The sequence below is a fragment of the Nyctereutes procyonoides genome, unplaced genomic scaffold (assembly GCF_905146905.1).
Source record: "Nyctereutes procyonoides isolate TBG_1078 unplaced genomic scaffold, NYPRO_anot_genome, whole genome shotgun sequence".
In the NCBI taxonomy this organism is placed as follows: domain Eukaryota; kingdom Metazoa; phylum Chordata; class Mammalia; order Carnivora; family Canidae; genus Nyctereutes; species Nyctereutes procyonoides.
The window spans coordinates 32866517-32990852 of record NW_026575135.1 but is presented as its reverse complement, the minus strand read 5'-3'; the positions used below and the strand labels follow the sequence as shown (position 1 = coordinate 32990852).

Sequence of the window (124336 nt, the reverse complement as noted above, 5' to 3'; positions counted from 1 at the left end):
TCTTTTCCTATATTCCTATATTTATTTTTCTTCTTTTTTAAAGATTTTATTTATCTGAGAGAGAGAGAGAGAGAGAGAGAGAGAGAGAGAGAGAAAATGCACAAGCAGGGGGGAGGGGCAGAAGAAGAGAGAGAAGCAGACGTCCTATTCAGCAGGGAGCCCCAGGGCGGCTCTGTCCCAGGACCCAGAGATCATGACCTGAGCCAAAGGCAGAAGCTCAACTTCTGACTGAGCCACCCCAGGTGCCCCTCCCATATTTATTTCTTAAGTTTAACTGAACAGTGGGCATTTTAGCATCTGTATTAGTTTTCCAAGGCTGCCATAAAACAATATCACAGAAGAGTTGATTTAAACAACAAAAATTTATTTGCTCATGGTTTGGTTTCTCTTGAGGTCTCTCTCCTTGACTTGCAGGGGGTCACATTCCTGCTGCTTCTTCTCATAGTCATTCTGTGTGCATATAATCTCTTTTGTGTGTCCAAATTCCCTCTTCTCATAAAGAGACACTAGTCAGGTTGGATTAGGACTCACCCCAACAGCCTCATTTTAGTTTAATCACTTCTTTATTTTTTATTTTTTTTTAAAGATTTTTTTTTATTTATTCATGAGAGACACAAAGAGAGAGGCAGAGACACAGGCAGAGGGAGAAGCAGGCTCCATGCAGGGAGCCGGACATGGGACTCGATCCCAGTCTCCAGGATCAGGCCCTGGGCTGAAGGTGGCCCTAAACCGCTGAGCCACCCAGGCTGCCCTAATCACTTCTTTAAATGCTTTATCTTCAAGTATAGTCACAGTCTGAGATACTGAAGGTTAAAGATTTAACATATAAATTTTGGAGGGATACAATTCCATCTATAATAGAGTCTTTCCCAATTTTTACACATATCATTTTTATTAATAATTTATTTATTTGAATAAGGATGAAAATAATTCAGCACATTGAAATTCATTGATGTTGATGCCAGTCTCTTGTGTCTCTTTGTATTTTATTTATTTATTTTTTAAGATTTTATTTTTAAGTAATCTCTGTGCTTAGCTTGGAGCTCAAACTCACAACCCCTAGATCAAGACTTGCAGGCTCTACAGACTGACTGAGCCAGCCAGGCACCCCACCTTGTGTCTCTTTTAATCTATAGGTTCCCCTCTGTCTTTCTTTCCTTTTTTTAAAATTTCAATTTATTTGTTGAAGGAATGAGGTGGTTATTTCTGGAGTTTTCTGAAGTCTGTACTTTGCAGAATACTTCTTCATGATAACATTTAGCATTTTCCCCTGTCACCTGTATTTCTTGTAATTTACTATTTAGATCTAGAGTCTGGATGTGATTCAGGTTTGATATTTTGGCAAAAACACTTTATAGGTAGCATAAACTTCTACCAAAAGGCACATAATCTGGTTGCTTCTCTATGATTACAGCAGCCATTAGTAATTATTTCTTAAATCTATTATTTCCTTACAGATCACAAAATGGTGGCATTCTAATTCTACCATCCCTTCTTCATTTACTAGCTGAAATACTTCCATAAAAAGAAAGCTTTCTTTGCTATCTACTGGTTTGCCCTCAGGTATATATAAGAAAGGCAGGATAAGTATTTTATTTTCAAATTTATTTATAGGTTTTAAAAATAATAATTTGAGTTGCCAGCATCTTTCAAAGGTGACTAATGGGTTTTGAATTATTGTAAACTTGTGGATTTGAACATAAATGATGTATTTTTAATCCACTATAATTATCATTCCTATTGATGCTCAAGTCCTATTTTTAGCCAGTGAGAGCCTCTGCAAGTTGGTTCCTGAGTCTTTTTAATGTGACTCCATTAGTCTTTGACAGAATCCTTGATTTTTGGTGTGACAATGTATTCCAATTTTATCTTGTATATTTCCTGTACTGTATGTAATATCAACCATTTCTCCAAGAAACATTGGTTCTTTTTAGTGGAGAATGGTGTTTAAAAAGTACATCGTCAGTGCTGGGGATTTTATTGCTACCCAGTAGGCCATTGTATTTCAAAGCCTTTATGTTTACATGTAAGACATAAATTTAGCTTTTGAACTCAGAATATTTACATCTATTTTCACTTATATGAATGTCCAGGGGGCTGTTGAAAATTCAATGGTATGGACCTTTTGGCCTGCCTTTGAGCCCAGAGACCCCCAAGTCATTGTTACAACCAAAAATGCCACTGAAAAATATCCAAAATTCCCCATAGAGTGGCTCCCTTAGAAAAGTCACGGATTTAAATGACACATGGATAGAGGGAGATGAGATCAAAGAGATGATTTAATTATAAAATCATAAATCTTCTGCTCTTATGATTCATCTACCCCCCACTTCTACACACCCGTGACTGAATCCAAACTTTGTATGTGGTAGGCAAGTTGAAGTTTTTCAGGTATATACATGGGAGTATACTGCACTCAGTTCATAAAATAGTTTATTTCCTTATTTTATCAAATTTTATCTTCTCATTGAAGCTTCTTCTTGAATAAAATTATCCTTTTTTGTTTAAGCATGGTCAGGGACACCTGGGTGGCTTAGCGGTTGAGCGTCTGCCTTTGACTCAGGGCATGATCCTGGAGTTCCAGGTCAGGTCCCGCACTGGACTTCCTGCAGGCAGCCTGCTTCTCCCTCTGCCTATGTCTCTGCCTCTCTCTCTGTGTCTCTCATGAATAAATAAATAAAATCAATCTTTAAAAAAATCAGGCCAATCTTGGCTTGTGTACCTTATAATACATGTAATGTACAGTTCTTGTTTTCCAGAAATTTCATGATGAAAGAGCCTTCTCAAGTTGAAGACAGTTCAATAGGTCATCAGATGCCAAGGGGGACGACATCAGTATCCAAATATTAGCTATTGAAGTGACTTTAGCTAAAGCTAGACATGTTGAATAACCCAGTGATATAGGAGTAATATGTAATTATGTGAGAAACTAAGTTGTGTATCCAGACTTCTCTCTCTTTTTTATTTTGGAGGTTTAAAATTAATATTAGGATTAAGTGCATCTCACAACTGTTACTATTATAAATAGAAAATCAAGAGGGGGAGTGAGAGGCTGAGTTAGTGGAAAACATTCTCTCAAAGTAGAGAAAGACTCTGAGACCTTAATTCCTTGAAAATGTGCTGAGGGACATCTGGATTGTTCACTTAGTTAAGTGTCTGCCTTTGGCTCAGGTCACGATCTCCTGGTGCTGGAATCAAGCTTTGTGTGGGGCTCCCTGCTCAGCTGGGAGTCTGCTTCTCCCTCTCCCTCTGCCCCTCCCCTTGGCTCATGTGTTCATGTGCTCTCCCGCTCTCTCTCTCTCAAATAAATAAATCTTAAAAAAGAAAATATGCTGGAAAGATCAACAAATTGAGAATTTTACTTTATCTTAATTTTCTTTTGAAAATTGTTATTTAGCATAAATAATTTGCTTTTTTCCCCTCGGAAATGTGTTACTTCTGAATGATGTTATCTTTTTAGAAGACTTATTTATTTGAGAGAGAGAAAGTACATGCACTTGGGTGCACACATGGGGTAGGGAAGGGCAGGGGAGAGGGAGAGAGAATCCTTAAGCAGACTCTCTTCTGAGAATGGAGCCTGATTTTGGGCTGGATCCCAGAACCTCAAGATCATGACCTGAACTGAAATCAAGAATCAGTGGCTCAACCACAGGCGCCCCTATGTTGAGTAATCTTCTATTAGAGATAATTGATACATATCCCATAAGGTATATTTTTTTTCCAGAGCTCTTGCATATAACCCATTCTATAAAATTTAGTGATTTTTTGGAACTTTTTTAATTTTAGGAGGCTTCTTTGTTTAAAAAGGCATGTACATACACACATAAACACCTATACACATATCTCATCAGAATCAATTAGCTTGAAGATTTTGTAATCTGATATGCTGTGGATCCAGTCCTGCATTCAGCTTTCATCTTTATAAGTCATTGTGAATTGGAACCTGAGTTTTCTCTCATATGAGAAGAAAGCACAGACCCAACCAAATAATTCGTTTTTGCATGGCCCAAGAAACTGCATAATCAGACATTAAGATCTTTAGAAGAGGAATGTTAGCCCTATTTCCATTCACTCCTCAACCTTCTATAACCTGGCTTTCACACAGAATTAGTAACCAATTTCGCACAAAGTGAAGTAACTGATTGCCAAGGTAACCAATGGCTTTCATGTTGCTAGATCCAGTAATCCCAGCCTTCATCTCTTTCAGTTTCTTTTCTGTAGCTTTGGATTCTGATGAACCCTTTTTTCTTGCTGTTCTAAACTTTCTCATGAAGCTGTTCTTTCATTTATTACACATGACATATGCTATGCATGTGATGTAAACAATACCAACATGTTTACATCCTCCTAAAAATATATATATTTTAAAGATTTTATTTATTTATTCATGAGGGACACACACACACACACACAGAGAGAGAGAGAGAGAGAGAGAGAGAGAGAGAGAGGCAGAGACGTAAGCAGAGGGAGAAGCAGGCTCTCTGCAAGGAGCCCAAAAGAGCCCAATGCGAGACTTGATCCCAGATCCTGGGATCATGACCTGAGCTGAAGGCAGATGCCCAACTGCTGAGCCACCCAGGTGTCCCCTAAAAATATATTCTTAATCTACATTTAGTTCACCCATGTTTTTAGTAACAGTGCTAAAATAAAATCTTGACTTATTAGCTAGTAAAATATTTACTTATCCATTAAAAGATCGGATATTGAACCCCTACTAAATACCAGATACTATCTGCTAGATTCAGGTGATGAGCCAGTCAGAAACTATTAATTACAAAACATGATAACTGCCGTGAAATAAGAGACCTAGATGCTACTTGAATGCATAATCAGTGTCTGGTGGTCAAAGAAATGGAGGGGTTTAAGATCTGTAGGATTATATTGATATTAACTAATCAAAGGTATGGGGCAGTAGTTGCAAGGAAAAACATTCCAGGTTCAAGGAACTGCATGTGGCAAACTCTGAGGTGGGACAAGGAAGGCATGGGCATATTGAAGGAATTATGGTTGGAGCATAGGGATGGAGAAGAATATGGCTGGCTATAGTTGGAGAAATAAGCACTGCGATATATTGTAGGGCTGTATAGGCCATGTGATGCATTTTTATCTTTATCTTAAAATAAAACCTGGGGCACCTGGGTAACTTAGTTAAGGGGCCAGCTCCTGATTTTCAGGTCATGACCTCAGGTCATGATCTTGGGGTCCTGGGATTGAGTCCCGTGTCTGGCTCTGTGCTCAGTGGTGTCTGCTTAAGGATTCTCTCTCTTCTCCCTCTGCCCTTCTCCCACTCACTCATGCACTCTCTCTTTCTCTCAAATAAATAAATAAATCTTAAAAAAGGAGAAACCACTGATGGGTTTGAGCAGAGAAGTGATATGATCAGATTTTCAGTTAAATTAAAAAAAATCACTTTACATGCACTTTGGAGAATGGTTTGGAGGAGCTAGAGGATAGATTATGGTAGTTTGGGACTAAAGCGTTTGCATCTAAAATGGAAAGAAGGAGAATCCTTTAAGATATATTTAAGAATAACTTCAACAGAGTTTAGCAATAAACTTGAGATGGCAGATGAGGAAGAAGATGTTAGGCAGGTTTGTATAACTAGAGAGGTTGGTAATTATGGCCGCCAAAATAGGGAACACTGGATGAGAATGCAGTTTGAGGTGAAGATCATGGGTTCAAGTTCAGAAAGCTTGAACTTGAGACATGGTGATATATTTATTTTATTTTTTAAAATTTTTTATTTTTTATTTTTAATTTTTAATTTTTAATTTTTTTAAAGATTTTATTTATTTATTCATAGAGACACAGAGAGAGGCAGAGACATAGGCAGAGGGAGAAGCAGGCTCCATGCAGGGAGCCCGATGTGGGTGGGACTCAATCCCGGGTCTCCAGGATCACACCCCAGGCTGCAGGCGGCGCCAAACCGCTGAGCCACCGGGGCTGCCCTATTTTTATAAATTTTTTAAAAAATATTTATTTATTTAGTATTTATGATAGACAAAGAGAGAGAGAGAGAGAGAGAGAGAGAGAGAGAGAGAGGCAGAGACACAGGAGGAGGGAGAAGCAGGCTCCATGCCAGGAGCCCGATGCGGGACTCGACCCCGGGACTTCAGGATCGCGCCCTGGGCCAAAGGCAGGTGCTAAACCACTGAGCCACCCAGGGATCCCCAAGACATGGTGATATATTTAGATGGAAATGTTTAATGTTAGAAAGATGGGTCTATAGCTCAGAGAGGAGTGCATATTCCTAATATGGACTAATTTATACTAATAAATGAAGAAATGAACATTTCTGGCACAAATTTTAGCAAAGAAGATTAGTTTACTTTTCAATTAATTCTGAAAATATTCTACCAAAAATATTTGATACCACCTCTTCTGTCTCTAAATTTGCTCATTTTGAAGATATTTTTCATAATCCTTTATACTTTTAATCCTACTTTATTTTAAAAATTGCACATTCAACATTTTATTTGATTACTTATATATAAGGACCAGTTCTCAAGGCATAAACATAATTCAAATGAAACTTAGAATAATCTACTGAAAGCAATTCACAGAACTAAATAAAACAAAAAAGAGAGAGAGGAAAGAGTATTTACTATATAATGGTCCTGATAAGAGTGTCTTCTAAAATTTCTTTCTCTGGGCTCCTAACTCTGGGAACCGAACAAGGGGTAGTGGAATGGGAGGTGGGTGGGGGGATGGGGTGACTGGGTTGACGGGCAGGCACTGAGGGAGGCACTTGACAGGAGGAGCACTGGGTGTTATGCTATATGTTGGCAAATCGAACTCCAATAAAAAATATACAAAAAAATAAACCTCAAAAAAATTTTCTCTCTCTATATTTACTCTTACCAAATGAAAAGAAGTACAAAACAAAATTATTAGATAATCACCTAAAAATAACACCCTTTCTGAATGAAGAATTTTTTCATGGTTGTTCTTTTCTATGTACAAGCTGTATTAATTATTCCATTCATCTAGTAGCTACTTGACAAATATTTATTGAACATCTGTTATATGCCAGACACTCTTTTAAACCCTTAAGATACATCAGTGACCAAACAGTAAAAGATGCCTGTCTTCATGACTTTTATGTTACAGCAGGGGCAGCAATTTCTGTTGTAAGGTCAATCACATAATAGGCATAGCACTTAAAAGAATGTTTCATTTTTTTAATAATAAATTTATTTTTTATTGGTGTTCAATTTGCCAACTTACAGAATAACACCCAGTGCTCATCCCGTCAAGTGCCCCGCTCAGTGCCCGTCACCCATTCACCCCCACCCCCCGCCCTCCTCTCCTTCTGTTTCATATTTTTATATGACATTATCAAACATACAGGGTCTGGCCTATGAGAAATCAATACCCACATTACAGTAAGACTTCTTTTTTAAAAAATATTTCATTTATTTATTTGTAAGAGACACACAGAGAGAGGCAGAGACATAGGCAGAGAGAGAAGCAGGCCCCATGCAGGGAGTCCGATGCAGGACTTGATTCTGGGACTCCAAGATCATACCCTTGGGCGCCCAAGCCACTGAGCCAGCCAGGCGTCTTCTAAAGACTTCTAAATTAGACTTCTAAAATAATTTTTATCATATGAATGAATCAATAATAGAACCAATTCCTCAATAATCATAAACTGGTTACAAAGTGATTGTTCATCTCAGAGAAACCTTGGCAGAACTAAAATAAAAGTTTTAAGAAATAGACTTTGGTACAAAATAAGGTATGTTAGGTTTAGATTTTTCATTTTGCTATTTCCATACTAAACGCATACTCACAATTCAATGCTAAAAAACTAGATATGATTATAAATCAAAGCATAGTTGAAATGAAAGTTTAGAAAAAGTATCGTAAGCCAAAATTTAGTATCATTATGACGGCCGCTTTAGAATTTTAATTTTGACACCCTAGTCTTGAATTGTATTTGATGTGGTTATAAACCTAGGCAGTGTTGAAATGAAAGTTTCAAAACAAATTAAAATAAAGAGCTAGCAAAACATAATATAAAAGCATTGTGATATTAATATTCCCTGATTCAATTGAGCAATAACTTGCTTTCTGTTACAAAATGGGTAGTAGATAATTTGAGTATAGAAAGTAATATTTCCTATATGAGACATTCCACTCTGCAATCTCTTGAATTCCACTTCCTCGTTAGTGAACTATATAACTTTAGCAATCAGTTTTATCAAAATAGGGCTTTAAGTCTATTTTTCTAGCTCTAAAAATATAAAGCTCAAAGCTCTTCTTGAAAGAGAATTAAACATATTTCAGTTACCCTTATCACTTGGAATATCTAATTTCAGCCAAAACTTACATGTCATTCTGAAAAAAGCAAAAGTGAGATTCTTCTTTTGAGGAGAGACTTTACAGTTAAATAGCTGTTTGCAGGTGTATGGAGCTCATGGGTAATGTACTTCTTCTTTGCTTATAGAATTGTCTGTGGTTGGGAGGTCATTCAGGGGAAGTGATGAATATGACTGAGTATGCCTGGGCAGAGCCCTAGGTACTGTTTGAATCTTATCTTCCTCTTTGCTCCTCAGCTCCTTGGAATGAGTGGGGTGAGAGTTTGGGCCAGTAGGTAGTTGCTTCTCCTGTTCTATTTAGTGTATGTGTCCTGTCTGGATTTTTGGCAAAAGGCAACTCATTCTCTGACCTTGTTTCGAATGCTCTGGTGTTGATATATTTTCCTACATTCCAGAGGAAAAAAATTGCAATACCAAAATGTAAAAGTGTGTCTATTTATGTTCTTTTCCCGTTCATCAGTTGGTGGGCATTTGGGCTCTATTATTAATAGAATATTTATATCCTCTATTTCCTCATGCATTTTCTTTTCTAGTACTATATTAATAATAATTAGAATTTATTAGGGGCTTACTGTGTGCTAAAATGTGCATATATTATTTTAATGAATTCTTCTCCTATGAGGAAGTTTGTGTCATCATAGCTTATGAATAAGGAAACTGAAGCCTAAAGAGATTAAATAACTTGGCCAAAATCACACACACACACACACACACAAATACTACTCAGCCTTCAAAAAGAGATCATGCCATTTGCAATGATGATGTAGAGAGAGCTAGAATGTATAATGCTAAGCAAAATAAGTCAATCATAGAAAGCCAAATACCATGTGATTCCACTCATATGTGGAGTTTGAGAAACAAAATGATGAATATTCAGGAGGAGGAAAAAGATAGGGGGGAAACAAATCATGAGACTCTTAACTATGGAGAACAAACTGAGGGTTAATGGAGGGAGGTGGGTGGGAGATGGGATAGATAGGTGGGTGATGGGTATTAAGGAGGGCACATGTTAGGCAGAGAACTTGGTGTTACATGTAAATGATGAACCACTGAACTCTACTCCTGAAACCAATATTGAACTCTATGTCAACGAACTAGAATTTAAATAAAAGTAAATAAATGAAATAAAAAATAATATCAAATCAGTAAACTTTCATAGCTTGATTACCTTGATTCAAGGCATTCTGTGGGGGCACTTAAACAATAAAATGACAAATAAGACACAGAAAAAAAAATACTAGGGGAAGGATTCTTTGTGGGCAAAACATTTAGAATTGGATTTTCAAGTGATCATCCCTCTCTCTCTTTTTAAAAAAAGATTTCATTTATTCCTGAGGGGCACAGAGAGAGAGAGGGAGAGACATAGGCAGAGGGAGAAGAAGGCTCCCCGCAGGGAGCCGGATGTGGGACTCAATCCCTGGACCTGGGATCATGCCCTGAGCCAAAGGCAGATGCTCTACCACTGAGCCACCCAGGTATGCACATATCTAACAAAGGTTTGGCTGTTGGTCCCAAGGGATCATCTCTTTCACCATTGTAGTTAGGTTTGCTCTGTTGGTAGCAAAGAATGTATTTAGTTTCCTTCTTAAACCAGTGTCTTGGAACATGAACAGGACTGGATGCATTTGTGAAGCATTTTTCATTTTATGCAATCATTTGTATATCATCATGATGTTTGTGCCATTCTCAGACCATCTGTTACTTTCTTAATAGTTTTCTTCAGATTGACTTACCTTTTTTCCAACCTCATTTAAGTCCCATTTGATCAACATTCGCTATAAAATAATGGGTTTGTTGTGCAAATTATGTTTTTCTAATGCATTCTAAAGACAAATACCTTTAAAAAATTCCACTTATAGTCCATATACCACCTATAGTCATCTGAAGTACCTCCAGTGCTATGTTACTGCGTTTTGATTTTTTTTTAATTTATTTATGATAGTCACAGAGAGAGAGAGAGAGAGAGAGAGGCAGAGGCAGAGACACAGGGAGAGGGAGAAGCAGGCTCCATGCATCGGGAGCCCGATGTGGGATTCGATCCCGGGTCTCCAGGATTGCGCCCTGGGCCAAAGGCAGGCGCCAAACCGCTGCGCCACCCAGGGATCCCTGTTACTGCGTTTTGAATAACACTGCCACACATTATAGTCCTTGGTCCTTGTAATTGTTATGTGCAGTAAACAGAGAAAACATAATTATCTCCATTTCAAAGATGAGAAAATCAAGTTCATGGATAAGGTCTTATAGCCAGTAAATTTCCAGAACTGGGCCTTGTACTCATGCTTTCTCCTTACCAACTCATTGTTTCTATTATACAACTAACTCTTTTAGGGAATGAAAACTTAAAACTAAAAATAAACTTTTATCTATTTAGACATGACTATTTTGGAATTTTGTGGTAATTTGAATAGCAATAAGATGGAAAAAAATAGCAAAGAAAAGGCGAGTAGATTGCCAAGTTATATTAGGCAGTCTCAAAGATAGCCCCTGATTAGATTATCTCGCCTACTAGTATTCATGCCTTATGTAATCCCCTCCACTTGAGAAACTGCTTTCTAACCAATAGAATATGGAGGAGGTGTCACTTCCCTGCTTAGTTTGCAAAAGATTGTGACTTCTGTCTTGCTAGAAGTCTCTGTCTCTCTTGCTTTGATTTTGATGAAGCAAGCTACTCTAAGAGGGGGGACCCCAGAACAGCAGCAGCAGGGAACTGAAGCCCTCTGTTCAACATCCCTCAAGGAAATGAATCCTGCCAACAATTCCATGTGGTTATTCGGGAAACAGAGCCTTCCCTAGACGAGCCTTCAGAGGAGACCCAGCTTTGATGGATGCCTTGCCTGCAGCCTTGTGGGAGACTGTGAAGCAGAAGATTCAGTGAAGCCTTACCACAGGCATTTTAAGTGATTCATTTTGGGGGAACTTGGTTGGGGGGGGGGTTTAATCTGTTATTCAGCAATATATAACACAAGTCTAGAGGACTCATTTCTAGAAGTGATTTGGTGGAGGTGGAACCAAGTTATCACTGCTGTGCATGGGCCCCAAGTTTGCAGTTCTATTGAAGTGTGATATCTAACACTGGATGCTTTTTCTTTCTCTCTTATTTTCCTATTCTTTCCTCCATACCCTCTCTCTTTCACTTCTTCCCTTTATTCCTCCTACTCTTTCATACCTTTAACTGATAGAGCAGTTGGAAACTGTTCTCATCTATCCCTTTCCACAATGCCCTGTGCTGGGCTTCCTATGTTGGTTTCATCGTGCACATATGGTGCACACATCTAACAAAGGTTTGGTTGTTGGTATTGGTGAATTACCATGGAGTTGATTCAGAGCTATCCATTTCATTTTGTTTTCACTTTTTTTAATTGGAAGTATCTTTAGTCTTCTATGGGCTTTGTGTATTCATGTCCTGTCTCTTTTCCTTTGTAGGCAATTTATAGCACTGATCTCTATCAGTGCCTCTCACTGACTTTGATGTGAAGATGATTTTTTCCTGCAGTTACTCTTTCTATGAAATTAAAAATGTTGAGCGTAAAGAAATAACATTCACAGTTTTACATTGACTTACTGATCTCCTGTGGTTTTTCCATCCACCACATTACCTGAAAGTTTTTGCTTTTGAGCAGTGTTTTCTTCTGTTTGACATGCAAAAAAGCTAAAGGGAATTACCCAAGGACCCTTCCAAGTGAGTTTATCTATAGAAAACCTTGGAAATAATCTGACACTAGCCTTGATAGATGAGGGAGGGGTGCCATATGTGAATGAATAGAGTCGGTGGTGGGGAGGTAAACATATGGACAAACTTGAATCACAAATTTCTGACTATATGCCAGCAACATTTAATAATAGTTGTCCTAAACACACACACACACACACACACACACACACACACACACACACATAAATGAGTCACACTATAAAAACTTTTAACAAGTGCTGGCAAGTCAGATGGCAGACTCACCCCGAAACCTGTCTCTCCAATAAAAACCTCATAATTAAAAACAAGGCTGTCCATAAATCATAACATATAATAACAATTATACGCAACTGGTACAAGATTTGATTAGAAAATTAACACTTAGCTTTCTCAGGTGAAAATTCTAAATTTTCCTCAGAGTGGAAATACTTCTATAATATGTGGCCAGCAGGTTATCATCTATTGCTGAACCATGAGATGCTTCTTTGTCCAACTGTTACCACTAGGTGGTAACTGAGGTGATACAGTTTTACTTGTCTTTTAAGAACAATACTAGTGTTTGGCATGTATTGAGAAAGTGCCTACAGAGTGCTAGATACTTCGTTAGGCACCGAATGTCTCATTTTCTCTTCTTTATACCCAGGGAACAATTAACCATATATTAGGTCTATAAAACTGAGGCCTACACTGGTTTACTGATTTTCCCAAGTTTGCAAGGGACCAAAATAGGATTCGAATCTGAATCGGCTTGGTTCCCCAAAGGTGCTCTTTCCAACAAAGGTGTGGCCTTGAGAAAGGACGTGAAATTAATGTATAGGTGGAAGGTGGTGGATAGGATATAGCTGTGGCCTTAAAGTGGGTCCTGCTGAGTGTGTGGTGGAATGGATGAGAAGCCTCTTCTCTGTTGCTAACCTGGGAGAAGTCAGTAACCCAGCAAAGCTGGGTTCTTGGATTTTTTTGTTTGTTTGTTTTTTGGATGATAAGCTGAATCAACTCAATTGGTTATTATCTGATGTACTTTCCATATTAAAATTACATTATTCTAGTCTATAAATTTACCCACTCAGGTTTGCATCAGTCTGGCAAGCCTACACCCAATAAATCCTGATATTTGTAATGTTTCCTTCAAATTTCCCCTATGGCATGTGAGCAGGGTCTGAAAATGGAATAGAAGCTCCATGAAACTATAGCAACACTTTGTCCTTGTGTTCTCCTCTCTCCCTTTCTCTTAGGCACATTCTTGGATGAATTGTCCTGTGAGAAGCTGAGGTGAGGAGAAGCTGGAAGTAGAACTGGGGAGAGCTTGAATAAATTGGTTAGTGAAATTTAGATTCTTGTTTTCTAAAATTCTCTTTCCCCAACTTAATTTTTAGGAACTGGAAGAAAGCTGCATGTATGGATGGAATGTCTTAGGGTAGTTGTTCACAAAGAAATTGATTGCAGTGAACTCCTACTTGTAAGAATTTCATAATTCTCTGAAAATGTTTTTTATACTCAACCTTCTAAAGATTCTTAATGGCACACTGAAGATCAGAGGTTGACAAAGTTTTTCTCCAAAGGGCCTGATAGAAAATTTGTTTAGCTTTTGTGAGCTATATGATTTCTTTCACGACTACTCAACTCTGCTGCTGCAGCACCAACTCAGCCATGGATAATACATAAATGAATGAGAATGTCTGAATTCCAATGCAACTTTATTTACAAAAACAGGTAGGATACTAGCATCATAGTTTGTTGGTGGTGACCCTTGGTACAGTGGAAAAAATTCAATTAGAGCTTGGTTATGGTTCTTCACTCCAATTGGGTGTTTTGGGAGATGTTAGTTTAGATTTATATAGGTTCATTATCTGTAAAATGGGGATAATAAAACCTACTTCACAAGACTTACGAAGATTAAGTTATGTAGCTAAATATAGTAAACTGGCTTCCTTTTAAAAAAATTACATTTAGTTTTTATTGTAGAACCCACATATCAGGGCAAAGTGTTGCACGTACAAATATAAATTATTTTTGGGAAAAAAGTTGTAAAAACACCCCCCAAAACTCAAACCAAACTGCACCTTCTTTAGTTATGTTGTCCTGACCTGGATCCATATTGGCGAAGGAATTCTGACCTCTGAGAGGGGCCTCTTGATGGTGGCAGCCTCAGCCCTGGGCCTCTGTAAGACAAAAGCCACTGGAGTGATGGCAGCCTGGGGACTGAGAGGGCCTCTGCTCCCTGCAAGTTGGGGTCTTGGCCCTGGCTGGCAAGGAGACATTCCCAATTAATCAAGATCATTAAAATCTTGCAGTCTTCAAGGATCTGAGTAGGTGGCAACTGCTAACGACTTTATTGTTTTGTTCCTTTTATTATTTCTTAAAAGCCCCTTCCCCAGCTCCCATGCCCCTGAGGTAGAGAAGGCACCAACCCAGTCTGCAGCCCTGACCTCTGGCCTTGGGTGCAGGCTCCAGGAGGACAGAGGGAGTGGGTGGGTGCCTTCCTATAGGGTGACTTAGAGAGAAGACCCAAGCTGGCCAAGTAGGAGAAAGGAAAAGTAAGGAAAAAGCCAAGAGATCAAAGGTAGTGATAACTAATGATCACTATTATCATTATAGCATTATTACTTTAGTTTCTTTTAGAGGATTTTTGTTGTTGTTGTTGGTTATTTAGTTTAGCTCATGCATTTACAGTAAACCAGTAAATGCTGTTGAGGACAGCTGAAACTGTGTTTTCCTGGTTCATCATTGAAGATTCTCTTGTGAGAATTAGAAAATTGTTTTAGAGAGTATTGGTGCTTATTTCATACTAATTGAGCAAAGACCATTCTCTCTTAGGTTTAGTTTTTATACTTAAAGCCCTTTTTAAAAGAATTGTACAGACATGGGTGTATCTGTTTGCTTTACTTCTTTATTTTCCTTGTTGGGCAATCATGCATATGTTGATTGGCATCAAACAGAGATCTCACCTATCCCCATGGCAGTGAGCTGCTGCTAACTTGAGTTCAGACCAGCCCTGGTGGCCCTGTGAGTGGGAGAGTCTGGGTGTGTCTAGCTTGGGCTGTGGCACCAGAAGAGGGTGGATGCACCTGTTGTACTTGTGTAACGTTGGCACCAATATAGTGGTGCTTCTCTGAGTATTTGCCTTGGTAAAAGGTCACTGGCTGATTTGAGCTGTTGGGCTGTGCCCCACATCCTCAGTGTGCCACACGGGCTTGCTTTCTGTGGCATTTTGCCTCATTTCTAGAGGTGAGTTTGACTCACAGAAGTAAGACTCTGGCTTTTTGTATTTCTAAATTTTCCTGGAACCATGTCCAAGGCTCTTAAGTGATTGTAGGGAACTTAGCTAGAGAGAATTTTTCACTAAGGGAGAAAATTATATAATCACAATAAAGCACAAGCCACAGGGCCTGGGTTGTTGATTTACCATAAATATAAGGGTTACAAGTTACAGAAAACTTTCAATTCTTGCTATTGGAAGGGGTTTCTTTTATTGAGCCCCTTTCTCTCTTCTCTTTTTCTTTCTTTTTTTCCCCCTTGTAATGAAGAGTCAAGATAAATGACAATAGATCTGCCTTAGGCTTGTATAGGGGTACGGTATCAACTTAATAATTGAAGTGGGGGCAAAATGTAATTTTCTCTCTTGAACTGAAATGAGAGTGTTCCCAGGCTCATTGGATTGAAGTCTTTAAACATGTGTTGACTTGCAAAAGTGGCTACTGAGAAAGGGCCTGAAACAACCTAGTAATATTTAGGGAAAATATAAAAAATCTTTGCACATGGCACTTCAAGATAAAATGCATGTTTTTTTTTGTAGGTAAAATAACAATCCAAACACCCCAAGGTTTTTAAATAAAAAATCCACTTTAAATCAGTATAATTCTGGAGGTATAACATAATAGTGGTAAGTAAAAAGTAGATCATAGTTTACACTTTATTAACATATTTTGTGCCATTTTCTGCTTTTACTTAACCTTTAGAAAAAGTCTTTAAATTGTGCGAAATACCAAGGCAAGTTTATAGCCTGAATTCTTTCCTCCTGGCTGTTTTCTTTTACTTCTATACGTATGGAGATGTTTCTCTCCTAGAGCTACACCATTCTTTTAAAATTACTATATAAGATAATCTATGATTTATTTATACTCTTCTACTAAGGATTATTTAGTTGGTTTATTAGTTTACTTAGGAAAGTTTAGAGTTGCCTGCTCATGACAAAGTTAGGAGTAATACATTGATTTAATGGAGAGAGTTTTCTTCTATATAACTCCTCTGGCTTCTTACATAACTTTGGGAATGACCTTATGAAATAAGCCCAAATTGCCTTTGGAAAGGTATTTTAGGTGCTTATATCTCCTTATTCCCAGATCTATTTCCATGGCATTAGCAGCATCAGAGCAGTATAGGTTCAGTTCAAAATTCAGCAGAAACTACTGTTACGGCTGGATTCTGGTCAGACAAGTTGCCACTAACCCAACTGTGGGGTGGGATCTTCCACACTCTCACATCAACATACCAATTTGGCCTTAGCTCCTTTTCCCCTGCTCTCCCTCTCCCTTGATTAACCCCATATAATCACGTGTGTACATGTCTGATGGCAGGGACCATGCCTTATTCATTTTTGTATTATTCAAGGGCCTGGCTGAGAGTCATTGCTTAAGAAATGTGTACTAGAGAAATATTTACACATATGCTAGAAATTCTCATTCAGATTCCCATCTCTGAACAATTGGAGCTGAGCGTTTTGGATAGGATAAAATAGAACTATGGGCTTTAGGGACATACTGCCTTTTAAGAGCTGCCATGCCAGTTCAGAATCCCCTGCAATTGTCCAGTATGAACTCACTTCTGTCAGTAACCATGTCTCAAATGCGAGATGACTCTTATCCTGGCATGTTTTGGCAAGAAAGAACTATACCTGGTTTGCCTAACCTACACTGGCTTCTAGTTTCAACAAGAATTGTTTACATGCATTTAGTTTTAGCTCTTGGGCTATAACATGTCATTGTTCTTTTTACTCACCTCCTCCCCTTGCTTTTGGAATCAGGACAGGCATCTTCAATTCTCGTTGTTCCTGTTTGGTGTGCTCTTAGATGGATTTTAGCTTTGTCCTTCAGCTCTCATGGCACTCCAAGATATTTTTGAGTCATATTTCCTGTATAAGAAAATATAGACTATGTCATCACAAAGGGAAATGGGGACTAGGGGGCATTATTTAAATCATTCAGGGAACTCATATCCTGGCTTGAAGGAAAATTAAAGTATTTGGATTACTTTATCTCATTGGATTGTCCTTCTTTAGTCAACTTACAGGATAATGCATATCAGCTCTTATTCAATTTTATCTGTCACTGTCACAGTGAGTCTAGAAGAGAAAAATATATTTGAGACTTACTTAAAAAAAGTCATTGTTAGTAGAATTAGTTTGATTTCCCCCTGTATTTAGAAGAGAATGAACACCCTAGAAAAATAATAACAAACTTTTGGCAAAACAATATTTTCCTGAATATGCCGTGAAAGGGAAAGTCCTCACAGCAAACTTGCAGAAGTGCTCTGAAAAGTCTCTTGCACAATTCTGTTTCTTTATAGTACTTACACAATCATATTTCTTAATGACATTCTATAAACAATTCTTTTGACAAGAAGCATACAGTTGTAAAAATAAAGAGATAACTTTGGTAGAAAATACATTAATGGTTTTCTACTTCTATACTTCTATGACAGACATAAAATTATAGATTTTTTTAGTACCATTTTCCTGTTGATTGTGGAGGACACAGGAAAAGCAACACACAGTAGGAAGTATCAGTTCGCCACCTAGAGGAGAGATGTGGAATTCAACATTTCTCCAAACAGCTTCAGGAGGATTCATTCATTTATTCATTTGCTCATTCATTCATTCATTCATTCATTCAATTATTTACTTATTTATTAAAAAAATAACTAAGTACTTATTAGGCTTAGTTATGTACCAGTACAGATTTGATAATCTAATCAAGAGTTATGAGCTGAAGGAAAGCATGCAGTGTATCTTAATTGCACAGCTGCCTCTCTTTAAAATCTTTTATTTTGGGGCACCTGGGTGGCTCAGTCAGTTAAGCATCTGCCTTCACCTCAGGTCAGAATCCGAGGGTCCTGGGATGGAGTCCTGAGTTTTGCTTCCTGCTCAGTCTGCTTCTCCCGCTCCCTCTGCCCCCCCACTCTTGCGTGCCCCCCTCTCTCTTCTTTGAAGTCACGCTTGTTCTCTCTCTCTCTCATGCTTGCTCCCTGTCTCAAATAAATACATTTTAAAATATCTTTAAAATCTTTTATTTTTTTAGAGTATAACTCAAATATCTGGACAACTCAAAATATCCATACTGTGAGGTATACTACTTTTAGTGGTCGGGTCTACTTTTAGCGGTCTAATAAAGCTTTATTGTTTTTATTTGCTCCATCTCTTTACAGTTTACCTGTTAGCCTCTTCTCTATAAAAATTAGGAAATGGGGGAGGGGGTGCCTGGGTGGCTCAGTGGTTGAGCATCTGCCTTTGGCTCAGGGCATGATCCCAGAGTCCTGGGATCGAGTCCCATATCGGGCTCCCTGCACGGAGCCTGCTTCTCCTGTTCCTGCCTCTCTCTGTGTCTCTCATGAATAAGTAAATAAAATATTTTAAAAAACCAAATTAGGAAATAGAGTCTCAGAGAAATGAAATAACAAGCTTAAGGTGTCACAGGTACTTCACTCTAGTGTCAGTGTCTGAACCCAAGCCAGTCTAATACCAGAGCCGCACCCTACTCAGCTCTACTCTAACCGAGACACTCACAAATGGCTGGACTGCAGCTGTGGGGGTGGCCAGTGCTTACACATTGAAAGAAGATCATGGCCAGCAGCACATCCACAAAACAAGCTTGGAAGAAGCTTTGTGAAGCCAATCAACTGGACAGAGTCTACTAAAGATGGTGGGATTGTTCATAGGTATGAATTCCTTGTGCCCTGAGGAATGAACTCCAAAACTTTCCTGAGATGGTCCAGCCCAGGCAAGAGTAGACAGAGGGCTGGGAGCAGTTGGTGTGTATGAGTGCCTCCTTTGCAGTTGGGTGTCTAACATCACTAGCCCCCACATCTCTGCTTATGTAGAGGAGGAAACTGAACTACACGAAAAGTTTCCTGAATTCCAAGGCCACAAGGTAAACCTTGGTGCCCGAACTAACCCCTAAGCTTTCTGATTTTTTTTTAAGATTTTATTTATTTGTTTATTTGAGAGTGAGCCAGAGAGCACAAGTTGGGGGAATGGCAGAGGGAGAGGGAAAAAGGCAGGCTTCCCGCTGAGCAGGCAACCCAACATGGGACTCTATCCCAGGACCCCGGGATCATGACCTGAGCCGAAGGCAGATGCTTAACTGACTGAGCCACCCAGACGCCCCAGATTTTCTGATTTCAATCCAGCATTCTATCATTTCTCACTGCCAATAACATCAGCTTTGCTTGCTGTGACTTTTCTTGTCACTCCTATGGTTTTATACCACTCCTTTTCTCTCATTAAGTAACCTCTGTCAAGCCAGAAATTCCCATGAAGACAGAAAACAAATATAGCAGAGACGTTGATGGTATAGGATATAAAACAGATACAGAAGGAGTGTTGCCAAGGGGTATCCTTCAACGCAAGAAAGAAGGGCTATATTCGGAGGGAAGGAAATGGGGGAAAATTAAAGGCAGTCTGTGCTGAAATGGTGAGGAGAGCAGTTATTACCTGAGCCTCTTCGATGGGTGTGACCCTGAAGCCTTGTCCATATGGTGGACAAAAGCATAAGGCACTGTGGAAGTTGTCTAGCTGTTGGGATCCTATTGTAAACCTCCTTTTTTTTTTTAAGTGAAGAAAACTCTGATCAACCTCTAGTTTGTTTATGAAGAGGACTTTGCCCAGATGTACCCAGAAAGTTTGAGAATACCACACGAGCATAACCCTGAGACAATTTTTCTTTTGCCAGGAAAATTTGCTTAAAAAGGAACACTAGAATCTGTTTAATTCTACTGCATGGACATGTGATAATAATGTGCATGGTGACCTTCTATTGTAAATCTGAAAGACTTAACCTTTCTGCATCTATTGCTGAGGGACAAAGGAGAACATTTTCTTAGGGCTTTGAACTACTTCATTTGAAATCTGACTGAGAAAAGGGAACATCAAGGACTGTATCTTACTTATTTTGTAACTTTCTCTGCATCTAGCAATTTTTTGAGGATTAATAAAGGGTGCTGCTTTTTAAAATTCCAGGTATTATTATTAAATAGATTTAAATTATTTTTAAAGACATTTGAAGGAGTTTACATTAAAAAATTGAATCAGTGTAACTTATATTTCCCTTTAGTTGAAAATTCAGACTCCTGGGGCGCTTGTGTGGCTCAGTCTGTTAATTGTTGGACTCTTGGTTTCGGCTCAGGTCATGATCTCAGAGTGGTAAGATTGAGCCCCGAGTTGGGCTCTGTGCTCAGCAAGGAGTCTGTTAGAGATTCTCTCTCTCTCTCCCTCTGCCACTCCCCCCCTGCTCACATACACCCTCTCTCTAAAATAAATCAATCAAATCTTTTAAAAACAAACAAAAAAAGAGAACTTGCAGACTCCCAAGCAACTGTTTTCTCTCTGAAAAAAAAAAATTCAAAAATCACCCAGAAGTAAGAGGGAGTGGCCCTGATCCCTGTGCTTTTATTTATGTGTGGTTAAAGTTCAAATTTCTCAACATACCATAATCTCAGTGTACTGGCCAAATTCCCTGGTGGATAATTAGATCTAGTTTACCAGCGCAGACATGGATGTAGAGAGGGAGCAGTCACACTGTACTTCTGGGAATCTATTAGCCAAGTTGACTGTGTTTGACACATGAGTGGTAGGACTCACCTCACTTGCTGACTGGACTTGCCCAGCAGGTTCTACAGGTGAGATCACTGCTTGGCTGGCTCATTGCTGGACCTGGTAGGCAGAAGAGGCCATGAAATAAATGGCTTCACTTTGGGTCTTGAAAATTCTCTCTTCCTTCTCTTGCCTTCTCCTGCCAACTCTCTATGGACTGAAGCATTCATTAATAAATTCATTTATTCAATAAATATTTACTGAAAACCTATTATGTGTCAGGTATTGACCTGGGCTCTAGAAATATAATAGTGAACTACATATTTTCTACTTACAAGGACTTAATAATGAATAATTATAATACTCAGTGAAAAATTTTTCTATTGACAGATCTTAGTAATCCAAATCTTTATTATTTCTGTCTTTAAAAAGCAGGAAGTACGCAAATGCTCTTTGGAGAGGTGTGGCATAGAAATGTATTTATAGATTTCAACATAAAACTAATGAATGAATGAAGACCGGTTCATCTGTCATTGTGAGTTCAGTTAATCCTGCCCTCCCTGTTGTACCCTGACTCCACCTTGTCCAGTGCCCTCCCCATCATTACATGTACACATGTATACACACACATACAGTTTCAATTGTCTTCAAATCTATGCAGCATTCAGTTGTCGAGCACATATTAATATACTCACCTAGGTGGAGACTGAATTTCCCCTCAAGGAACTTATAATTTAGAAGGTAAGACATTTGCCTCTTTCAAAATGTGACACTACTTCCCATGGCTTAGATTGTGAAAACAGCTGTTGGTGCTTTAGTTAATTGATTCCCAAGTTTCAGTTGTTCATGTACCACCTTCATAATTTTTTTAGATTTTATTTTGTTTTTAAGATTTTATTTATTTATTAGAGAGAGAGAGACTGAGAGAGAACATGAACGAGAGAGGTGAGGGAGAAGCAGGCTCCCCACGAGCAGGGAGCTGGATGAGGGGCTCAAGCCCAGGACCCTGGCGTCATAACCTGAGCTGAAGGCAGATGCTTAACCAGCTAAGCCACCCAGGTGCTTTCCATCTTCATAATTTTTGCTACAGTCACATACCACCTGGGCCATTATGCCTCTGTAAATATACTGCTATTTTAACTTAAATTTATTTAATAATATCTTAAATCACTAGGTTGATGTGCTAGCTCTAAAATTTTCAGATATAATTTAATATAAATATGTGACTACTAAATTAAATATGTGTTACATATATATTTAATATATAAATAAAACAAATTAATTATATAAAATAAATGATATGTGATATAAATAGAACATAAATTAAATATATATAACATATATGTTTCTATAATATATGTATTTAATTTAGTATTCATTTATTAGTACAAATCAGTACGTATTAGTACTAAATGAATGAATAAATGCCTTGGGTCAGTAGGACAGAGATTAGCAACTGGAGAAACAGAAAACCAATAACTAAAGAAAAGAAAATGTGAGCAGCCTGGGTGGCTCAGTGGTTTAGTGCCACCTTCAGCCCAGGGCGAGATCCTCTCTCTCTCTCTCTCTCTCTCTATATATATATATATATATATATATATATATATATATATACCCAGATCTTCTCAGGTACTCTCAAGTATGACACATATCATAGCTTGGGTGGTTTTACAAAAGTAGGACCCACCTTTGAGAGTAAAGAATGTCAGAAAAAATGCTTAAGTGATGATAATAATCATAGCAATGGTCATGAGAGCTATTATTTATTGGAGGCTTTACCTATGTCATTTAATTTTATTTTATTTAATCTTTGCTCTCTCACAAGCATTCATATTACAGAAATGTGAGACAAAAGGTCAGGAAAGAGGGAAGAGTAGAAGTGAAACTTTCTTGTGCCTTGGGCAGCTATAACCAACACATGTCATAATGTTTTAGTTTTTATTCTTTTCTTTAGTTGGTTATTTCATATCTGATTTTTTTATGTAAACTAAATGTAGTGGTGGCAAATTAAAAAACTTTTTTAAGTCAAATATATTTGTTAATCAAACAAGATAATAACCCCAGAAAAAGGATGTCAGTCTAATTATACCCATTCTAGGAATGCAGGATCCAGTGAGAGTGAGATTAAAACACATTTTCCTTTTTTTTAAAAGATTTTATTTATTCATGAGAGAGAGAGAAAGAGAGAGAGAGAGAGAAGCAGGCTCCATGCAGGGAGCCCAACGCAGCACTCGATCCTTGTGGCAGAACTCGATCTCACGTCTCCGGGATCACGCCCTGGGCTGAAGGCGGCGCTAAACTGCTGAGCCACCCAGGCTGCCCACATTTTCTTTTCTTTAGTTATTGGTTTTCTGTTTCTCCAGTTGCTAATCTTTGTCCTACTGACCCAAGGCATTTGTTCAAAAGCCTTTGCACTCTCTGGCACAAGTGCCTAACTTACTAAAAACAAAATTCTTATGGCTTTCTGCTAAAAAATAGTGAAACAAATATTATTCTAAACATAGCGTGACAAAAAATATATTTTTAAAGATTTTATTTATTTATTCATGAGAGACACAGAGAAAGAGAGAGTCATAGACATAGGCAGAGGGAGAATAAGGCTCCTGACAGGGAGCCTGATGTGGGACTTGATCCCCAGAACCTGGGATCATACTCTGAGCCAAAGGGAGATGCTCAACCACTGAGCCACCCAGGTGTCCCTAGCATAACAAAATATTAATGCTGGAAGAGACATACAGGACCTAAGACAGCTCCCTTACTTTACAGAGGGAAAAATGTTGAAACACAGCAATAATTATGGAGAACTTCCTTGTGTTTTCATAGTTGATATTGTCATCATAAAGTTTATGACATGCATTTGTTATGTTGTTTTTTCTTTTTGCATGCCTGAATTTTGCTTCCAACACATGGTGAGCTCCAAGTATAAACCATGTCTTATTTGTTTCCCACTCTGCATTTTTAGCAAAGTGCCATGTACTTGGTGCTGAATAATCATCTTTCAACTAACTAAATAGTAGAGTATACCTCATAAACCTATCTTTTAATTCTTCTTTGAACTTTCTAGATACTTACACCTCATTTAGCATTCCATTGTTTATCTTCCTGTAAAAGTGTCAAAGACAGTGAGTGCATTTGAGAGGTACTTTGGTGAATAATAAAGACTTAAATAGCTGGAATAGTATGCTGTCCATTGTCACGTTTATGTATTCTGGACCTAGACAATAATATTTCAGAATGGTCGAAACTAGAAAGATGAAAAATCTAAAGGTACATGGACTATGTTGATTAAATATTTTCATTGGACATTTACATAAATGGTGGGAGCTGTTAGAAATAATGCATTTTTTTTCAGATTTTATTTATATATTAATGAGAGACACACAGAAAGAGGCAGAGAGACATAGGTAGAGGAAGAATCAGGCTCCCTACAGGGGAGCCTGATACAGGCAGGACTTAATTCCAGGACTCTGGGATCATGACCTGAGCCAAAGACAGATACTCAAACACTGAGCTACTCAGGTGCCCCAGAAATAATGAATTTTATCTTTAGCAATTACGGAACAGATTAGCTAAAGATTATAAGGTGCTTAGAAAAAGATTAAAATATGAGAGTGATTTCATATAATTAAATTATCAATTACTCTGATTATTTTTCTCTTTTCCTCAAGCTTTATTGAAATATAGGTATACAAGACCTGCACATAATTAATGCATACAACTTGATGATTTTGGACATATGTATACATTTGTGTAGCCAAACTCTGATTATTTTTCACAATAGTTTAATTAAAGTACACCTTTGGGTTTGTTAGTATATTTGAACATCAATGTTTAGAGGTTTTACCCCTGGCTTTCCCATAAAGGTTCACACAGATTTTTTTGTTATTATTCTGTAGATAACTGAATTACAGCATAGTAATTCATTTTAAAAAAACACGTTGGTTGTTAACACTTTTTGGTGTGAAGTATACTTTAAGAATTGTTCTATTTCCAGGGCCCTGTTTTTACTTGTGAAGGTCAGTGCATCCTCCTTTTTAATCCTCAAGATTGTTTTTTTATAGCTTGATGAGATATGACATATTGCTCTTGCCTCCCCCTCCTTCCGGTACCTTTTTCCTCCACTGTTTTTTTTTTTTTCCCCCTTCCGGTTCCTCCTGGCATCTGGACTTCTTTTTCTGCCAGATGAGTCAGTTAGAGTGGAAATGTTGAACCCACATTTTTTATCTTGGCTGGGAAAAGAGGTTCGAAGTTACAATGTGCCTGGTGATGTTTCACGCGGATCCGTCACACAGCCCTCCTGACCTTCTCGTGAGAACACCACTCTGTATCCAAGACAAATTGCCAAATGATCCACCACTGCACGTACCTGTCACAAGCTCAATGCTCAGGAAGCTGTTCTTTAGGGAAAGGAATAGAAAAATATAACTTATTTATTTGTGAATGCTTTTTTTCTTAATACTTCATCCCCTCCACAAAGGATGTAAGTGGGTTTTACAAACAATACACTAGGATTAAGAGTGAAAGGAAAAACATGTAGATTTTAATTTTATTTATTTATTTATTTATTTATTTATTTATTTATTTATTTATTTATTTATTTAAAAATATTTATTTATTCATGAGAGACACACACAGAGAGAGAGGCAGAGACACAGGCAGAGGGAGAAGCAGGCTCCATGCAGGGAGCCCGACGTGGGTCTCGATCCGGCGTCTTCAGGATCGCCCTGGACTGAAGGCGGCGCTAAACCACTGAGCCACCTGGACTGCCCAAAACATGTAGATTTTTAAAAGGGAAAGGAGGAAACATGGGCATATTTATAAAATGAAAATGAATAGTTTGTATTCTAGCATACAGTAGCTACTGCATTGAATGTTTTTATTAGATTTTATTTATTTGAGAAAGAGAGAGCATGAGCAGGGGGAGGGGCAGGGGGGAGAGATAGACTCTCTGCTGAGCAGGGAGCCGGATGCGGGGCTTGATTCCAGGACCCTGAGATCAAGACCTGAGCCAAAGGCAGACACCTAACTGATTGAGCCATCCAGGTGCCCTGTTTCTTATATATTAGACAAAACACTGATCAGAATATCTAATCTGATTGAATGCAATAGTCACTGTTTTGAATTTGTTTAGATTTTGTAGGTGTAGAAATCAAGGCTTCCAGTGTTTAATTCATTCAACTCCATACTGCTAAATTAGTGATGGGGTGGGATTTGAACCCTCCGGTAGTCTCACCAAGTCACTGCTATAACCTCTATAGCTTGCTTTTTAACACAAGTATTTATTATTAATGGTAATTCATAGAACTGTCTCAGAAAATGTACAAATAACATAGCCCCATTAAATTAATTATTTTTTTCAACTGTCAATGCTTAATAAGTGGAATAGGTTTGGGGAACAGTAGTTGTTGGGTGCTGGTGGTAGCTGTGGTTTTGATGGAAGAAATAGTAAAACACACAGGCTGTCCCTCCTCTGTAATACTGCAGGTCAAAAAGTAGTTCATTTAAAGTTTGAAGTTTATATTCTTTACCAAGATCTTGGTGTTGAATAGGCCATATAGACTTAAAAATATGTTATAAAAGTGAAGATACAACAGTATAAAGTTCTATCATGATGGAAATTCCTCAAAATTATAGTTCAAGCTCTTTAGAATCTTCGCAAATCACCATGCACATTCATTTAACAATATTTTATGTATACATACAATAATATAATACTGTATTGCAGTATCACAAAATGAAACTAAGATGAATTTATTGGCTTTATTAAATATTTAGTAGGCTGAAATTTTGTTAGCCCTGATCTCAGAGCATTGGAAACAAATTTGGGACAACTTAAATAGCTCAGGTCTCTTGAGAAAGTTCTCATGTTCTTTGAACAGCTTCTTTTCTTCCAGATAAATTTCCCTGTAGCAAATAGGAGCCATCGGAATGATTCCCCAGACCTGAGAGCAACCTCAAAGTACAGTTGATTGAACTAGATCACAGCAATAATTTGAGAAAAATGTACTGACTTCTATTATGTTTTAAGCACTCCACTAGGAACTTTATGCACATCATTTTCTGAAAATTTTTTTCATTTTGTTTAATTTTAATAGGAATCCCATAAGATATTAGTATCTCTATTTTAGAGACTGAGGAACCACAGAAAGATCAGAGAAGTAAAATAATTTGAGTTTCCAAGGCCACATCAGTGTTGGACATGTAATTTGAACACAGATAGGATGTGAAAGCCCATGTACTTAAACCTCTAGACTGCCTGCCCCTCAAGGAACTGCTAAGGTTGTCATTGGAGACTTGACCTTGTATAGATAGTTGCTTCAAGAGGAGGAAAAATGTAGGAGGATCTGGTCCAGAGGTTTCAAGTAAACATTTGTGCTCAATTAAAAGGTAAAACTAGCTGCATTCTATTTATCAAGTAGAGGTATCTCATGTTCCCTGGATTTCTCTACTCCATACACTGTCCAAGGTGATAAAAGTGTCTAGGAAGGGAGATTAGGATAGATCTACCATGTTTAGGTCAAAGCCAAATTACAAGATTAGCCTCTGCCTCTTCTTTCTCCTACATCCAGTCTCTCTTTTGATGGGAAGAATAAACCTAATTCTTGTTCAGTCATATGAGGTAAGTCAATTGGAGAAGGACAATCATTATATGGTTTCACTCAGGAGAAGGACAATCACTATATGGTTTCACTCATATGGGGAATATAAGAAATAGTGAAAGGGATTATAGGGGAAAGAGGGAAAATGAGTGGGAAAAATTAAAGACTGTAACAAAACATGAGAGACTCCTAACTCTAGGAAACAAACAAGGGGAAGTGGAAGGGGAGACGGGCAGGGGGATGAGATAACTGCGTGATGGGCACTGAGGAAGGCACTTGACGGGATGAGCATTGTGTGTTATGCTATATGTTGGCAAATTGAACTTCAGTAAAAAAACTATATATTAAAAAAGTATTTTATTTTAAAGTTTTAGAAGGAAAGTCTGGATGCTTGTGAACTGGTGGGAAAGAAACAGTTATTTCTGAGATTTAACTTTGACTCAGGCATTGGATAAACACTCCATCACCACTGTTGAAACTCCATGCCTCCAAGAACTGCTGAGCTGAAGCACTTATCATTTGTGATAGATTAGCCAAGCAGCAAGTCTGAAACAAGCAGGAGCAGCCTATAATGCTGCACTGCATTACATATGCTAAAATGTATCATAATTATTTTTTATTTTGATTCTTATAGCTCAGGTTCAATGGTACCAAATTCCCTGTTATTTTTTTATTCATACTGTCTTCATTAAGGAAAATGTATTATAAAATATAGTTAATTAATAATAACAACAGGGATGCCTGGGTGGCTCAGTAGTTGAGCGTCTGCCTTCAGCTCAGGGCATGATCCCAAAGTTCCAGGATCGAGTTCCATAAATGGGCTCCTCACAGGGTGCCTGCTTCTCCCTCTGCCTATGTCTCTATCTCTCTCTCTGTGTCTCTAATGAATAAATAAATAAAATCTTTAAAAAATAATAACAACAAAAAAAAAGAAGCAAGGACCTACTATATAACTTCCTCCTAGATATTTTCCCTTTAAGGTGATTTTGAGATCCCCCTTTTCTGTGGTTAGATACTAGATGAGCAAATATTAAGTTGGAAACCCAAGGGCAATGTAGATCATTGGGTATAGTTTAGAGCTGGATTTCATCAACAACTTGTCACTATCATCCTGCCAGTGTCTTTCTGTACTAACCTCGCTGCCCCAGGTCGTGGACCTCTAAGGTTCATGCTGATAGGAAATCTCTCAGCTGGGGCAGGTTATAGGAGTGAGAGAGCTGGCCAAACGACACATACCAACCAAAGCTTCTCATCATAATGGCCTAACTCTTCAGATCTTGCAAGTCTCAACAAAAGCTCTCTCCCACCCCTTCTCTTTTTTTATCACTATAATGGAATAATTTCATCGAATTGCATGGAAGAGACTACTTATGGGGCTAGTCTGGCAGTTAGGGTTCTCCATTGGATTGTTAGGTTTCACAATAACTTGCATAAATTGCATATACCATTTTCTTGGAGTCATAGTTCATTCTCAAGTCCTTTTAAGTTAAATATCTTTAATTGCTTCTTTCAAGGTTTTACTTTTTTTTTTTTTTTTGAGGGGGGATAATTTCATGGAATATACTGAGTCTGCAATCCCTTTTGGTAAAGCAATAGAACAGATGAATGGATTTTTGGACTGCCTTTGGTGAAGGAATAAGGTATCTCAGAGGACACTGGAAAAGTGTAATGTTCCATCATATAAGCCTCTACTCTATCCTCCTTTGTCATTTTGGCAACGAGAAATACGGATGACAAACTTAGTCTTCTCATCTGAAAATGAGAATCCTAGCACTGCTTGCCTCAGAGGGATGTCGCAAAATCCAAATGAAATAACTTGCATAAGAGGTGTAGCACTATGCTTTCTATTGTGTAAGGTCTCAACAAATATCAGCCATTCAGATACTGTTATTACTCACTTTTAAAACGCTATTGTTTAAGTCTTCCCAGTTGGTGTTTCTAGATAATTTCTAATATTTAAGCTTATATGCCATGAGGTTCTTCTAGGGTTAAAGCATCCTGGTGAAGCATATTAGACACCTTTCCTGTGCCAGTACTGCTTTTTAGGACAAAATTCGAATGCCTAGTTGGAATGTATCTAACTCCCAAGCCACCACGTGAAGTAGCAGGTAGGCATAGGAAACAACAACTTTTTAGGCATTGATCCTAATTGAATAAAATTTCCAAACAGCTAATTCCTACATCTGAAAGATAGTTTTTGTATAAATGGAATAACTGGAGAATCTAAGAAAATGTCTTACTGGTTCTGTGGCCTTTACCCAAGAAATGCTGCCCTTCAAAACTAAATCCCATAGGTGCTTTACTCATGAACCTTTGTCCTCTCTGCCGGGAACTCTCCTTCACACCATACCCTCCGTGTACCATCTGCTCTTCCCTGAAGGGCCACAAAGGGATTGACCAACAGACCAACCAGAGCACACAGCCCAACTTTTATTTATCTATTTGTTACTTAAAATAATTTTTTAAAAAAGATTTTATTTATTTGTGAGAGACACACAGAGAGAGGCAGAGAGGCCCTTTGGAGAAGCAGGCTCCGAGAAGGAAACCTGATGTGGGACTCAATCCCAGGACCCTGGGATCACACCCTGAGCTGAAGGGAGACCCTCAACCACTGTGCTACCCAGGTTTCCCTGGCCCAACTTTTAATAGCAAGGCAAAATGCCAAAGGCCCAAGCAGGGGCGAAAGAGAAGCACAGTTTCCTTCACAGAACTAAAATGGCTCTCATTAAGATCAAGGGCTCCAAAGTCAGACAGGTTTGAATTTAGTGTCAGTTCAGACAATAAATTTGTTCAGAAACTTTGGCATACTATATAATGGTATCATATAATACATCATTCATGGGATTGTAATGAAGAAGAAATGAAATAATATCTGTAAAGTGCTTCACAGATTGGCTAACATAAAGTAAACAATAATCAGTTGCTCTTTCTGCTTTTCCCTCAAAATATTTTGTCTCTGGCCTCCTAGCTGGCATGAAAGCCAGTTTTCTGTAGATTCCATGACAGAGAGTTGGAGAGAAAGATGGTCTGAACAATTGAGACAACTGGCTTTTGCCCTAAAACCAAGTGTGGCAATTTGTTCTGAAATATCTAGGTCAATCTACACTTCTCTTTTATGCAATTGGAAAACATTTTAAAAAGCTGTGTGTACACATACACACTTAAGTATGTCTATATGAATATACCTTCAGTCACCTTTCACTCATCTCTTCTCTCCTGTGACTTCATAAGCATGTGAGAGGTAGGTTTTATATTTCCTATTGTATAATTAAAGGAAAGGGGAACACAGAGAAGCAAGTTGGCGAGCCCAAAGCCTTGCAACTGATTAGGGAAAGATCTGGGGCCCTTCTGACCCCTGGGCAGCTTTTCTTCCTCCAGACTGCTCTGATGAGTGTGGGAGTGAATTGCACTAGAACTTGGCTGCCAAGGAACTCCCAGCTGATAGGTAACCAAAGGAAACAGCGTGGCTGACGTCCAATTAAAAGGTAAAATCCCACTGGGCAATTTCTCCTTAATTGACGGCAGGAACTGCTGTCGCTGCGCCTTCCCGCCGCTTTGCAAACAGGCAGGGATGTTAGCAAGAGCCGGCGGTGAACGGCCAATGCTTCCCGAGGGAGCGGTGATTGCTTGGCCGGATCCTGGCGCGGCTGTTTTCTGGGGATGACGGGGCTGTAGTCAGCGAGCAGGGGCGGTAACCTCTTCTAATAACCACCCCGGGCTTTTGGCAACCGAGCTCTCTGGCACTGTCTAGGGAAGCTCTTTATGCTACTTCGTGCTACTTGTCAAGTCAAGCCGCCTGTCTCATTTTGCTGGGAAATCAGACACTGCGGGTCAAATTGCTCATGTCGGAGGGGCCCGGGGGGGGGGGGGGGCAGGGCGCGCAGGGGGCCCAGGGTGGGGGGCGCCCAGAGTGCGCAGAGGGGCCTCTGATCATCGCAGACTCAAAGTGACCCCGGTTCGTACGGCTGTCCTCTCCGTGGCTCCACGTTGTTTGAAATCAGGATGTGGTCCTGAGTTAATGACATAAGGAAGCACTTTGATGCTTGAATTGCCAGCTCGGTTTTCTTGAACCTCATATGGACTGGCTTCATCCTGTCCCCGACTCCATAGCCCCGCGCGTTCCTCCCAGCTTCCTGCGCAGGCCTTCCTCTGGTTTGTGGCCGGGCGCTTGGTCCCGGCCTTCAGGGCTCCTGACTGCCGCCCTGAGTTCCTGCGGGTGGTTTCTGCTGCCTGCTTATCATTCAGCTCCGGGGGCAGGTCTCTTTTCCCATTTTTAAGAACCTGGAATAGCTCGTTTCTAGTTTGGCCAAAGCTTTCCCTTTCAACTCTGACTCTTGCCTTCAAAGTAAGTAAGCAGGGATTAGGCTCCTTTTCCAAACCTTGATTTAATAATACCTACATTTCTTTTCCTTTCTTTTTTTTCAGATTTTATTTATTTATTCATGAGAGACACACAGAGAGAGGCAGAGACACAGGCAGAGGGAGAAGCAGGGAGCCTGATGCAGGACCCCATCCCAGGACCCCAGGATCAAGACCTGAGCCAAAGGCTGATGCTCAACCGCTGAGCCCACCCAGGGGCCCCGATTTTCTGCAGAATGATGTTTATGAGACTAACCAAAGTATGTTAAACTTGGCATTGATTTGATGACTTCATAAATATTCTTTGCCAGGTTTTGTGGGGGGATTGTTTTTGTTTTTGTTTTGTGGGTGTGTCTGCGAAAGAGCCTGCTTAAAATCTTCGCTAATCTACTTGAATTTCCTCCTAAATGTGGTTACATATAATGCCTCTTAAAACTAATTCTCTGTATTTGCCGTTTGGCAGCCTCCTGTGGCACTCTGGAGGGCTAATAAATCCTGAAGATTAGGTCTTCATAAGGGAAGTATGAAAGTTCTGATGTAGGTAAATACAACTTAAGAGTCCAAATTTGCAGGAAAGTTGGGAGATGTTTGTGGAGACCCTTGAAATGTTCTCTATTTCTCAGTTAACCACCATGTCAGTTACCACTATGAACTTTCTCCTTCTAGTTTGTATTCTGTTCACATTGAATCATTCCTTGCACGTACCATATGTTTCTCTTTTTTAAAAGATTTTATTTATTTATTTGAGAGAGAGAGAGAGAGAGAGAGAACAGGGGAGGGGAAGGGAGAGGGAGAAGGAGAAGCATACTCCCGGCTGAGCAGGGAGACTAATGCAGGGCTCAGTTCCAGGACCCCGAGATCATGACCCAAGCTGAAGCCAGACACTTAACCTACTGAGCCACCCAGGCGCCCTGTATGTTTCTGATCTGGGTAGATAAGCCACATTTTTGGTTTAAAGAAGATTGTATCAGCTGCTGCCGGGAAGTTTTTCTTGAGTTAGTTAAAAACATGTGAAACTTAACCCTTGGCATTTCAATTAGCTGCAGTTTGTAATAAAATCAGCTTTCATCTAGACCATGGTTATATGGTCCCAATAGCATAGTAGAAAAAAGGGCAAACCCATATTCTTATTTCTGACATCCCTACAAATTTATATTGGACCTTAATTGAAAGACTTCTTGCCTTGCCCAATAAAAATAATTGCGAATTTTAACACTTGCCTCCAACCAAAAATAAAGTTACAATACTTTGTTTTTTTTCCATTGCTCCTAAAGATTTCAAGGTCGGTCTGGGGGCTTCCCAAGGGCATGGACTGTGTCTGATTCAGTCACCATTTTATCCACAGACACTTACATGGTGCCTGGAGCACCATATGGGAAGTGGCCAACACATTAAATGAAAGGAAAGATAGAACCAGAGTCACATTTTAGTGGCCTACCTGTATATTTTCAGAGTAATGTAGTATTTAAAAAGGGACAGTGATAACACATTTCTAAAAGGAGATGAATGGCATATTTAACACTTCTCAAGAAGACGGAATCCAGCTTCTATCACTTGAGCTAGGCCTTTGATTTACAGAGGCATTGAGAATTCCCCATGGCTGAATATGGGTGAAACTTTAAGGCAAGCTGAAGGCCCAGACTGCTCTGTGGACATCAATACTCCCATGGGTCACTTTCCAAGAAGAAAAGTGTGGGCTTGCTGTCTTTTTCATCAAAGCTCCTAGATTTTGGCTAAGTGCCTGGTTTATCCTAGGACATTAGTCAGCCCACAAATCCCACATTTGCTTATTCAGTCTAGAGCAAGTGAATACTGTCATTCTCCCATCTCCCTTGTTGGCAAATGCTTTGTTAACCTGAATTGAGCTCTGCAACACAAAATGAAATGACTAATCTTTTGGGGGTTTCCCCCTCCCAGATTCTTGTATGAGCAACTAAACCAATAGGCCTCAAAGCCCCACACTGTTGCTTTCTCTCATGATGCCCTTTTATTCTGATGGTTTCACATAGTACGTAAGGAAACCAATACCTTCCAGAGCATGGCTGAAGTGGCGCCACCATTAAGAAAAAGGAGGTTACTGGACTCTTTCGTCTTGTGAGAAAAATGTTAGCAAGCAAAGAGCGTTTAGGTTGATTATTTATACTTAGGCAGTCTACTACTGGGCATTGGCAATAGGTGTCACTTTGCTCACCTCGCACCCTCTGAAAAATTTCTGATTCTGAATATGGGGGTCTGAAAGCATAGGAAGTAGGAATTGTAAAGTAAACACCCAGTTTGGACGATCCCACAGTTAATTTGTGGTGGGTCTGGAAAATAACTTGAAAAGGAGGTGTATCCTTAATCCTAAGGCTATTTGTCTATTTGAAAAGATCTGTAAAGACCTGGACTTTTTAAGCAAAAGTATAGGGATCTGTGTTTCTGAATTGCCATTGACTATGAAAAAGTGATTAGTTTGGAAGACACCTGAGGTGCAATAGAGTGCACAGGAGAAGAGGGGATAAAGGAAATCCTAAGACTTGACATTCTTGCCATAAACCCCAGCCATTTTTATAGCATGTTGCACATAGTAGCTTGGCAGGGAATTCTCATTAATCATTAGACCTGTGGAAATTCTATTCAGTTCATGAAGCTTTGACTCTGTGTTTCCCATTGATAGCCTGTTTTTTCTCTCTCCTCCTTTTCCAATCTTGGTCACAGCTACCTTCCAGATGACTTCTATCTACCACAGTCTTCCTCCCCTGTGTAAGAGAATGCAAGTAGATGCTGATGTTTGAAGCAAGAACGTTCAAGAATTGCTGCCTGACTTTTAACCCAAGGATTGGAATGGTATGGTCTTTTTAGCTTTTTAGTGTGAGATTCAGGGATCATAAAGGTTGTTTCATCCATGAGACTTTTGTAAATTGTTACATCTGAGATCTGGAGGAAACATCAGTCAAAATGGTTTTTAAAATAGCCATTAGCTCAGGAGGTACATAGCCAAGGCCTGTGGCAAGAGCTTTGCCCACAATACCATTTTTTGGTCACATGGTCTTTAAAGAAAAGATATTTAAAAAAAATTTGTTTTCTGGGCATGATCACCCCTTCCAATTTGCTATGGAGGGTCAGGAAAATGTGTAAATGATTCCTGGGCTTGGGTGCAGATGGCGCATGTGCTGGCAAACAGAAATCTAAAGTGATAAAAGATTTTGTCCTTTGTAGTTACTTCTCCAGATTTGAGTTCTGTATTTTTGGATATGACTCGTTGAAAATCTTTGAGCACCTAATACATGCCAAACATTCTGCGACGTTATGAGGAGTTGGAAGTCTCTACTATAGTCCAGTTGAGATACAGGAAGGATGAAGAGAGAATACATATAATTATAGCAGAAAGCAAAATAAAATACAGTGTACAATGGACTATGGGATATGATGGCAGAAGAGGGCATCTTTTATTAGTGGTGTCAGGAAATGCATTACCAAGGTCATGGCATTCTTGCTGGGTCATAAGGATGGGATATTGGCAAGTGAAGAGGAATCCCAATGCAAGAGAATAAGAGTAAAAGCACAAGTGTGAGAAAGTGGAAGGGAACTGTGGTATTGCCATACAAGGTGGAGGCAGGGAAATGAAGAGTGGCAGACTTTATGTGGTGAGTTCTAAGCCTCGTGCACACAGTTGACGGTGCTGCCTTCCTTGAACCGCTGTTTGCTCCAGCATCATGGCACCTCCTGACTCTTAACCAGCCTTACCAGCCACTGCTTCTCAGTCACCTTACCTGGCTGCTCTTCTTTGGCCTGAGCACCATGGATTTAAGGGCTTCAGCGTCCTACTGTTCTCTCTCTTCTCCTCAATTGCTATCATTTAAATATTAAATATTTAACATCTACATGCCAATGGTCTCTACATGGTTAACTCTCCCCATGATCCATGCCCTTGATCTCTAGGCTGTGTATCAAATTGTCTACTGAACATTTCCACTTTGATGTCTAAGTTTTTAGGCCCAAATTAGAACTCTTGATTTTTTTGCTTCCACCCACCCCACTCTGCTTTCCTGCCAGAAATCCTCCTCTTCCACCAGTCTTCCCCATCTTAGTTAATGGGCCTGCCACTCACCTAGCTGCTTAGGCCCCTCAAACTTGCAGTTATTCCAGATATGACCTTTCTCTCACCCTTACCATTTAATAGCATATTGTGAATTTACTCCTGCCCCACCCCAAACAAGCAGCTATTGTTTTTTCTTATAGGGCTTATGGTAGTAAGATTTGCCTCCAAAAGCACATGAATCGCTGATTAAATATTAGGTTAAAAAAGTTTAATTTTACAGCGATCATCTCTTGATTCCTTTCCAGAAGTTAACTCCTAAGATGTCCATGTGTTCTTCAGTTTGCATGTATGTTGGAATTCATTCCTTCCATTCTTCAAAAGAATCTTCACATTCTCTTGCCTTTCAGACCTTGCTGTGATGGATTAGATACACAAATACAGGTCCCCACGTATCTGTTACACAGCAAAAATAAAAATGATGAAAATGATAGCAGTACTACTAATAGTAGCACTCACTAGCCATGCATTGCAATAGGCACTGTACATTCACTGATGTTTTAAACCTTAAAGATAAAGAGGTATCTTTATTTATTTATTTAAAGATTTTATTTATTTATTCATGAGAGACACAGGGAGAGAGAGAGAGGCAGAGACACAGGCAGAGGGAGAAGCAGGCTCCACACGGGGAGCCGGACTTGGGACTTGTTCTCCAGGACCACACCCTGGGCCGAAGGTGGCACTAAACCGCTGAGCCACCCAGGCTGCCCTCGCAGTGGGTTTTAAACCTCACATCCCAACCTCTGGGATGGATACGCCATTGCCTTCATTTTAGACTTGCCTAAGATCACAACACTGGGGAGTGGCGGAGAACCAAGACCTGAACTTTTATTTCTGCTAGACCCCAAAGCCCATGCTTTCTATCAAATGTAATTTAGCATTCCAAATCACTGAATAAAAGTAGATGCGGCTTCTAGTGTAAAGAATGCTTTTTTGGCTGACTACACTCAGGAAGACATAACGATACAGCTCTAGAAAGATGTTATGGTAGAAAGAATAGATCCTATTTACATCACCTTCCATAGGCTTCAGGATGCATTCTTATGTAATTTTCAAGGTGATTTTATTTTAGGAACTGCCAAAAAAAATTGCCATTCATTTAGTTTTTTGCTCTAACATTAATTTCTTCTTAATCCCTCCAAGGTACACCTTCAGTGACATGAGTATAAAGAGAGAAACTGCGGAGAAACATGAACCTAACAAGAAAATAAGTGAAATTATTAGAAAAAATTTCCAGGAGAGAACAGTACTTTGCAGCCTTTTCAATATTTATTTCTTTTTGGATTTGATAGTGTGAGCACCACATAAACCTGAATGAAAACAGAAGGAGATTGAATCAGTTATGATAAACCAGGTTATGCTATGGCAACTAGAACCTCAGAATCTCAGTAGCTTAAAAAGCAAAGGATTATTCTCATTCATGACATATCCTCATTAATGGTCAAATCGATGGCTTCTTTTATTCAGCATCAGTTTATACCCCTATCTCTTCATTCTGGTCACAGGTCCATTTGTTTTGTCTTTATGTAGAAACTATCTCAGGAGAACCTCTTAAACATAGAACTTCTTTGAACAATTACAGATTCTGTTTGAAGCTTTAAATGCTTCTCTGGAAAGCTGATTACCCCCATGCCTTCTCTGATTGGGTTTTGGACCATCCTGCAGTTGAAATAGTGTAATATGTATTTCATAGAGGTATCTTTGGCTGTGAGAGTTCCTCCAACAGAGACAGTATTCTCTCATTTTTAGCATGGGCTTTGGAAACAGATGGTGGCTTTACTACCTACTAGTTGTATGTCATTGTTCAATGTCTTAACCTCTCTCTCGGGTCTAGTTTCCTTATTTAAACTAGGTTGTTGTTCATTATTTGAACAGGAAAATGTGGTTGGATTTGAGGGAAGCAGGAGATAATATTAGTAGAAATTGTTGATGAATTGGGTGAGGCAGAGGGAGGAGGCAAGGATGACTACCAGGTTTCTATCTCAGGCAACTGGGTGGTGATGCCTTTTACTGAGGAGGAGATAAGAAAATCGATTTGTGTGTGTGTGTGTGGGGGGGGGGGAGTGAGAGAGAGAGAGAGAGAGAGAGAGAGAGAGAGCCAGCCTGCATGCATGAACATACCATGGAGAAAGAGAGACTTGCAGAGAAAGAGATGTCAATTTTGGACATGACGTTTTGAGGTGCTTTGTGGATATGTATATAAGTGGAAATGTTGAGTTGAAGTTTTAATGGTGCATAGAAGAGAGGTCTGGACTGATAATAGAGACTAAAAAGTCCTTTGCATAAAGAACACAATTGAAGCCACAGGAGTAGAAGAGAAAATGTGGACACAAGAGAGCCTAGGGTGAGGCTTGGGAAATTTTCTGTTTAAAAGGCTCACAGAGAGAGTAAGAAGATTCTTCAAAAATAAAATTTGTTTTTATGATATATAACATATATATAAAACTATATATATAAAACTATATATATAACTATATATAACTATATATATATATACATATACATATATAAAAGTTTCCCTCAGACATTTCTGGACGCCATTTTTTTTTTCAGTGAAGCGAAAGATGATGCGAAAGATGAAGTGAAAGATGATGTTGTCTGCTTAGACTAGGAGAGCAGGCTCTGGTATGATTCCTCAATAGAGATGTTGAGGTTTAAAATAATGACCAAGGAAAGTAGGAAGGAGGGTTGATCAAGTGAAAGGATTGAGGAGATGTACTGAAGGTCTAAAATCAGAGACTGTATGTTTTTTTTAATTTTTAATTTTTATTATTTATTTATTTATTCATGAGAGACAGAGACAGAGACAGAGAGAGCGAGAGGCAGAGATGCAGGCAGAAGGAGAAGCAGGCTCCATGGAGGGAGCCTGATGTGGGACTCGATCCCAGGACTCTGGGATCACGCCCTGAGCCAAAGGTAGCCGCTCAACTTCTGAGCCACCCAGGTGTCCCCCATATGTTTGTTATGACAATAATCTGAATGGTTCTAACATTTTCCTAAGGAGTTCAACTTCTAGGTAGCAAGATGACATTGGTCCTATGTGGGGATCATGGAGGATCTGCCTGATGGATGCAGTATTGGAGGAGACATGCATGGATTTGCATGTGCTGGTGGTGGGTAGTTCAGATACTCCACTACTTGTGGTTTGTTTAGAGAAAAACTGATAGACTGTGGGGAGATGAAGACCCAGGCACTATAAGGCTCAGTGAGGAGCAGGTGTATGCAAGGGAAGTCCTGAGAGTATAGGAGGAAAGGCATCTGCGTCAGAGAACACAATGTTTGCAGTTAAGATTTTGGGTGTGGAACCATTCTTGGTGATGACAAAGTTCAGGATGTGTTTCCTGGTGGTTTGGGGAGTTAATTCCCCACAAAGTTCAGAATATGTTCCCTGGAGGTGTGGGAGAGATAATTCCCAAGTGGAGTGAGAGTGAGATTTGTTACTGTGTATTTTAGGTCAAGGAATAATAGATTAAAGGTGTTGGGTGGATTGCCCACAAAGATACTGAAGTTTTCTAGATGTGGGCATAAGTGGGGTTGAGGAGGGAAGAGGAGCGTCATGTCCTGAAAAATGTGACTGGGAGGTCAATAGATGATAGACACATAGAACTGTACATGGTGGTGTGACCATGGAACGGGTACCAGGATGGAAGTGTGGTGGTTCTAAAGTGGCATTAAAAAGCTCAGAGACTGTCACCCCACCCTTAGTTCTATGGTAGGTGAAATACACAGCATAATGTGGGGAGATGCTGTGCTTATAGGGGTTTTTTTTCTTTTACATAAAGGAAGGAGATTCCAGAAGGCAAAGTGTTTTGAAGAGAGAAGCCAGAGAGGAAGTATAGAGCATTAAGGAGTTAAGAACAGGGAAGATAATTTGGCTTTCTTTTGGCATATGAGGATAATAGCAATGGAAACCTTAATTGAAATTAATTGACCACAGATATTCCAAAGATGAAGTGAGTCATCTGGTGACAAAGATATCTGAAGGTCTGAGGTGGGATCTGGCCAGTCTTGTGTGGGTGGGCTTGCTGTGTGGGAACTGGGGTCATGGAGGATTTGAGCATGGGCTGTCTCCCATGTGTAGAGTGGAGGGATCAGGCCTCTCATCCCCAGGGTGGTCTCACAATGTGATGAATGACCACATGCAAGATAGTTTTCATTGACATCTCATTTCTAGCCTCACGATTAAGCTGAAAGGCAGTCACAGCAATAATGATAATAAAATATCTGCCTTTCTTCCCTTCCTGGAGTTGTGAAGATTCAATGAAGTCATTTGTGGAAAAGCACTTTAAAAACTGTAATCGCTATGTGTGTGCTAAGTTTTATTGTTGCCCACACCTTTGATGTCTTTCTCTGTATGCTCATCCATATATGTGTAACATGTTCCCTAGGATAATAAGGGCTGCCCTTTGACAAAGCCAAGATTCTTTATTTATAGCATTAGGCCGGCACCTGGGCTGATTCTCTTTGGTGATTATGTAGTCTTGATGTGGACTGGCATTTTTCCCTGGAGTTTGAGTGTCTCCCTCAGCAGCTTCTCATGGCCAAAAGCTCCATCTCTGTGTCTTTCTGTTACAAAGCCCAGATTCCCTTCTAGACCACCCACCAAGTTCCTTGCTCCAAGCTTAAGGACGCCTCCAGCTCCTGGCTCACTTGCAGAGCTGAGCTGATTGGCACGCCATAAGCCAAGATTGCCAGGTTCCTCTGGATGATTTGACAGAAGATATCCACAGGAAAGTGGTAGTAGACTCTGAAAATTGCAGTTGTAAACTGTCTAAAATCTTTCAGCCTTCCATGGAGAGAGGTAGATAATATGATTCTAACAACAACAAAAGGCATTCCTTTATTAATACTTCCTACCTCCCTTTGAAATTTAACTGAGACTGTTACTTGAGTTTTGAGATGTTAGATATTCTTGGCAGGGGAACGGAAGCTTCTGTGATGGAATAAACTTTTTAATTCTCAGGCAGGTTCATTAGCTTTGTTCTATCATCACCTTTCTACTGATGGCGATTTGTTTTCTTACATGGCATGGCTTGGGACATGGAGACTGTTTTTCTGCAGAAACCACATACCTTGGGGGTAATGGGGTGAGCCTATACCAGTTGCTTAGAGCAATACAACATATTTAGTAAACAATTAAGAAGTGTACCGATTATTGCTAGCAAAATGTAATTTAGTCTTGGGAGTAAAAAACGAGGCTATATCTTCCCTTTACTCTCTTAGCTTACAACATTATGTGATATATTCTATTCGGGGTCGATTTGTACCCATGCCTCTTCATTCTGGGCATCAGGGTCATTTTGAGTCTTCATGTAGAAACTGCATTGGAGAATCACCTAGAGACAGTTCTTTGAACTGTCATCAATTTTGTTTGAGGCTTTGAATGCTTGCCTGGAAGGCTGATTACCTCCTGGTGCTGTCTTTCTCAGATGGCTTATGGTGAATTTTCTCCAACTCTCTGATATTGTCCATTTGGATCTCCTCCCTCCCCCTGATTTGCTTTACATCTCTAGAGTTAACACCATCTGGGTGACAAAGAGTTGACATTTACTAGGTAAACATTAATTTGAGTAAGAAAATTCTTACTTGCATTTTCTACCTTGGTAATGTTGGTTTTCTGACTTTTTGAGAATTTCCAGAACTCTACGTTTATCCTTTATCATGTCACTCCAAACTCCATGGGGTGTTCCCCTCAAAGCATAGGGATTTGGGAGGTGAAGATTTTTGTTACAGTCCCCCTCTCCAGAACCAGCATCTGGAAGAAAGGCCCCAGGTGCCAAGGATAAACACATTTTTTTGATGACCCTCTTTTTCTTTTTTGTTGGCCAGTAAAAATTTAACATGAGTGTTCTTTGTAGAATTGTACAGGCTCTAATGTGCAGACAGAGACTAGAATGATTTTTCTTACTGCAAGAAAACAGATCTATAACACATCTTTTATTTAGGAGACTGGACTTAAACATTGCCATCTTCAGTACTTGGTGGTGCTGCCAAGACGGTGTGGTCTGAATGAGGGTGGGATGTCAAACAAATGAAGCTCTGGAGAAAACATGAGCTGGGTTGAGTCATGTAAGCAAATACCTCAGCTTTCTCACCTAACACAGCACCAAAGTGTGTTACTGTAATCACAGAGTGCTGATTTAGAAGGAAATTGAAAAGGATAAACACACACACATACACACACAGACACACACACACACCACCATCTGTGTGTCTAGGAAGGACATGCAGAGGTGAGATATGAAGGCAAGACGAAAGTCTGTCTTTCTTAATGCGCACAGCCTAGAGTGATCAGCACAGTGCTCACATAGCAGGAGTTCCATAATGTTTGTTGACTGAATTATTTTTTCAATGATATACAGAGCAAGGAGCCTAAATCTTAAGAAGTGAGCTTCTAGGGGCACGTGGGTAGTTCAGTTGGTTAAGCCTCTGACTCTTGATTTTGGCTCAGGTCATGATCTCAGGGTTGTGAGATTGATCCCCACATCAGGCTCCATACTCAGTACAGATTCTGCTTGAGATTCTCTCTCCTTCTCCCTGAGCTCCTCCCCCTGCTCTTTCTCTCAAATAAATATGTAAAATCGTAAAAAAAAAAGCAGGCCTTTATGTTCCATATTCAGCTACAAAACGTAAGTCCAAGAGCAGGCTGTATGTTGGGGTGCAGGTGAAGAAGGTAAAAGAATCAATGAGATTGGCAAGTGTTCAAATTCTGTGTTTCTGGGGTGCCTGGGTGGCTCAGTCTGTTAAGCATCTGACTTTGAGTTTGGGCTCAGGTCATGGTCTCTGGGTCATGAGACTGAGTGGCTAGGCAGGCTTCATGCTCAATGGGGAGTGTGCTTGAGATTCTCTCTCCCTCTGCCCCTCCTCCTACTCTCTTTCTAAAATAAATAAATCAATCTTAAAACAAAACAAAATGAAATCTGTGTTTCCATCGTTCTTTTCTTCATTCTCCCCAAATTTAACCAGACTACTCCAGGGGCACCTGGGTGGCTCAGTGGTTGAGTGTCTGCCTTCAGCTCAGGTCACAATTCTGGGGTTCTATGCCTATGTATCTGCCTCTCTCTCTGTCTCTGATGAACAAATAAATAAAATCTTTTATTTATTTTATTTTATTTATTTTTTTTAGAAGACTACTCTACAGTCCTCTTTTCTCATTCACAGTTGTGAAGACATTAGGGCCCTGGCCCTCACAGATCTCATGATCAGTTAGGGAAGGCAAACGTTAAACAAGTTATTATAGATATGATAAGGGTTAGGGAAGGAAAAGCTTATGATGCAAAGGGGTGTAATTAAATTCAGGAGATCACAGGAGGTATTCCTGAGGAACTGTGAAGTTCCAGAACAGTATGAAGAAGTTCTAGAACAGTATGAAGTTCCAGAACAGTATGAAGAAGCCTGCATTTGAGAGAGAGTGTGGCTCATTCAAAGAATCTAAAGAAGCTGCTATGGGGTTTCCATGGCATAATTGTATGTTTTAGGGGCAAAAAGGGAGTCAGTGATGTTCTAGTTTGGAGGAACTAATGTTCATTGATTCATTTATTGATTCATTAAAATTTATTGAGTGATTGAATGATTGCTATGTTTCAGGCATTTTACTTGGCTCTGGGGATACAAGGCTGAATAAGGCATGGTTCCTGCCTTTCCAGTGCCAATAACCCTTGGAGAAAATAGACAAACATGAACACTATACTATATGACATGTATGCCAGTCGAGAGAGGTAAGAAGGTTTAAGTACAATAGAGTGGTTAATGTCATCTGTGGGAGGACTGTAATCACTGATTTCCCAAGTGAAGTGATGTTTCGTTCAGTGAGGAAATGTTTTTCAGAGAGATAAGGAAGGATAAAGGCATCCAAGATAGAGGGAAGAGTATGTACCAATGCAGAGTGACCCATGACAATAGAGTATACGGAGGAAACTGCCATGAGGCAGGACTGAAGCATGGAGCATGTGATGAAGTGCCAGGTATGCCTCATGGCAATGGGAGCAGAAGTCTAACAAGTGCCCACCTCTGGGACATGTTATTGAGTTTCCTCAAAATAGTTCATTTATTCTTTTTTTTTAAAGATTTTATTTATTCATTAGAGACACACACACACACACACACACACACACAGGCAGAGACATAGGCAGAGGGAGAAGTAGGCTCCCTGCAAGGAGCCCAATGCAGGACTCAATCCCTGACCCCGGGATCACGCCTGGAGCCTAAGGCAGATGCTCAACTGCTGAGCCAGCCAGGTGTCCCAGTTCATTTATTCTTTATAACCTGAGATAGACATTAATAGGAGCTTGCAGAACCAGAGCATACATAAATGACTTAGGAGGTATTTTGTCTAGTGTAATTGATTTTGACCTCAAGGACTTAAATTTGGGAGCACATAGGCCTAGAGTAGCTGGTAGCCATCTTGTAACAAGTAGGGTCTGAAAGCAGAGCCAGTGTATAGGGATGCAACAGAGAGATAGGAGAACATCAGATCCTGCTGACATTCTTCAAGCCCCTGGATTAAGCCACAACTGAAACATGCATATTTCTGAACTCTTATAAGAGATAAGCCAGTTTGCATTTTTTTGCTTAAGTCAGTTCAAGGTGTATATATTATAAAAATATATAAATTATATATACACATATAGATTATATATATATGTATGTATATATATATATATTTTTTTTCAATTGCAACCTAACGGATACACCTGGCCTCTTCTTTTACAGTTCAGGAGACTAATATCCAGTGTGCCAAACTGACTCACTATCAAGTGGTTAGTTAAAAACTGAAACCAAAACTCAGGTCTCTCTCTCTCTTTCTCTCTCTCTCTCTCTTTTTAAAGATTTTATTTATTTTTTCATGAGAGACACACAGAGAGGCAGAGACATAGGCAGAGAGAGAAGCAGGCTGCCTGAAGTGGGGGCCCTTAAAACTCAAGTCTTTTGACTCAGAGACCAGGTTTAGGAATATCCAGCATTTTAAAAGCACCTGTATATGAAGGCCTCAGTATACATCTATCTAGAAATCTGTTTTGCAGGAACTACATACTTGAAAGTGTGACTGAATTTGGTTTAACAGTGACATTTCTAAGTGATAATATTGTAGAAAGAGCATTCAACCAATTATCTGGCATTATTGGATCAAGGCCCACTTTCCATAATTATTATTGTGACCTTGAGTGTATCTCTGTGGGCCTGGGTTGCTCATGGGATGTGATTATCTCTAATTCCTCTTCCATTTCTATGATTTGCAGAAAAAGTAAACTCAGTTTTCAGTTATCCATTGTGGATCTTACATATTCCTACATACCCTGAGGAAATCTTCCCTTTCAATTGTTTTTGGTATTATTAGTTTCAGTGCCACAAATATTTCTTGAACACTGATTTGTGCTACAAAAGCCAATAGTTATTTCTAGTCAGTGTTTCTTCCTTACTTTTGTGTTCACAGATGCAATTTGATATTGTTTGTAGCCCCAAAGTATTAAACCATACTTTCTAATCCAGGGGACATGTGATTGGAAATATGAGCAGGGTTAGAGAGGGCTCGGCTGTCACTGTGCATCAGTAGAAGTGAGGCCATGTGTCTAGCAGTCAGAGGGAGGCACAGAGAAAAGCGTTGAGAAATACAGGCAGATTGGGAATCAAGTATATGTACAAAAACACATTCTGCCCAAATAGATTTGGTTTTGAATCATAAGTCTTTAGAAGACCAGCACCAGAGTTGTCACTGTGGATACCTAGGGGTCCTTTTGGAGTTGTTCCCTCCATGTTTGGAAACAACTTACTAACACTTTTCCTTGTATGATATTATAAGCACTTAATTGCTCAATGAACTATTTTGGATATAGTTTTTAATATACAATTAATGTGATTCATCATGGTAATTTTCTAGCTTGGATGAAGACCAGCTTGTTCTGTTTCTTAGTCTGTCCACAAATAGTTCTATTGGCTAGAAAGTGATGCTGGAGCTCTATAACCTCACTTGAGTCTTGGGAAGGGGCAAAGATGCCGTTTCTGCAATTTGCTAAGTACCAGATTTTGTCTCCTCCCTTACCATTTTGGCCTTGTGACCCTATACACATGACTAAGTTATTTAAGTCTTAGTTTTGTCGTCAGTAAAATGGGAATACTGATATCCCTCTCAAGGGATTGCCCAACACAGTGAGTATATACAGCACAGACTAAATAAATGTTATTAGACAACATAGGATTAGTGAGGTCTTATTTGAACTGGGTTCAAGTAATGTATTAGGTTCCCAGGTTGATAATTTCTTTTGATCAGAAGATAAGATCCCAGCTTGTTCTGGGTTAACTTACTACTTTGTTAGGAATGTTATTTAACCTTTCTAGACTTCTATATCTTTGTAGACAAATTGAGCATAATACTGTGATCTTATTTTATAGAAACTGAAAGGAGATAATGAATATGAAAGTCTTTGTGATAGAAAACATGAATGTGAAAGTTCATGTTAATATAGTACACTTAATCTTAAAAATTAATGATTATAGATCATTTATTTTTTTTAAAAGATTTTATTTATTTATTTATGAGAGATAGACAGAGAGAGAGAGAGTGGCAGAGACACAGGCAGAGGGAGAAGCAAGCTCCATGCAGGGAGCCCGACGTGGGACTCGATTTCAGGTCTCCAGGATCACGCCTGAGCCAAAGGTAGTGCTGAACCACTGAGCCACCCGGGCTGCCCTCTTTCTTTCTTTCTTTCTTTCTTTCTTTCTTTCTTTCTTTCTTTCTTTCTTTCGCACAGTCCACATGATCTTATATCCATGTGGCCTCTGCCACTTATTCATTTCTGTGAGGCTCATACTGCCTTTGTACTTTATAAAGCGTCCTAGAAAAACAATATTTGCCAGAGTTTCAGGCAGAAGAGTTAGAAGAGAAACTATAACATTGAAAATAGATAACTATTGTCAAATTTCTTTTCTACCAAGAAAATAATAGATTCCTTCTAAAGAACTATTATTTTGGGGGCAATATTTTCACTATTCAAAAAGATTTTCTGGAACACGTGTCAACCTTTAGTTTTTTCTGCTAAATATTTCTTTTTTAATTTATTTTTTTATTGGTGTTCAATTTGCCAACATATAGAATAACACCCAGTGCTCATCCCATCAAGTGCCCTCTGCTAAATATTTCTAATAGCATTTGTGCATCTTAGGCTGGGAAAGTATGCAAAAATCCCCTAAACATTGTCAGATCAAGCCACGTGAATTTAATATATACCACCTCAAAGAGGAACATTACCACCCTAGCACTATGTAGTGAGGAGAGAACTGAAAGATTTCTAAGAATATATGGGTGTAATTTTTCTGTTAACTGAGAGTGATTGACAGTTCTTGGAAATCTGCCTCTAAAATAACCTGCTTATAGCACCCTTAGTTTTATTGGTATAAAGGAAACTGCTTGTTGCTTACCCATTTAGCTACCAGAAACTCTTTAGCATCCTAACTGCCTAAATCCCTATGGATATATTACATAAAATCTGTTTATTTAATTTAGTTTTTCTTAAAAACCTATTTTTTTGTTTGTTTGTTTCAGCTTGAGAGTTGATTGAAATAAGATGATGTATGTAAAACTACAATATAGTCTAGATCTAACGTTACTATACACACCTAGGGGATTTTAATAAAATTTGAGGTTTTAGAATTTTAAGATCCTATTTCCAAAAGGAGAAGTTTTGTTTCATTTCACATGTAGAGCCAAAGAGCAACTATATTGTACTGGTAAGAATAGTAGTCCCAAATAAGAAAGAGGACTTAAAAGAAGAATCCAAGCTGAATTTATTTTATCTGCAGAACGTGGCTTAAGTGGGGGTTTTGAAACAATCATTGAATACACTTTTTGATGAAGGAGGTGGGGGGAGGGGGAGAAGCACTTGAGAAACCCATCTGGTCACTTTGGGGTATATGGTACACTCTAAGTAAACTTTAGACTTCAAATACTTATTTCTTTTTCCCTCCCTTTAAAGTCTTCATCCATCCCAAGACTCAATATGTTGCTCATTCAGATGCCACTGCTGGAAGCTGGAAGCTGAAAGTGAACTGGGGGCGGGGAATAAATTTGGGGGGGTTGTTTTGCTTTTCTTGGACTTGACTGGATTTCTTTGCTTCCCTACTCCCCACCCTATCCTCAGCTCTGAGTCCAGAGAGAGGATCTGCACATCTGTGGACCATAGTTCAGGGAGTCTTTGTCTTGAAGAAACTATGTGGTCTCCTAAACCATATGGATCAGTTCACCATGAAATTTTCATAGGCTCATGGCTGCACTTTAGACTTTTCTGGTCTACCACTGACATTCTAGACCATTGTTCCTTCATTTCAAAGGCACGCTGTTGCTGGTAAAAGAGAAAATTTTAGGTGCTACATAGGTAAATATTTTATTTTGATTGTTATGTATTTTAAATGCATGTGAAAAACTTTAGTTCTCCATTTATAGCTGTGATGTAAAGTTTCTTTAATTTCTTCAATTCTTGTTTTTATGCATTTATTTATTTATTTATTTATTTGACACCCAAATCTCTTTTATTGGGGGGCACTGGGGGCGGGCCTAGGGCCCTATATGCATTTATTTAAATTAAAAGTATGAGTTGATTTAAAGGTAGATATTAAAAGAATTCTGGAGGATCTCAGGTATGGCACAAAACAAGAAGGTTGTGTTGAGGTTAGGGAAGCTCCTTGTTCATTCCCAGGCCCACAAACTAGTTAGACTCGAGTCAGGATGCCCTTTGCACTTTTGAGCAGGGAAACTGTGTTTCTAAGAATGAGGCTCTGCTTAAACCTCTGCAATCCTTGGAGGGGCCTGGGGAGTGAACAGTTTTTGTCTTTCCTTCTTAAATCAGCCACGCTTGATAGAAAAGTCCGCTACTGGCAGCCTCAGCTTGGAGAGGCTTGAGTTCTTTTTTGAACATGAACAGAGAAAACCAATATGCTCTTTCAGAATAACAGAGCAGGGTTGTCTAATAGAAATATAAAGTGAACCACATTTATCATTTTTAATAGACATATTACAAACATAAAATGAAATGGGAAACTATTATTTTTTAAAAATTTTATTTATTTATCCAGAGAGACACACAGAGAGAGAGGCAGAGACACAGGCAGAGGGAGAAGCAGGCTCCATGCAGGGAGCCCAATGTGGGACTCGATCCCGGGTCTCCAGGATCACGCCCTGGGCCAAAGGTGGGCACTAAACCTCTCAGCTGGGATCCCTGGGTGGCGCAGTGGTTTGGCGCCTGCCTTTGGCCCAGGGCACGATCCTGGAGACCCAGGATCGAGTCCCATGTCAGGCTCCTGGTGCATGGAGCCTGCTTCTCCCTCTGCCTGTGTCTCTGCGTCTCTCTCTCTCTCTCTCTGTGTGACTATCATAAATGAATAAAAATTTAAAAAAAAACCGCTCAGCCACCCAGGTGTCCCTGGGAAACTAATTTTAATGATATATTTTAACTCATGTCTAAAATATCTTCATGTTTAATTAATATTCAAAACACTGAAATAGTTTTCATTTTTTTCATGTAAATATTTGATATCTGGGGCATATTTTCCACTCATAGCATGTGTTAATTAAGATGTTTAATTATCACTGGAAATAGTGTTTCAATTTTATAATATATGCAGTTAAAAAGTAGATTCATGAATCCTAAATGTTTCAAACATGCTTAAAGTTTCCCATAACCAAACTGAATGTCAGTTTATCTAATTATATTGATTATTTCAATTAAGGTAGATAGAAGTAACATTTTATTTCTTTAGTTCCACTAGCCGTGTTTCAGATACACAATATCACATGAGGCTAAGCAGCAAATGTGTTGGATCATAGGATAGAAGGAAAACAACAAAAATAATACGGGTGGGTTGCTTAGCTCCTATTCTTCTGTAATGAATACCAGACTTTCTACCTTGGTAGGGAAACTAGGTGATGAAAGCTCAGAAAACCTCATTCTAGACCAAGATCCATCACTGATCAGGTTTTCCTCTCCTAGAGAATGGTACCTACTCCTCTGTCTTACTGGTTTTTGCAGAAGATACTTTGAAGATTTGTTTTCGCCCATAGCAATGGATTTATGGGGATTGAATCATCCTTCAAATATTTTAACCAATGGTTCTCAAATGCTTGTCCACAGACCAAGCATGTGCTTTCCATGTGACATTCATTTATATTTTTAAGCTTTTTCTTACCATATCTTTTTTTTTAAGATTTTCTTAATTTATTCATGAGAGACACAGAAAGAGACACAGAGACATAGGCAGAGGGAGGGGCAGGCTCCATGCAGGGAGCCTGATGCAGGACTCGATCCCAGGACTCCTGGATCACGCCCTGGGCCGAATGCAGATGCTCAACCGCTGAGCCACCCACCTGCCCCCATCAACTATTTTTGTAACTGGTTTTAACAGTTCTAATTCCTTAAAAAAAAAAAATCGAATGTCCTCCCCCACCCCAGATTATGACTTTCATTTCACTGTCCTGGACCCTCTCCCTGAACATGTTCTTGTTTGTCTCAATCTTTAAACTGAGTGTACTTAAGATAAGACTTGATCCGCGTGAGGTATTGCAGGGCAGTCATCCTGATCTAGATACCATGCTTCTATTAATGCAGCTCTAGCTTTTGTATTTGCTTGCTTTTCAATTTTTTTTTTGTAGCCACAGTCACTTGACTCATAACAAGCTTATCAGTAACTGAAACCCCTATTTTCTGTCTTCCTGTACTTAATTTTGTTGTAAGTTTTGAAATGCCTCACTTTTTTTTTTAAATAAAAAAGGAAAGTTGATCTAGCCTCTATACTGTTTGAGGCAATTAGATCTCTTTTTACTCCATCCAACATTTGAAACTATATTGTATGCAATTTGAACTGGAAGTAAAAGGGGGTTAAGGGGTCTCAGGTAAGTATCTCTCAAACTTAACTGAACACATGTCTGTGTTGTAGATCTTGTTAAGATGCAAATTCTGGTTCATTAGATCTGGGGTAGTATCTAAGATTTTCCATTTTTAGCACACTCCCATGGATTACATTTTGAGTAACAAATTCTTAGTGTATCTGAAGGTTGCATTTTTTGGGGGGGGGGTTTGGTTCTGTGGGTTTTTTTTTTTTTTTGTAAACAACCAGTTCTTCCACATTTTATTCATTATCAGATGAATATACATTTTCTCACTGTGAAGCAGCTTTCTGGGATCCTTTTAGAATTTTTAAATTCTCAGATCCTTAAGGGAAGAGGAGCCATGTATACTCTTTTGGGTTTCCTCATAGTCTGGTAAAATGAAGACTGTTGATAAATGGTGTTGATTTTTATTGAGTTTGTTTGGCTTCCCCGTGAGAGCTAGGGAAGGCCATAATCATGTAGGCCTTCCCAAGGAGGCAGAAGCAACTAACATTAAAGCACTTGTCAATCTCTGAAAAATATAAATTTTTAAAGATTGTATTTATTTATTTGAGAGACAATGAATGAGTGAGAAAGAGAACACAAGTGAGGAGGGGCAGAGGGAGCGGGAGCCTGACACAGAGTCACCCAAGCGCCCCCCAAAAATATTTTTCCAATTGATTTTGTATCATATTTTAACTTTGTGTTCCTTGGTTCTGATTCATTTTCTTAAAAAGAAATCAATGTAAAACATGAATACTGGATATTCCTTAATTTCATTGAAGATTGGAAGAGAGAGGAAGGCTAAGAGAGGATGTGGTAGTTAGTGTTGTTCTAGGTGAGGAAATGATTTGTGGAAAAGTGAACTTAGTCTTGTTGGAAGACTCAGGGCCCCTCCATGCTGCTAACATTCCCAGATGCATACCCAAGGTGAGGTAAAATTGAGGTTTGCTTTCTCAGAATAGAAATTTGCTTCAGGTTTTTAGTTTTTTTTTTTTTTAACTCTTCTCTTGATTTCTTTATCATTCTTAGATCTATATTCCCCTTAGATGTCTCTGTCCCTCCTCCACTGTTAGCGCTTTTTTCTTCTGAACCTCCTTTGGTTCATCAGGCTTCACACTGCAGTTGGCACACTTTTTTTGAAAACCTTGTTTGTCAAAGTGTCTTTCTAGTAATCCAGATAGCCCCCAGTTGATACTTTTAATGTGGTTTTGGTACAGTCATATAGATCAGCATTGTTTTACAGAAATGAATTTGACAGAATCTGTCTGTTCACCAAAGCAGGGCTGACAGAAGGTGGAAAAAACCAGGTGTGTCTCACACTTACAGGTCTGAAAGGGACCCTGTTGGAGTGTCTTGGGCTCACCACTAAATCTCAGAGGCGATGCTAGTGAATGGCCACAGAAGGCATGAGATGTTAAGGAGTCCTGGTTTGGCTGGCTTTGTTCAATCAAATGCAGCCAGCTCTGTTTGTGTATGAAGGAACTGGGCTTTCCCCAAGCTTTTGGTAATGATGCAAGAACAGACTTTCCCCTCTCTGGATCCCTGGAGTAAAATGGCTGCCAAGATATTTTAGAACAGAACTTGAAAAGTATGTACCAGCCACTGGAACACTGGAACAAGAGTTCCTTTGATATTTTTATGTTCACTCTGATTGAGCTGGCATCTGTCTCCTCTTAGGTAAGGACTCTGAAGTGTCAGTGGTTGATGCAAGCTTATGACGTGGCTACTTCTGTTCAGAATACACTGTAGTGGTGGTGGTGGTGGGGGCCCTATGGGGATTGGGAATCCTTTAGGAACAGCAGTTTACAGATGAGTTCTAGTGGAGCCCATCAGGGAGAAGAAAGAAACCAAACACTACGGGGGATGTTTAACAATTGAAACCAGTCCTTGCTTGTGTGGTCCTGTGTTTCACCACATTACTGTGAAAATGGACTGCTGGGAGGAAGACTGAATTTCTGATAGTTTATGAAGCCAAAATCCTGTTGATGGCTCTTTATAAGGTACAGGAGAAAATGGAAACTATCAAAACTTCAGGGAAGTTACTTAATAGCTCTGATTACCACAGGCCACCAGGCTGTTGTTGGATCACGGGATCACAGCTAGATGATGTCGAAAATAGGAGGGTCGCCTGAGCCAGACTCAGAAACAATTCCAAAATGCGCTAGGACTTTCCAGCTGGAAAGTCTTTTTATATTTATTTTTAAATACAGTGTTTTTTTTTTTTTTTCATTGAGAATTAACCTATGTTCTTTAAAAATGTAAAATGCTGGGACACTTGGGTGGCTCAGTGTTGAGCATCTGCCTTTGGCTCAGGGCATGATCCCGGGGTCCTGGGATTGAGTCCCGCATCAGGCTCCCCACAGGGAGCCTGCTTATCCCTTTGCCTCTCTCTGTGTGTGTCTCTCATAAATAAATAAATAAAATCTTAAAAAAAAATAAAATGCCAGCAAGCGGAAAAATAAGCAGTATAACCTCTGCTCCCAATGCTTAGGATCAACCCCTCTTCTGACTGGTGCATTCTTTTTGTTGTTTTGTTTCCTACACTTTGTACAAAAACATAATTATATCAATATGGTAGATACAATTTTAACTCCTTTTTATTTTATTTTTATTATTTTTTAAAATTTTATTTATTCATAAGAGACAGAGAGAGACACAGAGACACAGGCAGAGGGAGGAGAAACAGGCTCCATGCAGGGAGCCTGATGCAGGACTCGGTCCTGGGATCCCGGGATCACTTCCCGAGCCAAAGGCAGATGTTCAACCACTGAGCTGCTCAGGTGTCCCAATTTTAACTCCTTTTTAAACTTCAGCTTATATCACAAGTCTGTTTCAAAGTTGTCATGCACATTTTGTCAAGTAAGTCTTAATGGCTGTTTTGTAGGTTTATGCCAAAAATTACTTATTCATCCCTGTGCTGTTGGGCTTTCTTTCTTTCTTTCTTTTTTTTTTTTGGATTATAGTAAATGAGGCCATGTTTAAATATTTTAGATTAATTCTCCAGAATTGATTCTCAGGGAGATTATTTACTTTTTTTTTTTTTTAAGATTTTATTTATTTATTCATGAGAGGCACAGAGAGAGAGGCAGAGGCACAGGCAGAGGGAGAAGCAGGCACCATGCAGGGAGCCCGACGTGGACTTGAACCTGGGTCTCCAGGATCATGCCCCGGCTGAAGGCGGCGCTAAACCGCTGAGCCACCGGGCTACCCAGATTATTCACTTTTATGTGGTGGTCAGAGTCTAGTGGATTTATGAGTGAACTCTTGCGTGATTTCAAAGGACAGTGTTGTCTAAGCCAGTGTCTGAAACCGTTTTGCCAACTTAGAGGTGCAACTTGAGACATCCGAGTCATTCTCTGCTCCAGTCTTAAGCTGCATCCAGCAGGCTCAACCCTGTCAGGCTTGAACCAAACTCCTATGTAGATTTTTTTTTTGTTTTTGTTTTTTTTTCCTATGTAGAATTTAAGAAATAAAACAGCTGAACATAGGGGAAAGGTGGCAGGGGGGTGGGGAAGAGAGAATGAGAGGGAAACAAACCATAAGAAACTCTTAACTAGGGCAGCTCAGGTGGCCCAGCGGTTTAGCGCCGCCTTCGGCCTGGGGTGTGATCCTGCAGACCCGGGATGGAGTCCCGTGTCAGGCTCCCTGCATGGAGCCTGCTTCTCCCTCTGCCTGTGTCTCTGCCTCTCTCTCTCTCTGTGTCTGTCATAAATAAAAATAAAATAAAAAAAAAAAAAGAAACTCTTAACTATAAGAGAACAAACTAAGGGTTGATGGAGATGTGGGTGATGGGCTAGATGGGGGATGGAGATTAAGGAAGGTCCTTGCGATGAACATTGAGTGTTATATGTAAGTGATGAGTTACTAAATTCTACACCAACAATCAATTTTACCATATATGTTATATATGTTAACCAACTAGAATTTAAATAATAATAATAACTTGAAATAAAAAAGGCAGGGGGAAATCCTAGGGATTAAAGAAACAGGCATTAATTGCTCTTCTGAGCATAGTATGCAAATTGATTCACAAGTGCCCCTGAGATAAGCCTGTGCTCAGTGAGCTAAAGTGTCTCATTCAAGTATTTTTATGACTGGGCTCCTGTCAGAGGTGGGGTGGGGTTGGGGTTGGGGTTGGGGTGTTTTACTAGCTGTGTAATCTCGGTCAAGTCTCTTAACTCCTCATCTGAGACTCAGTTTTTCTGTCTGGCACTTGTACAGTTGCAGTGACAGAGAAAATGTTTGTAAAAGAATTAACATAGCACCCAGTCCATAATGGATACGCAATGAAAGTCAGCTATCATTATCGTTACCATTTTGTGTGTTCTACTAATCTCTGTTCCCAAGGGCTTCACTCTGCCTCCCCCTTGCCCTTCAGATACCCCCAACCACAGACTGGGGGACGCTTCAACCGCAATGTACCTTTATGAAATCAAGATGTTTCACCCTTGATAAAGAAAAATGGCACTGTTGCTGATCTGACCACCAGACTCACCTACCCCCAGAAAATGACATCTGTCCAGACTGGTCCCCTTTACCTGAGCTTACCTGAGCTTCTACCTTCTTTACTTCTACCTGAGTTTAAACATTAGGTATAGCCTAAGGCAAGAATCATTCAGAACTTTATGTTTGGAGAGGAGTATATAATTATGTATGCCATATATCTGTGGTAAATTGGGTGCTATACAAAACATATAGAGGATTGTGCTTATTAACTTCATTTAGAGTTAGGACACTTCACTCTGGTTAGTTGGTAGTTGGATAAGTCACACCAGATCAGGGAAGACCCAAATCAAGCAAACTAGATATTCCCATTTGGCTGAACCACATAATCTGGGCCTCAGGTGTGAGCCATGAGAAGAAATCTGGAAAGACGTGCAATAACATAGGATGCTTCGTGACTGGTTATAATTAGAGGTCCAGGCCGGAGAAAGGCAATTGGAATCAAGACGTTCTAACTGAGGGATTTGGTCACTGAAAAAAAGGCTGGAAGCAGGAGGACATGAAACAGGAATTACATGATTAGATTTCTGTCTGGATAACAAAGACAATAATGATAATTATACAGCCTACTGATTGCAGTTCCTGTACTAAGGGCTTTACATATGTTATACCATCCAAATCTCATTTAATAGGTATTAGTATCATCCTCATTTTCCTGATGAGAAAATTGAGTCTAAGAGATGAATTACTTGCTCAAGACTATAGGTCTGTTAATTAGTAATGCAAGCATTTGAATTTAGATTTGTTCTTCTCTAAAGCTTAGGCTCAGATAAATAAATCTGGCAGCACCAAGAGGGTAGTTTAACTGTGGAGGGGGCCAAGGGTACTGGATGCAGAGTGACCACTAATGCAGTAGTTTCAGTATTCAGGAGAGACATGAGGGTCTGAAGTAAGAGAGTTGCAGTAGGGATGGGAGGAAAGTACAGACATGAGATCTGGTGAGTAGGTGCCCTATAACAGTGGCTCCTAAATCTTGATGTACATTAGATCCTTTGTGAAGTCTTGTTCGTTCATTCATTCATTCATTCATTCATTCAAGTAAACTCTACTCCTGACGTGGGGCTTGAACTCACAACCCAGAGATCAAGAGTTATGTACTCTACTGACTGAGCCAGCCAGGTACCCCTGTTTGTTTGTTTGTTTATTTTTTAGATTTTATTTATTTTTCCATGAGAGACACAGAGAGAGAAAGAGAGAGGCAGAGAGACACAGGCAGAGGGAGAAGCAGGCTCCATGCAGGGAGCCCGATGCGGGACTCAATCCCGGGACTCCAGGATCACACACACCCTGGGGCCGAAGGCAGATGCTCAACCACTGAGCCACCCAGGTGTCCCTGTTTATTTATATTTGAATGCAGATTCCCACGGCATACTTCAGGACTTCTAAATCAGAATCTCTGGAGGAGGATTGGTATTTGTATAAAACAACCCAGTTCTGAAGCTCTGCCAGGATCAAGAACCACAGCTCCGTTGACCTTGATCTAGATGTTTGGGGTGGAACATGAGAGAGGGAGGATTTTAGGATGACAGCTAGGTTTCTGAATTTTGTGACCAAGTGAATTATGGGTATCCTCTGCTAAATTAGGAAATAACCATAGTTTTGATGTTTCTGTGGGGAGCTGAGTATCAGAGTCTAAAGCTTGGAGTAGAGGTCAAAGCTGCAGATTAAGATGTGGAGATCATTTGATATTTGGAGGGTGGTTGCTTTATACTTCTCAAGGAATTTTTAAAATACTCAAACCTTAAATTTTCTCTCAATAGTCAAATAATCACTCTATATATTAAATGCATTTCCTTTCTGACCCTTGACTGAGTCTATTGCTTTTTAAATTTGTTACCATTTCTTTATAGTTCCTTAAGAGTCATGCACTATTACATCTACCTATTTGTACCATCTCATTGGAGTCAAATGAACAACTTGTTAAAATAAAATCTATTATCTTTATGTTTTAGATGAAAAAATTTAGGGAGGTTTTGTAACTTGCCCAAGGTAATGCAGAATCAAATGGTTGAGTCAGGACTTGAACCCAAGAGTCTTTCTGATTCCAGGCTCAGAGCTTTTGGTCAGGCAGACAGTCTTCACATCATCTTTGTAAAAGAATTAATACAATCTACCACTGGTAACTTTTGCATGCTAATTCCAAAGTATGTTTAAATACTGAAAAGTACATTTAGAAAAATGAGTTCAATGCTTTTTGAGAAATGGGATACCTAATAAATTATATTTAGTAGAATGAATTTATGTACACTCTCCAGAGATCAGTAGGATTAGACTGATCAAAGTACCTTTTGGCCTTTGACCAATAGCATGTGGAGTAGTCTACATTTTTTTTGTACTCAGAGAAAGGTGAGGGCAAGGGGTGTGGCATTGGCTTTCTGTCTTTGGAAATTCTGTTGCATGGTTTGGCCTGGGGTTTTCCCAACTTACCTTACTTTTCAGAGTATGGCTTAGCTTTGGGTTGAAATTAAATGGACTCTTGGTAAGCCCATGTTGAAAATATTTCCTAGCACTAACATTGTTTTTCCTTAGTTTTGAATAAATACAGACATCTGCCAAGTCTTCTTGGTAGCACCGATAGGTATGAAAAGGACTAATGAAAAATATTCAGGCTATTATGAAGATTGGCAGGTTAAAATTGATACACTAAAAGAAATTGCGTTGTTTTCTACAGATGAGTCACACAGCTGAAACTGCATGGTATTATTTGGACCAACAACCGTAATAATGTATTTAATCTCTGTAAGCGACAGATATCTAGATAACTCTGACACTCAGATGACAACTCAGGCAGCCATAGCCCCACTTTTTGTTATGTGAACAGAAGAAAGTCTAAAATCATTTTTCCAGAGGGCTCAAATATGGTAAGAGTATCATAGCTGTAGTAATTCCTGATACACTGTGGTTACTAAAATTTATGATAACAATAACTTCTACCACTGTTTAAAAAATGCAAATATCTGGGCTGTGATCAAGAAGAAAAAGTGACAGTTAATTTAAGAATTAGGTAGCTAGACTTTGCACCCAGATCCATAGACATGTAAAGTAAGGGAAATCTTACCTAGCAGTGAAAAGGCAACCTTACCATAAAGTCAGTTTCCCCCAACCCCACCCTGTAAAGTACATTCTTTGCTCCCCAGGTGTGCCTGTTTATCCCCAAGTCGCAGCCACACCTACTCCCTGTTCTGGCTCCACACCAAAGAACATATAAAAAGCCCTTCCCTTTAGATCTCAGAGTATCTTGGAGTCACTATTGATTCTTGATGTCCTTCCTCCCCCCACTTGTCTAGACAGATTTTCCAGTCTCTTTTCTATTCCATGCTTGGGATACAGTAGGTGTTAAATATCTATTTGTTGCCTAGATTTGTTTTTGAGTTTTGGTTTCTCTATTTCTCCACATCACTTAACCTATTCTTTTGATCCCATTTTATAACCTCTTGATTTCATCCTTTGGTATTTGGCTGCACAAGCCCTCAGGAGGCAGGATAGTTCAATGGAAAGAATATGGGATTTGGGTTCAGAAAGACCTAAGTTCAAATCTTTGTTTCACTATTTACTAGCTGTGTAAACTCTAGCAAATCACTCCTTTTCTCTGGTCATCATTTTTACATCTTTAAAATTGGACAGAAATATCTGTATTGTGTTGTCATTGAATCAGACTAAATATAAAGAACTTGACATCCCTTAGGTGCTCAATCAATATCTCAATATTTGTCAGATGACTTTTCCTATCTCTTCATGGCTCATCTAGATCCTAATTCAACAATTTATTTGATTCCATTCATTCTTGAGTGGGAAATAAAGCCAAGAATTGAGGAAGCATTTACAACACAAATAACCTGAAAGAGGTGAGTTGGAGGTTTATCCTATTTCATTTACTATCACTAAAGTTACCTGTCAGGGCAGATGAAAACATTTACAAGTTCTATGCACAGATAAGATAAGGATGCCCATTGACATATTCCACATCTAAGTGAAATTAAAAAAAAATGAAAGTGTCTAATGATGTCCAATAACATTCTTATTTTTTCCCATGATAAATATTGCACAACTTTAAAAAAATAGAACAAATTCTTAAGAATAACAATAATAATCACTTTTGTTTACTGCTGTTTGCCCTTGCATATCTTTTTCCTATTCACAAGATCTGAGGGGAAGGGCAGGACTAGGGAGAAGGATTACCAGCCAATTAATGTTTTTTAAATCCCTGAGATTAATATCTTTGAGAATTTACTCTGTCTGGACTCTGAAAAAAACTGCAATCTTCTACTTTCTGAACTACCATCTTCTGCATGTATGTTGACGAACCAGATTTCTATTACCTCTTTGTGGTGCTGAAATAAGATTTTTCCAATGTAAATTTTTAGCCTTTTTGCACCCCTCAGACTTGTTAAAATCTTGTGTTAATGCAAACTCATGGCAAACAATAGGAATTGCCTGCCCAATAGCTAACCCCCTCATACTTGTTACCAACTGAACCCCAATATTGTTCTGTTATTAGGCCTGGCATCTTCATTATCCTTCCAGTGGGAAAATGGGGATTAGGTTAAGGCAGTCCTGGTCATTTATTTTTCTTGGCAATGTTTTATTTAGATATGGGAACTGGGTGGAAAATTGCTTGTGAAATGTGAAGGCAAATAGGGGATACTTTTCATAAGTTTCCTTTGAGCTTGAAAGGGCTGAAAGACAGTGGTTATACTTTTCTGAATCTGGTCATTGTTGGACAAGGGGGTTGGTGTCATGGAAACTGTGTTGAGATCATAGGGAAGGAAATCTGAAGAAAAAATGACATGCTAAGTAGGGCAGAGGAAAGTATGCAAGAGCCTGAGTCTTTGATGACGCCACAGAGTCATGGACTGAATCTGCTCTGGAAATCTCAGGAGACAGTCCTTATTGTTTAAAGTAACTTTTAGGGACGCCTGGGTGGCTCATCAGTTAAAAGTGCCTACCTTTGGCTCAGGGCATGATCCTGGTGTCTCGGGATCGAGTCCCACATCGGGCTCTCTGCATGGAACCTGCTTCTTCCTCTGCCTATGTCTCTGCCTCTCTATCTCTCTGTGTCTCTCGTGAATAAATAAATAAAATCTAAAAAAATAAAAAAGTGACTTTTAGTTGTGTTTTCTATTACAAGCATCTGAGAACATCCTAACTAACTAATATTAAACACATTCCTCAGATTTTCCAGAAATGCTTCATAGAGATTTCAATTGTTGGCTATAAGATTTGTTCTAACTAGATTGAATTTTCCAAAAGACAGTTAATCTCTAAAATTAAAAGCAAGACCTGATTAGCAGTTATTTAGTCTTGTGTTTTCCAAATTTTTAGTGTTTGATTTTAAATTATCTTCCCTTTTTAAAATTAAATACATTCATTTAAAAATGAATTTTCTCACTAGCTATAAATTGAAAACCAACCATTATTTCCTTTAAATAGAAGGTAATTATAAAAAGAAGTACTGTAACATAGACATTAAATTCTTGCCATATCTAGTTGCCTGTGAAGACTGAGCTTGAGGGTTGCTCTCTCTGTTGAAAAAGGAGACCAGGGAGTGTTATAGAAGTGGTAAAATAATCCTAATACCAACTGGGACTATTTCTTTGCCATAATCAGAAGAACTAAAAGAGAAGGTCAAGGAAGACATCTGTTAACTATCTGAATGTATCTAAGTGTCATGCTTGTGCCAGCTAAATTCATCTGGTGATCCATCAGTGCTCTGATTGCCCCTGGAACTACCCCCCTCCCCACCCACCCCCAAAGAACCCTCCAAAGAGCTTGGAATCCTGAGCAATACCTACTGGAGTGATGCTCAAGGTAACCCTAAAGAGAGGAGAAAGGCCTAAGAATCAGGCTTTGATTGATGTGATTATGAAGGGCCATAGAAGCCAATGTTGCAATGTTTTATTATACTTGATGCTAAAGCAAGGACAAATAATCCTTTATTATTCTCTCTGTGTCAGTGTTTTTTTAACTTTTGCATGTGGCCTATTCAGAATTCTGGAAAACTACGGTTCTTCTACTCAGGAAAATCCACAATTACACACACACACACACACACACACACACACACACACACAATTTTCACACAGGATCAGAGGGCCCAGGGACCCTGGGCTAAGAACCAGCATTCTTTATATTTTGTGTGTGTCCTCCTATAGCTGACATGGGATTCAGTTCAGTGCAAACTGTGGTTGAGTGCAGAACATGGTTTTTTGAATATGTCTGTAAATGAGTAAGAATCTTAATTTAAATGCACTAAACTGGAGAACTACGTTCCCCTCAACATCTACTTTGAATAGACATAGATGACACTGATATTGCCTGGAAGGAGGCAAGAGATGAGGTCAGGCTCTATAAAAAGAAAATCAACCAACCCTATAAATTCATCCTTGTAAACTTTGAAACACCACTGAATGTACCCAGTAAAATTGTCCCTGAGCAAGCAGACTCCCGGGACTGGATGGAGTTCACAAGCGTTCCTTAGCTAGAATAAACAAAAATGATTAGGAACTCTGGATTGCCTTTGTCTGAACTTGAGTATCTGGCTGGATCAGCAGTAGAGGCATACCACACACCTGCTTGTCAAACCAAAGAGAAACCCGATAGGCACCTGTTTTTTACATTGTCAACAGAGCAAAGATATCATGTGATTCTAATTTATGATGGCTCATTAGTTTTTAAAAACACCCTCTGACTTTTTTTTACAAATAATTCTTCTCTTAAAAGGGATAGATAACTAGCAAGTTAAAATAGACCATTTTAATCTCTAATTTTAAAAGATGATAATATTTTAAAAATTCAATGTTTCTGGGTTAAGACATTAAATATGCAGTAAGACCCAAAATAGTTTTTGGAACAAATGTTAATGGGCTATGAAATTTTAAAAATCATAAGCTAAAGCTTCTTAAATTTTTTTCTTTAAATTTGGAATGAAATTAAGCCAGTGATTAATTTCAAACATTTGTTAATTGCTAAATTAAAACATTTTACCCCCCAAATATTACAAGAAATGTTTGGATTAAAAGTCCTTGATCACAGTAATGTTGAAGAGGAGATCTGGAATATATCACCAATTTACCTGATAATCACCAATTTGCATAGCAAATGTTTGGAAAAATACTATAAAAACCCTATAAAAAGTGAGCTGTTCATTACCTCTGAATGAAGTCATTTGGTTTACATTAAAAACCACCTCTCAGTTTTCTTTAGTTTACTCTAGGTTTGGCCAGAAAGAACTAAAAATTATCAGATATCTCCAATTTTTTAAATATCAGTAAAAATGAATTTATCTGCTTCACTGGTTTATGAACTTAAATTTATCTCTGCAAGAACTTTAGATTTAACTTCTTAGTAATACTATGGAAACCATAATAATGGCAAAAAGTGAAATATGAAAATTTCATTTTTTATATTTAAGAGTTCTTTTTCTCTAAAGCAAACAAAGATTGGCTAAATTTGGTTGATGGCAAACAAGTAGTGATTTGGGCACAGAATCAGTTTGATGACAATTTATCATGTTGACTTCTTTTGCTGCCTGTGGAAATGTAAACTCTTCCCCTCAACTTCTTAATCTAGAAAGTGGCACTATCCATGCATAAATTGTCTTTACTAATACTGAAACTGTTCATTGGGTCAACTTTATGAAGTGCATTGAAACGTTCTTGATGAGTGTATGAGGAATAAGGTTTGAATAAAACAAAGCTGAATAAAACAAAGTTTGAAGAAGACAATAAGACCCTCTCAGAGTTACAGAAAACACAAATTCATTATCCTTCTTATAACGGTAGGTAAATATTGGATGAAACCATCTACAGGCTAGCAGGGACTAAAATTTAAGATTAGGTTGTATGAGATAATGAAAATAGGCTGGAAGTTCTTTTTTTTTAAGGTTTATTTATTTATTTCAGAGAGAGAGAGAGAGAGAGAGAATACATGAGTAGGGGAGGGGCAAAGGAAGAGAAAGAAGGAGAGAGAGAATCCCAAGCCGACTCCCTGCTGAGTGGGGGCTCGAGGCAGGGTTTGATCTCACAACCCTGAGATCCTGACCTGATCCATGATCAGGAGGCAGATGCTTAACTAGCTCAGCCACCCAGGCACCCCTACATTGGAAGGTCTTTTAAGGATACTTCGAACTGCTGAGATCATATACAGACATGTATTTGAATACACATCTATTTGTCAAAGGGTTGTCTATTTTGTTATTAATCTTAATAAATTAATTCAAAAATTAAACTGTGCCATAGTTGACCAAATGCTTTGAGTTGGTAAGCAGTGATAAATATTCCTAATAAATAATCCCCTTAAAGCAACACTCTTAAATCTCACTACAAGTCCCATTTAGATTTTTAGAAATAATCTTGTCTCAAAGCAATAAATATGCTGATTTAATCCCAAGGCAGTGTTTTTTAGTGTGATCCCAGGGCTACCAACAAGATCACCTGACTGAGAGCTGGGTCACATCACTTTTATATTGATCAGACTTTGTGGGCAGTTCCCTGTTATCTGCTATTTTAATAAACTCTCAGATGACTTTATGCACTAGAAGGTTGAGACTATTGTTTTTGAATATAGTCACTTGGGGGGATTCAAGTAATTTTGCCCCCTGTGACAAAGGAGCAAAATTTTCAAAATATTAACAGTAACAAAATTTTCCATTTCTTACAGCCCTAGAGGGCAGATGGCAGGTTTTTTTTAGGTGAAAGGGAGAATCAAGCTGAAAACATCATCACCTTGATTCCTCATAATCCCCTCCTCTTCCTTATTATCGCCATCATTATAGCTGCTGTCATTTATTGAGCATTTACCATATGCCAGGCATTGTGCTAGTAGCCTTTCAAACATGATCCTACTTAATCCTACAATGGGTTTTATGATTGCCAGGTTACAGTAGAGGAAATGGGAGCTTCAGTTCACACAGCTGATATAGGACAGGGGTGGGAAGTAAACTGTGTGGTTTCTGATGGTGGCTCTCAAAGGGTTGTGACAATCTAAAAACAGAGAAGTACTTGGGCGAAGGAGAGAGAGAAATGATATTTGTTAAGTAGTTTCAACCAACCAGATATTTTACATGAGTGTTTCTATTTACCACTCTCAACAAACTGTGAAGTATTTATTTCTATCCTCATGTTACAGGTACTAACACCGAGGCTCAGCCAGTTTACATATCCTCCCAAAGTCACTACTAACAGTAGAAAGTCTCAGATAAAATTGCCTGTCCTCACCTCCCCTTCTCTCCAGCAAACCCCAGCTCTAGGCCAAAAGTTAAGACTTCATAGGTTAAAATCTCCAGTCTGCCACATAATAGTTTTGGAATATGTGTCATCAACAACTTACTCAATTCCCTATGCCTCTGTTTCTTCATTTGCAAAATAGAGATAATAATGGTATGAATTTCATCTGGATTTCATGAGGGTGACTATATGTATATAATAGAAATCACTTAGAATAGTGCCTGACATAAATCTAGCATTCTACAAGTATTAGCTACAATCCTAGTTATTAAACCTTGAGAGCAGCAGTTAGATGGCAAATTGGAAAATGATTAATTTTATAGAAAACTTCCAGAATCAGTTGTTTCTAGTTTTGTTTTGTGTTTTTCATCTATTCTACTTGGCAGAATTAAGTTGTACACCCTATCTTGTTGAACACAATGCCAGTAACCAGAGTTGGAAGAAATCCTTGTATGTAGTGGTTGGTGGCCATGATCATAATCATGGAAAGGACCTGTGCGTGTGGGAGGGGGGGAACTGGACTGGGCTTTGAGCTCTTGTTTATGAAAAGGAAAAAGAAAAAAAGAAAAGGAAGAAGAGGTTATTGCAAGGATTCTGATGCAATCTATTGCTTTTACTTCAAAAGCCTACAAAGCATGATCGTCCATTGAAAAGTGTTGTAAATGAGACAAAAATGCATTACTTTTCATTTGTGTGCTTGTTCCTGGTGTACCACGTAGTTCTGGCCTCTGTGAGCTTCCTACAGGATAGTTTGGATAAAGATAGGGCAAACGTTTTTTAGAAAATGTAATTAAGGGGATACCTCATTAGACTGCAGACTCTACAATCTGCAGACATGAAAGGTGAGAGGACATAGGGATATCACAAAGGTGACGGGCCCTCCTGTGGACACAGGATTATTCACCAAGTCCCAGGGCACTTGCTGAAGGTAGCCTGAGGTAACTTTACAATTCTGAAAATAATCTTTTCTTTTCAAGGTGAAAACTCATTGAGGAGCATATCATTTACGTGATGAAAAACAGTAGGTTTCCTGTTCCTTCCTCTTGTTCCTCCTGCTACTTCCTATTCCTTCTGACTAAAGACTGACTACCCTGTGTTGTGCTCTTTGCAGCATTCTTTGGATCTCAAGGGAATAATACTGAGATCTTTCAGCCCACTTGCAATGTTTTTTGCCTGTGGTCTGATGCAGCAGGCAGATAGTTCATTATGTTGGTTATACAGTTTTTTTGTGGTTGAGGCTGTGAGTCAAGGCTTATTCAGAGAGGTGATGCAAAAGCATCCCTCTTTCCATGATTTGTCCACTTGATGGGAATTCTTTGGGGGCAAACTTAGAAGGTCACAGAACAGTGTATGTAGAACCTGGCATATTTTGTGTAAGAAGGAGGAGAATATCATATGTATTCATATGTACTTGTATTTGTCTTACAAATAAAACACAGGAAGGAATAATGTTCAGAGCAAGAATTGGGTCCATGTGTTTTTTTTGTCACCTTGATTTCTGAAACATGGTCTCTATCACCTTTTCAAGTCTGTCAAAAGGCATCACTTTTTATTTTAAATAATATAAGACAAGAACAGGAAAACAAAGTCCATTTGATGTTACAACATGTGCCAGCAGTATGTTTGCTTTCAGGGTATATAAAATCTATTCAATAGCGTAAGATGTTCCAGTCACTCTAATCAAAGCTGCTTAATAAATACTTAAATACTTAAATATTTATTTATTTATTTTAAAATTCATTTTGCCATATATATATACATATATATACATATATATATACATATATATATGTTATATATAACACCCAGTGCTCATCTCATCAAAGCTTCTGTGTTTAGAGCACCAGCTCCATGCCAGTTACTTCCCTAGTTTAATTCCTTCTGCTGCCCTAGGCAGGTAGTACTGTCCATGTTTGTAGACGAGGAGACCAAGTCTTAGAAACATGAACTGACCCAACTAATATCAGAGAGTTGAAAGTGTCAGAGCCTGGAACTGGCGTCCTCTGACTTCAGATCCAGTGTACTTTCCCCTATAATAATAAGCTGACCACACCTCTTTTACTTGCAGATATGTTGATTACATCCAGAAGCCAAAGTACACATTCATTCAATAATTACTTATGGAATACCTACCCTGGATGAGGCACTGTGGCAATCCCTGGTGCTGTGAGAAAAATGAGAGTAGTGAAGACAGGCAAGAGAACGATGAAGCCTGATACTGGGCAGGGAGTGCTTTGGATAGAATTAAGCACAGCGAGGGTGGCGGTACAGAAAAGATCTTTAATTGAACTAGGGAAGTTCATGGCATTTTTCCCGGAGATGAGTCTTGGAGGACAAATGGTATTTAGCTAGGTCCTCCCAGCTAGGGTCAAGTGTATTCCAGGCAAGAGGGGACAACATGTACAAAAGCACAAAGTTCTGAAAGGATGCTGCATTTTTGAGAAATGGTCAACAGTTGGGCATGCCTACAGCATGGAGGGAAATAAGGCCAGTAAAGGGAAGGGTCCCGTAACACTGGCACTTGTAACACTGAGTTATTTAGACTCCATCCTGTAGCAATGGGAAACCACAAATGATTTTTAGTAGAGGAATGAAAAGATTAAACTTTGAGCTTATAAAAATCATTCTGGCAGGAGACTATGAATTGAAAAGGAGCCAGGGTTGGTATTGGAGGACTGGTTGGGACAATGTTGCCATATTTTATTGTTTACATGTCATATATATATATATATATATATATATATATATATATAACATTATTTAATATTTTTAACATTATGGTTTTTCCCTGAAATTGAGATGTATCTTACAATGAATTTTATGTCCTAATTTAATTGGCAGCAATTTTTTCTCTTTCAGTGGTCCCCAAATACCAGTGTGTCTTATAACTGATGGCATCTCAAATTAAATGAAACACAATGGTCCAAGCAAGAGGTGCTCAGGGTCCCACCCAGTTCCTTGGCAGTGGGATAGTAAAGAAGGAAAAGATTTGAGTGATATTCAGATTCTGATATATTACTGATTATTAAGTAAAAAAAAGAAATGTGTAGAACACTATGTATAATATACTGCAAGTTGTGGGGAAAAGTGTGTGTGTGTGTGTGTGTGTGTTTGGGGTAGAATATACACACACATATATTTTTAGAGATGTATAAAATGTTCCTAGAAAGACACATAAGAAACTGGTAACAGGGATCCCTGGGTGGCGCAGCGGTCTGGCGCCTGCCTTTGGCCCAGGGCGCGATCCTGGAGACCCGGGATCGAATCCCACGTCGGGCTCCCGGTGCATGGAGCCTGCTTCTCCCTCTGCCTGTGTCTCTGCCTCTCTCTCTCTCTCTCTGTGACTATCATAAATAAATTAAAAAAAAATTTAAATAAAAAAAAAAAGAAACTGGTAACAATGATTGTTTCCAAGGAGGGACATTTGGTGGCTGAGGGAAAATAGAAGAAATTTTTTTCATTGTGTTCTATTTTGTACATGTTTTGAATTATGTATTGTGCACTTGAAATACATCAAATGATAAAAATAAGAGGTATATGATAGTGACGATTTACAAATTTGTTGAAAGATTAGGTTATAGGATAAAAGAAAGTGTTTTATATGTCAGGTTTTCTTTTTTTTAATAACTCTGTAACTTTTTAAAAAAGCTTTATTGAAATTTAACTTACACACCATAAGTTCATCCACTTTAAGTGCACAATCAGATGACTTCTAATAAACTTACTGAGTTGTATAACCATAACCACAATAGTTATAGAGCATTTTCATCATCCCAGTAAGTTTCCTCATGCCCATTTAGTTATTCTCCTCTTCACCCAGCCACAGGCAACCACTAATCAACTGTATGTTTTTATGACTTTATCTTTTTTGGATGATTCATATAAATGAAATCATATAATATGTAGTGTTTTGTGTCTGGCTTTTTTCATTTAGTATAATGTTTTTCAGGCTTATAATTGTTGATGTATATATCAGTATTTCATTCTTTTTAATGGTTAAATAATATGCTATTGCATGAATATGCAATATTTTGTGTATCCATTCACTAATTAATGGACATTTCAGTTCCTCCTACTTTTTAGCTGTTTTTAATAATGCTGTTATGAACATTCATGTTCAAGTCTTTGTGTGGAAGTATTTTTTAATTTTTCTTCAGTAGACACCTAGAAGTAGGATTGCTATGTTGTATGTATGGAAATTAATATTTAACTCTACAAGAAATAGTCAAACTGTTTCCCAAAGTGGCTGTATCGCCACACTTCCTTAATCAACAATGTATGAAGGAGGGTTACTGCTTCGATATCCTTACCAACACTTCTATATTCATTGTCTATACTTCATTGTCTATATTTTTGATGGGCTTGATCCTGGTGGGTGTGAAGTGGTCCTTCATAATAGGTTTGATGTGCATTTCTCTAATGATTCATGATGTTCAAGACATTTTCATATGCTTATAAACCAATTATACATCTTTGGTGGAATGTCTACGTAAACCTTTTTCGCATTTTAAAATTGGATTGTCTTCTTCCTACTGAGTTGTTAGAGTTCTTTGTGTCCTTAACTCTAATTTGACTAAGGAAAATTCTCCGCCAGTAAGAAAACTCATTTCTCTTTCTATTTCTGAAAATCTTTTGTTTATTTATTTAAAAAATTTTTATTCCCCCCACCTCTGAAAATCTTTTAAATCCTGATACGTTTTAAAGGGACACTTCGAAAATCTGTCTTATTTATTTTTAGAGTATTTCTGTGGGAGTATTGATCTGTGGAGATCAATTATGAAAATTGATTGCAACTTTCCTTACTATGGACTCAACCAAGAGTTAGAATATAAATCTTTGTATCACATTCATTTTTGTAACTTTCTTTTTTTTTAAATTTTATTTATTTATGATAGGCACACAGTGAGAGAGAGAGAGGCAGAGACATAGGCAGAGGGAGAAGCAGGCTCCATGCACCGGGAGCCCGACGTGGGATTCGATCCCGGGTCTCCAGGATCGCGCCCTGGGCCAAAGACAGGCGCTAAACCGCTGCACCACCCAGGGATCCCTCATTTTTGTAACTTTCAAAGTTCACAGCTATCTTCCTAATCACCTCCTAGACAGACTGAAAAATTCAATCTAGTGGAGCTGTGTCTTTCTTTATAGTGCTCTGCAGGACACTGTCTAAAATTGGGAACTAGGTAGCTCTAGAGATTTGATAAATGATTGCAGAAGTAGCAACCTTTAATAAAGTAAATATAGAGACTATGTCAATATTTTGTGTCAGTTTTATATCCTCAGTTTTATCTGACTTAAATACCAATCCTTTTAATAAAATATATTTTAATGCTTTAAGATAAAACAAGCACAGAAAAATAGCTTTTGAATTTTAATTCTCCCTGGTGATTAATTTTATTTTTCCTTCTAAGGGAATCATACATCACGCAGCAAAGTACCTATCGGTAATCCTCTTCAACACACACACACACACACACACACACACACACACACACACACACGACTTCTAGATGCTCAATGGTCACAATCCAAATTAACCTACCATACAGAAACTAAGAGGAGAGGCCTAGAAGGAGGAAGGGATTATATACTATCTCAGGGTTCAACAGAATGTTTCTCTCTGTTTACACCAACTTTGAATGTGAGTGGCCTGGGCTGCCATACCAGGTTGAGTAGGAGAAAAACAAGGCCCTGTCATTGATTTTGTCATGAATTGTTTATGGCATATACCTTAAATACCGTTAGTCGGGTCAAGGGACTCCCAGAAAATGGCTCCTTGTGGTCACACTTCAGTCCTCACACCATTTGATTGGACCCACAGTATGCAATTTGTCCTCTTGGTTTTTAAACCAACACTTAAAATGTAGGAGATTTTAGGTAAAAATTCAATAAAAATGGGATGATGTGGTGATGCTGGGCTCATGATTTCATATAGTAACAATGAGGTGGATCTGGGTGATGGATAGGTCTTTTGGCTAGAGCATTCATACTCACTTTTGCTAAAGACAGCCTATACTTCCTGTTGTTTCCTTGCCTCTGAGAGTATAAAATTGAGAGTATCAATTTTATCTCATGAAAAATTACATGGGTTGCTAAAACCACGACTTCCCTACCTGGACTGCTTGCTCATTTCACTACCTGTGTGATTCCTATAAGGCATTTGAATTTATAACTGTATTTGTTTCTATGGCTGCTGTAAGTAGTTACCCAAACCTGCTTGCTTTAAAACAACAGAAATATATTCACAATTCTGTAGGAAGTCCAAAATCAAAATGTTTGCTAGAGCTGTGCTTCCCCCAGAAACTCCATTCCTCACCTCTTCTGGCTTTTGTTGGCTCCAGGAGTTTCTTGGCTTGCAACTACATTACTCCTCCTCTGCCTCTGTCTTTTTTTTTTAATTTATTTTTTATTTATTTTTTTGCCTCTGTCTTTATATGGCATTGTCCTCTTCACCCCTGTGTCTCTCCTCTGTCTTTCTTTCTTTCTTTCTTTCTTTCTTTCTTTCTTTCTTTCTTTCTTTCTTTCTTTCTTTCTTTCAGATTGATTTACTTATGAGACAGAGAGATAATGCTTGCACAAGAGTAGGGGGGAGGGTCAGAGGAAGAGAGTCTTCCAAGCAGACTCTGTGCTGAGCATGGAGCCTGACAGGGGCCTCAGTCTCATGACCCTGAGATCATGACCTGGGCTGAAACCAAAAGTCAGACGCTTAACCCACTGAGCCACCTGGTGCCTCATTGTTTGTGTTTCTTGTAAGGATACTTGCCATTGGATTCAAGGCCCACTTGGATCATCCAGAATGATCTCATCTCCAGATCCTTAACTTTTTCCAAGTAAGGTCACATTCCCAGGTTTTGGGGATTAGGGCATGGACATCTCTTTGTAGGAGATTTAGCCCACTACAGTAAGAAAACTGGAGAATCCTGGAGGACATCCAAGAGGAATGGGAGTTGAGGCTGGTGCCATCCATCAGGATGAAGAAATGCAATGAAGACAAGATCACAGAGAACGATTTTGCCTCAAATATTAGTGTACCAAGGGAATCAAACAGCCTTAAGACCTGGAATCCTCACACTTTAGCAGGTTGAATTAGGGCAGACTTAGTTTCTATGATCTGTCGCTTTTATCTGGGCCTAACTATACTGACTTAATTGTTTGCTTGACCTTGACTTTGATTACCTTAAGTGGGTATACAATCTACTATCTATTTATTGCTTTCAGTTGCCCCAAACCACAAGAACCATCTAAAAAATGCAACAAATATGAACATTAATTAACTTAGGACTAAGACTCTCTTCTCTGTTAAATGGGGAGATGGTGGGACAGGAGATGTGAAACTAGGTCACATATAAAAATAGGTACTCGTGGAGCTAAGACTAGTTACTATGGGGCAGGGGACTCTGCTGGCTCTCATGAGCATCATCAAGAAACTAATCTCAGAAAGCTCTTAGCTGTTTAATGTCATGCAAACATAGACTGTTGGGGGGAAAGGACCTGAGGGGATAGTCCTAGCTAGGCTAGAGCTAGATCTGAGGCTTCAATTGAGAGCATTGGAAATGTGGGGGGAATCGAGATAGATCAAATCCCAGGAGTGCAAACAACACATAATCTATTTAGAATCTAGAAATTTTACTAATGCCTATTTGCAGATTTCATTCTGTATTGGACTGTTTTCCTTCTAGAAAAGATGTATGTGTGTGTCTGTGTGTGTGTGGGGGGGAGAGGGGCACCCAGAAAACCAGACCCTGACCCCTCAATATACCCACTCTCCAAAATATCCAAACCTTAATTGGGCAATTATATCGGTATCCCCAGAGACACAAAGCTGGAAAAAGTTTCTTGTTCCCCTGCCGAGATGTGGTCTGTACTTTCTTGCTGGAGCCTGGTCACCAGGGCAGCGAGAAGCCTGAGCAGGAGGCTGGTCCAAGGCTAACCAAACAGCATAGCTTAATTCTGGGCTACTCCAGAGGGTTGGGTGTGTGTGTGTGTGTGTGGGGGGGTGGCTGGCAAAAAGAAGTGTCTGACATTCTTGCGTGCTGACATCAAGCTGCAAAGCTACTGCCCTCTGGTGAGTCAACAGCAAAAGACCCACATCGTTCGAGAGCAGCTGCCCAATCAGAGAATGTGGTGCCACGCCTCAGAAATCTTTCTAACCCTCAGCGTTCTGCAGCCTGCAGACAGCTCCTTCCAGAGAAAGAATGCAGAAATGATTAAACTTATAAGAAGCTTAGATTCTACAATAACAACAATAAGACAAAGTCCACATTTGCTTTTAAAGCGATTTGTGACTAGAGACGGCCAACACCCTGAATTTTACTCACTTAATAAATATTTAAACTTTTACTCTTATGCCGAGGCAGGAGGGCAGACTGACAGATTCACTGGTGCATTGGGGTTTTCTGAATATTGAAATTAAGGTGCACCAGAATAACATTGGTATTCTGGAATAACATTGAGTTCCATTGGCAGTGATTGGAGCTCAGCCACCAGATCCATAGATTGTTAACTGCTATAATGATAATTTAGTGTATAAATATGCATATATGTAAATTCTACAGTGAAAATGAAAATTAAGTGTAGACTTCTCCCCTTATTAATGAAAGCTGTGCTGCTGCTTAGTAATTTCTCTCAATTTTGCTAGACTGAACACGGATCAGTGGGTAGATATCAAGCATGAGGCAAGAGGTATATTATTTGCTTAAGTACAGTATAAACCTGCTTGTCAGGTAAGAGCAGAGTCCCCTCTATAGCATTGCCACCATATGGCATTGCCTATCATGGAGTCCATAAAGGGGACTGACATTGTAAAAGATTAACTGGGTTTTACTTGGCAAGGTCAGGCATCTTGATGGCAGGCTATAAAATAGTTAGATGAGGAAAGAGAATCTGCAGTTGGAGGCCATCTGAGATTTTGACGCTGGTTTTCCTTATAATCTTGGCATCTAGTTTGGAGTGTCAGGAGCAAAAAGGTTCACCTGGCTAAATGGGGATGCTCTCTGCATGGCTTTGAGTAGGAGAAAGTCTCAGTAACAATGGCTGTAGTACTACCCTTCTACTGGAAAAAGAGAATTGGTCCTGATATGAAGAATAGCTGAATGCTATTCAGCGCCAGGACTGCTTCCTATAGGACTGGAGACCTCTGTCACTTTACCCCCTCCTTTTTTTAAAAAAAGATTTTAAAAATGTATTTATTTGAGAGGGAGAGAGGGAGAGCACAAGCAAGGGGAGTGGCAGAGGAGGAGGAAAGAGTAGACTCCCCGCTGAGCAGGGAGTCCAATGCAGGGCTCAGTCCCAGGACCCCAAGATCATGACCTAAGCCAAAGGCAGACACTAAACTGACTGAGCCACCCAGGTACCTCTCATTTTATCCCTCTTGTATGCTAGATCTAAGGAGTTGAAAGGAGGCTAGAGTATACATACTTGTTGATTTCCTCCTTCCTTTGTTTGCTTCTTTATTCATTTATTTGTTTGTATATTTAGCAAAAATGTTTTTGCATATCTCAGGTGCCAAGGCATTGAGGATACATTCATTGTTCTTGGTCAGAAGAGGAAACAAACAAACAAAAAGATAATTGCAATGCAATATAATTAATGCTCTAATTACAGCAACATGTATTGAACTCTTATTAAATACCAAGAACTTTGCTAGGAGCTATAAATGAATCTCTATAATACCAAGACAGAGGTTGGCTATTACTCCCTTTTGTAGAAACAGGTTTGGAGAGATTAAGTCCTACAGCTTGGAAGCAGTGAACAAAAAAAGTTTAACGTTAGACAATCTCACTAGAAGTTTGGGTCCTTAACCATTTACTTCCAAATTTGAGAAAGATGACTAAAACTACAACGCCTACAATGACTCTTGAAAGCCAAGTAACTCTTTAAATGAGGGTGTGTGTGTGTGTGTGTGTGTGTGTGTGTGTGTGTGCTGGCTGGGGCATCATGGGCTGGTGGTGATTTGTAGGCAGAAGTGATAGCTTATTCGAGGGCCATGAGAGGTGTAGTGTCAGGGGAAATGAAAGTGATTAAAGAGCATTGGAGGTTTCCGTGGCTGATCTGGTTTTCTATTAGTGCATAACAAAACACCCCCAAAACTCAGTAGCTTCCATAGTCACGATCATTTATTTAATTCACAAACCTGCAATTTGAGCAGGGCTTGGTGGCGACAGCTCCTTTCTATTCCATGCAGTGACTGCCCGAGATGCTTGAAAGATGGCTGGCTGCTGGGGCTCCTCATGCATTTCAATCTTTATCAGATCTCTTCTCCTGGTCTCTCCAGTGTCGAAGCTTCTGACACTTATTAATGGCAGCTTGCTTAGGCCTCTAAAGGTGCGTGCTCTAGAAGAGATTGCCAGACAGAAGCTTCATTCCTTTTTATGACCTAGCCTCGGAAATCACATAGCTTTACTTGTGCCAGATTCAATTAGTTGAGGCCATCAAAAGGTGCTGCTCCCATTCAAGGGGAGATGACATAGATTCCTCCTCTTGATGGAGAAGTGATGAGGTTTTAGAAACGCATGTAGGGCCAGAAATACCATTTCAGTAATTTGGGGGGAAATAAGGTGGGATAAATGCAGCAGAGTGTAGTCATTAAAAAAGAACAGATTTGGAGTACGATGGACTTTGACTTCGACTATGGGTTCCATCACTTCATAACTGAGTTACTTTGGCTAAATTGCTTAACTTTTTTAAAAAAAATATTTATTCAATTTATTTATTTGAGAGAGAGAGAGAGAGAGAGAGAGAGAGAGAGAGAGAGATAATATCCACATGGCCAATGGGAGGAGGGGCAGAGGGAAAGGGAGAGAATCTCAAGTAGGCCCCACAATGAGTATGGAGCCCAAGACAGGGTATATCTCATGATCCTGAAATCATGACCTGAGCCAAAATCAAGTCAGACACCTAACGTGCTGAGCCACCCAGGTGCTCCTTAACTTTTTTGACTCTGTTTCCTTATCTGTAACAGGAGCATGCTAGTACTGATCTCGTGGAATTGTGAATGATTAACGAATATATGTATATCCCTTGGCATTGGGTTCTGGCACAAAGTGGGTCCTTGAGATACGAAACCTGTGATTACTGATGGGCTAGTAGCAAGATACATAACTGGACTGGAAGAAGGGGCCAAGGTGGGGAGGGTTTTTGTAGCTAGTAGTAAGTTGATAAAATAATAATAACAATGGTAGCCAGAAGTTCCTGAAAACTAGGCAGTGTCAAGCTCTTTAAAAGGAGTATCTCATTGAGCTAAACAGCAAACCTATGAAGAATGACGATTGTTATCCTGTTTTATAGATGATGAAATCGAGTATCAAAGAGGTTAAGAAATTTTCCCAGATTGGTAAATAGGAAAGACGGGATATGAACCTGTTTTTATCAGAACCTGTATACTAGGACAGTTTGTATTTTAACCTGAAGGCTATTGGAAGCCACTGAAGATTTTTTAAATTGGGCAGTCTTAAACCTGTTCTTTCGAAAGCAGTATGGCATATAGATCAGGGGCTCTAATCCAGGTGAGAAACAGTGAGATATCTGATATATTGCAGACATAAGTAGTGTGGGAAAGGTGGAGGAGGTCCTAAGAAATGAGTGACAGTCATCCTGGATTACTGATTGGATTTGGAGAGAAAAGGAGGGAATTTCTATAGCCATTAGTCAGCTTTGGTGCAGGCAGTGGCCTGTGCATTATTACTCAGGGCCTCCAAGTGGAGAAAGAAAACAACCCCAGGGTGTCTTCTAATTTAACGCACATTTCCTAAGCCCTTGCACTCTCAGTCTAGACTAAAAACAAACAAAACAGACTCCTCTTGAAGCTCTCAGATCTCTTACCTTGCTATGCTAGCTTTCAAATTCCAGGCCGCGCTTCCTTTCCCACACAACAAGCCCTCGTATCACTCCGGGGATTACAATGATCGTTTGTGTGTACTGGGCAATTGTTCCTTCCACATTGGGGGCCTTGAGAGGATGATCTAAGGCTGCTTTCCACTGTCCTTGCCTCCTCCGCCCAGCATTGGAACCAACTATACAATTTGCTGGTCCTCATAAAGGATGATGGGCTGGTGCTGCAATATGGTCTTCAGGCAGCCTGGGGAGGGAGGGTCTCCATCTGAGGTCCTTATTGACGGTGTCATTTAGTTTCATGGTAAAGTTCCTTTGGAGGGACAAAATGTGCTTTAAAGGACAGAGAAAGAATATGTCATTAGATACAGCATTCCATATCTCTGATTAGGTACTTTAATCTATTAGCCGGGTCAAGGTCTGAGGAACAAAGTGGCCTTTGATAGGAGAGTAAATTAAAACAAGCAAACCTAAGCCAATGGACAACCTCCAAAACCTCGTTTTTCCAACTATGAAAATATTTCTCTTTTCAAGTTCTTTGATTTAAACTGGAATAATTTCTGAGATTAAAAAAATTGCTAGTGACCTTGTCTGATAGGCTTATTTACTGTTATTTACTTGTTTGTACTTTCAATCTCTTTCTCTGTTTTCTTTAGAAAAGGGTAAATTTTTGAAAAGTAACTTTATTCTGATGCTACATTTTGAATAAATTACGGTCTCTTCCTGTGGACTATGGAGGTTGACGTTTCTCAAAAGCTTTTGTCCACTGACTGTTCCTTTAGATACAGAGGGTGATCCATTGAACCCAGTGTTTCAGACAATAAATCACTTGAAAAGAGGGCATCGCTCTACTGTTTGAACAGTGTCTGTGCACATGGCTTGGTCATTCAATAGATAGTGATTAACTTCACCTTTTGCTGTCAGTCTCTGAAGTTATAAGCTGGTTAAGCTAATGCCAGTGCATAAGGTTACTGTATGCTCACAGTTTGGTTAGAGGCCCATGTTAAGATCTTAGATCTAACTTCCTTTAACAAACAGGGAGGCTTACACTTGGCTTTGCATGCTGAATTATTACTTTAGAGAAATCATCTACTATACTTTGATTACAATCCAACCTTTTCATTTGTGAGTAACAAGAGTTATTTTATAATTCAGAAATTTTCCTTAAAATGGGAATTTCCAATGAAACTCATTAAATTGGTGAATGGTAGTGAGTAACTGATGAGGTCATACTTTCTTGTTATGAGCTATGACAAACACTGCAGAGTGGCAACAAAGTAGAATATAAAAGTTAGGGAAGGGTCTGGTTTCTTTTTAGAAGTGTTTTTGCTTATGAAAAAAGCTTCCATAACTCAGTGATGGGTGTTAAGGGAGGCACATGATATGATGAGCACTTGGGTATTACACTGTATGTTGGCAAATTGAATTTAAATTAAGAAAATAAATAAAAATAAAAATAAGAAAGCCCCCAAGCCACTAAACATCAGACCAAAAAAAATTTTTTTTTAAAAGCATACTTTGATCATCTAGGCTTCCTTTTTCTTTTTCATTAAATTAAACCTTGCATTAGGGGATGATTTTTTTTTCTTTTTCTTTCTTTCTTTTTTTTTTTTTTTTTTTTTTTTTACCCAGAAGGAAACTTCTTGTTTGGGACAGCTTCAGCAATTTAACCACATTTTACAGCATGTAGAGCAAATAAGAGGCAATCATTTGTCGGTCATAAAGATAAGCCAAGGAATGGAAATACTTTTGTAGGTCATGTCACCTGACAGAAACTTTGGACTGATCCTTTCCTGGTTCAAGAGTTTAGCAATAAGACCTACTTTCCCTATCAGCTGGGCTGAAGCTGATAAAGTTCTGAAGCAAGCAGAGGTTCTTTATGAGCTTTTATTTAATTGTCTTGTGACAAAATGGTTGAGGGGCATTGTCTATATTGAGTTACTTCTGGTTGGTATGTTCTTTTGAATAAGTCACTGTCTCCCATGATTGAACTGGGTAAATGGAGTTTGATTAAACACTTAGCATCAAATTTCTAGTGCCTAGTATAGAGCCTTCATCCCTGGGAGTAGTAACTGAAGGAATAATTTTGAATTTAGCCTTAGATTGGTGATTGGCTCTACATAATTGGGTAGACATGATTCAAGAGAAAATTAATCAAGTAAGAGCAAGTATTGTATTGTAAGCCCAACAAGTGCATTAGGTGTAGGTGATAGAGATGAGAATGAGCTTTAGATAGAAATGTTTTTGAAATTACATATGAGATATTTTCTACTATGAGAATTAACACAGTATATCTTCTTCTGGGAATTTGTCCCTAGAAGAGTTCACTTAAAGGTGTTGCTCAAAAAGTGGTACATTGGGCCTATATCCACAGGGACCTTCAGTGGATTCCAGCTCCTCTGTTCCTTTGAAAGGAACTGAGTGTTGGATTTTCCATACCTGATCTCGCTCACTTTCCCTTCTATCCCTGACTTCACTTCTAATTGGTCTGTGAACACCAATAGCAGGAATATTGTAAATGGAATACAGCTTCTATCCTAACTTCTTTTCTAGTCCTGACTCTATCACAAAGTCCCTGTTGACCTTGAAGTATTCAAAGAACCTCCCTGAGGTTTTCCCTTCTTTGGCTGTAAAATAAATAGTTGAATGAGATGATGGTCAGGCTACTTTACTAATTCCACAATTCTCTTATTTTGTGAATAGAAAGTTAGAATAGCTTGAAGCTGACACTTGATCCATTGTTTATTATTTTCTCTACTAAGATGTAGATATGAATCAATCATTTTTTTTCTTTAAATGTTGGGCTAATTATGTGATATTAGGCAACTATACACCTTATATTCATTAGTATGGATATCTACTATGTGCTTGTCTATGGCTTCGAATCTGAGAATCTCTCCTGGTATCATCCCTTAGGTGAGTGAAGGTTGAAAACCATTGTCTCAGTCTTCAATAGGGCTGTGGTAATAGGGCTGTGGTTCGAACATAGATGTTCAGGTATCTTGGAATACATGCATGGTGTACACAGATGAAGACATACTTTTTGATATTTTTTTCTTCTAAGTGGTACCAATATCTCCATGCCATAATATATCATTTATTGAGAGCTTACTACATGCTAGACACTGTTGTTAACCATCTACAGTCTTATTTAATCATCTCAAAATGTGAGTTAGTTGCTGTAATACTTATTTTTGTTTTAAAATTATCATATATAAGTGAATTAAATATATATATACACAATATTAGAAATAAACACCCTATATAACAAATACCTCTCAGTTTAAGAAATTCAACTTTTTCAGTACTTAGATATCTTTGTGTGTCCTCTCTAGCCATATCCCCCTCTTGCCTCTAGAAGTAACCACTACCCTAAATTTTGTGTAAACCATTACCTGTTTTTCTTTAGTTTTGCCATCTTTGTATGTATCCCTAGACAATACATGGTTTAGTTGTACTTGTTTTTGAACTTGATGGAACCTTATAGTATGAATTCTTCTAGAATTTACTGGTTTCCCAAAATCTTATTTTTGATATTTATTATTATTGACATGTGTAGCTATAGTTTATGTAGTTTATATATTACTTAGTTTGTGATATTCCATTGGATGATTTTGCTATAATTTATTCTACCATTGGTAGATGTTTGGATTGTTTTCATTTTATTTATTTTTGCTGTTACGAACAATGTGACCTTGGATATTTTTATACTATATAATGATAGATGTTTTTAAGGGAAAGCAAAATAAAATTTCGCTGTTGTGTGAATCACATCTCTAATGGTTGCAAGTGACTAAACCCATCTTGAACTAGTTTAGGTAAAATAAGAAATGCTGAACAATCAAACCATGGCAATATAGGGATGCAGTGGACTTCCTGAAAAGCTGAAATAAAGAGTCAAAAACTCACTCCAGGATCTCCCTTCAGCTCTTGCTATTGCTTCCCTCTCTGCATTGACTTTTTTCTCTTTCACTGTAGATTGGCTTCTTCTGGATGGCAAGAAACATTGCTGTCAACATTTCCTGAGTTCTACATCAAAAAGATCTCATACAGGCCTTTGGATCTACTGTAGCATTAAATATGCAAATGAATCACTTCTGACCCTGACTGTTCTCACCTCCACCCCCACCATCATAACCACTTCTGTCACAACATAGACTCCGAAACTTCCCTTTTAAGTCTTAAACTCTTCAAACTTCTTCTTTTATGATCACCCATTTCCTTTCCTCTTAGTATTAGATCAAATTAGCCCAAATGCATCAAATGGCCTAATTCTTCCTGTTCTTCCAGTAGATTCCTACCTGGAACTATGTTAGTTCAGGTCCTCTGAGAAGCAGATGCTAAGATGAGGTTCCACATACAAGAGACTTGTTGAGGAAAACCTAGTGGGAGAAAATGGGGAGGGAGCTGGAGGAGGCTGGGAAAGCTCAGACCCAGCTATGCAGAACTGATCCTTGTGAAGGAGAGAGGGAAAGAAGGCAAAGAATAAATGCCTTAACATTTCAATTCAAGGAGCCCCTGGGTAGCTCAGTCAGTTATGCATCCGACTCTTGATTTCAGCTCAGGTCATGAGTTCAGTGTCATGAAATGGAGCTTCACATTGGGCTCCATGCTGAGTGTGGACTCTGAGATTCTCTCTCTCCCCTTTTTTCTGTCCCCCCCCCCAAAAAAAATAAACAAGTAAATAACATCTTAAGAAAAAAAATTTTAATTCTGAGGAAGTTTAGGCAAGGCTAATTTGGAGTCTTTAAACTAACAATGCCCATTAGAGGAGTCCTGCATGTTTCAGGAATGGGCCTGCCTTAGTGGGCCTGCTGTGCTTAGTCATGGCTAGGAGCAGCCACAGAAAGCATGGCCTCAGAACAAATGTGGTGATGGATTTCAGAGGGCTGCAGCTGGGACCATTGGTCTATTATGCTTCCCACAGTGGCCACCATAATTACTATCCTAGCAATCTTTTTTGGTATGTTCTATGGGATAACGGTCTTCTTTTTCATGCCTTCAAATGCCAGGTCATTGAAAGGGCTGATTATTCAAATTCATGTGGCATCTCTGACTGAATACTTTCTGTTCATCACATTTTATTTTATTTTAAAATGCTTTTACTAATTAACTCAATTCACCCTTACCATCCTAGTTCCTTCTTTTGTTTTCTTCCTATAAATATTATTATTGTAATGTATGCATGGTGGCTTGGATCCTGAATCTCCAGCCCTCTTTGAGTAACCCATAGTAATCACCAATTCCTAACTGCAGAAATGTATTAGACAAAGAAAATGTCATTGCTAAAACCAAGGTTTGGACCCCAAATACTTTTGTGATTTTTCTCAATGGATCAAATGGACAACTCATCTGAGTCACAAGGACTCCCTTTCCTTGGTGGGTTGAAGTTTGACTGGAAGATTTATATCATGTTTATGACTCATTTAGAGTGGTTCCTGCTTCTTCTTTTAAGTGGGAGGGAGAGCGGGGAAGGCATCCCTTGGAGGGACCATATACTATACAAATGGAAAGAGAGCATAAATATTACTGCAGTGACAACATAATCATAACTAGGATGGTCCTGGGAAAAGTGAGTTATGTGCTCACTCTAAGGTCTCTTCTCTCAGAAGCAAGGAAAGCTTATACCTCTTACCTCACCAAACATATGGAAAGAAAGAGAGCAGTGAAATGTTTTAAGACAGATATCTGAAAAACGAAGGAAGCAGAAAGATAAAACTTTTAGCCTTTTTTCCTTTTCAAAACGTGACACCCCTTAGGACTCAAGATTCACTTAGGTGTCTTTATTCCGGAGTTCTTCCTCACTGGGGTGAAGATGAGGTGAGGATAACAAAGCATGAGTAGGGGCTGTTCTCCCTTCAAGGCTCCTCCAGAGTTATTTCTAATGATTATCAGCTTGAATCATCTGTACCTGGGGATTCTTGGTGGCTTTCCAGAGTAAAGAGGACACATCTTCTTGGAGAGCATATTTTTTCCAAAAATTTAAGGGAAAATTACTTTTATGTTAAATCAAACCCAGATATGTGATTATTAGAATGCAAAACTCATCTGGATTTTAAAAACATAATGTGCAACTTCAAAGATATATTGTCCTTGGGAGGTCACTTTATACTCCTGTTCTGATCCCCTTCTTAGTGTTATTATTTGCTATTCTAAACTGTTAGTTACATTTTGTTGGAAAAGTTTGAAAAGAACTACCCAAGAAATTAGAGTGTGTCATCAACATTCTCATAGCTCTTTTGTCTCTTTCCAAGAGTGGATGAATGACACTGGACATTACCAGCTTTTTACTGTTGTGACAGCCATCTGAGCATATCATTGTAATTGATAATTCAGACTGGATTACCCAATGTGCAATAAGACTCAAGACAACCAGAACTTCCCATGATAAATGGAGATGAGCTTTAAGTAGGTGGGGAGGTGAGCCAGGATTTTTTCCTTCAACAGTATTTTATTGAGTGCCTCTTATGTGTTGAGAGCCATTCTAGAAATTGTGGTAAAGCAGTGAACAAGACAGATAAAGGCCTTCTTCTCCTGAAGTATAATGGAAGTGATAGAGAATAAATATTGACAAAAACTAATAAATAAGGAACAAATAAAAGCATTCCAATAGTGCTTTAACTGCTGGGGGGGGGGGAAGCAAAGCAGGAAAGCAGTTGCAATCTGCTTAGTGTGAGAGACATTGATGGCTTCTGTGAGGAAGTGACGTTTGACCTTAGAACTAAATAGAGAGAAAGAGGCAGTCAGATGAAGATGAGGGAAGACTCTTTCAGGAAGTAGCAATGGCAAGTACAAGGAACCTGAGACAGCCCTGGCGTTTTTGAGGAACAGAGAGAAAGCCAGTGTGTGGGCCACAGTGGATGAAGGGGAGTTTGGCTGGAGAGAAAGGCAGGGAATAGGTCATATGGGGCCCTATAGGTCATGAAAAGGAGTTTGACTAATATTCTAACTATAATGAGAAGTTACTACAGGGTCTTAAGCTGGGGAATGTCATCACTGTCCAGATTTTATCAAATAGTAAAACTGTCTCTTCCTGAATAATTTGCCTAAAAAGGATATTATGGCTATGGATATGCATGGAAATTAAACAAAAGATGGAAGAAGGGCCTCAATGAAAATTGACCTCACTTAAACATGAGAAGACAAAATGGTGGCTGAGAGTGTTAAAGGGATTTAAGGATCATGACTTTTAATAATGAATGAAAGCTTCAATTTTGTTATGAAGAAAAATATTTTGTCTGTTATATATTCCAGAAGGAATTCCCATTCAAAAAACTGAAAATTCTTGGGTATATACAACAATAAATCTTTTAAGAAACATATGGAAAATTCATATATCTAGAGCTTGATTTTTTTAAATTTTTTTTTATTTCTTTATGATAGTCACAGAGAGAGAGAGAGAGAGAGGCAGAGACATAGGCAGAGGGAGAAGCAGGCTCCATGCACCGGGAGCCCGACGTGGGATTCGATCCCGGGTCTCCAGGATCGCGCCCTGGGCCAAAGGCAGGCACCAAACCGCTGCGCCACCCAGGGATCCCTAGAGCTTGATTTTTAAGAAGCTCAGACTTCATTATATACAACATGCTATGAAATTTTGTTTATAATTTAACCTATTTGAGTCAAAAAAACACAAGATGTTTAAGGAATAACATTTAAAATGGCCCTGTAGGTAGTTTTAAAGTCATGTATTAGCACAGTGTTTCCAATAGTGCTTTAACTGCTGGGGAGTTAAATATGATAACCCCACCTCTCCAGGACCTTGAAATGAGTGGGGGGGAACCTCAATCTGGAATGAAAACAGTGCGATCATGTTTCCAAGGAAAGTGTAATGAGATAGGAAAAACAAAAACAAAAAAATCACCAACTCATTTGGAAGCTCATGAAAGGCAGAGAAGAGTTTGTGCATCTCAGCCTGATTTGCCTTGCCATGTGAATCATTTAACAGGAAAAAACACAGGACTGAGTCAGCTTGAACAGTCTCTTGTTGCCCCTGCTGAGGCCCTCATTTGCTGTGGCCTCTGTTACTCTCCTCAGACCTTGCTTCCCTCCTCTTTTCTCACTGTAGGGAAACAGGAAGTCATGTTTATTCATAAGATGGACTGGGATCACACCCAAGGCAATATCAAACCTTTACCTTTTCTGGGCTTGGGAGGATGTGCAAGAATCAAGGACAAGCTTCTGGTTAGAGTGAGAGACAAGGCCAGACCCCTGAAAAATCAACCCACAACCAACATTGATACAGGCCCTAGAGTGACCTAGAGCATGAGATCTCATCAATTTCCACTGACCCTCTGGTCAAGCTTTATTCCTTATAAAAGTGAGACAGCTGAAGCCTCAACAGGAAAAGGAGCTTGCCCAAGATTATGGGGTGAGCAACACTTGGATCCAGACCTTTTGACCCCTAGGACTGTGCCATTTGTCATGCTTCCTTGGCAGATGGTTCTAACACAGGGGGGCATTGCGTGGCATCTTCTGGGTGCTTTGTTACAAGCCTTTATTCCCCTTTGTCTTTCAGTTCTATCTTGTGGCCACCTACAATTAGCTCCTGTAATGGGGTCATCCCTTGTGTGACATAAATTGAGCTGCATTAAACTTGAAAATAAGTAGAGAGAGAGAGACAGAGAGAGAGAGAGAGAGAGAGAGAGAAGGAGAGAGAAAAATTCATATGTTTCTCACTCCACCCTACTTCACTCTCTCTCAACAGGGAGAAAGTACCTAAAGAAGATTATTGCTATGAGGGGCATAATGAGCTAAATGGGTGTTACCCAGTCTGAAAAATCTTAGCAATGTCAATAAACCACTTGAGACAACAAGGCACCTGTTGTTCTGTCCTCATTCCTTATCGGTCCTAGGCTTTGGGACGAGGAACTTTCTGGAAAGAGAAGGAGCCTTTGTGGGGTAAAAAGGGGGGAAGCTTTATGAACTTGGGGCTCTGAAACATATCAGTGACAAGAGGTTCATGGGGTTGACAGTTTTCTTTCTACCTTTCCTAACAGCTATTCATCTCATTGTCAGAGATTTCCAGTAAAAGTCATAGTAAGAATCAAATGTAATCCCCTAAGTACACTCACAACAAGTTAGTTCCAGCCATGCCAGAAATTCTCAGTGGAATTCCAACTCAAGTGTTGTGTGTGATCAATCCAACAGGTAAGTGAAGTGACTCTGCAGAGGAAATTCACGTGACCACAGTGGCTTGGGTTTTCTTAGCATATGCAGATTGTATTCATTTTCATGACACCAACTGCTTACAGTACAGGGTTGTTTAAATGGATTGGGAAATCTCATGAAAACCATTAAGCCAAATAGTTCCGGCTTATAGGTACACACCTGAGTATCTTACCATTTTCCAGAGGCAATCAGAAACTTGCTTGGAGAGAGCATGGGTGCTGGAGTTTGGCTGCTGGGGTGTGGATCCTCATGCTACCATTGTTTTGCTCTATGACAATGCGAAAGTTATATAAAATTTTTGTACCTCAGCTTCCTCATTAAATATGGGTATAATAATCGTGCCTACCTCACAGAATTATATATGAGGCCCAAATGCAACAATATATAGTGTATCCTGCCTGGCATCTAGTAACTGTCTGTTGAAATGACAATGAAGATAATAGAGATGTCTCTTAACCTATAATTGTAATTTCGCTTATTTAAGCCAAGTGTTCTAATTCAGTGGAGTTTCCCAAACACAGTGAAATCCTTGGGATCTCAAGACCGTGGCTTCATTGCTCTCTTGTTTTCATGCTACTTCCTTTAAGCAGGAAGTATACCTGTTGACTGGAGACTTTTTAGCAATGTATATATTATGCTGACTTCACCTATGTGCCCTCAGGGCTAGCAGCCATCAAAGCAGGGAGCAAAAAAGTGTGTTGGTGGGAAATAAATGAGGAAGAACACGAACAAAAAAGAGGCCTGAGCTCATTCAATTACAATATTTATTGTATGGAACAATAACATGCTTCAGACGTGTTTATTCTGTTATTCTGTAAATATGGAAGAAATGTCATTGCTCAATAGCTGTCTTGATCACTTACCAGATAGACTTGTGAGGTAGAGTTGTCTCTGGGGGCCTTCACAACACAGTGGCATTTTTGCTTTGAAGCTTTTCTGAGGAGTGCCAGATTGGGTGAGTCATGAGTGAAAAAGAGCGCCATCTATAGGCTAGTTGTTTATGATAAAATACCTCATGTTCTTGGCACCATTTTAGAGCAGAACTTCTCAATGGGCTTGAGATTTAGTGGAAAAGTTTAAATGACAACCAACACCCCAATCCTAATAGATTGCAAACTTCAGTGAGGCAGCATGGAACTTTAGAGTGAGCTTGAGCTTTGGCCTCCGTCAGACTTCCATCCTGGTTTAAAGTCAGTAGCTGTGTGACCTTGACACTCATAGTGAACTTCTATGAGGAAATTATCTCAGAAATATGGGTAATAAAGATACTCAATAATATGATTGCCTTGTTTTATTTCTTTGCCTGTCTCTTACTTTCTAGTCTCTCAGTGCCATTTGGGGCTCCAGATGTACAAGCCTGAATTATTTTGCAGGTAGTGAGTCAGATACTGGAGGAGGCATAAGCTATCTGAGGACTTTGGATCTTTCTGCTAAATGGAGGCCCAGGGCCAGAGTCAGTGTTCATGCTTTGCAGCCCATTGGTTGGCTGTTCCAGCAAGTCAGAAACACTGAGGGCAGGGGCTACTCATGAGTGCTTCCTGGTGAACTACTGCATATGGATGTGCTTCATAAAGTGTCAAGGGTTCTAGTACAGTCACCACTACCACTGTTGTCAGCGTTTATCCTTTTTCCTTTTCATTTTACAGGTTAGGAAATTGAGACCCGGGAAGATGAAAGTGATTTTCCTGAGCACATACCTCATTATCCTTCTCATCACAGCAGCAAACAGTGCTTGCCTCGTGCCAACTACTGATCTAGGTACTTTGCATGCATTACTGGTAATCACATAATCTTCGTAACAACCTTATGAAGTGGTTTCTACTATCCTTGTCTTACAGATGAAGACACTGAAGCTCAGAGAGGACACATAGCTGTTAGGTGACTGGGATTTGAACCCTAGCAGTCTGACTCCAGAGTAGTCACTTTGGCAGCTATACTGTACACATATACATGATAGCTTTTTAGAATGTTATAGAGATTGAAACAATGCACAGAAAATGTATTGGTTGTATAAAAAGAGGAAATAGCTGCTAAAGTCAATTAATATAATCCAAAGATACCTTTGAGATACTCTTCTATGGGGTTGATGATGGTAGAGGTGAAGAGTGGGTAGGTGGTTTGTTCCCAGAGAAATACAAGACATGTCTAGTACAGCCGAAGTGAGGAGACCTATGGAAACAGAATAAAGTCCAGTAGAAATTAGGGAAGAAAGGAATTTACATTGAGAGGATAAGGGTTTCAGGTGAGAGATGGCACTCTGGTGTGAGAGAAGCCCAAGATTTAGCAGGCTACAGTAAGGATGAGCAAGGACCCAGAAGCAATATCAGATCAGAAATGGATAAACAAATCAAAACAAAAGCACCAAAGCTGCTCAACTTAGAGAAGAAAAGACAGGGATGCGAAGGCTCACTTTTCATATTTTAGGGTTGCTATACGGCAAAGGGATCAGATTTATCTGTGTTGTTCTAGGGGACAGCAGAAGGGCAAATGTATGCAACTAGAGGGAGGAGAGGAACCTTCCAATAACAAACACAATGCCAGCATTTCAGCCACAACAACAGAAAGGACTACTTTCATAATTAATGGCTCTTGGTCACTGCAAAGATATAGAAGTGGAGGTGCATTACTGGTAATGTAAAGGGAAACAAAGCACACTGCACAACAGGAAATATTAGACTATGTTTCCACTTCATAGAACTTATATGCCTATAAAAATACACTGAACAAACTCATAAAGACTTGCCTTATATAGTCATTTTTTTCAGTTTTTAAGGAACATATATTCAATAATTTAAGACAACCTATAATATTTTTTTTTTAATTTGGAAAAGCTTAGGAAGATTAATTAATTACATTTTCTGAGGTCACCACTAAAGCCAAGATTCAAACCCATCTCTGTCTGACTTAAAGTCTAGTCTTTATTTCAGAAAACCACAATCCCTCTTTTTAGTGGACTAAGAAGGGGATGAAGTAAACAAAATGTGGAAGTAGTAGACATAGAATACTACGTTGTAGGATATAAGGAGCTTTTAAAGTGGCAAGCAGCAGATTTGGGAAGTATGACTGGAAAGTGACGGCACAATTAAGTCCATTGGAGCTGACTGGTGACAAAGCAGAGTTGTGGAAGATGGATGACCATACCTTGGCAAGTAGCAGATGTGAAATCAAGATAGAGTTGCTACTTTTCTCCATACGAGCACTGTGTAACTGACAAAAGTACCCCCAAACCAGTATTAAGCATATTTCTGTATCCTTTAAGCTATTTTGATTTTTTAGTCACTTCTTATCCTTTCACAATATTTATTCTTTTGGGATTAAATTTCCTTTTTTATTTTCCTATGTAAGCTAGATTTGATACCGGGAATAGATTCTGTGGTCCTGGCTACTTGAGTGCAGAGTGGAGTCTGGCCACATTTAGGACCAGGAGTGGTCTTAGCTGAGTTAGAACATGATAACATTATTTATACAAGTGTAGTCTGTCTCCAAGATAGAGGGAGGTGTTTTATGACCACAGGCTTTATGAGTTGTAGCTATAAAATAATCAATCTTTTAAAGCAAACATAGCACAATGTCTCTATCCAAATGTGAGTTGTCCTTCAGAGCTCTGACCCTTGGAAACTTTTCACACATATTGGCATAAAACATATTTAAGCTTTCAGTGGAAACATCTTTCAGACCCAGTTTACCATACATACAGACACACACATACACACACACATTATTTTAAAGAACACTTTAGGGGTGCCTGGGCAGCTCAGTCACTTAAGCATCCCAGGGTCTGGGATCAATTCCCACATTGGGCTCCCTGCTCAGCGGGGACCCTGCTTCTTCCTCTCACTCTGCCTGCCACACCCCCTGCTTGTGCTCTTTCTCTGTCAAATACATAAATCTTTAAAAAAGTAAAGTACACTTTATTTTTTAACAGGAAATGTTTTATCTTGCTTGATAACCAATTTTATTTCCCAGAAGGACTGACTGGCTGTGAATATCTCTTGGCTATCTGAAAAATCAAATCAATCATTAAAAGGCAAAGTGTTACCATGGAAGAGGTAAAAAAAAAAATGGGGTGCTGACTCTGAAAACCATACCCAGGGGAGAATGGCTAACTGTTCAGAATATTGGCTGGGACGAGTGAATGATTTGCTCATCATTAGCCAGAAGCTGGAGAGAGGTGGATATATGGCTACTGGACTGAGTTGAGAGATACCATGCAAGAGGAGAAGAAGCCTGACAGATTTTTCAAGTTCTGACAGTTATAGCAGCTTCACCTGTGGGGAGACTGGCTGGGCTAAGACAGGAAGGACCCCTTCAGGATGTGCATTATGGCTGGTACTTTCACCGCTCTTCTTCCTTATTCATCCTTAGTCTTTTTATTATTGTTTCACTGAGGTTAGATGTTGCTTAGTATGGCTAACTCTCAACACTATGTAATTCCTAAAGAATTTTGGCAAGAGCGGGGTACCTGGGTAGCTCATTCGGTTAAGCATCTGCCTTTGGCTTGGGTCATGATCTGAAAGGTCCTGGGTTCAAGCCCACACTGGACTCCTGTTTAGCAGGGGGCCTGCTTCTCCTTCTGCCTACCGCTCCCCCTGCTTGCACACTCTCGCTCTCTCTGTCAAATAAATAAATAAAATCTAAAAGAAAATTTTTTTTGGGGGGGACAAGATTTCCAAAGAGTGTTCCACAAGGGTTTTCATGTTTCATTACTTTCCAGTCTAATTTGAAGTCTGTGCCCATCTTGGAGTTTCAAGGGAGAAATTATGCTCAAGGTACATGGAAAAGAGCAATCTTTAGGTAGCCCAGGGGCTTCCCTGTCTAGTGTCTGGATCAGAGAAGCACAGATAACCACTTTTCATGTGTATCCTCTGTAGAGCGGAGCTGACTTGAGAAGCAGACAGTCTTTCTCTTTCATCTCTAATATATAATGGTGCTTTGAGCAATGCGTGTTTACTGGGAACAAATTCCACCACTGGGTGTGGTGGAAACACAGAGCCCTGGGGACGGTGCAATTTCTGCTGTCGTCCACAGTATTTCCTCCCTTGTCTTGGACGTTCCTGCCTCCTCAGACCAGGGCAGTGGCAGGTCTGGAGAGGTGTCTGCGTTGTCCTCCTACAAAGATGAGGAGGTGATGGTAGTGGTGGAGTGGATCTGGGGCAGGGATTCCATCTTGCAGAAAGTCTGTCTTTACAACACAGTCAATGGGGGCAAGCCATGTCAGCAGTTGAATGATTTCCTTGTTGATAGGAGCTGAGGAAAAGATGAATAGCTTTGTGGAAGGAAAATCGGAGGATAGAAAGGAAGAAGAAAAAAGTTAAGCATTAGGGAAGACTTAGGAGCTGAAAGAAATGTCAAGGTGGATGTTTGCTTTTTCAGTTTGGCATGGAGACACAGTGAAATAATCTTTTCATCTTTTTTTTTTTTATGATAGTCACAGAGAGAAAGAGAGGCAGAGACACAGGCAGAGGGAGAAGCAGGCTCCATGCACTGGGAGCCTGACGTGGGATTCGATCCCGGGTCTCCAGGATCGCGCCCTGGGTCAAAGGCAGGCGCCAAACTGCTGCACCACCCAAGGATCCCCTAATCTTTTCATCCTAATTAGCAAAGCCCTGGTGTCTGTTCTGCCCTGGGGAGCACCAGCCGTTATATTGAGCCTCTAAGTAAAGATAGCCAACTTATGTAAGTGTTCTAATCCCATCTTGTGGTGAGAGGCCCAAAAATTCTAGGGGCCAGAATCAATACCTGTAGTATACACATAGGATGTGGTGCCCTCAAATAGGACCAGGATATCTGACCACCTTTTGTTATGTGTGTTTCTTTATAAATGTTGTATGGTGTCAGATCAGTTCACTTGATTTTTTTTTTTAAAACAAAACTGTAGGCCATCTTTGAGAAAAACTCAGCCTAAACAATGGATATATATATCCATCTGCACACAGAATTCGCATACAGCAAAGCCAACACACACCATGGAGTGGTTTTGATAACCAAGAGTGGCTTGTCCTCTGTTCCAGCCCATCAGGATGATAATCAATGTGGTCCGGGAAATGCTTGTTTTGGGTTGATCCATCTGTGGGTATGTTTCTTCCTGTCATCTGGGTTTTGAGTCACCTGCCGATCTGTTTCAGTATGAGTGCTAGGTCACAGCCTGCCCTGTCCAGGTTTTACGGGGCACTTTCTTGAATCAAAGCTGATTTTCCACTGAAGAGAATTCTGTCTCTGGCAATTGTCCAAAATATAGCATCTCAAATGTAGATCCTTCAACTGTGTTTACGTGTGTTGTGCAGGCTCTTTCTTTTCTTAGCTTTGAATTCTTCAGATATGGGATGTGCTGGAGGTGTGATTCCTGCATCATTAAAGTGTTATTTTGCAAATTGTCTTGGCTAATGTGTTGTGCACAAGTTGCCCGTGACTGAGGCTGTGGTCTGTGATTTTTTATTTTTGTTTTTTAAAAATTTTATTTTGTTTAAATTCAGTTGATTAACATATAGTGTATTATTAGTTTCAAAGGTAGAAATTGGTGATTCTTCAGTTGTATATAATACCCAGTGCTCATTATATCACATACCCTCCTTAATGACCTTTGCCCAGTTACCTCATCTCCCCCCTGCCCCTGCCCAGCGACCCTCAGTTAGTTTCCAATTGATTGAGAGTCTCTTATGGTTTGTCTCCCTCTCTGATTTCATCTTACTTTATTTTTCTCTCCCTTCCCCTATGATCTTCTGTTTTGTTTCTTAAATTCCACATATGAGTGAAATCATATGATAATTGTCTTTCTCTGATTGATGTGTTTCACTTAGTGTAATACCTTTAGTTCCGCAAATCATCTTGACCAATGTATGTGTGCAGGTTGCCTGTGACTGGGGCTATGGTGGCAAGGACTTTAGAGACGTCTGTGACATTTTTAAAAAAGATTCTATTTATTTATTTGACACAGAGAAAGATAGAGGGAGAGAGCAAGTGCCCAAGCAAGGGAAGCGGCAGAAATGAAGAGAGAAGCAGACCCCCACTGAGCAGGGAACCCTAGTGCTGGGCTCCATCCCAGGACCCTGAGATCATGACTTGAGTTGAAGGCAGATGCTTCACTGACTGAGTCACCCAGGTGCCTCAAGAGCTCTGCTGAATACTGTCCTCTTACTATTTAGGCAAGAGGTTGCTATCTTTTGAAACCCCATAAATGTGTAATCTCTGTGTGTGTGTGTGTCTCTCTCTCACAAACATACACATTTAACAATGAGTGATTCATAAATATGAAAAGTTAACTTTTGAATTTTCACTCAGAAAAATCAACATTATTGATAATGTTATCAGTATTTCTAAAGTGGAAATTCATGGAGAAAATAGATTCCTAAGCATTTACTAATGCCAAGGACATTTTACCAGCATTTTCTCATTTGACTTCTGACAACTCTTAGATATGCTTTATCCTAGCAATGAAGTAACTGAGGCTCTTACCCATGAAGTAGCCTGCCAGGGCTATGGTAAGTGCGGGGCCTGCTGCCTCTGACACCTGAGGTCCCTCTCTGTTAATTATTCTCTGTGCTGGGCTTTAGCTAATTGGCAGCTGTTTATTGCATTAAATTCATAATTCTGCTTTCATCATCGCAAAAACAATAATTATCACCGTGACTCTTTGCAGTGGCCCCTGGCCAAGACCGTTTGATCCCGAGTCAAAACCTTATGTTTGTATAGTGCTTTTGTTTTGTCCATATCTACTAAGGGTGGTTTTCATGATCTGAGGACAACCAAACTGATTTCTCTCTATTTAGTATAGTGACATATCAAATTATTAATTTTATATGTTTGAGTCAGTTCCCAGGCTTATCATTCTCTGTGTTTTGGGAAGTTGGGAGCTTAAACATGCTTTTGAAAAATGTCTTCACCAAAGACAGGAGATGGTTAGGTGTCGCTTTTAAAGGGAAAGCTTCTTAGTGAGAAAGTGGAAATGAGAATTCATGTCCCTAGCCAAGAGTTTATTGTCTTTTCCAGTAACACCACACAATCTGGTGTCTAATTTGTCTAAAGACTTGGGATACTTGTCTATTAATAGCCTTGCTATTAATACTGTGCAGTGACTCGATAGGCCAAGATTTTACTGCTGTTTTGGAGAACTGAAAAGATTTCAGAGTTATATCTAGAAAGCCTTTGGAGTTTCTTCAACACGGTATATGATCAGCAACTGAAACTATGACAAGAAGGAAGGAAATTGGGAATCTATTATTTGCGAGACATATCAATAGGCACTTTTCCTGTAATTACCTTGTAAAGCTGATAGGAAGCTCTGCTTTGTAGAGGATGAAAGGTCAGAGAAATTAGTAATTTCCCCCAAGTTGAACCCTAAGAGGGTTTGAGTAGAGTCTGTTCAATGCCAAAGCCTTCATTCTTTTTATATCCTTGCCTCCATGTTTTTTGAAAAATGAAATATGTAGCATTTCATGTGCGGGTCACCTCAACAAGAACACTGGTCACTCATTAAAATAACTCCCACTAAAAATCAACACCCCTCTTCCTCCCACAAGCTTCTCAAGGTTGCAGAGAGAAACACTAGAACTCTGCTTAGCATAGGAATGCTGTCTACAGTAATCTGACATCAGAGGATAGTATTCAGATCATTTTTTTTCTTTTGAGTTTCCTTCTCTGATGTCATATATGTTTTTGAAGTTTTTTTATGATAGAAAATTTCAAGTATATGCTAAAGTAGAGAAAACAGTATGTGGAAAAATTGGGTGCCTCGACCTGGCTTCAATAATTTTTGCCTTAATTTTAGGCTCTAAATCATACTGACATAAATTGTGATGTGTTTGCGTTTGGTGGTAAGTAGATAATGAACCATATGCTTTTACTTTTCAGGCCCTAGTTCTCACCCCAGTACAGGATTTTTTCCCTCCAATACAAAGTCTTAATGGATTAGCAATAGGGACATCTTAAAAAAGCATAATGAGAGACAACAGTAAATCAGCTATCAAAATAAGGTACGGTGGGATATAAAGATTTCACTTTGAAAATAAAAAAAGGCCAAGAAAAGAGTGTGAGGAATATGAGAATTGGGAGCATGGAAACAAAAGGCTACTTGGAACCAGTTGATTCCCATGGGTGCATGAGTCTTGATTCCATTCAGGGTTTGGAAGGGGACTGAAAGGGCACAATCCAGATCACTGGATTATCTGAGAGATACAACTGTCCTTTGTTACATGGAGTGTTTGCCTTTGGTGTCATAGCTCATCTGCCTTGAGAGAAATGGAGAGTCAAGGCAAGAAATGTGTTATGCTGTCATTTTTCAATTACCCACATAAATGCTTGGGAACAGGGGCATGAATTATAGAAGACGATAAAAAGCATTTGTATTTGACTTCGGAATGTATTGCCATACTTATTTACATTTGTCTATGAAGTATGTCCATCCTGGAAATTCCCTTTAAACACCATAGAAGACCATTCTGTGATGGCCAGTCTCTGTTGGAGCTGCTTTCTTGTTCCACCAGTCTGCAGCCCCACCCCTCAGTCTCCTTCTCTAGTTTGACCTAAATGGCAAAGTTTCAGAAGGTCCTGATTCTTTTTTTTTTTTTAATTTTTATTCATTTATGATAGTCACAGAGAGAGAGAGAGGCGCAGAGACATAGGCAGAGGGAGAAGCAGGCTCCATGCACCGGGAGCCTGATGTGGGATTCGATCCCGGGTCTCCAGGATCGCGCCCTGGGCCAAAGGCAGGCGCCAAACCGCTGCGCCACCCAGGGATCCCGGTCCTGATTCTTATACTATAAATATACATTTAAAATATTGACAGAATGGGAATTAGGCAGATGAGATTCTCAGAGTGAAGCTGGGGTTTTCCAAAACCAATCCAGTTAACAGACTTGAAAGTATTTGTTAAGTCTGTTCTCAGATACAATTACTGAAGACCTTAGACATCATAGACCTTCTAACCCATTCTCCTTCAACAGAGCTTCCAGCTCTATCAATACCTTTCTTCCAGCTCCAGTTTACACATGATAATAAGTCTGTTTCATGGGCTCTGTTCTGTCTCTGGCCCCTCCCACCCTGGTACCGGGAAGGGTTTTTTCCTGATGTTATCCTCACAACAAATTGTCGGAAGAGAAGATAAGATTTTCTTTAACAGCAATAACCTAGGATACTGCACAGGTGTGTCTGTTTACGCATCCCATGCTGGGAGGAAAAAAAACTTGTTCTAATCTGCCTATGAATTCAGAATCCAACCCCAAACAAATTCATCCTTTACTTCCCTTGTGTAGACCTGGCGTGGTTTTCTTTGAGGACTCAAGCTATTAAAAAAGCAAAGCACAGAACTTACAGGCACAGTGATTTTCCTGTCCTGAATCACCCGGTACTATTTTTATTTCACTGCTTCTGTTTCTTTGCTGTATGAGTGTGTGTGATTTGCTGGATCATTTGTCCTGATTTTAGTTCAAACAGCCAGTGTACTTACAGGGCAATACGAAGTAATATAGAATACTTTGCTTTTGCATTAAAGAGAATTGCCTCCTTGTAAGTAAAATAACAAATATATGACAAGAATAATAAAAACCAGTATTTATTATGTGTTTACTCTCCACCAGAACTCTATTGAATGCTTTACTTGCATTACCTAATTCCATCCGCACAATATCACTATTAGATAAATTCCATTATAATCCTCACTTTGCAGAAAGGGGCACTGAGGCTTAATGGAGTTGGTTGACCCACTTCACAGCAGTAAGAGCAGAGCTGGGCAGGATAACTGGGTGGCTCAGTGGTTGAGTGCCTGTCTTCGGCCCAGGGTGTGATCTGGAGTCTCAGGATCGAATCCCACATCGGGCTCCCTGCATGGAGCCTGCTTCTCCCTCTGCCTGTGTCTCTACCTCTCTCTCTGTGTGTCTCTCATGAATAAATAAATAAAATCTTTAAAAAAAAAAAAGCAGAGCTGGGATTTGAGCACAGGGAGAATGATTCCAAAACGCAAGCTCTGACACACAAACAGAACAGCTGCTGAACATGGACCCATGGCAAAAGAGCCGTGAACAGGGAAACTTATATGTGAGAGTGAAGCTGTAGGTATAAAGGTGGAGATAAGCATGAACCAGGCTGGTTGGGATGGGTTGGTCAGGATGGGTTCGTGGGGCACGATTGGTTTGAAGGAGGCAAAGGAGATAGGGAGGGGTGGGGTCAGTGGATAAGGTAAACAAAGGTAGTGGTGGAGATATTAGGTCCAAAAAAGAAATTGAGGACAGTTGCGGACAATGGAAACATCTCTGGCCTACATGTCACTTTAAGAAAAATGGTGGTCTATTGCTTTACTTTTTAATAGCAACATGCTTATCCTATAGACTAATGGGAAGCTATACAACCTACTGTTTTTAGAGGCTTCCATTACCCTGATGGGTTAGAATTTGGGGTTTTACTTCTTTACTTGCTGTTTTGATGTGAGAAGTTTTCTTCACACTGTACTTTTCTTCTAAACACCTGAGATTTATTGAAGGAAGTCAAGCCCATGTATGTTTTTGAACTTGATGACTATTATTTATTGCCATATCTTACTAATTATAAATTATTTTTTTCAAAGTCTTGTTTGAAACACATTAGGAATCAAACGTATATAAATATAGTAACCATAAGGGATGTCAGGGTGGCTTAGTTGGTTAAGTGTCTGATTTTGGCTCAGGTTATGATCTCTGGATCCTGGGATCAAGCCCTCTGTCTGGCTCCATGCTTGGCTCAGAGTCTGCTTGGGATTCTCTCTCTCCCTCGCCCTTAGCCCTTCCACCCACTTGCTCTCTCTTTCTAAATAAATAAATAAATAAATAAATAAATAAATAAATAAATAAAATCCAAAGAAAAAAGATAGTAACCTTGAAAGTATAAAGGTGTTCTCTACAGTAAGTCCTATGAGATTTTATGATTTAACATGTACTTGACATATTCGATAAAAGGATTTATCGGTCATAGTTTTATTGGAGATTACTTATATTTTTTACAGTACATTTTACTTTGATGCCAAGATATTTGAGGCTTACCAAGGAAGAATGTCGTAATTAAGACAGTGTCCAAGTAGGAGAGAATAATATTTATACATAAGCAATGCAGTATATTAGAGTTGTATTTAGAGTTGAATCATATTCTGAAATATATTCTATAATATAAAATAAAAACTAGCATGTATAAAAATCACTTTACCAAATGCTTAAATAATAATACCTGTTTACCTTTAAAGTTTAAAATCTTGATCTATTCACTAAGGAGGACACTTGATGGGATGAGCACTGGGTGTTATACTATGTGTTGGCAAATTGAATTTAGATAAAAAATTAAAACAAATAAAAAATAAAAGCTAAAAAAAGAATCTACCTCAAAAGCAAAAAAAAAAAAATTAAAAAAATTAAAAAAATCTTGTCTATTTCACTACGGACACATTATTATTCTATTGATTGTTGACCCTTCTGACCATACAAATTCTTTTTTTTTCTGATCATACAAATTCTTTTCATGTCTCATTGTAGTCGTGTAAAGTATTTTACTTCAAAGGAAAAATGCTATGAATTTACAGTGATTTCAGAATTTAAAAATGTTTCCTATTTTGTTGACTAATACAGAGGAACATTGATTGTGAATAAAGAATGTGCTATGTTGAAAACAAAGTTAAGAATCCTGATGTTTCTCTGCCAGATAGCACAAAAACTAAAAACGCCACAGGAATTTTTCAACATTATTAACCTCTTGACAATGTGTGGGTCGTATAAAGGACAAACGAATGTTTTGGAGGGACTGAGAATGCCAATTTTAACAGACTGTCCAATCACTGTAGATAAATATTTGTGTTCCTGGGGATTATTTGATTTTTATCAAAGCAAATTGAATTGGAAACATGGCATGTATTAAGTCATTGGTCCTTATTGTCCAATTCTTTTTCCCATAGAAGTTTCTATGCACTGAAAGAGCACTAAGTCATCAGTTAGACATACCATGTAGTGATTCTTATCATATCCAGACAAAATAAAAGCCTTTTAAGAAGCTACTTCACAAGACAACTGCATAGCTTTCCTCACAGGAACTTGTTAAACAAATAATGATTATTAAAGCTTTTGGGTCAATGACTTGCACCAGTTTAACGAGAACAATTCCAAGACGTCTAGCCCATTCCACATTCCATGTGACTAACTATGGTATCCAGAGCTTGGATAATATCCAGACAACTCACAGTAGCTTTTCTCAAATGCTTTCTGGACCCTGGATTTTAAGGAAAGTGATAGAACTAGGTTTGCTGAGAGGAGTCTTCGAGGATACCCACTGTCAGTGCTATCAAAGGTCTCTGCTGTATCTGAAAGTTGTCCAAAATTATTCAAACTTGAAAACATTGCAAGGCTTGTCCATATCAATATTGGAGTTGGCAAATACATTGATCCTAATTGTTGATGTGGAGATTAATTGTAATTTAGTGAGACAGATGTACTAGTAGTGTTGCACAAGTGTCCAATAGAGGTTGCTGTGAGTTGGAATGATTAGCTTTTAAAAATGTGTGCATAGGAACCACTCCTTTATGTTTGTTGTCATGGTGTGATTGGGGTAGAAACAAAATAAGGAAGATTTAGATTGGAAAGATAGGCATAAGAAAGAAGGAAGACAGGGACTAACTCAGACAAGAAGAGCTTTGACTGTTTTAGGGTCAATTCTGTGGTTATTAACCAAGACAGATAGAAGCAGCAATTATATCTGGGACACAAAAACTCAAGTGCAGAAAGAGGCCAGGAGAAGACCAGCTGATCCTCTAGGTCCCTGTCTCTTATAAATAGGGTCTGGAATCCAGAACTTTGGAATGAAGTAAAAAAACCAAGATAAGGGACTTCGGAATAAAGTGTCAGTAACCCAGCAAACAAAATCAGAGGTCTAGGACACCAGCACTAACAGCTTAGAGCCTAAACTTGTGAAGATTTGGAGAAGGCCTGAGCTCAAATTTTTACCTTTCTCATTTAATTTATATTTATTAGGCACACATTATGTGCCAGGCACTGCATGAGCAGCAGAGGCTATTATTGAACAAGGTGAGGTGTTTTTGTTTGTTTGGTTTTTTTTTAGTGCTGACTGGACCCCGCTGACCTACAGTGATGACAAAGGGCCCCGTTGTGGGTGGAACTGTGGCGCCTCAGGTTTCCACTGCTGCCTGGCGCTTACCCTGTGTCCGCAGGCAGGTGGAGGCACTCGTGCTCCGGATCTGGCTCACAGTGCCCGAACTATCCCACTCTCCCCAGTACCCCAGTGTATGAAGTGTGAGTGCTCACACAGTGACAGGTCACAGGTGAGTGGGAGCTGCTCCCTGCTCCCCTCGGGCCACTGTGGGGCCTGTGGGTCCGGGTGGGGGTGCTGGCCTCCGGGGCTGGGGTGAGAACACAGCGACCCCCATGTGATGAGAACATGTTCTCATTTTATAAAGGAGACATACAATAAACCAGTAAATAATGATATGAACAATTAACTATAGAAGGAAATACACGACACAATAAGTATGAAGAAACTATTCTAGAGAAGAGTGGTACAGACAACCTCTCCAAAGAAGCGCTATTTGAGAATGAGAGTGAAGTTTGAGAGAGAGTAGACCTTTGAAGAGCTGGAGGAAGAACCTTGTGAAATGCCTGGAGGTAGAAAAGGCATTGGAACAAATGATGGGTATTTGTCTCTTCTGATGGCCGAGTAATATTCCATTGTATATATTACCACATCTTCTTTATCCGTTAATCTGTCAAAGGACATCATGTCTCCTTCCACAGTTTGGCTGTTGTGGACATTGCTGCTATGAACATCGAGGTGCAGGTGTCCCAGCGTTTCACTACATCTGTATCTTTGGGGTAAATCTCCAGCAGTGCAATGGCTGGGTTGTAGGATAGCTCCATTTTTAACTTCTTGAGGAACCTCCACACAGTTTTCCAGAATCTCTGCACCAGTTCACATTCCCACTAACAGTGCAAGAGGGTTCCCCCTTCTCCACATCCTCTCCAACATTTGTTGGTTCCTGTCTTATTAATTTTCCCCATTCTCACTGGTGTGAGGTGGTATCTCATTGTGGTTTTGATTTGTATTTCCCTAATGGCAAGTGATGTGGAGCATTTTCTCATGTTCTTGTTGGCCATGTCTATGTCTTCTTTGGAGAAATGTCTGTTCATGTCTTCTGCCCATTTTGTGATTGGATTTTTTTTTCTTGGGTGTTGAGTTTGATAAGTTCTTTATAGATCTTGGATACTAGCCCTTTGTCTGATAGGTCATTTGCAAATATCTTCTCCCATTCTTTAGGCTGCCTTTTCATTTTGTTGACTTTTTTTTTTTCTATGCAGAAGTTTTTTTTATCTTGGTTAAGTCCCAGTAGTTCATTTTTGCCTTCATAGATGTATCTTGCAAGAAATTGCTGTGGCCAAGTTCAAAAAGGGTGTTGCCTGTGTTCTCCTCTAGGATTTTGATGGAATCTTGTCTCACATTTAGATCTTTCAACCATTTTGAATTTATCTTTGTGAATGGTATAAGAGAATGGTCCAGTTTCATTCTTCTGCATGTGGCTGTCCAATTTTCCCAACACCATTTATTGGAGGGCATTATCCTAAGTGAAATAAATCAGTTGGAGGACAATCTTCATATAGTTTCATTCATATGTGGAATATAAGAAATAGTGAAAGGGATTACAAGGGAAATTATGGGAACTGAGTGGGAAAAATTAGAGAGGGAGATAAACCATGAGAGACTCCTAACTCTGGGAAACAAACTAAGGGTTGTGAGGGGAGGTGGGCAGGGGATAGGGTAACTGGGTGACGGGCACTGAGGAGGGCACTTGATGGGATGAGCACTGGGTGTTATACTATATGTTGGCAAATTGAATTTAAATTTTTAAAAAAGTAAAAATAAATAAAAATACCCCCCCCCCAAAAAAAAAGAAAAGAAAAGGCATTGGAAAGTTCAAGGAAGAAGGAAGTGGATTTTCGGAATAGGGAGCAAAGGAGAGAGTGGTGTGAAATGGGGGCAGGGGACAGAGAAATTGACAAGAGCTCCATGGTACATTTGGAGGGAAGAGCATTTGGCTAGACTAACGGATGGGCCAAGTAGTCTAAGAACTGATTTGAAGTAGCTCACTGTGTTTTATAGTCGTAAAATGGAAAACAGACTATTAAGGTCTGAATATTCTGCCCAGACATTGTGAAGAACTTACTTAGGAAGTTTCCTAAAGCAGAGATAAAACAAGAAGCAGGCCACTGGTGCCAGATGCTGGTGTGTAAGCTAGTTTCGAAAGAGCCCAGAGTTGAAAATTAACTTCAGGGCAAAACACTGCCATCCCAAAGAGTGGTGGTAGTAGCCGGAGGGTTTTTTCTCCGGATGACAAAACTGATGGGACAGGATGGTGAGTCACTCCGTGTGGGCTGCTGTGAAGCAGAGCGTAATGTGGGTTAGCCTGGGAGACGCATGAAGAATAAAGTGGACGAAATGCAGAAAGCACCATCCTTGTGATTTCCTTCCTTTCATACTCAGCTAAGTCAAGGTGCCCTAAGGAGGTTTTTCAATTGGTTGACTATATACTGTGCTCTTCCTTTGAATGTTTTTTAGGAAATACAAAAATTTGCTGATAATAATAGCTTAAAAAGTAGTAGCAATGTCTTGATTCCTCTTCTGGGTTAAATTGTGTCTCCCCAAAAGATCTGTTTAGGTCTGATGAGATCCTCACTACCTCAGAATGTGATCTTTTTTGGAAACAGGGTTGTTGCCGATGTCATTAGTTAAATCCAGGTGAGGCTGTACTGGAGTAGAGTGGGCTCTTAATCCAACATGACTGGTGTCCTTATGAGAAGAGGGAATTTGGATGTAGAGATGGGCACGGTGGGGAGATGGCCATGTGAAGACAGAGACACACAAGGAGAATGCCATGTGAAGGTGGAGTCAGAGATTGGGGTGAGGTATGTGTAAGCCAAGGAATGCCAAGAATTATTGGCTATCACTGGAAGCTAGGACAGAAGCGTGGAACAGATTCCTCTCAGAATCCTTAGAAGGAACCAGCCCTGATGATACCTTGACCTCAGATTGAGGACAGTAGAACAATACATTTCTGCTGTTCTAAACCACCCAGTATTTATTTGTACAGCAGCTCTACAAAACTCTACAGTCTCTTCCCATTCCTCTGTCTTATTCTCTTCCACCATTCCCCCTCACACTCTTTTATCCATTAAGACTGAGTCGCTTTTCCTACCACCTGTGCTCTTTCTGCCCAAAATATCCCCCTTCCCTTCTTTGTCTGCCAGGCACCTATTTTAAAATTATTTATAAATTCCAATTTTTAATTATAAAATATTTCAAGCATACACAGAAAATAGTGTAACAGACTCCATTTTATCAACATCTAGATTTATCAGATGATAACTTTGGTTTTTGCCATATTTGTTTCAAATCTTTCCTTTTTATCCTGAAAAGGAAATGTTACTGATAAAGCTAACGCCTCCTGTCTTCCTACACACTTCCACTTCCCTGTTCTCCACAATGGTTGCTCTTCCTTAATCTTAAAGTAGCTTGCAGAACGTCATGAACATCACCCAGGCCAACTTCATAGCTCTGTCTCCTGTTCCCACAATATTTTATACACAACTTACGTGAAGCAATGATCATATTGTATTTTTGACTGTAGTCTTTTTTTTCTATAAGAAAAGAAAATGACCTGTCATTTTCAATCATTATCTGGTGCCTATACAATGTTTAGGTCTTGGTTAAACACTTTTAATTATATAATGTCTCCAGGAGAGCATTTGGCCCTCTGAAGAGCTCTGTGCTTATCAGGACTGGAATTTTCATTCTCTTTTTTTCCCCCTGAAATGGAAACTATGAATTTTGCTTGTCTAATGCAGTAGGCGATATTATTTGTCCACAATACTTCCTTCCCCACTCATTCTTGCTGTGGTGTGCTGTGTGGAGTCTATTTCCCTGCCCCCTGGAGTTGGGCTTGGGCATATGATTTGTTTTGGTCAATGGAATAGGCAGAAGTGAGTGTGTCAGTTCCAAGCTGACACTTGAAGAGGTTTATGTGTTTCTGTTCTCTGCTTTGTGCTTCTGCCATTCACAATGAAAGCATGCTGCAAGCAGAAGCTGGTGCCAGAGTGAGGAGACAGGTGGAGCCAACCTGACTCCAACCTGAAGGCTGGTTGTAACCAAGCCTAGTAAAGCTTCAGCAAGCCTGCAGGCTTGCGGGCAGGAATAAATGCTTTCTGATGTAGTTTGCTAAGATTTGGGGTGGATGTTTCCGTCCTAGTGGGAATCTCATTATGATACCTAACAGCTAATGCTAGAGCCAGACTAGACCACTCACTGATAAGTGATCCAGTGTCTTTCTACTATTATTCTGTTATTCATCTACGCATTCGACAAATACTTATCACGTATTTACTACAGAAAACATCAGACACAACAAAAACTAAAAACAAGACTATAGTCTCTGCCCTCACACAGAGCATATTTCTAGGGAAAGAAATAGATAGAAACAAGTAGATTTAAACCAGAATATGATGACAGTCCTTTAATAGCACAAATATCCTTCTGAGAGTAATGGAGGGAGTAAGGGCATTTGCGGTGGCTAAGGTAGGGCTTTTTGGGGTGCTAACGATGCCGAGTGAGCATATGTTTCTCCCCCTTGAATGGTCTCACATGATGGCCTCGTTTTCTTCATTTTCCTTTATTTGCATAGTGTCAGCCTAACTCTGTGCCTGTGCTCTAGGCTCACTTGTCCTCAGTGTGTAGCCTGTATTCAGAGAGCTATGGGGTTCTTTTGTAAGTTCTTAGAGAAAGACCAAAAAATGCCCCATTTTTCCTTTTCCAAAGGAAGCAATCACATAGCCTCACTAGAACAACAAGTCAAAGTCCTGGCCGTGCGTGCAATCTGATTTGTCTCAGGTGAGAGGTGTTCAGTAGATGAAATGTCAAAGGAAAAATGTGACTTTAGCAATACTGTAGGGACTGTGGTCAGCACCGAGCTTATAAAGGCCTTTGTTTTTCCATGTTTTGCTTGGCCACGGGAAGAGCCTGGAGCAGCCCGCACCCCCATCTGTATTCATGTTAGTGAGACCAAAAGTGCTGACTCGGAATTGCAGATCAGGGCCTGTGGCTTGCCAGGGTAAACTTGTGTAATGCACAGTACATCCCTCCTAACAACACTGGTTCTTTTGTCACTTAAACAGAGGCTATTAAGAACATGAGTCATTAAAAAGAGCTTTAGGAGAGCAGGCAACATTTTCCAATATTGTGGCTGTAGGCGATCCTCAGAGAGTTCCAGAAGCTCCAGAAGAAGTGAAGCATTTTGTGAAATACCAACAATAGATTCAGAATTATAATCTGAATTGATTAGAAGCAAGTACTACCTCCAAAGATGGCTTCTGATGAATGCCAAAAACAACTGGGGACACTTGGATGAAAATTGACTAAAGTATTTTTGTGTGTGTGTGAATGTCTAAGTATCCCCAGTAAGAATATTTCTAAATCTCAAACTGGCCTGGGAGTCTCTAGCTTACTGAGGAAAGTACAAATTCAAGACACTGGTTATAGGATATCTTTTTCATATTATCAATACCCCGAAAGTGCACCTGTAGGAATAAGGAGGGGAAAAAGTTCTTAGTCTACCATCCAGGGAAAAATCTGGGTAACATCTTCAAGGCGTTTCTGCTAACACATTTCTCTACAAGTACTTCTTCCGTAGTTGAGCTCAGATGGCACATGTTTTGTTTGTGCATTTTCTTTCACTTTTGTTATTTGTTAGAAAAGATCAGGGATTGGCTGACTACGGGCTAAATCTGGCTCTCTGTCTGAGTGGGGCACAGCCACGTTCACTCATTCACGGACTCCCTGAGGGCTGCTGTCATGTTACGAGGGGCAGAATGGTGACATCTCCACAGATCCCATGTGGCCCACAAAGCCTAAAATAGTTGCTCTCAGGCCTTTACAGAAACAGCTTGACAACCCCTAGGATCGATGACTAGAGTCACATATGAGTAGCATTCTAAGGCTCTCATGAACACATACTAAAAAGTTATGTACCATTGACATGCTCACCAGCGTTTGTTGGATGACACTAGCTTTTCCACCTAAACATGAGTTCCTACTGATGTTTCTAACTCCACTCTGTTAACACTTGTATCATTTTAGCATTTGCCCCCTTTGCTTATCTGTGTGCTCCCACTCCAACAGTGTCAAAAGTTGCTCCCACTGTCTGCCAAATCCAGGGTACATGTATAGCAGTATCAGAACTGTGAACTCTTGTTCTTGTGAGAAAAAGAAATTAGCAATTGGAGTAGAGGGTTTATACTCAGTACCTTTTACTGTGAGGTGGAGACCCTACTCATTTCCAAAGTTATTTGCTCTGTCCACTGACTTTTAACTCTTCTTTTACTACATCTTCTATCCGTGTTTGCTTCTTTTTTTTTAATTTAAAAGATTTATTTTTTATTTTTATAAATTTATTTTTTATTGGTGTTCAATTTGCCAACATATAGAATAACACCCAGTGCTCATCCCGTCAAGTGCCTCAGTGCCTGTCACCCAGTCACCCCCACCCCCCGCCCACCTCTCTTTCCACCACCCCTAGTTCGTTTCCCAGAGTTAGAAGTCTTTCATGTTCTGTCTCCCTTTCTGATATTTCCCACACATTTTTCTCCTTTCCCCTTTATTCCCTTTCACTATTTTTTATATTCCCCAAATGAATGAGACCATATAATGTTTGTCCTTCTCCGATTGACTTATTTTACTCAGCATAATACCCTCCAGTTCCATCCACGTCGAAACAAATGGTGGGTATTTGTCGTTTCTAATGGCTGAGTGATATTCCATTGTATACATAAACCACATCTTCTTTATCCATTCATCTTTCGATGGACACCGAGGCTCCTTCCACAGTTTGGCTATTGTGGACATTGCTGCTGTAAACATCAGGGTGCAGGTGTCCCGGCGTTTCATTGCATCTGTATCTTTGGGGTAAATCCCTAACAGTGCAATTGCTGGGTCATAGGGTAGGTCTATTTTTAACTCTTTGAGGAACCTCCACACAGTTTTCCAGAGTGGCTGCACCAGTTCACATTCCCACCAACAGTGTAGGAGGGTTCCCCTCTCTACATCCTCTCCAACATTTGTTTCCTGCCTTGTTAATTTTCCCCATTCTCACTGGTGTGAGGTGATATCTCATTGTGGTTTTGATTTGTATTTCCCTGATGGCAAGTGATGTGGAGGATTTTCTCCTGTGCTTGTTGGCCATGTCTATGTCTTCCTCTGTGAGATTTCTGTTCGTGTCTGTTGCCCATTTCATGATTGCTTCTTGTTCCTGGTTGCCAGTCATGATATGATACAGGGATAAAGGGAACAGGTGGTCTGTGTGAGGGATTTTCAAATTTCTTGAGGTTATAAAATATATATGTCTGTGCATATACTTATGACAAAGGATGCTATGTTTTACCAAATTAAGTCCAAATTCCTTGAGAAGCTCATGGAGACTGGATCAGAGCCTCTGGGACCCAAACTCACATCTACTCAGCCTCACATCTGCTTCCAACCTAGAGGTAATCACTCTTCTGGGTTTGACTCATATCACAACAGAGTCTCATCTCATCTCAGAACACCACACATTATTTACTTTTTGCTCCAGGACTTCTCCAATGCTACAGCTGGGAATGAGACCCTAGTTGTAAAACTTATACATGGAGCCCCCAAATTTATGAAAGTTAACTTTGAGAGCAATTTTCAATCAACGAGGGATGGGAACCTATGGATTAATGCTTCCCGAAATTGTCCTTCTTCTCGAGGACAGTTCTGAAATACTTCCTGTATGTTCTTAGACACCAGAACTTAGCCCCAGAGTCCAAGAGCTATGATATCAGAAATGCACTTTATATATACATTTCTCCCTTCCCCCATTTTCTCTGGTCCCCTACTTGTACTCTGGAATTATCTCTTTGACTAGGGCTTCACTTTCTGGTAGAACCCAAGCTAAGACATATAGTACTAGACTCTCAATGGGAGTGATTTGGGAAGAGGAGACCTGAGGAAAAGCCTTGGCCAATCTGAGATAGCTAAGGCACTGACTGGCAAGGTATGGGTCAACCATGGGCACTTCTTGCCATTCACATCACATTCCTGGTGATAATGGTAAGTGACAAGTGCAGCAACCTTGGCCTGACAGCAGCAAGATATCCAAGAACTCAGCCAGCTCAGGGATGAAGGCTACATCACCCCCACTAGGCTAGAGAATTAGACAAGTAGGAGTCGTGGCTGAAGGAGAGGGATGTTTAATATGGGCAGTGGAGGAAGGAGGTGATAAAACATCAGTTATAACTTTGGGACCAGTGGTAGCAGTGAAGACTGCCGATTACCACAGTAATCTTTACCTATGAAGTCATGTGTAGGGATTGTGGCTTAGCGGCATAGGTACCTCTGAGGGATACAAAGAATAGACTATATGCATTGCTTCTGGATTCCTGCCTCACATCCTGCAACCTTCATCTCTGATCTCTGTGCACATTCAGTGGGTAGTTTGGCTTACCTCCGACTCACAACTTCTCTCAAGCACTGGCTGCTATGCGCTTTTGCTCCCGGGTATTTCCAAAGCCACAGATGCCTTTGGAAAGCTCTCTGTTCAAGCAGATATGCTCAGTCTGGAGAGATACAGGGATTGATATATCCTCAAGTAAGTTTCACTTGATGTGCGATTTGGTCAGTGGATCAAAACCATCAATTCAGGGTGCCTGGGTGGCTCAGTGCTTTAGCATCTGCCTTTGGCTCAAGTTGTGATCCTGGGGTCCTGGGATCGAGTCCCACATCGGGTGCCCTGCAAGGAGCCTACTTCTTCCTCTGCCTATGTCTCTGCCTCTCTCTGTGTGTCTCTCATGAATAAATAAGTAAAATCTTTAAAAAAAAAAAGCCAACATCAATTCTCAGGTAAACAGTTTCAAAAGGCCCTCTATATCCTCTCTAGAAAATTCCTGTCAGGACTGAGTGCCACTTGCCTACAGTAGTTATTTTAATAATGAATCTGTGCATTTACTTTTTTCCACTTTATCCCTTACTTTTCCCTCACTTCTGCTCCCTGTTTGAATCTTCTTCTCCTTCTCCTTCTCTTTCTTCTTCTTCTTCTTCTTCTTCTTCTTCTTCTTCTTCTTCTTTTCTTCTTCTTTTCTTTTTCTTCTTCTTCTTTCTTCTTCTTCTTCTTCTTCTTCTTCTTCTTCTTCTTCTTCTTCTTCTTCTTCAACATTTTATTTATTTATTCATGAGAAACAGAGAGAGAGAGAGAGAGAGAGGCAGAGACATAGAGGGAGAAGCAGGCTCCCTCTGGGGAGCCTGATGTGGGACTAGATCCTAGGACCCTGGGGTCATGACCTGAGCCAAAGATAGACGCTCAATCACTGAGCCACCCAGGCACCCCTGTTTGGAACTTCTTGCCTTGAGCACAACTTTCAGGAAAATTCAAGTTAAAAAAGAATCCTTAGATTCTGATCTATCTCTAGCTTCTATTTTCTATCCTGTTTTTGTTTTTTCTGTCTTTGCTGCTTCCTTGGTATATGCCTGGGAAATAAATGGAGCAATAGAACAAATGCAACAAATAATTGAATAGCATTTCCACAAGGACTTAAGCTGCCGAGTTGAAAAGACCCACTAAGTAGCCCAGAAAATGGTAAAAAATGTATTGTTTTGAAGTTTTTCTCCATGAATAGTCTGTTTTTATCTCTACATCTGGTATACAGCTGTTCTCCTGAAATTTCTCCTTATTATACTCTTGCTCCAAAACTTCTATTTCTTATAACCCATTCTTTCTTTTTTGGAACACTTCTTCAATAGCTTTAGAAAGGATGCATATGAGGTAATTTTTTTTTGAGTCCTTAAATGTCTGAGGAAGTCCTTATTTTTGCCTTCTATGTGATTGAATAGATGTGGAAATAATTTCCTTAAAATATTTGAAGGCAGTGTCTTCTTACTTTCAGTGTAATTGAGAAGTCCCAAACAATTTTGTTCATGATCCTTTACATGTGATTTCTTTTTCCTCTCTCTGGAAGCCTGTAGAATCTTCTTTAGTCCCCAGTGTTCTGAAGAATTAAATGAAGTGCTTCAATGAAACTTTCTTATTTGGTTCTGATCTCTATGTTAAACATTTTCACAAATGCTTGGCAATCCTTGGAAGGCTTTAAAATTTTCAGTTGTCTTTTAAATAAATTAAAAGAAGAAAAAAGAGAGTCTTCCTATTTATTCCTATTTACCATTTTGATTGCTTTTCATTCTTTCCTATAACTCCTGAGCTTTCATCTGATGTCATTTTCTTCAACCTGAAAAAGTAAATGTTCTAGTTTCTGTTCATCTCAAAAAGTCCACTTTATGTCTTTTTAAAAACTTTTAAAAAGTATTTATTTGAGAAGGAGAGAACGACAGAGCAGGAGCAGGGGAGCAGACAGAGATGGGGAAGCCGACTCCCTGCTGACCAGGGAGCCTCACATGGGGCTTGAACCCAGGACTCTGGGATCATGACCTGAGCCAAAGGCAGAGCAACTGAGCCACCCAGGTGCACCTTACTTTCATTTTCAAAGGATATTTTCTGGATATATAATGCTGGTTTGGTAGATTTTTGTTTGTTTACTTCATGTGTTCTATTGTGTTTTGTGTCCACTGTGAGTGATGAGAAGTCAGGCATGATTTGTATCATTGTTCACCTGCATGTAATGTTCTTTGCCCTCCAGCTGCATTCAAGATTTTCCCTTTATCTTTGGTTTTCACTAGTTTGATTATTGATGTACTTAGGTCTAGTTTTCTTTATATTCATCCTACTTAAGATTTACCTAGACTCTTGGATATCTTCTGCCACTTGGGTGGCAGAAGCAATATGAGCACAAGTGATTTAAAGGTAAGGAAAACATAGTCTCCACTCAAGAAATCTCTGCTCCTATAATGATAGAAAAAGCCAAAGTAATAGAAAGGTGGCAAGTGCTGTGGGCAGAGGTTGCTGTGGAAGCTCTGGAGAGGAACAGTCAACTCAGTCTAGAGTCTTAGGGACAGCTTCTTGAGTCAAGTATTCCTAGACCTGAGTCTTGAACAGTGAATTATCTGAATCAGATACATGGACTAGGAGAGGAGGAATGTTCCTGAAAGAGAAAACTATAAATTTGAAGGCAGAGAAATATAAATTTCTGATAACACTAAATATTCTGTCCTTAGGTGATCTGATCTTCTAATAGGTAGTAGGAAGTGACAATGTATCTACAGCTCCTGTCTCTCCCAAGTATCTACCAAATGACTTTCCACTCCTGGCTTCTACAGGTCAGCCCTCCCCTGGGGTCCAGCTCTCTCAGTCACCGTAAGTTTGCACATTATAGGTAGATGCAGGAATCATCTACACAGGATCTTTTTCATTCTAATTAAGTGGCTGTGTGGCTGTGTGTCTTGTTATGACCTGCGTGTGGGCAAGGTCAGTGCCCAATGCTTTTAGTTCCCATAACTGAGAAAGAGTTTCAGTACTACATAATCCATCATTCAATTGTATTGAATGAAGGAAGAAATTCTTCATGAACTTTGCCCCAGCTTTATTGAAGTTAGAATGATGAGCTAGCTCATGCTATACATGCTCTGGGTTGTGAAACTGAAGGAGAAATTTTAAACCTTGGAATAAATTCAATAAAATTACACATTGCAGTTACAAGAATGTGTAAATGTGTACGGAGGAGGGCAAGAACAAAGAAAATAAAGAACAGGTTGCTCTAGTGCAGTAAAGTGACCAGCTAATTTTCATTTCCTTTGCTTTTGAAAATATCATTTTTGGAGGATATATGAAATGAATACAAGGTCGAAGGAACGAAACTTGGCAGAAAATGGTAGGTGAGGAACAGCAATGATTTAAGAACTATGACAAAGGAGATTAGAAATTGAGTGGTTTCTGGCTTGTGGAATTTGAGAGGAGCCTCATTTGAGAAGACTGATCTACAAAGGATGATGACCATCTCCATCAGGGACCAGACAGGAGGCAACAGGCTTACATTACAGAAAGGGATTTAGATAAGAGAAAAGGAAAAATTTTCAGACAGTGCAATTTGATAGACACTGGAATGTGTAGCTGGGGAAGCTTGTGGAATTTCCTTCTCTAGAGGTCTTTTAAAAATAGAACAATGTTTCATCTGCCTGAAGGATGGACTCTGTTTGACCTTTCAAAGTGTCCACTGAACCCAAAAGGTGTACCTTCTGCTTTCTGAGAAGAAAGCAAATCTGAATCATCCTGGGTGGCTTGAGTAGTGAAAATAGGGTGCATAAATTTCATATTTGATTTGATTTACAATTTACATAAGTCATATTTGTTCTCCTTTCTTTCCCTTTTGGTTGAATGTTTTCATTTTTAAGGCTTGGAGATTAGATTTAAGTAAGAATATTATAGGGCAAGAAGGAAGAATGCTCATCTTTAGGGCACATTTTTATAGGGACATAGGCAAGAAGAAAAGGATATTTTGGACATCTTTGATTTGCTTTCACTTCCCATTTTAAATAAAAAAAAACCACTGCCTTTTCTGTTTGGTTTAATATTTTGGGGGTAAAATTTTTAAAAAATTAATTTAGCCTAAATGTTTTTTACAGTGTTTTTGGTATCTCAAACTGGAAGAGGTTCTCTATATTTAATTTCCTCTCAGGAAGTTTACCTTCAGGAGTCCAAGTGTAAGGTCAAGCTTTGGGTTGCCGGAAATGGTAATGTTCTTTACTGTCTGAGCACCCAGACAACACTTAATAAAACATCCTACTTTGTGGACATTGGTAAGGATTAAAGTGCTTTACCCATTTCCTCTTATTCTATAATTGGTGATTTCTGTATTCTGTCTTCTAAAACTCAAAAATGAAATTATACATAAGCAAGAGCAGCATTCTCTGGATTCAGCTTATCACTCTGGCTTGCCAGATAAAGGGTGGTATCCATCTTTTTTCCTTTCTAAAAAAAATGTTGCAAAGGCCAAAACGGATATAAATTTTAGAACTCATTATTTACCTTAAGCAACAACTCTAGGGTGTTCTAAACTTGATTTCTGACTTTTTGTTGATATGAGAACATTTACAGGATAAAGCAATGAATCATAATACCTCATATTCATGTAGCTCTTTGTATTTGTCAAAGTACTTACTCATTTAATATCTAATTTGATCTTAACAAGAGCCTCATCAAGATCATGATCTTACAGGTGAGAAAATGGGATCTCAGTAAGGAGATGTGACATGCCCAATATCACAACACTAGAAAGCACAGAGTTGGAACACCCCTGACCTCAAAGCCTGTGTGTTTTTCACTGCATCATGCTATGCTGTCAGCGAGAATCTGTGATTTCCTGGTGGTTTCTTTTTCACCATTTATGAGATCTTTGTCTCTGATTCATTCTGAGCCAACACCATATTAGAGACCATGACACTAATGTTATTGTCACCAAATAGAAGTTGTGCTAGCATTCTCATGGAGTAAAATACCAAAGGTTATAAAAAATCCTGCCATTCTACATAAGTCATGCAAATTAGGCCAGTCGTATGGAGATTACAATTTTTGCCAATTCATGCTAGCTTTTCATTATTAAGGCGCATTTTATTTTTATGGCAAAACTTACTTTAATTCTTGTATCAGTCTCTGACAGAAATTCAATATTAACTCCCATAATCCCTGTCTGTCTGTCTTGGGTGTCTTTTGGGGGTACAGTGTGGCTTTATTTCCTTCCCTAACAGTTCGGAAGTTTGTTTAATACTGACTCAGAGGAAGCATTCTAGCTGAGTCTTCACATGGTCTTGTTTACAGCTCCGGAGTGCACATAATAGATAAGCTACTGATTTCCACAAGAACCCCCACATTTCCTGGGTGTGTGGGCGTGTGTGCTTGCGCCTGTGAATTACGATTATGCAATCCGCCTGCTAGCTGCATCAGGTTGCAAAGCCATTTCAGATCTCTTAAATATTTCTCTCCTAAACCTAATTTCAAAAACCAAAAACCATTGTATTCCATGGGAAGTGTGCTGGTAACTAATAATTAACACTGAAAAGCCAATGAGTTTGTAACAAGATCAAACTTGATATTGAGGCAGGGAGTAGGCAAATTTGCCTGAGGAAACATTGTGAAATAAAGCTGCATATGGCCATAGACGAACACTGTTCCATTTGTAGGATTTCTTTCCTTGGTTATAATTATAACTATCACTTACAGAGAGCCTAGGATGTGGCAAGAACTTTGTTAGGTCAGCATCATCTTATTTGATTCTAACGGTAGCCCTGAAACATAAATATGGCTAAAGAGCTTTTATAGAAGAAAGGTGACCACAGAATTCAATAATAGGTCTTGTATTACACTGATGGCAAGTGATAGAATGATGAAGGTGGCCAGGACTGTTGGACTCTAACGACTGACTAGATTCTACAAATCTTTCTTTGGTTCCTTTTTTGATGTGACTTTGCATGAAACTTAATTGTAGTTTACATAAAGTATAGAATTTACTAGAAGAATTATCTCTGAATAGTAAGGGGATTCAGGCTACAGATGTTTGGAAGATGATGGTAGTCGGCTGAGAATAGCTCCATGAATTTTTCAGGGAAGGTGATCTGAGGCAGAAATGTCACAGAGACCTCAGATCATTCTTCCCTGGAGATGGAGAATGTATACACGACTGTATGTGTAATCTGTCTTGCGTAAAAAGCACTGAAATGATTAAATCCATTGTGAACAAGTATTGGACACTAATGCAGAAGCAGACTTTTTGGAACCAACTTTTATTTAAAAATTTTAAAAATTATTTATTTTTTGGGGGGGAGAGAAAGTGAGGCAGGGGCAGAGGGAGAGGAACATGGAGCCCGACTGACATGGGGCTGGATCTCAGGACCCCGAGGTCATGACCCAAGTGGAAAACAAGAGTCGGATACCTAACCGACTGAGCTACTCAGTTACCCCTTGAACCAACTTTTTGCATCAGAACTAAGCAACCTGTATTATCTCAAGATCATGCTTACCAAATTTAGGCATTCTTTGTAACTCTTATTTTTAAAAGCCATCATAATTCTTTCCCTTTGTTTTTTCTTTCCAGCTGCTGCTGCTACTGAATTTGAGGCATGCCATGCGCCACTTCTGCAGTGATAGCTTTGTTTTTGCAAAGTGAATGGAATGGAGTTTGTGGGGATGTAGAACGCAGGCACTGAGAAACCTACATGAATGTGTAAGAATGACCACAAGGCACCAAACGTGGGTGTATTTATCTGCTTGTCTCATTACTAAGAGGTTTTAGTTCTAAAAAATATCCGGAAGGATTTAGCTTTGGGGAAGTGGGGAGGGAGAAGGAGTGGAATGAGTTTTGAAATTTTAAACAATTTATTTGAGCTTCCAACTGATATACTCCAATTTCTTTACACCAGAAGCAGGGTTTCTTAAGGGACAGTTGAGAAAAGATTTTACCACCAGTGTACAGAGACATTAAAAAGTTGATTTTACAATTTATTTAGTATATTAATAAGAAGACATTTCATTGCAAGAAAAATTGGAAACTGCCAAGTTTCAATATTAGTTATTAAAACAGCAATTAAGACGTTTTTGTGGTCCAGAAATATGTTTGTCTTGGTGACATATGCTGTGTTCCATTTGCAGCCTAATTATGTTGATGCAATTCTATCTGATGTTCTACTCCTTAAATAGGTCATGTGGTTTCATTGACAGAGGGTAAGTGAAGCTCCTTTTCATTAAAAAAAAAAAAATTTTTTTTTAAGTAGTCTCTGCACCCAGCTGGAGCCCAATGCCAGGCCTGAGCTCACAACCCTGAGATCAAGACCTGAACTAGGATCAAGGGCCATCCAGATGCCCCTCCTTTTCATTCTCTTTCAGAGACAGTGGAGATACTCAGTTCTGGGGTCAGATTACTTGGGTTAAATCTACGTTCTGCCTCTATCAAGTGTTATAACTTTGGGCAAGTTAGTTAATCTCTGTGTCTCAGTTTCCTTACCTGTAGTTGAGGATGATAATAATGTTACTTATTTCTCACGGGGTTATTTTGAAGATTAAAATGAAAGAATTATAGTACACCCATAGTGAGAAATCAATAAATGTAATTTTTAAAAATTTACAGATAGTAATATTCACTTTTTTTAGGTGTATAGTTCTATGAGTTTTATTACATGTATAGATTATTGTAGCTATCCATATACCAACACAACAGGGTACAGAATAATTTCAGAAGAATTCCCTTATGCTCTCCCTATGGTCAGATACTAATACCACCACCTCCTTCCCCAGATCCCAGCCCTTGGTTACTACTTATGTGTTTTCTGTCCTTATAGTTTTGCTTTTTACAGAGTGTCATATAAATGGAATCATACTGTATATAATTTTTTGAGATTAGCATCTTTCACTTAGCATAATACCCTTGTGGTACAACCTGATTTATAAAGGAACTCCAGCTGGAATTCATCTGACTTCATAGAAAAGGGATTAGATAAGATTTTTTTCTTTTTTAAGGATCATTGAAGGGAAGAAAACACATAGATTAATATTATACAAAAGGAGACTTTAGCCTAATATGAGAAAGGAAATTTTCATAGTTATCAAAACATCAAATATAATGCTTCTTTAAGAGGAAATTATTTCCCTGTCATTAAGTGTGTAGACATATTAGCTAAAGGGCCCTAAGGAAGGCCAGGTGAAGAAGATGCAAGAGTCATATATGAATTAACCAGGAGAAAAGCGTTGATGATAGTGGTATATGGTGTTTTGTATGTGGGGGCTCAGAGCAGGACAAGGCGTTGGAAGGTCACGAATAATCCCAAATAATCTGTAAATGTAATCATATTTGCTCCATGCTTTGTGGGTGAGAGCTAACTGTTGTTGGGTGCAGGGGGAACTTGGACCCTTGTCACCTTGGCAGTTCAACTGCATACATGGGGAGGTTAGGCAGCAGCCATCATAGAAGAGGGAGAAGAGGTCAAATCCTGACCTGGATTGGAAGAGAGTGATAGGGTGGGGGTGGTAAGACTGAAGGAAGGGGAGGAGCTGGACAAAGCTACAACTTTGCACTGCCTGTTTGATGCCAGAGGCAACAATTATCATGATAATTTAAAAATACCATGTATATTGCCCTAATTTATACAGATGCATGCACATATACAGTATAGTATTATGTATGAGAATGTATATGTTTAACTTCATCTTCATTCTGCAAATCAGTTAAATCTCAAAAACCTGAAAGTTCACTGTACCAGCTATGATTTCCTGGCTTTGTCCTAGGGTAATTGTGTGGAATTTGATTTAATCCTTGAGCCAATACTCTGTGGGAGAAACTATCTTTTTCATGTTCTAGATGAGGAAGCTGAGGTTCAGAGAGGTGAAATTACTTACCCAGAGAAATAGAGGTAGTAAATACAGAGCCAGAGCTTCTTCTCAGGAATGTCCGTTTATCTTCAGAGTTTGGTCATTTGCCTTCATTATGCTGTTACATATTGATGAGAATGGTTGAATTTTGGTCTTTTTGCTGCTTGGAAATCCATGATCTGATTTTGTTTTCTTTTTTTAAAGATTTATTTATTAGAGAGAGAGAGAAAGCATGTGCAAACAGGGGGAGTGGCAGAAGGGAAGAGAGAAAGAGAGAGAATCTCAAGCAGACTCCCTGCTGAGTGCAGAGCCCAACTCGAAGTTTGATCTGATGACCTTGAGATCATGACCTGAGCCGAAATCAAGAGCTGGTCCCTTAATTGCCTGCACCACCTAGATGCGCCTCTAATTTTAAATACAAGGGGAAACAATCTGACATTTTAAAGTATACTCTGTAATGATACTTTGTGTTTGTTGTTATTATTAATGGTGCTAAAACTTTATATCCAGTTACTACCTGAATTTAGCAAGGATTTCGGGCAAGAAGAGCTAAGCTTTTCTTCATTCAGGAAAGGCCTTGGAATGAGAGGACCTTGAGTTAAAATTTTAGTTCAGTTCATCATAGCTGTGTGATCTCTCTCAGCTTCGTGTTCTTTAGTGAATTCAAAATGATAATAAAATGGTTATTATGTCATTTAAATGACAAAATGGTTGGGCAAATACTTGGCATTGCTTGTCACATGGTAGGTATTTGCGAAATTAGGAAAAATAATTCAGAAGCACTTCTAATTTCATGACTTAAGTATAAGCAGAAAGGTTTATTTGTTTGCACTGTAGTTATTTTGCAGCTCTGGTTTGTGCTTGGTGGTTTTACAGGAAGATGCACAGAACAAATTTGTTTACATTCAACTCAATCTTAATGCCTGTGAGTATGAATCTAGATCAGCAGGGAATACATTGAATGAATTAAGTTTAAGTATTGGATGGTATATAGATTTCCAGAAATATATATATTATATATATGTATATAAAATATATATTATATATATAACATATATTATATAGATTATATTATAAAATAAATTATATTTTATTATATATATATATATATATATATATATATATATATATATATATCCCTTGTGCCATTCTTTTCTTTTAATTGCTCTCATAAGAAGACTAATAAATCCCTCTGGAGATTTCATTACTAAAAGTGAGAGAAGCCAAGCTGGGCTAAAAGTTATTTGAACCTGTTTCATTTTAGCATATATGCTTTTCACTTGACCTCTTCTCTCCGATCTAAGAGGAATGCAACTATGAGCAGTCAGGGGATCTATGTTCTACTAGGATTCAACTTTCTCATAACTTGTGGCTGTGGGTGCCCTAGGACCATGTTCTTCCATTTTGAGTCTGGCAATCTTTTACCTTTTTAGTAGCATTTTATTTTTTATTTTTTCTATTCATTTGAAATTCAGTTCTACTCATCAAGTATATTTATTGAAAGTCTGCACCTCCTCGTGTCCCACATGCTGGGACTTGTTGACATAGGGAGGAAGCCAAGATACACCAAGTAAGGACTGCAGAAGTTGGGGAAGCCCAAGGCGAGGAGGCAAAGCCTGGTTGGGCAGAAAAGAAAAGAGAAACCAGCATGGGGAGTGCTGAGGATTGATGACAATGACAGCAGGGTGCTCAGCTGTAGGTAAGACCGCAATGTTGTGACAGCAGGAGGAGGGAGGACAAGCACTCCAAATTGCTGCTGGAAGCTTGGCTGCTTCCCCAGGTACCAGCTGTGTTTCAGTCCTCCTAGCTACACTGATGAGTGCTGGTTTCTTTCTTTCTTTCTTTCTTTCTTTCTTTCTTTCTTTCTTTCTTTCTTTCTTTCTTCCTCTCTTTTTTCTTTCTTTCTTTTTTTATTTTATTTTATTTATTTATTTGTGAGAGAGAGTGAGCAAGAGAGCAAACATGAGTGGGGGTGGGGGTGTGGAGGGGCATAGGGAGAGGGAGAAGCAGACTCCCAACTGAGCAGGGAGCCTGATGCGGGGCTAGATCCCAGGACCCCAGGATCATGACTTGAGCTGAAGGCAGATGCTTCACCTTTCACCGACTGAGCCACCCATGAGCCCCTGCTTCCATCTTTGTTTGTTTGTTTGTTTGTTTGTTTCCATCTTTTTAAAGGCACAGACCACAGCTTCTGAAATCAGAGGAGAGTGTCTACAAAGGTAACTTGTTGAAGTATTTTTAAGGATGACTCTGTTTTGATCCCATCTGTTTACAACTGTGGTGGGGGATTTTTTTTTCTCTTATACTCTTGAGTTCTCAGTGTACAGGTGAAGCCATGATGGTGGTGGCCAAAAGGCACAAGATAACAAAGTTAGACTTTCGCCTGTTGTACACTTTAGTCAAATTGACTAAATAGAATCAAAGTTAACTGCAAAATTTTGAATTCCCTTAATGATACTGAAAGCTAACAAGACCTTTGTGTGTTTTGTAGCTTTCTTCAGCATAGCTGGCAGGTTACATAACACCCATTTGTCCTAAAAGTGGATAATCTTTATGGCAGAAATTACTGAAAAAGACATGGCAAACATCTTCAGCATCTTCCCAATGAATCAGTTGTTCCTTTTTTTCCACAATGCCTTGGGAATTATCAACATTTTTCTTTAAAAAATGAGAAATACTGGGGCGCCCGGGCAGCTCTGTCATTTAAACACCCAACTCTTGATTTTGGCTCAGGTCATGATCTCAGGGTTGTGAGACTGAGCCCTATGTTGGGCTCTGTGCTGGGCGTAGAGTCTGCTTGAGACTCTCTGCCTCTGCCCCTGCCCTGCCTTAAAAAAGAATGAAAAATACCTGTCCTCTACATTTGGACCTTATAAGAACCTTGTGTTGTAGATATTATCTTCATTTTACAGTAAATGGTCAGAGAAGTTATGTACTTTGTACAAGAATGCACAGGTAGTAAATAAAATCAGATTCTGAATCTGTAAACCAACTTAGGGGGCTCTGCTCTCTCTTCTAGAGCACACAAGCTTTTGTATAGCTGCTGACAAAATATTGAGTGATATAGATGACATACACTGAAATGAATCTGTTGTTCATGCTGTAATAATCTCTTGTCCTCTCCTTGTTTCTCTTGTTTCCTACCTTAGTTTAACAACCCTATCTCATGTTTTAAAAAGTAATTTTTAATCATTTTTTAAATTCTTATTTTAAAAATTTTAATTTCAGTATAATTAACACACAATATTATAATAGTTTTAGGTATATAATCTAGTGATTCATTAATTATATACATTACTCAGTGCTTATGACTGTAAGTGTACTTTTCATCCTGTTCACCTATTTCACCCCCCTTAACCACCCAGTTAAGAGTCTGTGTTTTTGTCTCTTTTTTCTTTGTTTTGTTTCTTAAATTCCACATATGGGTGAAATCATAGTATTTTTCTTTCTCTGACTTATTTCACTTAGCATTGTGCTCTCTAGATCCATCCACATTGTTGCAAATGGCAAGATTTTATTCTTTTTTTATGGCTGATAGTATTCCACTAAACATATATACCACATCTTCTTTATCCATTCATCTATCCATGAACACTGAGTTGCTTCCATAATTTGGCTATTATAAATAATGCCACAGGAAACAGGGGTGCACATACCTTTTCAAATTAATGTTTTCATATTCTTTAGGTAAATACCCAATAGTGGAATTACTGGATCATATGGTAATTCTAATTTTATTTTTTTGAGAAACCTCCATACTGTTTTCCACAGTAGCTTCCACCAGTTTGCATTCCCACCAACAGTGCCCCAGGGTTCCTTTTTCTCCACAGCCTCACCAACACTTGTTGTTTCTTATGTTTCTGACTTAAGCCATTCTAGTAGGTGTGATGTGATCTCTCATTGTTTTGATTTGCATCTCCCTGATGATAAGTGATGTTGAGCACCTTTTCATGTGTCTGTTGGCTATTTGGATGTTTTCTTTGGAAAAATATCTGTTCATGTTTTCTGCCCTTTTTAAAATTGAATTATTTGGATTTTTTTTGGTGTTGAGTTGTATAGATTCTTTATATATTTTGTATACTAATCCTTCATTAGATATGTCATTTGCAAATATTTCTGTTCACCAGGTAAAAAATCATAATCATACAGTACAGGCACAAAACTCAGTAGTAAGAGGGAGCCATGTCATCAAGAAGGTCAGAAGCATACAAGAGTATTTGGAGAACTTTATTATGTATCAGGAGATATCTTAAACCTGAAAAAGGAAAAAATGAAAAAGAAAAAAAATTATTGACTTACTATTTGAAAAAGACTAAAAATCCCGATTAACTCCATAAGCCATATGCCAAGATGAAATCCAGATGGATTAAAAATGTAAAAGTAAAGAGTTATTTTAAAAAGCTATAAGAACATGAATATTTACCTCATTTTAGAAGAGGACAGGAATTTTTAAGGATAAAGGCAATGGAAGAAAGCACAAATGTTTATAGATTTGATTACATAAAAATTGACTTTTGAATAGTCATAAATAAAATGAAAAACAGTAGATGGGAAAATACTTGATATCAGATTAAAAAAGGCCATAGTTTTTAATATATAAAAAGTTCTTGCAGATCAAAGACAAAAATCTCTAACACTGCAATAAAAAATGGATAAATGGCTTAATCAGAAAATTCAATGAAGACAAAATATGAGACTAATTTTAATTAAAAGATTTCAACTCATTTTCTAAGAAAAGCATTAATTAAAACAAGATAGCCTTTCTCTACCAAAATAGAATGAATGTCTCAAAATATATATTCAATTTTGGTAATGGTCTGGCGAGATGGATACATATTGGCTGGATGATAAATTGGTGCAAACTTTCTGGAGAGCACTTAAAATTTTTTTTGAGAACCTCAAGTAAGGTTGTGCCTTTTGACCTCATAATTCTCTTTCTAGGAATATATTCTGTGGTTTTAGTAAAAATTTCAAACAAAGAAAGATATATATGTAAATATACCACTGAAATATATCTATATATTCATATATATATCACAAAATGATATATATAATTTTGCATATATGTGCAAAGATTTTTATTTCAATATTTTAGGAAAGCTTTTTATAATGAAAAATTTTACACCAATATAAAAGTAGAGAGAATATGACAGTGAATTTCTATTTACCTATTACCTGGCTTCAGAAATTATTAATATTTTCCCACTCCTATTTCATCTGTTTCTATGTGTTTTTTGTCCAGGACTATTTTAAAGCAAATGAAAGACCTCCAAATTATTTTATTTGTAAATACTTCTGTATGATAAGAGCTTTAAAAAGTATCCAAAGGCTATATTATTAAGCATAAGGAAATTAAACAGGCTTATGTTCACATTTCTTCACTGACTAAAGAATGTCTTTTAATAATTGTTTTGTTCACATTAGATTCCAAAAAAGATCTGCCCATTGCATATACTGATGTTATATCTCTTAAGTTAATGTATAAAAGTCCCCCCTTTCTTTTTCTACTGTTATTTATTTGATAAACTAGATCGTTTGTCCTGTAGAATGTCATACATTCTAGATTTAGCTGAGGTTTGCCCCATGGTATAATTTAATGTTTTTCTCTTTCTCTCTTATTTTCTGCAAGTAGCCCTCAGAATGAGGCTTGACTGGTCCGGCTCATTTTCAGTTTTATTTTTTGGCAAGAATACTGTATGTGTGGTGTTCTATACTTCCTGTTGTATTATATTAGTATGCACATAATTTCTAGTTGCCTCACTTTCAGTGACTCTAAGATTGATTTGTGGGTTCTGGTGAGCCCTCTTTATCAAAGTCTTTACTGACTTTTTACATAATTGTTAGTTATAACATTTATTAATGATCATAGCCTAGATCCATTCTTTCTTTTTTTTTAAAGATTTTATTTATTTATTCATGATAGACAGAGAGAGAGAGAGAGAGAGGCAGAGACACAGGCTGAAGGAGAAGCAGGCTCCATGCAGGGAACCTGACATGGGACTTGATCCCTGGTCTCCAGGATCACACCCTGGGCCGAAGGCAGGCGCTAAACCACTGAGCCACCCAGGGATCCCTAGATCCATTATTTCATTAAAATTCACAAAATGGTATTTTTCTAATTCAACCAATCCTTTTGCATCAACTGGAAATTTTCTATAAAGAAAAGCTCTCTCTTCAACAATTTGATTACTCTAAAAGAGTTCATGCTGGAAAGGCATGATACATGCTTGATTCTTCTTATTTTCACTTTTTCAGAGTGATGTGTCAATGCTCTTGCTACCTTTATCTCATTGGTTTATTATGGTTCAAGCTGGTAACAACGTAAATGTCCAACAGTAGAAGATACCCTGTGAAATATCTATGCTACAAATATTGTGCAGCTTTTAAATTTCAAAGAATATTTAACAATGTAGAGAAATATTCCAAATAAAATGTTAACTGAAAAAGACCTAGAAGTGTATACATAGTGTGATCTAAATAGTATCTAAAATGCATGCATTGTAAAATACTATGTCAGACTCCGATATTAACATGATCACCATAGGATAGTAAGTTTTAGAGTCTTACAATTTTTATCTTTATTTTCCATAGACCCTTCAAGAAGATCCATTTACTTTTATCCTTAAAAAATGTAAATTTGTTTGAAGGAAATGTCTCTGGATAAGTTGTTATACTTGGAGAGATTCATAGATGCTGATCTTGGCTTCAGCTTTGACTTCTATTGTAACTTCCATTATAACTCTCTCCTACATCTAAACAAGTTATGGTGCTAACCAAACAATTGGAGTGATTTAAAATGTGCTCAATTCTGCAGATTATGAGACATCTTTTTCATTAGACATAAAACTTTCACATAATCAGGAGAATGGAATCTATTAAGTCATGCTCAACTAAATTTGACTAGTTCAGAAGACAGCTGAACTGAATTTCCTGTTTTTGTTTTTCCCTTGTGTGTGTGTGTGTGTGTGTGTGTGTGTGAGAGAGAGAGAGAGAGAGAGAGAGAGAGAGAGAGAGAGTGATGTTTTATCAAGTGGTCCATTGGTCCATGTCAGATAAACACATGGACCATAATCTCAAGATTGCATCTTCTTGCCAGGGTCTGTTTAATATACTAAATTTGTTTTTTTGCTTAGTTTCAAGATGAATGAAAGGAAACCAACACACTGGCTTTGATTTTGACAAATTCTCAGTAATCCCCAAGAAAGTACTTGATTCTCCAGGGACCTCCTTGAGGCCTAGTTTCTATCTCCAGAAAATGAAGATCAGATGGTTTGATTTATGGGATTGTTTCCAACACAAGTATATAAAACTCCTGGCACAATCCTCAGCAGCTAGCATTTGCCAACAAACAACTAGTTTTCTCTTCTCTCTTCCTAAACAGAAAGGGAAGCAATCTTTTCCGTTTTTACTCTTATAATAAAATTAGAGACCAGGTCCTGGGCGCAGGATCTAGAATCGAGTCTAGCTCCACTCCTGGTTTTGAGCCAGTGAAATAAATAAATCTTTTTTGCCTCAGTTTTCCCTTCCTGAAAATGGGGGAAATAACAGTACTTACTTATAGGCTGCTATGCCTATTAAATGAGTTAATAATTGGC

At 39.0% G+C, this 124336-nt stretch overlaps 1 long non-coding RNA gene across 1 annotated transcript; it reads left to right on the top strand.

Moving 5' to 3' along the window:
* Window positions 1-31836: 31836 nt before the first annotated feature.
* Window positions 31837-117683, top strand: LOC129494507 (uncharacterized). The gene is made up of 4 exons (XR_008661361.1): window positions 31837-32033; window positions 34471-34599; window positions 87076-87187; window positions 114475-117683. It is a non-coding gene; the product is annotated as an uncharacterized LOC129494507 (long non-coding RNA).
* Window positions 117684-124336: the final 6653 nt, after the last annotated feature.